The sequence below is a fragment of the Salvelinus namaycush genome, chromosome 25 (assembly GCF_016432855.1).
Source record: "Salvelinus namaycush isolate Seneca chromosome 25, SaNama_1.0, whole genome shotgun sequence".
In the NCBI taxonomy this organism is placed as follows: Eukaryota; Metazoa; Chordata; class Actinopteri; order Salmoniformes; family Salmonidae; genus Salvelinus; species Salvelinus namaycush.
In genome coordinates, this window is record NC_052331.1 from 24,899,406 (window position 1) to 25,043,584 (window position 144,179).

A 144,179-nucleotide genomic window follows, 5' to 3' on the forward strand; every position below is an offset into this window, starting at 1 on the left:
ATTGACATTGTGATGTCATCAGAAGAGTTAGGTTGGATATCTTCAGAAGGGTAAAAAAAATGCAGTCGAAATGCTCTGTGGAGTCTATCTGTGTCCTAAATGGCACCCTATTCCCTAATAGTGCACTACTTTTGTTCAGAGCCAAAGCACTGTATTGAGAATAGGGTGCCATTTGGGATAAATTCACTGTGCATCACTGAAAGGCCAGTGTGTCGTTCATCTGGTCTGAATCTAATAAACCTGATCTATTTAAACTTATTAAGTACCTTATTTTGCAATACAGCCTGCCACTGTCTGGACGGACAAAAGTTTGGGCTCATCTGCACTGAGCTCTGTGATCGCTCCCTCATGTTGGGATTGTGTCACACTTCACTATTACCAGTATATCTTGTTCTCTAGGGTCCCAGACAACAGTTAGCTAAAATGTCATTATAAACCGAGTTTTGGTTGAGTAGTGAGAGGTCTGTGGAGATTAACAAGGAAAGGAAAATATTCATCATAGCCAGGCCCAGTGGGGTTAGAGGGGAGGGTGGGGAGGCAGGGTCGTCACTGGAACTGTAAACTAACCTCACCTTTAGCAGCAATAACAAATACAATGGGATGGGACCTTAAAAGGGAAACACAGCATCTGTAGCAAATATTTGTCATCTCCATGTTTTGAAAGTGGGAATAAGGCCATGGTTGCATCTCCATATCGGTTTAATTTATTTTCACAGCAGGGGAGTACTGGATTCTTTCTCACCCCAGACTTTAAATGACGAGCCCTCCAACATTCTGGCTTCAAAGCAAGCTGAGAAGGAATCAAAGGATGGGCACAAAGATACATTTATTTTGCTAAAAACTGCCTGTGAGCAGCGGGGTACTGATGCAATCCTCAAGTAACAACTTTCTGCCACAGACAGACGGGCCCCGCTTTGACCGGTCCAAGAATGACATCACCCACCCATCTGAAGCTGTGGCAGCAGTTACATTCATAAGCTGCCCTCCAGAGAAATGCAAATTTCATGTGTGCCTCCCAAGTGGCACCCTATTCCGTATTAATGTGCACTACTTTTGATCAGAGTTCTATGGGCCCTGGTCGAAAGTAGTGCACCATAGGGGATAGGGTGTCATTTGGAACACAAACCATGGCTTTACTGGTGTCCATGTGGCAGTGAAGGTTCCCCTACGAAAGGAATGGGATTCTCCCTACATGGCCTCCACACTGTTTTAACATGAGCTGGATGTTGGTTTCCTACCAAACAAAACAAAAGGTGTTAAAAATATATATTTTGAGGGGATGGAGCAGGGTGTCAAAACAGGAAGAGGGAATTATTATGGGCTTAGTTCCACTGGAGAGAAAGATTTCCAGTACACAGAAAACACGGTCTTTTTCATTACAAGTTGAACCCAAGAAGCCTGTGAGGTTGTGAACTTGAGAAATCATGTCATTGAGCATGTTTACATGCACACTAATAATTCAATATTAAACCGATTAAAACCTGGTTTTCTGAGCAATCTTTCAAATTATTAGGACATGTAAACAGCTTAAATCTGCATTCCAGCAGTGGATTTGAACTGTGCATGTGCCAGCACCGGGTAGCGGAAGCCTCCCTCTTATGTGCGAGTGAAGTGAGTAAAGAAAAACTGAAAGTGTGCATCTTAGAAATAGTTTTTACATTAACTTGTTCGAACTCAGAATAAAAAAGTATTTACCAAAAAAAAAACATGTTCACTCTGGTAGAACGTTCATTTTGATTGCCGATCAAAAGATCCATCAGTAGCCGGATTTTGTGTCCATGTAAACACGATTTTGCAAAGCATGTAAACATTTAAAATTAACTATTATATTAACCAGACTATCCAAAATAGTCGCATCAAATCAAATGATATTTGTCACATGCGCCGAATACAACAGGTGTAGACCTTACAGTGAAATGCTTACTTACAAACCCTTAACCAACAAAGCAGTTAAGAAAAATAAGTGTAAAGTAAAAAATAGAAAATAAAAGTAACAAATAATTAAACAGCAGCAGTAAAATAACAATAGCGAGGCTATATACAAGGGGTACTGGTACAATGTGCGGGGGCACCGGTTAGTCGAGGTACTTGAGGTAATATGTACATGAAGGTAGAGTTAAAGTGACTATGCATAGATGGTAACAGAGTAGCAGCAGTGTAAAAGAGGGGTCTGGGTAGCCATTTGATTAGATGTTCAGGAGTCTTATGACTTGGGGGTAGAAGCTGTTGAGAAGCCTCTTGGACCTAGACTTGGTGCGCCGGTACCGCTTGCCGTGCGGTAGCAGAGAGAACAGTCTATGACTGGGGTGGCTGGAGTCTTTGACCATTTTTAGGGCCTTCCTCTGACACCGCCTGGTATAGAGGTCCTGGATGGCAGGAAGCTTGACCCAGTGATGTACCGGGCTGTACGCACTACCATCTGTAGTGCCTTGCGGACGGAGGGCGAGCAGTTGCCATACCAGTCAGTGATGTAACCAGTCAGGATGCTCTCGATTGTGTAGCTGTATAACTTTTTGAGGATCAGAGGACCCATGACAAATCTTTTCAATCTCCTGAGGGGGAATAGGTTTTGTTGTGCCCTCTTCACGTCTGTCTTGGTGTGCTTGGACCATGATAGTTTGTTGGTGATGTGGACACCAAGGATCTTGAAGCTCTCAACCTGCTCCAATGTAGCCCCGTCGATGAGAATGGGGGCGTGCTCAGTCCTCCTTTTCCTGTAGCCGACAATCATCTCCTTTGTCTTGATCACGTTGAGGGATAGGTTGTTGTCCTGGCACCACACGGACAGGTCTCTGACCTCCTCCTTATAGGCTGTCTCATCGTTGTCGGTGATCAGGCCTACCACTATAGTGTCTTGGGCAAACTTGATGATGATGTTGGAGTCATGCCTGGCCATGCAATCATGAGTGAACAGGGAGTACAGGAGGGGACATGTAAGCGTGCTCATTAAGTTCATCTCAGAATTATGCGGTTTGTGTGTCACTGTCAACTCAGAATTGCCTCATGGAAAAACATGGAAAACTTAATAAACAATACTTTGAACAACCCTACCTTTTCCTATTATTTCAAAACTCTATTCCGCATGTTATCAGGGTGGCATGGGAAATGTCTGCATTGAAATATGACACTGCCTGAAAAGCAAAACAGTCAAACTGCCTGCCAACAACCACCAGCTTCCCTATAGACTAGGCAATAACAAAATCAGACACACAACTACGACGAGAGAGGAATCATGGATGCATTTTAAAATGGCACCCTATTCCCTACACAGTGCACTACTTTTGACCAAATCCCTATGAGCCCTGGTTAAATGTAGTGCACTACATAGGAAATAGGGTGCCATTTGGGACATAACAATACGTTCAGCCAATTAATAGTGGAGTCAAGAATGCAATATTTATAGTTCTGTTTTGTTGTTCCTGCTAGTTTCAGCCAATTTGGCGTTGAGCTGGGTATCCAACCATTCACACCATTACAGCCCTGTTGATTGGATCTACAAATGCTCACTAGCAGATGGGATGGACATAAACCACTGCATCCCAACACGGACCCTTCCAAATACAGTATCTTCACGCACGGAAGAACACCATTTTGATTTGAAAGTTGGGAGGGAATGAGATGAGGATCAAAGGCCCTACAACAAGAGTAGGCTGTGGCTACATCCAAAATGGCAACATAATCCCTGTATAGGCCAATTCTTTTGACCAGGGCCCATAATGCACTATGTAGGGAATAGAGTGACATTTTGGATGAAGCATGTAGGATGGTACATTGACTGTTAAAGACAGCATTTAGCTAGCTGTATATCCACAGAGCTAGGTAGGTAATACCAGTAATAGACCTTTCAGGATTTCCACAGCACAGAGACAGTCCAGCTAGTCTACAGTACATGTCATACTGTCATAATTCAAAAGCTTGAAGGTAGCCTTTGGAGGTAACGGTGTAAATATTAATTTCCCCTCTGTCAGGGGAGAACACAAACCTGAGGGCTCACTGAAATGTCAGACGATGAACAACAGGCATTTGTTTGGCTTTGGCAGATTTCTGGACATAGAGGACAGGTTGACATCCTCTAATAACTAAGGAGTACATCCCAAATGGTTCCCTATTCCCTACATAGTGCACTACATTTGACTAGTGCCATATCGGCTCTTGGTCAAAAGTAGTGCAATATAAAGGGAATAGGGAGTCATTTGGGACGCAGTCAGAGACAAATCAGAAAGGCAGCAAAGGTAAAGTGGTGGTGGTGGTTATAGTGGTGGTGGGCTCCCGTAACGGTTTGTTGTTTTTGTCAAAAGAGACATATCATACAGGTCTAAAAATACTGGACTTTCTTAGTGTCTTGTAAATTACATTTTGTCCAATTCCTGCAGTCTGGTTCAAGAACAGTAATACACTGCTCAGGCTGGCTTATTCAACATCTCACAGTGAAGAATGTAGTGATTAGGTGAAGGAAAAAAATGTTAAGGTCAATGAGGTGCTGCCAGCAGAACAGCGAATGAGTGAATACTAACAGTACCATGTCTGAAGTTTTAAATCACTGACAAGTTTTCAGAATCAATGATGCTTAAATACTGGGTGAAAAACATCTCTAAGGAGGACTAAGAGAAAGTCCTTACCTACACCCATCTGATCTGACTTACAATGGCTGTATTATGTAACCACGACTGCGAATGTGAATCAATAATTACAATTCAGAATCAACGCAAATGTCAGACTTCTCTGAAGCTGCTGAATATCCTGTTCATTCAATGGTGAGGCATGAACAGTAAAACTCAAGCCTCAAAATGTATAACTAAAGCCTCTAAAAACGTATACAGACCGGAGAATATTCTCAAGCAAAGCAGCCTCCGAGACCCTGGCATCTCATGTAGAAGTCGAAGGATTATTGGAGGACCAAAAAAAAGCCGATACCGATTAATCATCCATTTTTTAAAATGTATTTGTAATAATGACAATTACAACAATACTGAATGAACACTTATTTTAACTTAATATAATACATCAATAAAATCAATTTAGCCTCAAATAAATAATGAAACATGTTAAATTTGTTAAAAAAATGCAAAAACAAAGTGATGGAGAAGAAAGTAAATGTGCAATATGTGCCATGTAAGAAAGCTAATGTTTAAGTTCCTTGCTCAGAACATGAGAACAGATGAAAGCTGGTGGTTCCTTTTAACATGAGTCTTCAATATTCCCAGGTAAGAAGTTTTAGGTTGTAGTTATTATAGGAATTATAGGACTATTTCTCTCTATACGATTTGTATTTCATATACCTTTGACTATTGGATGTTCTTATAGGCACTTTAGTATTGCCAGTGTAACAGCATAGCTTCCGTCCCTCTCCTCGCCGCTACCTGGGCTCGAACCAGGAACACATTGACAACAGCCACCCTCGAAGCAGCGTTACCCATGCAGAGCAAGGGGAACAACTACTCCAAGTCTCAGAGCGAGTGATGTTTGAAACGCAATTAGCACGCACCCCGCTAACTAGCTAGCCATTTCACATCGGTTACACCAGCCTAATCTCGGGAGTTGATAGGCTTGAAGTCATAAACAGCGCAATGCTTGAAGCACAGCGACGAGCTGCTGGCAAAACGCACGAAAGTGCTGTTTGAATGAATGCTTACGAGCCTGCTGGTGCCTACCATCGCTCAGTCAGACTGCTCTATCAAATCATAGACTTAATTATAACATAATAACACACAGAAATACGAGCCTTAGGTCATTAATATGGTCGAATCCGGAAACTATCACCTCGAAAACAAAACGTTTATTCCTTCAGTGAAATACGGAACCGTTCCGTATTTTATCTAACGGGTGGCATCCATAAGTCTAAATATTCCTGTTACATTGCACAACCTTCAATGTTATGTCATAATTACGTAAAATTCTGGCAAATTAGTTCGCAACGAGCCAGGCGGCCCAAACTGTTGCATATACCCTGACTCTGCGTGCAATGAACGCAAGAGAAGTGACACAATTTCACCTGGTTAATATTGCCTGCTAACTTGGATTTCTTTTAGCTAAATATGCAGGTTTAAAAATATATACTTCTGTGTATTGATTTTAAGAAAGGCATTAATGTTTATGGTTAGGTACAGTCGTGCAACGATTGTGCTTTTTTCACAAATGCGCTTTTGTTAAATCATCCCCCGTTTGGCGAAGTTGGCTGTCTTTGTTAGGAAGAAATAGTCTCCACAGTTTGCAATGAGCTAGGCGGCCCAAACTGCTGCATATACCCTGACTCTGTTGCAAGAGAAGTAACACCATTTTTCCTAGTTAAAAGAAATTCATGTTAGCAGGCAATATTAACTAAATATGCAGGTTTAAAAATATATACTTGTGTATTGATTTTAAGAAAGGCATTGATGTTTATGGTTAGGTACACGTTGGAGCAACGACAGTCCTTTTTCACGATTGCCACCGCATCGATTATATGCAACGCAGGACACGCTAGATAAACGCTAGATAAACAGTAATATCATCAACCATGTGTAGTTAACTAGTGATTATGATTGATTGATTGATTGATTGATTGTTTTTTTTATAAGATAAGTTTAATGCTAGCTAGCAACTTACCTTGGCTTCTTACTGCATTTGCGTAACAGGCAGGCTCCTCGTGGAGTGCAATGTAATCAGGTGGTTAGAGCATTGGTCTAGTTAACCGTAAGGTTGCAAGATTGAATCCCCGAGCTGACAAGATAAAAATCTGTCATTCTGCCCCTGAACAAGGCAGTTAACCCACCGTTCCTAGGCCGTTATTGAAAATAAGAATGTGTTCTTAACTGACTTGCCTAGTTAAATAAAGGTGTAAACATTTTTTTTTGCCAAATCGGTGTCCAAAAATACTGATTTCCGATTGTTATGAAAACTTGAAATCGGCCCTAATTAATCGTCCATTCCGATTAATCGGTCGACCTCTAATCTCATGTAATTTTCACAAGCAAGCGTCAAATCAAGACTACATATTATCGACCTGGGACCTTTGGGTCCTCGTCATGACTATCTCTATGCCATCTTGGAACCAACAGTGTCATCACTCTCACCACAACTCACCGCCAAGGAGGGAGGAAGAGAGACATCTCTATGGCAACTGCCACTCCAAAGGTAAGAGCACCAGGCACTTGGATGGGCTGGCTGAATCACACTTTCGCAAATAACACCCTAATCCCTATATACAGTAGTACACTACTTTTGACCAGAGCACTATGAGCCCTGGTCAAAAGTAGTGCACTACACAGGGAACAGGATGCCATTTGGGACGCACACAGTGAAAGCCAAGACAGAGGGATTTGGGACGATGCAAACAAATATAGCAAGGCAAATACAGGCTGGCTACTAGAAAAGGTAGTGAAGACATCAGGTTTCTTGTGTACACCTCTACCTGCCTGTTTTCATTTACATTTTCTGTGAACCTTGACCCTGGCCTGTCATAATTAATTCTCCATGATAAACAGTAAACACTGACTCTCTTTGTATCTGAGTGACATACCTGTGACGGTCTCAGTGAATGCTGCTAGGTACGCTGATGTGTGTGTCCTTATCATAAGAGCAAGGCAATTCTGCCCTACCAAGCAAAAAGGCAGTAACTCCTCATAGCGTCGAACTGAAAAAAACAGCTTATATTTACCTTGGTTTCACAGTAATCATATGCAGTTACTGCTAACATGACCTCCATTTTCTCCTTAACACAAGAGGAAGGATACTTGTCCACATGATTATGTATTTAATGTAGCAAAAATTACATTAACTCATTTGACAAAATGAGCGGTTACTGCCTTTTTGCTTGGTAGGGCAGAATAGAGAAGTGAGCACTTAAGTCATTATTGGCATGTTTCAAAATCCTTATATCACAAAAGCAGGAGCGGCAAGCCACCTGTCATAATCTCAATCCAAAGGTCGGCGACTACACCTCGTTTTGATCCCAACTGAAAACATTGGAGAGCGCAGAGCGTCATTATAACTCGCCCACCGGTCTGGCGTTGGGTGATTATGGCACTTTGACTCGCAACAGTGACATATTCTGTGAAATGCCACGGATAGAATTCATTAAACATTCAAACAGAGGGGGAGAGCCACAGGCTTAGTCAGAGCTAGGCTGTACGACTCATTAGGGAGGCTGCCAGAATAAAACAAGGTTGTTTTATCAATGTACAAAATCCCCCGCACACGCCACAATATTATTCTGCTTTCAGAAGACAAAGAATCGTGAGTTGTCTGCATAAAAAAATAAAAAGTGTCAATGCACTTCACTTAGACAAAGAGTGTCTGATTTTAGCTTGAACGAAAAGTAGCAATGCACTGTTTAACCACACCTATCATATTTTCCTTGGCTACTGTATAATTTATTATTCAGGGTAATTTTCTCTGAATTCTTGCATTCCAAATAAAGTGCATTAGACATATTGTAGTCTGCTGCATGTCTTCCATACAAACAATCAAGGTCAGGCCACATTATATGATATTTTAATTGTAGGCCTGTAGCTTCAAAACAGAGCAGACAGAACTGTTATTAACAGTAGCTAGCTAGTACAGTGAAGATAAGTATTTATTGAGGGAGAGAATTCTTTGAGCTGTATGGCTTTAAAACTACAAATGTCTGACAGAAACAGGCATCATATCAGACCCAGATGTGACCAAGGAGAGGCTGAAGTATGAAACTCCAAAATGCGAGTAGGAGCGCCTTATCCTTGAGTCAAAATGGTTTCTACATCTCTTCCTTATTGAAAAAATAATCTAGTCAGGGAAATGTAACATCCCTGTCTGCACATACAACAGAGGGATCAAATGAAAGATCCTACATTTGTACTATGATGTATCATATTTATGCATGTGTTAGGCCCGTGTGTTGAACAACTTCCATTTGATGGAACCGAGTGAGTTAAGTTAATCAATTGAGTCTATTGACAGTTCAACATTTATGCCATAGCTATGTCAATAGGGTACTGCTGTGTGAACAGCAATGAATTAATGAAACAGAACGTGTTTAGGACAGGACACAGCATAACATTGATCTCTGAGGCAGAGGTCATGACACTATTGGGCAATAGTGATAATCGAGCTCAGTGATTTGTTTTTTGCATAAAAAAGGGTGCACTACATGTGTCAAGCAGTATGCTAGCCAAACATAACGGAAGCACATGTTGCACCAAATAATTTTTTTGCCAATCTGATTACTTCAGACATTTGACTAGTGATTAACCAAACCATGTATGTATAGCCCAACATCCCTACTGCCTCTAACATAATATGCCATTCAGCAGCCTCTGTCAATCGTTTCACTTATCAGGAGAAGATATTGCATGACCGTGATTTCTTTACCGATCTGATTGCTTCGGATATAGCACATTTGACTCGTGATGACACTATGTATGTATAATTAATACACCCTGGCTGAGATACACACAGTACCAGTCAAAGGTTTGGACACACCTACTCAATTAGGGGTTCTCTCTTTATTTGTACAATTTTCTACATTGTAGAATAATAGTGAAGACATCAAAACAATGAAATAACACATATGGAATCATGTAGTAATCAAAAAAGTGTTAAACAAATCAAAATATATTTTAGATTTTTCAAAGTAGCCACCCTTTGCCTTGATGACAGCTTTGCACACTCTTGGCATTCTCTCAACCAACTTCATGAGGTAGTCACCTGGAATGCATTTCAATTAACAGGTGTGCCTTGTAAAAAGTACATTTGTGGAATTTCATTCTTAATGCGTTTGAGACAATCAGTTGTGTTGTGACAAGGTAGGGGTGGTATACAGAAGATAGACCTATTTGGTAAAAGACCAAGTCCATATTATGGCAAGAACAGCTCAAATAAGCAAAGAGAAATGACAGTCCATCATTACTTTAAGACATGAAGGTCAGTCAATCTAGAAGATCAAGTACTTTGAAAGTTTCTTCAAGTACAGTCACGAAAACCATCAAGCGCTATGATGAAACTGGCTCTCATGAGGACCGCCACAGGAAAAGAAGACCCAGAGTTACATCTGCTGCAAACGATAAGTTCATTAGAGTTACCAGCCTCAGAAATTGCAGCCCAAATAAATGCTTCACAGAGTTAAAGTAACAGACACATCTCAACATCAACTGTTCAGAGGAGACTGCTTGAATCAGGCCTTCATTGTCGAATTGATGCAAAGAAACCACTACTAAAGGACACCAATAAGAAGACTTGCTTGGGCCAAGAAACACGAGCAATGGACATTAGACAAGTGGAAATCTGTCCTTTGGTCTGATCAGTCCAAATTTGAGACTTTTGGTTCCAACCGCCGTGTCTGTGAGACGCAGAGTAGGTGAACGGAGGATCTCTGCATATGTGGTTCCCACTATAACGCATGGAGGTGGTGGTGTGATGGTGCTTTGCTGGTGACATGGTCTGATTCATTTAGAATTCAAGGCACACTTAACCAGCATGGCTACGACAGCATTCTGCAGTGATACACCATCCCATCTGGTTTGCGCTTAGTGGGACTATCATTTGTATTTCAACAGGACAATTACCCAATACACCTCCAGGCTGTGTAAAGGCTATTTGACCAAGAAGGATAGTGATGGAGTGCTGCATCAGATGACCTGGCATCCACAATCACCCGACCTCAACCCAATTGAGATGGTTTGGGATGAGTTGGAGTGCAGAGTGAAGAAAAACCAGCCAACATGTGCTCATACGTGGGAACTCCTTTAAGAATGTTAGAAAAGTATTCCAGATCAAGCTGGTTGAGAGAATGCCATGAGTGTGCAAAACTGTCATCAAGGCAAAGGGTGGCTACTTTGAAGAATCTCAAACAAAATATATTTTGATTTGTTTAACACTTTTTTGATTACTACATGATTCCATGTATTATTTCATAGCTGATGTCTTCATTATTATTCTACAATGTAGAACATAGTACAAATAAAGAAAAACCCTTGAATGAGTAGGTGTGTCCAAACTTTTGACTGTATTATATATACACAAAAGTATGTGGACACCCTTTCAAATTAGTTATTTCCGCAATTCCAGCCAACTAGCACACAGGCATGCAATCTCCATAGACAAACATTGGCAGTAGAATATCTTTACTGAAGAGTTCAGTGACTTTCAACTGAGCACAGTCATAGGATGCCACCATTCCAACAAGTAATTTGGTCAAATTTCTGCCCTGCTCGAGCTACCCGGGTGGTAGGCCGAGAAGTAGTAGGCCACACAAGCTCATAGAACAGGACCACTGAGTGCTGAAGCGTGTAGCGGATAAAAATCTGTCCTCAGGTGCAACACTCACTACCGAGTTCCAAACTGCCTCTGGAAGCAATGTCAGCACAATAACTGTTCATCAGGAGCTTCATGAAATGGGTTTCCATGGCAGAGCAGCCGAACATAAGCCTAAGATCACCATGCGCAATGCAAAGTCTCGACTGATGTGGAGTACAGCTCGCCACCATTGGACTCTGGAAACGTGCTCTCTGGAGTGATGAATCACGCTTCACCATTTGGCAGTCCTGACAGATGAATCTGGGTTTGGCGGATGCCAGGAGAACGCTACCTGCCCCAAAGCATAGTGCCAAATGTAAAGTTTGGTTGAGGAGGAATAATGGCCTGGGGCTGTTTTACATGGTTCGGCTCCTTAGTTCCAGTGAAGGGAAATCTTAACGCTACAGCAAAAAATGACATTGCAGATGATTCTGTGCTTCCAACTTTGATGCAACAGTTTGGGGAAGGCCCTTTCCTGTTTCAGCATGACAATGCCCCCATGCACAAAGCGAGGTCCATACAGAAAGGGTTTGTCGAGATCGGTGTGGAAGAACTTGACTGGCATGCACAGAGCCCTGACCTCAACCCCATTGAACAGCTTTGGGATAAATTGGAACGCCAACTGTGAGTCAGGCCTAATCGCGCAATATCAGTGCACGACCTCACTAACGCTCGTGGCTGAATGGAAGCAAGTCCCTGCAGCAATGTTCCAACATCTTGTGCAAAGCCTTCCCAGAAGAGTGGGGGCTGATATAGCAGAAAGGAGGGGACCAACTCCATATTAATGCCCATGATTTTGGAATTAGATGTTCAACAAGCAGGTGTCCACATACTTTTGGTGATGTAGTGTAAGTCAAGGGGCACTGAGAGGACAGCTGGTGGACTGGTTTAATGTTAACATTCACCTGAAAATCAGATTAGGTCGGTCCGGACACCTGTTGGAGTGCCGGGCCTTGCTGATTGACCTCCGTTAATACTCTCTATCCACATAAGAACATCACAAATCTCCTTGGTTCACAGCAGGAGGACTCAAGGCCGGGGCATGTACGTGTATCTACCGGTTTTGACCAGAATCCTATCACATTTCTTATTTCCTAAAATATAGTCTCAAATTGGACCCTATTCAATGCACACCTAGGTCGTATATATATATATATATATATACAATATATATATCAAGGTTTATTGTAATCTGAGAGGTAAAACTGATCCTAAATCAGCACTCCAGCACTGAGTTATGATCTGTTGTAGCCTATCACTATCTCACCAAGGCATTTGATCTCAGGAGCCCCAGTCAAAGAGGTTGAGCTGTGAATATAGGTCAAAATCTGAGAGGTGAATAACTATGCATTTTATGTTTTGCTGGATAAGGACAGTCAACTATTCAAATAAATAATGCAGTAAGGCACCTATTTCCAGAAGGTGTTTACATTTGATGCTAAATAACTCTTATAATTACCTAGACTCATGGTTTTCCAAAACACAGTCTAGTGAGTTAATCTAGTTATGATGAGAACTATTCCACCATGTATAGCATGGTGTGAATTTAATTTAATTTAACTTGCATTGCTCAAAAACTCAAAGTTATTGGTTGTCTGTGCATCTCATCCCTCAAGGTTGTCCTCACAGTTATAGACTTAATTAGGCAAACACCATATATATATATATATATATATATATATGAATACACTGATGGAACTCTTTTTTTCTTTAAATAGAGGGCAATATCAACATGCCCATATATAAAATAAAATAAGTGTATAGCCTTCCTTAGCTTTTGAACATTTAATGGACCACAAAAGAGAGAATGTATGTGCATTTTGTGTTAAAATATTATTCAGAATAAATGGCTGAGCTCTGCAAATAAAAATGACAATTGCTTATGCTCACGACTCCCCATGAGAAACTAGAAAAACATTGCTGACGGCTCTTGCACCGGAAACATGACACAAAATGAAGTTAAAAAATAGTGTCGGTTATAATTGTAGGCCTACCCTAACAAATTTGAAAGAACATGTCAAATTCAAGACTATGGCTATAGTTTTGTCCATCGGCAACTTGACAGCAAAATAATGTGTTCTTCGGTCTTCAAAAGCCACTTAGAAATGAACATTTCACATGATAAACGTGACGTTTAGGCAACACTAAAGAGTGGACTAGGCTACTTTGTAACAACGAAAAATGAGTTCCCAATAATACCTTGAATCAATCTAAAAATGCCATCAGTTGATAATTTAACATTGATATTGTCAAATGTGTCGTAATGATTTGTTTCAAGGTCAATCTTTCTATTTATAATAGCCAACATCTGATGAGAATACATTGCACTCTGTGGTGTGATATAAAAGTACAATGAAACTGATATGTAGCAATGTATTGTGATTTGATTCAACATGAATTTGCGGCAGTACTCTTTGCTCATTGCGCTCTAGATCCATCCATGAATTCCCACAAAGCTTTCCCTTTTCTCTGCAGCAAAGAATGTCCGTTTTTCTGCAAATTCTGCTAAATATAATAACTATAATAGGGGGACATTAAAATATTGCTTACCTTCTGATAACTCCAGTTCCAGCTCAGCAAGTCTGTCTCGCACCTCCAAAGGAAGGGGTAACGTATCACGGTCCGCCATTCTGCTTTAAAATTATTTGTCTTGCTCTTCTCTTCTTCTCCTCACTGAGTCCAGTAAAGTATTTCAACACTGACTGTTCTTTCTCCGCAGAGCGCCGATGCATAAGGCAAAAGAGGAGCGAGTTGAGTGGTAAATAGAAATGCGGAAAGCGTTTGGGCGAATTCGAATATCGCTCTGCTCGCGTCCTTATTCAAGTCCAGCCATGGTTGGTTGTCCCTGTAGTATGAAAATGTACTGCTACTGTAATTCCAAGCTCTGAGTGCTGCCGAGCGATACACTAACGTTGCTGCCACACATTGAGGCACACACGAGACCACATTCGAACCCTGCCTGTGGAGGGCGCCAAATACCCACTTTCAAGAACTGTTCGAGATTTTACCCCCTCTCTCCATCCAGAAGAACGTTATGTTGGCTTAACATCCCATTGCCCCCCAACTGTTCCAATTTAAAATATTTCAGAGGCTTCATGGTGCAAAATCAGGGGTTGAAGTGAGCTGTTGTTTACGGGTTGGTTTGGAAAGGGGTTGGAGTTAAGGCTGGGCCCTTTCAGATATCACATTCATATGCATTTATTGATTTTGTCATTCTACGAAAATGGTGCCTTTTGACCAGTCAATTTTTTAAAATATATTTTTTATTTTTACTTAGCAGTGTTAATCAATACAAATGACATCTTAATGTATTTTTACTACATTAAATAGATAAAAATGCTTGTGTTGCCTTCTCACTGTATCTATATCTGTACCTATATCTGAATGACAATTCAGGCTTTCCAGAATATAATTTGACTATTTACTTTGCATATAAATCTGACAGAAAAAGGTTCATGATAATATTAAGATTTGTTTTTATTAGTAATAATTTACTTTAAACAAAACACATTTTTCTATTATAACACCAGTGACAAACCTTCAGACTATTCTATTAAAACCAGCAGGAACATTAACACCAGTGACAAATCTGAAGAAAATATAGAATATCTAAGATGGTGGCCACAGTACCTCAAACAGCACTTCTTAAATTGTAAATAAATGACTTACTCATGTGATTTGATCAATTATTTCAATCAAATTTCCTTTTCCCAAATTTCCGATAATACTTTACTTTGTTTTATGATATTTAATTATATTTCTTAACTCAAAATATGTCACAAAACCACGATTCATGAACCGAGGAACAACCATTTTCATGGTATTGACCGTGTTCTTTGAGATTATATACACACACACACACACACACACACTTGAAGTCAGAAGTTTACATACTCCTTAGCCAAATACATTTAAACTGAGTTTCACAATTCCTGACATTTAAACCTAGTAAAATTTCCATCTTAGGTCAGTTAGGATCACCATTTTATTTTAAGAATGTGAAATGTCAGAATAATAGTTGAGAGAATGATTTATTTCAGCTTTTATTTCTTTCATCACATTCCCAGTGGGTCAGAAGGTTACAAACACTCAATTAGTATTTGGTAGCATTGCCTTTAAATTGTTTAACTTGGGTCAAACGTTTCAAGTAGCCTTCCACAAGCTTCCCACAATAAGTTGGGTGAATTTTGGCTCATTCCTCTTGACAGAGCTGGTGTAACCGAGTCAGGTTTGTAGACCTCCTTGCTCGCACATGCTTTTTCAGTTCTGCCCACAAATGTTCTATAGGATTGAGGTCAGGTTTGTGATAGCCACTCTAATACCTTGACTATGTTGTCCTTAAGCCATTTTGCCACAACTTTGGAAGTATGCTTGGGGTCATTGTCCATTTGGAAGACCCATTTGCGACCAAGCTTTAACTTCCTGACTGATGTCTTAAGATGTTGATTCAATATATCCACAATTTTCTTTCTTCATGATGCCATCTATTTTGTGAAGTGCACCAGTCCCTCCTGCAGCAAAACACCCCCACAACATGATGCTGCCACGCCCGTGCTTCACGGTTGGGATGGTGTTCTTCGGCTTGCAAGCTTCCCCCTTTTTCCTCCAAACATAACGATGGTCATTATGGCCAAACAGTTCTATTTTTGTTTCATCTGACCAGAGGACATTTCTCCAAAAAGTATGATCTTTGTCCCCATGTGCAGTTGCAAACCGTAGTCTGGCTTTTTGTATGGCGGTTTTGGAGCAGTGGCTTCTTCCTTGCCGAGCGGCCTTTCAGGTTATGTCGATATAGGACTCGTTTTACTGTGGATATAGATACTTTAGTACCCGTTTCCTCCAGCATCTTCACAAGGTCCTTTACTGTTGTTCTGGGATTGATTTGCACTTTTCATACCAAAGTAAGTTCATCTCCAGGAGACAGAACGTGTCTCCTTCCTGAGCGGTATGATGGCTGCGTGGTCCCATGGTGTTTATACTTGCGTACTATTGTTTGTACAGATGAACGTGGTACCTTCAGGCGTTTTGAAATTGCTCCCAAGGATGAACCAGACTTGTGGAGGTCTACAATTTGTTTTCTGAGGTCTTGGCTGATTTCTTTTGATTTTCCCATGATGTCAAGCAAAGAGGCACTGAGTTTGAAGGTAGGCCTTGAAATACATCCACAGGTACACCTCCAATTGACTCAAATTACGTAAATTAGCCTATCAGAAGCTTCTAAAGCCATGACATCATTTTCTGGAATTTTCCAAGCTGTTTAAAAGGCACAGTGAACTTAGTGTATGTAAACTTCTGACCCACTGGAATTGTGATACAGGGAATTATAAGTGAAATAATCTGGCTGTAAATAATTGTTGGAAAAATTACTTGCATCATGCACAAAGTAGATGTCCTAACCGACTTGCCAAAACTATAGTTTGTTAACAAGAATTTTGTGGAGTCGTTGAAAAATTTGTTTTAATGACTCCAACCTAAGTGTATGTAAACTTCCGACTTCAACTGTATATATCTCAATATAGAAAATGTTTGCAATATAACTGTCTTCTATATGTTTTAGTACTAAGCTAACATATGGAATTTTTTTAAGATGGTCATATCATTTAGCTATTGGATTTAGAATTTTTGGACCCCTTTAGGTATCCCTAAAAAAGATGACAAAATATTGAGTTTGACTCTTACTACTATAGTCCATAGAAACACAATAATTTGAAGTGTCTGTCCTATATCTAGGAGATATTACAAAGCTCAATAAATATATACACTACCATTCAAAAGTTTGGGCACTGAGAAATGTCCTTGTTTTTGAAATAAAAGCACCATTTTGTCCATTAAAATAACATAAAATTGATCAGAAATACAGTGTAGACATCGTTAATGTTGTAAATGACTATTGTAGCTGTAAACAGCAGATTTTCTATGGAATATCTACATAGGCATACAGAGGCCCATTATCAGCAACCATTCCAATGGCACGTTCTGTTAGCTAATCCAAGTTTAAAATGATAAAAAGGCTAATTGATCATTAGAAAACCCTTTTGCAATTATGTTAGCACAGCTCAAAACTGTTGTTCTGATTAAAGAATTAATAAAACTGGCCTTCTTTAGACTAGTTGAGTATCTAGAGCATCAGCATTTGTGGGTTCGATTACAGGCTCAAAATGGCCAGAATCAAAGAACTTTCTTCTGAAACTCGTCAGTCTCTTCTTGTTCTGAGAAATTAAGGCTATTCCATGCGAGAAATTGCCAAGAAACTGAAGATCTCGTACAAAGCTGTGTACTACTCCCTTCACAGAACAGCGCAAACTGTCTCTAACCAGAATAGAAAGAGTGGGAGGCCCCAGTGCACAACTGAGGAAGAGGTCAAAAATGATAAACTTTGATTAGCCAACACAACGTGCCATTGAAACACAGGAGTGATGTTTGCTGATAATGGGCCTCTGTATGCCTACGTAGATATTCCATTAAAAAAATCTGCTGTTTCCAGCTACAATAGTCATTTACAACATTAACAATGTCTAAACTGTATTTCTGATCAATTTGATGTTATTTTAAAATTGACAAAAAAAGTGCTTTTCTTTCAAAAACAAGGACATTTCTAAGAGACCCCAAACTTTTGAACGGTAGTGTAAATGTTTTGTTTTTACACACATTTAACCCCATAATTTTTGGGCCACAAAACTACCTCCATATTTCCATTTGTTTGTATGGGTTACCTTCAGACCGTTCGGACGGTAGAGACGTTTTTGTGAAAAGACCGATTCTTCCGGGATGTTTCATGGTCTGACAAACACCGCTGTAGCTCAACCACCTTCCACCGCAGATGCGGAAGGCCGACATAGGCGGGTGCAGTGGACTGAGACGCAGCCCACGCAAAAAAACAGCTCTCTCTAGCTTAAACTAATGGATTTTGATGGGGATTATTTTCTTATGCTACTTAGATTGACGAATGGGTGCACCAACAGATTTAAGGATTACAACAGAAACATTGTGTCATTATCTGACATTTTTCCTGGTGGTTAAGGTGGGAGACAGGAAAGCCACCGTTTTCGTAGAATGACCCTATTCATGCATTTATGAATACCATACATGAAAATAGTCGAGTCACACGATGGCATTGCAGTTAGTTAAGCCTACATGTAATGTACACTGGCAATTTCTTTTAGGCAATATTGCCAAGTAATGTTGCTGGAAACGGGGTGGAGTATGACTGTCACGGTCCCTGTCTTCTCACTGCCCTCTCACGTTCTCTGGTGCACAATATCTGCTTCAGCGATGTACAATATTTCACCTCCAGCTCAAAGTGTAACCTGAGGAGCATTACCAGGGGTGTGTGCTTAGTCCCCTCCTGTACTCCATGTTCACCCACAACTGCGTGGCTGCGCACAACTCCAACACCATCATTTAAGTTTGCAGTTGACAACAGTGGTAGGCCTGATCACCAATGATGAGACAGCCTACAGGGAGGAGGTCAGAGACCTGGCAGTGTGGTGCCAGGACAACTTCTCGTTCAACGTCATAAAGACAAAAGGAGCTGATCGTGGACTACAAGAAACGGAGGACCGAGCACGCCCACATCAACAAAGCTGTTGTGGACCAGGTCGAGAGCTTTAAGTTCCTCGGTGTCCACACCACAGGTCCACACACATCAACACAGCCGTGAAGAGGTCATTGACAACGCCTTTTACCCCGAGGCTGAAAAGAATTTGCATGGGCCCTCAGATCCTACATTTTTTTCTACAGCATTAACAGCATCTTGACTGGTTGCATCACTGCTTGGTATGGAAACTGCTTGGCATCCGACCGCAAGGCGCTACAGAGGGTAGTTTGTACGCCCCAGTACATCACTGTGCCAAGCTCCCTGCGATCCAGGACCTCCATACCAGGTGGTGTCAAAGGAAGGCACTAAAAATTGTCAAAAACTCCAACCACCCAAGTCAGACTGTTCTCTCTGCTACCGCCTGCCAAGCAGTACAGATGCACCAAGTCTGGAATCGACAGGACCCTGAACAGCTTCTACCCCCAAGCTAAATAGTTAAATAATTAACCAATACCAACCCTGAATATCTGCATTGACCCTTCTTCCACTAACTCTGACACTGCTGTTTACTATCGATTCTGTTGCCTAGTCACTTTATCCCTACCTATATGTACATGTCTACATCAATTACCTCGTACCACTGCACTGAATCGTTACTGGCACCCTGTGTATATAGCCAAGTTATTGTTACTCGTATATTTATTCCTTGTGTTATTTCTTTCCCTATTATTTCTCTGGATTGTTTGGAATGGCTTGTAATTAAGCATTTCACTGTTAGTCAACACCTGTTGTTGACAAAGCATGTGACAAATACAATTTGATTATAATTCTCCACAGGTGAGCTATTAAACCTGACACATTTAGAGCATTGCATTGACAGTGTCCCTCATCATTAGAGATAACAATAAGCCTCTGGCCCTTTCAATGCATAAATTCAGATTCCAGACTTTTTGTCTCATGGCTGAACACGGCCACACCCAGGGCTTGCAAAGTGGTAGAATGCACCAGATTACATTAGGCCTACATTACCACACTGGCTCTTGTGAATGCTACCATCTTAAAACGCCACCCCCGATCCTGTTTCTTTGCCACACACACACACGCTTCTTCTGATGAATAGGCTGCCCAGTCCAAGTCCCATGCTCTCCAGCCTCCTCTGGAGGAGGCAGGGAAGGTATGCATGTCCCAGTATGCCTGTACACATTAAGACAGATGGCCAGGATCGAGCCTGTCTGAGCCAGCTGACCAATGACGATGGTGCTAAAATGGCCATACACAAACTGTCAACATGAAAAGTGCATGTGCAGTAAAATGAGCTTACCTACCCACACAGCAAGAATACTCTAAGAGGGAAAGGAGTGGAAAGGCCAATGGACTGTTTTTGAGTGGGTGGGTCGGTGCATGTATGGGGCAGGCCGGGGGTCATTTCTAAACCTGACTTATCATGTTCCATATACATTTATGTAAAGAAAGCTGTAATGCAAACATTGTGTAAAGAAAACAAACTGTAAGCCCACATCTTTATGCTGAACTCTCAGCAGCTGTACTTTAATAGGAAACAGACCAAGGCCCACCCCAAAATGTTACACTATTCCCTATATACAGTGCATTTGGAAAGTATTCAGACCCGTTGACTTTTTCTACATTGTTACGTTACAGCCTTGTTGTAAAATGTATTAAATGTAAAAAATCCTCATCTACACACACACACACACTACCCCATAATGACAAAGCAAAAACAGGTATATAGAAATGTTTGCTCATCTATTAGCATTAAAAATATATATATAAGTATTCAGACTCTTTTCTATGAGACTCGAAATTGAGCTCAGGTGCATCCTGTTTTCATTGATCATCCTTAAAATGTTTCGGCAACTTGATTGGCGTTCACCTGTGGTACATTCAATTGATTGGACATGATTTGGAAAGGCACACACATCTAAATAAAAGGTCCCACAGTTGACAGTGCATGTCAGAGCAACAACCAGGCCAAACTGAGCAATCAGGGGAGAAGGGCCTTGGTCAGGGGGGTGACCAAGAACCCAATGGTCCCTCTGACAAAGCTTCAGAGTTCCTCTGTGGAGATGGGAGAACCTTCCAGAAGGACAACCATCTCTGAAGCACTCCACCAATCAGGCCTTTATGGTAGTGTCCAGACAGAAGCCACTCCTCAGTAAAAGGCACATGATAGCCCGCTTGGAGTTTGCCAAAAGGCACCTAAAGACTCTCTCCTGAGAAACAAGATTCTCTGGTCTGATGAAACCAAGATTGAACTCTTTCGCCTGAATGCCAAGCGTCACGTCTGGAGGAAACCTGGCACCATCTCTACAGTGAAGCATGGTGGCAGCATCATGCTATGGGGATGTTTTTCAGTGGCAGGGACTGGGAGACTAGTCAGGATCGAGGGAAAGATGAACAGAGCAAAGTACAAAGAGATCCTTGATGAAAACCTGCTCCAGAGCACTCAGGACCTCAGACCTCGGCGAAGGTTCACCTTCCAACAGGACAACAACCCTAAGCACACAGCCAAGACAACGCAGGAGTGACTGGGGGACAAGTCTCTGAACGTCCTTGAGAGGCCCAGCCAGAGCCCAGACTTTAACCCAATCGAATATCTCTGGAGAGACCTGAAAATAGCTGTGCAGCGACGCTCCCCGTCCAACCTGACAGAGCTTGAGAGGATCTGCAGAGAAGAATGCGAGAAACTCCCCAAATACAGATGTGCCAAGCTTGTAGCATCATACCCAAGAAGACTCAAGGCTGTAATCGCTGCCAAAAGGTGCTTCAACAAAGAACAGAGAGTAAAAGGGTCTGAATACTTAGATAAATGCGATACTTTTTTCATATTTGCGAACATTTCTAAAAACCTGTTATTACTTTGTCATTATGGGTTGTGTGTACATTGATGGGGGGGGGGGAGGAACATTTATTAAGATGTTAGAATCAGGCTGTAATGTAACAAAATGTGGGTCTGAATACTTTCCAAAAGCACTACTTTTGGCCAGAGACCTATGGTGGGGGCTCAAAAATAGTGCACTATATAGGAAATTGGGTGCCATTCGAGACTCATCCATAAAATGCAAAACAGCCATGACATGGAAAACAGAGTGGGAGGAACATGTGCTTGAATAGAAAGCCTACCACTGGAGAAGTCTTTTTATAGAGGGGTTACAAATTGCTTATGAACAGGTCTACTTGTTAACAAAATGGCTGCAGCTGCAAGACAATCGGATCAAATCAAACTGTGGACCGATGAGATGTTTGAAGAAGCCTATGGTTTTGTGTGGGGAGTGATACGCTGGCTTACCCTAATAGGATTTTGGTGTGCTGTGGAACAAATCCTCCAAGATGTCCTTGTGTGAATATGTTGCCACCTTGTGGCTAGTATTTTGCATGAAAATACAGAACAGCATTCCCGTAGGCTTGGATATGATGTGGTGGATGGACAATGGCTTTGTGTATGTTAACTTGCCTGCTGAAAAACCAGACAAAAAAGGAATTTCTGAAACACCTTTCTAGTTTTGGACAATGGCTCATGGCATTATAACATGTGCAGTTTGAATGAGATGGCCAAAAACAACCAACCCTGGTAGAAAACAGGATTCCAGGCAATTTCTGCGAGAAAGCAAATCTAGCACTAGAAAATAAATAGAGAGAAGCTGTGGGGTGTCCCAGAAAGCAGGATTAATTTAGCCAGCTACGAAGCTGACAGTCATATGCCTATATTTTCTGGTTAATTTAGAAATATTAACTTTGATATGGGTTGTTAAGTCAATTATACCATTTCAAGTCTACACAGTATACAAAATATTAGGAACACTTCCAAATATTGAGTTGCACCCCCTTCAGCCCTCAGAACAGCCTCAATTCGTCAGGGCATGGACTCTACAAGGTGTCGAAAGCGTTCCATAGGGATGCTGGCCCATGTTGACTCCAATGCTTCCCAGTTGTCAAGTTGGCTGGATGTCCTTTGGGTGGTGGACCATTCTTGATACACTGCAGATCTTGATACACTCAAACAGGTGCGCCTGGCACCTCTACCATACCCCGTTCAAAAGGCACTTAAATATTTTGTCTTGCCCATTCACCCTTTGAATGGCACACATAATCCATGTCTCAAGACTTAAAAATCCTTCTTTAACTCATCCACTCCCCTTCATACACAGTGATTGAAGTGGATTTAAGTGACATCAAGGGATCATAGCCATCACCTAGATTCACCTGGTCAGTCTATGTAATGGAAAGACACCATGGAAAGACACCTGGTGTCTGGTCAGTCGATGCCCTAATGTTTTGTACACAATATTTAGGGTAGTTAGCTGGCTAACTCACTCATTCTGCTTTCTGGACCAACCCCCAGATTGTGTGTACCACAATCACGAGACAACTCATTAACAGTGCCTAAATCTTTATTTTTCAATAAGCTACATTTTTTTCTCTCCAAATTAGACAGTTTTACATCATTACACAAGAGTAACTTAAATTATCGATAGTTGACATGTACACTTGATTCCAGTCTTAAATGGAAGAAAAGTTAAGACAAAAATCAAAAGCCCTCAAAGAAACCTCAATGAACAACTGTTACCGTTAGGTTATTCTCCCCATCAAGTCATCGATTGTCCACTGCTGTTAGCGTAAAAATGAGTTAATTGAACACAGTGATTTGATAGTGAGACAATTGGATAGTCTCATTCCAGTCAGTTGGTGCATTATAACATCACTTTACACAGTCAATTTACAACAAGCTGCAACCTTTGCAAAAAATACATGGCACTATCAAACTGGTGAGACGTAACAGAAAGAAGCGAACTGAGCAGGGAGAACGAGACCGCTTGATATGAGACACACTGTCTGTGCACAGTAACACAAGAACAGCCCGAACATTACAACAGGGCTTTAGTAGTGTGCGCAAAAGAAGAAAAAGTTAAACACTTTCGTACTGTAAGCAGTGCCATCATCTTCAGGAGAGAAACCAATAACAGAATCATGCTGCACACACCTGGCTGGCTAATCACCCTTTGGTTTACTTTACTTCAACCGGCAGTCAATTTTGCATTCGTGTTTGGTTAACTTCCCACAAACAAACACTTTCTCATACAAACTCAGTGCCCAGCCCGATAACATATCAATACCCAATCTGCAAAAAAAAGTATTAGCATTTTGCATTAGAAAGGCCTACTAGCATAGACTAGTATAGACTAGCTTAAAATGTACATACCTATACTTCATTAGCCAGATCAGATGCGGGTTGCTATGAGTACTGTGTCTAATGTCAGTGGTATCAGATTATTATTCCCAGTTATAGTTTCCAGACCAGCTACACTTCCTCAGTAACAAATATAATGTCAAGTGTTTAATTAAAGTACAAGTCAAAAACTGCCAGGTTGAAACAAATGAATGGCACAGATAAATGCAGTCCACATGTGTGATCAACTGATAAAAAGACAATGCACAGTATATGTTATACAGTATGTGCCAGAAAACTAATTTTCTTGCTGAAATATGTGTACAAATATCTACACTATTATACTTGAGTCTAAACACTGGTAAAAGCCTACCAATGGAATTTTTATTTGTGAAGTTTAGTGCTGGGGGCTACGAAAGTTCAGTTGACGTACATCTTCATGAAAAACAAACCTTCAAAAAAGAAAAACAAAACAGAATATCAACAATGCTTAAATCACCTTCACTCCAAACATGTAAGGTTTTTGTCTGGTACAATTATACAGTATGCTGCTATGGACTTGAAATTGGTTGTGTGTGAAATATTTGATGTTCCTGTGCTTAAAAATGTGCTTTACTGTGATAAAGAATTCTTGTATGGGCTAAATCACACAGACTGCTATAAGCACTGTCCGTCAGATAATAGTACTGACTGTGCTTTCATTTAAGGATTTGTGTTTGTACGACAGGTAGGTTCTTCCCTTTTCTCACTGTGCACAGTGAAGAGGCTGGCCAACAGAAAACATTGTCTACCAGGGGTTGAAAAACACAACAAGGACATGGAATGAGAATGACATTTAAAAAGTTACAATCAGACAACCTTCCCTGTCGCAAAGTGAGGGAGACGCAATTCTTCACACCAGAATAAAAAATAAAAAAAAGAATACTTTTCCCCCCAAATTCAAATCACAACATTTAGTTTTTATCCTACATCCAGCTCAAAAAGCCACATTAATATTTCAACAAGATCAATATATATTTTTTAAATCATTTTAAGGTACCTCTATATTTTTTCAGATTATTTACAATTGTACAAGCAAAGCACACACTTCAAAGTGCACATATTTGATACAGTATTTACTATTTTGCATTTACAGGATTTATATTTCCCCAAAACAAACTGAAAATAGGAAGTAGAAACAAGGTTAATCAAATTAGATTATTTTCTTACAATTTTACACCCACCCCTCCCAAAGAATGCTGCTAGATTTGTACTTTAAGACCTAGTAAGACTTGTGATGTTTGGTATGACTAAACATTTAGATGTGTTACCCTTAGTAACATTTTGGGGTTTGAAAAGAAATAAACTCTACATTGTCTCATATAAAAGTTAAGGCAAAGTCATTTTCAAGTTTAAATAAAATTCAAGTTTTTCAAACACTGGATGGAAAATATACAGTTGTATATTGTATATTTCTTCTTAAAAATAAAAAAAAATATGCTCTCTCATGGAATAAACAGCATTGGTTTATAAATAAGCAGATATGGTGCATCATGTCTTTTATACCAGCTCAGATTTTTTTTAAAATAAATAAAATAAAAAAACTCTGCAATTTAAAGACTGTCCACCCAAGTGCATTCCAGTCTTTCAAAATCAAACTAAATGATGTTTTTGCAAACCAAAATCAAACGCATCAAAATCAAAAGCAGCAATGACTATCAGTACAGGCCATCCTGTGACTTAGGCAATGTCTCCTCTCCAAAATGAGTCCTCTTATCTAAGCAGAGTATTCAACTCCTTGTTGCAGGAAGACGTCAATGAGACACTAAAGAAGTGCACAAGTTCCACTTATGTATGAGTTATTTTTTTCTACTTATACATTTATGCAGAGTACAGAGGGGAATTTGGAAGCTATATGGTTTTTGTATGGAGAGCCAGGAGAAATCTACAGAAGGCATTCTAAAAAGAGAAAAAGCATGCCAAAAATAAATATTGAGTCCTACAGTGAACAGGGGCACTTCTACTGTATGTGAGGGGGAAGGAGTTGGAATGACCCAAGAGTGCTGCCCCCTCTGCCCAACATTTTCTTGCCCAAACTGAAAGGACTCATCTATAAGCTGCTCAGGTTCACAGTATGCAAACAGGTCAAAGGTCATTCATTCACTGCATTCTCACAGGGTCCAGTTTACTACTCTTTTGACTGTCACCCAATGAATAAAGCAATACCTTATTTCTAAAATGGCTGCATTATGGTTTACCTTCAAATATAACATTTGTAGTGGAAAGAATATCGTACTTCTTCCTTTTAACCAATTCCACTTAATTTTCCCATTTGAGCCACCAGGTGTACACATTCTCTAAGGTGTACACCCACATTACAATTAACTACTGTAATACTGAATAAGAAGCTAAAACAGCTTCAAAAAACACCACGCACCAGTGGTTTCACAAATGACTACCTCAAAAGCAAAACAATAAAATAAAATTAGTGTGACTCCATAGGTTGTGTGCACAAAATAAAATGACTATACCAAGCCTAAAGTTGTTATTCTCAGCATGCACGGAAGTATGTCTTATAGGCATTTACATGGCAGTAAACAAAAAAGTTTAACTCGTGTGTGAATTTATCCCCATAGAGGTTAATACAATTAGTCAACATTTGAGAGATTCTGAAAGCTGATCATCCTGTCACAACATAATAATAATGCACAAGTCAAATGGCAAGAAGACAGTTCATTCTTTAGGGGGAAAATCTATTGGTTGTATAGCTGAAATTGTAAAGGGCTTACTTATGTGACCATCAGACCTTTCCATATTTGTCTTTACATGTTAGGTTCCCTTTTGCTTCTGTATGTAGGTAAAATATGGATTTCTTAATTAATCCAGAAACAAAACAAAGTGCAAAGTTTAGTTGACAACATGTATCAAGTATTATTATCTAAGTACAGTACCAGATTATTTGAAGTAGCAAGTTCCAGGTTCATCCTCTAGCTAGCACCATAGCTATCTAAAATAAAACATCCCACTGTTTGAATGAAGTCACTACACCCTGCCAAAACCCTACTGCCGACTCCTAGTAGCTGAGCACAGGAGGTTGGTGGCACCTTAATTGGGGAGAACGGGCTCGTGTTAATGGCTGGAGTGGAACGGTGTCAAATACTTCAAAACACATGGTTTCTAAGTGTTTGATTCCATTCGCACCGTTCCAGCCATTATTATGAGTCATCCTCCACGGAGCAGCCTCCACTGTAGCCTATCCATTGCCAACGTATGTGCCCGCTGAACTAGTCTGACATGCTTGTTTCACAGCAAAATAGTAAAGAAAGAAAATAGTCCACAAGAGGCACCAATCGACACCATGTGATGAATTTATGGGTCGTTCCACGAAATGATTAACTTTTGGACCCCTTTGATATTTAAAGTATAAATGGTGCACTAACATTGAATTTTAAAAGTGTGTTATATTAAATGAAGTGCCTTTTAATATAGACCACATGGGAATTCAATAAATCAAATTCTTTATATGAATGAAGACTTGTTAAAGTGCCTAAATTCAAAATCCCTCCGTGACTTCGAGGAATATTTTAACCTATCATTGTAAAGCCCTAGTTAATTTGTTGCATTGACAGTCATATCTGAAGATAAATTTTTTATTTGTGATTTTCTGTGTCCCTCAATTTAATGGTCAAACCTGTTACGTGAACTAAACTATCATTTTAATATAGTTAAACTATTCCTTTTTAAATATGTTTTTCTCCAAAAGAAACATGAACATCTAGTCAAATCATAGTGTAAAAGCAGGTGACCTGGTTCTACTCTTTTGCCATTTTCTGGTGTTTTGTGGTAGAAAACTGAGCGAGTCAAGCATAACACGTCAACCCTGTTACCCATAGATAGACAGGCTAGAAATGTTAACTTAAAAATGTTTGTGAAGGTGCCAATTGCCACTCCCTGTTACACACAACAAACTTCCATTCCACCTTTCAATATGGGATTCACGGCTGATCTAAGATGAAATTGTCAGCCCTGCGACAGTCAACCGTGTTACTTATTTTGTCACTTACTATAGAAATTTTTTATTTAACGCTGAGATGGGAAAATGTGTCAATTAAGTTTTACGTGCTCTTTATGACAGAAAGTAAAAATAAAGTGAAGAAATTAAATTGGACCAAGTTACACATCTCAAAAAGGCACCGAATTGCTGGAACGACCCTCATCTGCTTTTTCCAAGATCAAAATGCATGTAGATTTCTACTGACCCTGATAGTGGCTCTCTACGAGGACTAACTAGCAATGTGCTTTACACGGCTAGGAAACAGACTCCTGCATTGGACAACAGAAAACAACTAAATGTAATTCTTTACCACAAGAAATACCAGATAAAGAAAGTCTAAGGCGCTCTCAAAACCACCAGCACGCAACAAGTAGTACTTGTACCAACGATCAAAACCAGTATGCAAATAAATGTATTCTCCTCAAATGCTGGTGTTCTAACGAGATAAAGTGTTCCGTGTTGGCAAAAAGGTAATCTAGTTTTGATAAATGACACCGGTGGTGAAGTCCCTCAGAAAGTAAGTCATCTTCTGAGGATTTTAGTTAAGTCCGTAAAATGAGCCTGGACTAGTTGACCTTGAATATGAACACAAATATGTAAAACACATCATAGCTGCGTCCCTAATGGTACCTTATTCCATATGTAGTGCACTACTTTTGATCGAAAGTAGTGCACTACATAGGGAACCATTTGGGGCACAGTCATCTTGTCTGACTGATATGGTGATCATCACACCCTGCAATGAAATCACATCACCACTTAACAGGACTGCATACAAGACATACAGACACCCCCTCACAGCCACAACAAATGACATGGCAACAGCTACTCTGTTCCTCATCTGCTTCCTTTCATTCACCCGTTGTTGGCTTCCACTGATGACCTCACAATACTTTGGACATATGAATTTATCCCACTAATCTGAACAGGAGTACATGTTCAGATTAACAAAAAAAATAATAATAAACCCTCCAAAAATAAATAAGTAAAAATGATTAACGGTGCTCTATATGCACACTAAAGTGCTATTGTCTGAAAGCCCTGATCCAGAAAGGCATCCTCTCTATGCTATGAATGACTGGTGATTTTGGAATAGGTTGTATTTGAATAGCCCTGACTTTTTCAGATTTCTTTCACTCTCACATTTTTGTTTTGAAATTGACTTGATTGCAGTGGGGGGGGTTACTGCGGGGACTTTGGGGGAGTGTTGAGATCTTTGCTGCTGACACCCTTCCCTGGGTGGTGGGGGGGTGGTGAAGTCCACCGGCCGGTCGGTCTCCGGACCTCTCGGGGTCTGCCGAGGGTGGCAGACTTGGAGGAGCATGGGTATGTCTCTCGGGTGACCTTTGGCTCACCCCTGTCCCCTGGGGCTGCGTCAGTGCACTTCTTCTCCTCTCCTGCGGAGGCAGCGCTGCTGGCTGGTTTGGCCTCTTTAGGGGCCTGTAGTATCGGAGCGTGGTCTTTAATCCTCTGGCAGATCTCAGCGTAAGAGGGCTTTCGCAGTTCCTAACAACAAAACAAAACACATACTTGTAGGTGATTCATTTCATAGGACATTGACTATGCCCACTGGTTTGACATATTAAAGTCCAGAAAACATGATTATTACCGACCACAAATCAGCATTTACAGGTAACTGCCAAAATAATGGAAACACTTGAGTAAATGAGGGATAAAAAGTATTTTAAAAGCAGGTGCTTCCGTACAACTGTGGTTCCTGAGTTAATTAAGCAATTAACATCCCATCATGCTTAGGGTCATGTATAAAAATACTGGGCAGGTCAATATTTTGGCTACCATAGCTATGCCCCCATAGGATTACAATGCCCCCATCCACAGGGCACGAGTCGTCACAATGGTCAGATGAGCATGAAAACGATGTAAACCATGTGCCATGGCTGTCTCAGTCACCAGATCTCAACCCAATTAAACACTTACGGGAGATTCTGGCCCGGTGCCTAAGACTGCTTTTTCCAGCATCAACAAAACACCAAATTATGGAATTTATTGTGGAAGAATGGTGTCGCATCCCTCCAATAGAGTTCCAGACGCTTGAAGAATCTATGCCAAGGTGCATTGAAGCTGTTTTGGCTAGTGGTAGCCCGCCTCCCTATTAAGACACTTTTTGTTGGAGTTTCCTGTATTTGGGCAGTTACCTGTATCTATGACTATCAAAAAATCTTTATCAGCTAATAATATGGAAAATGGACCTGATTATGTTTAAAATGCTTTAGACAGCTTACTTACTGTAGCAGTACCATTGACTTGAACAGATTTGCTAGCGGTGTACAGAGCAGTAGTGATGCGCTCCATAGAGACCTGAGTCTCCTGATTCACCTCCAGAACCTTCACTTCCCTGAAAAACATTTATTTCACACAATGATGTGAATGACATGAAATGCTTCCAAGTCAGTTATGTTCTCTCTCTCTACACAAATTCAGTTGACATCAACAACAATGGTGTTCCACGTTATCAAATGGGACAAGGAAATGGTGAGACAAAAGATGAGTATGAGATGTAAAGCACACTGTTCTGTTTTTCTATACAAATCATGTTAGTGGGGGTATGCTTACACATTTTGATGGAAATAGTGTGTGTGTGTGGGGGAGGTGGTTGGATCCAAAGTGTTACATGAAGGGAAAACATGTCCTACACTCACTCTGCAGGTTTGGAGGAAACACGGACAGGGCCAGAGGCTGGTCCTGGGTTCAGGGGAGCAGTGGGCTGGAGGTTCGGGGGCTGTGGAGAAGTGACCGTCCTTAGTGGCTCCTTGGGTCCTCCTGAGGGGAGGGCACCTGCAGAGCTGGCATCAACGCTTACATTCTGGAACGATACAAAAAGACATGAAAAACAATACAACTAACGGCAAAGATGAAATGTTGAGCTGAGTTATTGAGTATGCTGGCTTGGCGATAAGAGCTTGCCTGATTCCCAATTGGCACCATATTCCCTGGTCAAAAGTAGTGCACTATATATATGGAATAGGGTGCCATTTGGAACACAGAGTATGGTGGCCTGGAGATGAGCGCTTGTGTTGGTAGATACTGACCCTGTCCTCTGTGGCTCCTAATACCATGCTGGCCAGTCTGTTCTCAAACATGTCATCAGGGGTTTTGAGGTGGCCTGCGGCCCCAGGCAGAGGGGGGAAGCTGGAGAGCCCCAGCTCAAAGCTGGGGGACGGGGGCTTCTGAGGAGGGGGTGGCGACTGGGTAGCCATTCTCTATACAACAGAATAGCATGAAACACCGTCAGACTGGGTAGCCACTCTACACAACAGAACAGCATCAAATATAGTCAGTCACAGAGTAAAGACAGCATCCCAAATGGCACCCTATTGCCTATATAGTGCACTACTTTTGACCAGGGCCTATAGGGGTCTGGTCAAAATTAATGCACCATATTAATTTGGTGCATTTGGGACACCCACAAAGCCAGCCAACTGTACGTACAAAAGACCTGCAATATTGAAATTCAGTCAGAAGATGTCACTGCCTGAAAAGCTTGCAGCAGCACCACTGATGGCTCTTTCTCCAAGTCAAAGACAAGGCTAAGAGGAGATAAATTAAAAAATATGTACTTACTGTAAACTTGTTGTCGTCCCTCTTTTTCCTAGAACCATAAATATTTGTCCTTTAAGAGAACATTTGAAAAATTCACAGACAATTGTATTCTATTTGAAGCCTAACTTAGCACAACAGAGATTTTAATTCAAAACGTGAGCACCTTGCTCACTTTGTTGTAATACTATAATCCGCTCCAAATAGCACCTTATTCAGTGCACTACTGTTGACCAGAGCACCAGGGCCTGGGACTAAAGTTGTGCACTAAATAACAAATAGGGTACCATTTGGGAAACCGCCTATGGAGGTCTATGGTGGTGATGATCATGCATATAGTGGAGGATACCTTACCTTCCCCGGCCCATGCCCAGTGAGTAGTCAGTGCTGACGGGCTCTACACGACCTGTACTGATGTCTCTCCTGGGGTAGGTCATGGTGGAGGGGGGTAACCTGGTTCTGTTCTGGCTCGGGAGGTGCGTCATTTGGGGGGAACCCCGCGGTACCCCGTTCAGAATTCGCTCCGTGGGGAAGTTGAAGATGGTGGGGCTGTCCAGGAGCCCTGTGCCGCGCTGATCCATGTTGGGTATTGTGGGCCTCAGGTGAGGTTTACTGTGAGTGTGATTCCTGAAAAGAAACAATATCATATTTGAAGATCCTATCTATACAAGCACAGCAATCTAGAATTCTGGGCCCATACTCAAAGACTCAAGAGTAGGAGTGCTGATATACTGTATATACAAATCAGCTTGACCTTATATACACACACGAGGGACCAGATCCTAGATCAGCACTCCAATTGTGAGATGCTTTGTGAATACAGGCACAGGTTGGTATTGTCTACATTAGATGGTGAATCTCAGGGTACCCACCTATTCCTGGGAGAGTAGTGCCTAACACCAGCAAGAGGAGACGTCGCTGGTTTAAAACTATGGGATGTTGTAAATCCATTGATAAATTGAGTGTTGTGAAATTGGGTAACCTGTTAGAAAAGGAAACACAAAATCATTGACTTTTACAAGAGTTCTAGTAGCATATTATACAGTGAAATTAGGAATGGCCTGTATTGTAGCCTTGTGGGTGGTAGGTTGGCAAAATCCTAGAAACTTTCTAACTAAAAATGTCCAGGTTTCCCAGAAATCCCAGTTGGAAAATTCCCAAAATCAGGAGGGAAAACCAGACTTTTGGGAAAGTTACTGGAATTTTGCAACCCTAAACTAGATTTTAGGTTGTGTGTGGGCACGCCTGTTGTCCTCACCAGCGAAGGGTCTATGAAGCTGTGGGTGGCTGACCAGGCCTGTGGAGTGATGAGGCTGTAGAGGGGGAACTGCTGCTGAGGGCTGTACACTGGAGGTATGTAGTAGGAGGTGTAACGTTGTTGCTGCTGAGCGTAAGGGTGAACCTCCACCGGGCGGTAGCCATTCTTTGGCATAAAAGTGTTGATAGCGATTGCCTTCGCCTTAATCCGTGCCTGAGATTTGAGAATAGAAAATATATTTTTTCCTCAAACTTATCAGCAAAGTAAGCATTTCAAAGCGGTGCACAAAGATTTTGATAAAAAAGCTACATTTGTCTGAGGCCTTATGTCACATCAACACTAAATGAACCCATACAACAACTGCATATTGAATTATGTTATCCACTGGGGGGGAAAGCATTCGTTTTGGTTGCTCTGCTGACGGAAAAGGTTCTGAACCACCATACTTGGAAATACTCCAGAATTTACAGTTTATGGGTCATGTTCATATTAGTTTAATTAAAGTTCACTAATTAATTAGCTTACCTTAATAGGCTTCCCTTGGAAGGTTTTCACTTCTTCACGAAGATACTGATATGCCTGGAAAATAGGATAAATGAAAACTTCAGACAGAGCAGGATTTTTTAAATACCCACGAATGTAAGCTCATGGCCAGTATGAAACACTGTATGGTAGCAACTAGCAATAGTACACCAGACCACCAAACCCATAGCAGGGCAGTTAGTGGCAGGTAGCATGGCAGTTTCACTGACCCAGCCCTACAATCCTAAAACATGACGTGCTAGGAAAAAAAGTTGCTTCATGCACCATTACTAAATCCTACAATAGTGCAACATTCTTGAATGTTTCTGACCTGTTGTGCATCTGCTTCCGATTCAAAGGTGATGAACCAGTTGTCGTTGTAGGCAAACTCAGAATTGATGAATTTAGGTAAGTTCTCTCCTTTAAAAAGAGCCTCGACCTCCTGCAAAACAAGAGCAAATGTCAAGCTTAACGTCAAAACTCCTTCGATACTGTGAACAAGTTCCTGGTGTCGACTGAATAGGCCCCAATTGTGGCTTAGGGTGGTTTTGCAGTCTAAGCTGCTGCCTCTGGAACACATTGCTGCAGCATTCGATTGAATCTAGCAAACTGCTATTTTCAGCACCTCCCTCTTATCTCTATCCTATGTAATAAACAAAAAATACGAGAGGAGTGGGCCCTATCAACGTCAAATTTAGTCAATATTCCCCGATGGGAGTGCGGTTCAGACTGAAATAACTGACCATAATACCATTCAAATGTTTTGAACTGCTAAAAACGGCACCCTTTAATTTGTCACACTGCACGACATGGTACTGGCACATGAGGCACAATAGATGAAACCTCTAAACACTACATAAACAAAACAACGTACCATTACCATTACTTTCTCAAAGTCCAACAACAGGGTGTCTATAACATGGCTAGGAGGAAGGTGTGCAAACGAATCATTGACGCAGAGACAGGTTTTTACACCATTCCAGGAAAACAACTCTTAGCAAATATTAGGCTAGAGTAATGTGCTGCGCACTCAAAACAAGAAATGACCTTCCTTGCCATGGTTAAAACACACATATAGCATAATCATATAAGAGCTTGTACTAGAATGACCTTATCTTGTTAAAAACCTGTTATTTTGTTCCACTTTCTACCATACTGGATACAGTCTAATGTAGTACATGGTTTCTTATGCCATAATATCAGGGGGCAGTTAGAACTGCAAACTGTATTGCTGGTGGATTTGAAGGATCAGTCAGTCAGTCAACAGGAAATATCATTGTGCTCTTGGGTAAAACTTTTTATTTGTATTTTTAATTTCGGCAGAAATGTTGCAGATGGGGAGGTTCCAGTCGCTAGTGAGACACCATGGGAGAATGGTATGACGATGATTTATAAGGAAAGATCGGTTGATCTGTGGCATGTCTGAAGGGTGGAATAGATGAGTGTTAGAATAATTATATGCACAAATGTACAGTATAAATGTTTTAGGTCCTGCAATCAGGGGTGAGGGTGGGGATGGGATTATATTGTATGTTTTGGTTTCACAATTTATGATTTGGCTTTAACGCTGTGATGCAGGTGCTGGCCCTGACAGTTAAGAGTAGCTCAATTCTATGCCCGCCCGGGTGTCGGGTGGGACTTGGTTTTTTTCCCCGCACTTGGAAAAACCATCTGGGCCGGGGCTTTGCCTTGCCTGTGTCTCGGGGCGAGTGCACCCACTGACCACAACACCCACTGACCATTTGTAGTCAGTGTACTGCATTGTTTAAAATAAAATCATTCTAAATGCATGATTTCTTTAGCAAACTGAATCTGTGTCCCAAACAACACCCTATTCCCCATTTAGTGCACTGCTTTTGAACAGAACCCTAAGGACCCTGGCCAGAGGCTAGCCAGTGAACATACCTCTATGGGAGTGCTCTCAGGGACCTCTCTGAGGATGACGATGCAGCGGTTCTGGTTGGGTCTCACCTTCTCCCCCTTCTCATCCACCTGGACCAACGGCAGAGCTATGGAGGCAGGGAAATAAGTAAGTCCAGTGAATTTAAAATCAAAACCTTATTGCTATGTAAATTTAGCTAGGAATTGGTGTTGTACAGAGCAAGGTTAACTGATACAACTGAAATCCATAACACAAATTCTCTAAGTAAAATGAAACCTCCATTCCCAACAATGTCTCTATAGTGTAAAAAAAAAAAATGCTATAAGTAAACATTAAGTCTAGTAAAAAAGAAAAAAAAAAGAAGAAAAGGACTGTCACTTACACCGTAGGATATCGACAATCAACTCCACATCCGTGCTGAGTTTCTTGACGTGGTCCAGGTTAGCTACCGTCACGATTGGCACATATTGGTCACTATCCATCTGAGAGATAAGATACATGTCGCTGGACAGATTCTCTCTGAGAGAAGACAAAAAAGTTGAGTCACTCCCTGTAGCCTAAGGCACTCCTCCCTCCCCACAGCAGCCACAAGTACATTTGACAGCATGAAATAAAGCTTTCATTTAGAGCAAGCCTTCCACAAAGGGCAGAAGATAGAACTAATGAGAATGCGACCGCTGTTCGTCATCATAGCAACACATTTTACTGGCTGCATTCTAAAATAGGCAGCACTTAATCACCATCAACAAAATCTACAGCCCGGCCTCTCGAGTGGCTCAGTGGTCTAAGGCCCTGCATCACAGTGCTAGCTGTGCCACTAGAGATCCTGGTCCTTGTCCGGGCTCTGTCGCAGCCAGCCACGACGGGAGACCCATGGGGCGGCACACAATTGGCCCAGCTTCGTCCGAGTTAGGGGAGGGGTTTGGCCGGCAGGGATGTTCTTGTCCCATCGCGCTCTAGCGACTCCTGTGGAGCCGCCTTTCCCGAGTTCGCCAGGCGCAATGCACGCTGACACGGTTGCTAGGTGTACGGCGTTTCCTCCGACACATTGGTGCGGCTGGCTTCCGGGTTAAGTGGGTATTGTGTCAAGAAGCAGTGCGGCTTGGCAGGGTTGTGTTTCGGAGGACGCACGGCTCTCGCCCTTCGCCTCTCCCGAGTCCGTACGGGAGTTGCAGCGATGAGACAAGACTAACTACCAATCGGATATCACGAAATTGGGGAGAAAAGGTAAAAAATAAAAACTACAACCTGGGATCGACAATTATGGGGAAGAGCATAACAAGTGGTACAGTTGTGGTGTAAATGAATCCCCTAGCTATCTCCCCTAAGAGTCAATGAAAGTTCTGTCTGGCTGGTTCTGTGTTCTGTAATGGCAGAGCTGTGCATCTGTGCTGCTCAACTGTAGTTTATATGGTTGCTGCATTATTGGCTGTATTGTAGTAGACAATGCCTGTGTACCAAATGGCAACCTACTTCCTATATACAAGGGTTAAAGCAACAAGAGAGACAACAAGACAAAATCCATTGACTGACACTGACAGATCGATTCTCTGGGACCAAGTTAACCTCCCCTTTCACGTAAAAATTTCATGACCCTCATGCTTTCAGGGAAAGAGGATAATTCTGTACATGTATTAAACTGCGAGTTTGACCAATTCTAGTCCTTTTCAAAATTGGAAAAAAGATAATCCATTTGATGGAAATCCGCTGCATCAAGAAACATTTAACCCCCTGTATATATAGTGCACTACTTTCACCCAGGGCCCATTGACCAGAGCACTATTGGGTCTGGTCAAATGTAGTGCACTATACAGGGAATAAGATGTAATTTGTGACACAGCCAGTGTGTAGTATGGCTGTTACTCACCGGGAAAGACAGAACTCCAGGGTCTTCTTCAGGTGTTCCCGGAGGTCCTCCTGAGGGCTCTCCTGCTGGGTCTCACTGCCTGCTCGTCACACAGCGGGAATAGACAACCCAATACTCAGTCGGTCACTTCCATGACATGAGACCATTCATTTCGTTCAACTCAATGGCCAAGTCCCAAATGGCAGCTTAATCCCTATGTAGTGCACTATAGTGACATGAGACCATTCATTTCATTACACGCAGTACCGTGTCGGCTATTACCGTAAAATACCTGTTCTACAGGAAACTCCACAAAGTCAAAACAAAATCATTGATGCATGACGTACATCTCTAATATTCTAAACACAATGTTGCAGTGAATTCTGAATACCATTTGTATGAGGGGTGTGCCTAGTATTCAGACAAAAAAGTATCGTAACAGATATAGGCAATTTTTTATCCGCAATCTGAAAAAGTAATTTTCAGGTGCCCGTGCGCATCTTTCAATCAAGTGCGAGGTGCTACGTGGTCTAAATCAGTGTTCCCCAACTCTGGTCCACCAGTACCCCCAACAGAACACATTTATGTTGTAGCCCTGGACAAAGACCTCATTCAGTTCATTGAGGGATTGATGATTAGTTGAATCAGGTGGCTTGTCCAGTGTTACAATACAAATGTGTACTGTTGGGGGTACTCGAGGACCAGGGTTGGGAAATACTGGTCTAAATAACTCAACTGGCTAGTTTTCATGTCTGTAAAGAGAAGGGCGGGCTGTACGTTGACCCTGCTGCTCTGATTGGATAGAGCAAAGCTGTATTTCTCGTCTACTCAATTACATAATTTCATCCGATCACTTCTCCTCGCATGTTATGGTCGGATCATTTAGATTGCTGCTGCCTCTTGTTAGCCTAATACTATGATAAATAAAAGGGCAAGGATGTTTGCTAGCTAGCACGCTATCAATGTGCATAAAATCTAACAAGTAGGGCGAGGGTAAGGAAAAAAGATGAACTGGACAGAGCGCAAACTTGTCTATCCGCCCCTCTGCTAGTTGAGGAAACAGACACCCCTACCCACGCAGCTCCTAATCTGCAGCTTTTTTTGGTCTATAAACATGCAGGGAGATAAGTGCATCTACTTATTTTTATAATTGTGCATCACTTTAACAGATGCTTTGCTCAACTCAAATGAATTGTCTCCAGTGGATGAAGATCCCACCTGTGTGAGTTTCCTCCTGGCCAGACTCTGGGTATTCAGCAGGGTCGGAGCACTCCAGGGTGACGGTGGCAGCCATGGGAGCTGGCTCTGCCAGTAACACCGCCACCGGCTCATCTGGGTCAGCTAGTAGGGTCCCTTCAAACACGTCGTCTTCGCTGGCTTCACAGCCTGGAAAGAGTAACACGGAGACAACCAACCACGTGGTTAACATTAGCTAGGAGCTACTGTGAAGGCTAAACTTGGAAAAACAATACACGTTATGCAGTAGGAATCAGTTGATCGAGACAAGGTCAATATATAGATGTAAAAATGGATACCATAAAAATGATTACTGTTAATATAAGATCTCCTAAAGTGCAATCCCTAAAAATAACTTAACATTACGAGCTGTAGATGTCTGCACAGAGCATATCGGACTGCTTTTTCTCTACCACATTACCGGATTCCTACCGGAAGCTCTGAACCTTTACACCGGATCATCGCAGCTAGCTAGCTGCTATCTGAGTGGCTACACCTGGCTAACGTTTCTGTCCCGAAGCAAGCACCAGTGAGCCTGGAGCTAGCCTCGAGCTAGGCCCATCTCCCAGCTAGCTGAAGAGGTCTATGAGCCAATTCTTGGGCTACAATACCTCTTTTGCCAATTGGCCTGGACTTTTTACTGCTGACACGGAGCCCCGCCGATCCATCACGACTGGTCTGCCGACGTAACCGTCCGAGGGGGTTTCAACCAGCTCTTCCGTTGCGACGTCCCCCGGAGGCCCATCTGCTAGCCCCAGCCCGTTAGCTGTCTGAATCGCCCTGTCTCCAGCTCGCCTAGCTACTCACTGGACCCTATGATCACTCGGCTACACATGCCTCTCCCTAATGTCAATATGCCGCCTCTATTGCTGTTTTGGTTAGTGATTGTCTTCTTTCACTGTAGAGCCTCCAGCCCTGCTCAATATGCCTTAGCTAGCCCTTTTGTTCCACCCCCCACACCTGCAGTGACCTAACCTGGCTTAAATGGTGCCTCTAGAGACAAAACCTATCTCGTCGTCACTCAATGCCTAGGTTTACCTCCACTGTATTCACATCCTACCATACCCTTGTCTGTACATTAATGCCTTGAATCTATTCTTCCGCACCCAGAAATATGCTCCTTTTACTCTGTTCCAAACGCACCTGACGACCAGTTCTTATAGCCTTTAGCCGTACCCTTATCTGTTGATGTAGAGGTTAACCCAGGCCCTGCAGCCCCCAGCACCACTCCCATAACCCAGGCGCTCTCATTTGTCGACTTCTGTAACCGTCAAAGCCTTGGTTTCATGCATGTTAACATTAGAAGCCTCCTCCCTAAGTTTGTTTTATTCACTGCTTTAGCACACTCCGCAAACCGGGATGTCCTTGCCGTGTCTGAATCCTGGCTTAGTAAGACCACCCAAAAGCTTGAATTTCCATCTCTAACTATAACATTTTCCGACAAGATGGAACTGCCAAAGGATACGGAGTTGCAATCTACTGCAGAGATAGCCTGCAGAGTTCTGTCTTACTATCCAGGTCTGTGCCCAAACAATTTGAGCTTCTACTTTTAAAAATCCACCTTTCCAGAAAAAAAGTCTCTCACCGTTTCCACTTGTTATAGACCCCCTTCAGCCCCCAGTTGTATCCTGGACACCTTATGTGAATTGATTGCCCCCCCATCTATCTTCAGAGTTTACTTTTAGGGGGGCATAATCTGGGACATGCTTAACACCCCGGCCGTCCTACAATCTAAGATAGATGCCCTCAATCTCACACAAATGATCAAAGAACCTACCAGGTACAACCCTAAATCCTTAACCATGGGCACCCTCTTAGATATTATCCTGACCAACTTGCCCTCTAAATACACCTCTGCTGTATTCAACCAGGATCTCAGCGAACACTGCCTCATTGGCTGCGTGTGTATTGTGTTCGCGGTCAAACGACCACACCATCACTGTCAAATGGTCCCTAAAACACTTCGGCGAGCAGGCCTTTCTAATCGACCTGGCCCGGGTATCCTGGAAGGATATTGACCTCATCCCATCAGTAGAGGATGCCTGGTTGCTCTTTAAAAAGTGCTTTCCTCTCCATCTTAAATAAGCATGCCCCATTCAAAAAATGTAGAACTTAGAACAGATATAGCTCTTGGTTCACCCCAGACTTAACTGCCCTTGAACAGCACAAAAACATCCTGTGGCGTTCTGCATTAGTATCGAATAGCCCCCACGAATAGCCCAGCTCAGTCAGTTCGAAAGGTTTTGGGACACTAAAGTCCATGGAGAATAAGAGCACCTCCTCCCAGCTGCCCACTGCACTGAGCATAGGAAACTCACCACCGATAAATCTACAACCATTTCAATAAGCATTTATCTACGGCTTGCCATGCTTTCCACCTGGCTACCCCTACCTCGGCCAACATCTCAGCACATGCTGCACCCCCTGCAGCAACTTGCCCAAGCCCCCCCCCTCACTTCTCCTTCACCCAAATCCAGACAGCTGATGTTCTGAAAACTGCAAAATCTGGATCCCTACAAATCAGCTGGGCTAGACAATCTGGACCCTCTCGTTCTAAAATTATCCGCCGAAATTGTTGCAACCCCTATTACTAGCCTGTTCAACCGCTCGTATCGTCCAAGATCCCTAAAGATTGGAAAGCTGCCGCGGTCATCCACCTCTTCAAAGGGGGAAACACTCTCTTATAGACCTATATCCATCCTGCCCTGCCTTTCTACGGTCTTCAAAAGCCAAGTTAACAAACAGATCACAGACCATTCCGAATCCCACCGTACCTCCGCTATGCAATCTGGTTTCCGAGCTGGTCATGGGTGCACCTCAGCCACGAACAAGGTCCTAAACGATATCATAACCGCCATCGATAAAAGACAGCACTGTGCAGCCGTATTCATCGACCTGGCCAATCACTGTATTCTTATCGGCAGACTCAACAGCCTTGGTTTCTCTAATGACTGCCTCCCCTGGTCCACCAACTACTTCTCAGACAGAGTTCAGTGTGTCAAATCGGAGGGCCTGTTGTCCGGACCTCGCAGTCTCTATGGGGGTGCCACAGGGTTCAATTCTTGGGCCGACTCTTCTCTGTATACATCAATGTCGCTCTTGCTGCTGGTGATTCTCTGATCCACCTCAATGCAGACAACACCATTCTGTATACATCTGGCCCTTCTTTGCACACTGTTAACAAACCTCCAGACGAGCTTCAATGCCATACAACACTCCTTCTGCGGCCTCCAACTGCTTTTAAATGCCAGTAAAACTAAGTGCATGCTCTTCAAACAAATGCTGCCCGCACCCTCCCGCCTGACAAGCATCACTACTCTGAACAGTTCTGACCTAGAATATGTGGACAACTACAAACACCTAGGTGTCTGGCTAGACTGTAAACTCTACTTCGAGTCACATTAAGCATCTCCAATCAAAAAATGTAATCTATAATCAGCTTCCCATTTTGCAACAAAGCCTCCTTTACCCATGCTGCCAAACATACCCTTGTAAAACTGACTATCCTATCGATCCTTGACTTCGGCGATGTCATTTACAAAATAGCCCCCAAAACTCTACTCTGAAAACTGGATGTAGTCTATCACAGTGCCCCCTGTTTTGTCACCAAAGCCCCATATACTACCCACCACTGCGACCTGTATGCTCTCGTTGGCTGGCCCTCACTACATATTCGTCGCCAAACCCACTGGCTCCAGGTCATCTATAAGTTGTAAATGAGAACTTGTTCTCAACTGGCCTACCTGTTTGGGATAGGGGGCAGCATTTTCACTTTGGACGAATCGCGTACCCATAGTGAACTGCCTCCTACTCTGTCCCAAATGCTAATATATGCATATTATTATTACTATTGGATAGAAAACACTCAAGTTTCTAAAACTGTTTGAATTATGTATGTATGTGAGTATAACAGAACTCATATGGCAGGCAAACTTCCAAACAGGAAGTGAGAATTCTGAGAAGGGTCGATGTTAGTCATCGCCTATTCAATTCCCTGTAATATATGGATCTGTTTGCACTTCCTACGCCTTCCACTAGATTCCATTACTTATACAGACATGAAGAAATGCTCCGGTTGGAACGTTATTGGATATATATGATAACATCCTGAAGATTGATTCTCTACTTAATTTGACCAGTTTATTCGACCTGGAATATAACTAAGTTTTCGTCCGAGTTCGCCTGGACCGGCGCCAGCGTTTGGACATGTGAACTAAATGTACTAGCAAAAGTAGTAGCTAATTGGACACTAGTAATGGACATTATCGAACAAAACGATTTATTGTGGAACTAGGATTCCTGGCACTGCATTCTGATGAAAGATCAAAGGGAATATTTATGATGTAATTTCTGTTGACTCCAACAGAAATACGAAATACACAACAGGAGAAATGTTGTGTATTTCTGAGCGCCGTCTCAGATTATTGCATGGTATGCTTTTTCCTAAAGTTAAAAAAAAATCTGACACAGCAGTTGCATTAAGAACCAATGTATCTTTAATGATATGTAAAACCTGTATCTTTCATCAAAGTTTATGATGAGTATTTCTGTTATTTGACGTGGCTCTCTGTAATTACTCCGGATATTTTGGAGGCATTTCTGAACATGGCGCCAATGTGCCGAGATTTGTGGATATAAATATGCACATTATCGAACAAAACATAAATGTATTGTGTAACATGATGTCCTATGAGTGTCATCTGATGAAGATTATCAAAGGTTAGTGATTCATTTTATCTCTATTTCTGCTTTTGTGTGACTATTTTTGGCTGGGAAAAAATGGCTGTGTGTTTTTTGGATTTGGTGATGATCTAACATAAATATATGTTGTGTTTTCGCTGTAAAACATTTTTTTTTTTTTTTTTAAATCGGACACGATGGGTAGATTAACAAGATGTTTATCTTTCATTTGCTGTATTGGACTTGTTAGTGTGTAAAAGTGACATATTTGTAAAAAATATTTTTGAATTTCACACGCTGCCTTTTCAGCGGAACCCCTGGGCTAGAAAGGTTAAATAAATGTGAAATAAAAATAAAGTCTTTGCTAGGTAAAGCCCCGCCTTATCTCAGCTCACTGGTCACCATAGCAACACCCAACCGTAGCACGCGCTCCAGCAGGTACATTTCACTGATCATCCCCAAAGCCAACACTTACTTTGGCCGCCATTCCTTCCAGTTCTCTGCTGCCAATAACTGGAACGAATTGCAAAAAAATTATAATAATCACTGTAGCTGAAGACTTATATCTCCCTTTCTAACTTTAAGCATCAGCTGTCAGAGCAGCTTACCGATCACTGTACCTGTACAAAGCCAATCTGTAAATAGCACACCCAACTACCTCATCCCCATATTGTTACTTGTCCTCTTGCTCTTTTGCACCCCGGTATTTCTACTTGCACATCACTCCAGTGTTAATGCTAAATTGTAATTATTTCACCTCTATGGCCTATTTATTGCCCTACCTCCCTACATTTGCACACACTGCACATAGATTTTTATATTGTGTTATTGACTGTACGTTTGTTTGTGTAACTCCGTGTTGTTTATGTTGCACTGCTTTGCTTTATCTTGGCCAGGTCGCAGCTGTAAATGAGAACTTGTTCAACTGGCCTACCTAGTTAAATAAAATAAATAAAAAGCTGTGTCAATCAGAATAAAACTAATTGATCATTTCCATGTCTCCACCATTCCCTTGTTAACTGCCACAGCGGCTAAACTTGGCTAATCTTAACTTCCGCACATTAAAATAAGTGATTATGCTCATGAGTTAGATGGAAGGATAGCTTGGTAATATTCATAGCTCTCCCTCTAAATTGATAACAATGATTCACCCCTGGCTGCATGTGCCGTGACGACATGGGGATGCGTCCCAAATGGCACCATATCCCCTACATAGTGCACTGTTTTGGTCAAAATTTGTCCCCATTTGTAGGGAATAGGGTGCCATTTGAGACTCAGACAGGGACACGGTAACAGAAGGACTATTCTCATCCGTTCCTTAAAATGGCTGACCTTCTGGCCCAGGGTCAGCGGAGCTGCTAACGCAGCCGTCCTTCCATGGCTGGAAAGCAGGTGTATCCGCAGTCCCAGTGGTGGTGTCCAGGTTAAGCATGTGATTGGCCCATGCTTTCGCATTGGGGTTCAGGTCAGAAACCTTGGCAGATTCCTGTTTCAGGAGACAAGATAGTATTATAAACATGAGTTCAGGTAGGCCTCCACACTTCAGCAGACAAAAGGAACGTAGGAGGGGTGCTGCTCAACAACAACACCAGAGTACAGAATTAGGCATACTGTAAGCATAGTGGAATATAGGCTAGATCAGGGAAGAATGAGAAGGTAACCTACATTAGGAGTTTGTCAGCTGCTCATTCCTATTTTAAGGCCCTGCCAGTCAACTTTGCCTGCTTGTAGTGTGACCATACAAATAGCAATGTGCAAATAGACAATGGCCACAAGTTCATCTTAGTACAGCCCCACACAAACAAAGCTGATCTCCATTATGAAGACACTACTTTGCAAGCAGACAATCCCTTCTGGGATTACTAGTTATCTAGTAGTCCGAGTTGGGGCAACAGACTGAGAAAATGCTGGTGAAAATAGTTTGCTTTTCGGTTCCAAAGAAGACATCATGAAAAACACAATACACACAAAACAAAATCAGTGTTTCCACTTACATACATTTATGCGCACCACCACTGCTATTGCCACCACACAAAAACATACATTTTCGGGATGGAAAAAAGCTTTGCGATTGGATTTAGTCATTTTAACAGACAGAAAGTATGTAGAAAAGCTAATTTACCTACATTTTTTGTTTAAGAATATAATCTTTGAGAACTAGAAAACCCCATAGTCAAGGAGAAAATATTTCATGGATTTGCAGGAAATTAGCAACATGTCTCTTCGCTGCTAAATCCAGACCAATTTAAAAACCGCACCAACCACGCCCATAACCACACCACCTGACAGGGCAACCACCTATGCCCCTTGTTAGGGCAATCGAAATGTCGGCTCTACCCAAAATTACAACCAACTAATTGTAGCATTACTGCAAAAAATGGAAGAGACAAGTGGAAGGGGGAAAAGGAACTTGTCTATCGGCCTTGCATTAAAGACTAAAATTGGATAAAGCAAATTGTGATGAATAAAAAAAAAAATGTAAAAGTATACCAGTTTCATTTAAGGACCAAAACATTGACAGCTGTGCCACAGATTCCAAAATAGTTTGGAAGAGATCGTCGATGTACTGATACACAAAACAAGGCTAGATTCAAAACTTAGAATTGTTAAATTATACACAATTCCTGCAAACAATAGAATGTTAGAACTATATAAATATCTCCCCCTCTATATAAATCTCTCACTCTATAAATATAGGATACAACCATAACAGTTATGAAGATTTTACTGCGAAGAGACCGAATCAGATCATTTGTTTTGGTACTGTACATACGTAGCTTGTTTTTGGTCGCAGGTCCAGGAATGGTTGAAGAGCAACATTTACCTGGAGCTAACACTGCTGATTTTACTACTGGTTGATTTGAAAAGTCATAGCTGATCAATAATATAATTTTTGCCAAAATGTTTAATTTATAATGTGTTGAAACTATGAGAAAGGTTAAGAACGTACAGTTGAAGTCGTAAGTTTACATACACCTTAGCCAAATACATTTAAACTCAGTTTTTCACAATTAATGACATTAAATACTAGTAAAATTCCCCGTGTTAGGTCAGTTAGGATCACCACTTTATTTTTAGAATGTGAAATGTCAGAATAAAAGTAGAGAATTATTGACATCAGCTTTTATTTCTTTCATCACATTCCCAGTGGGTCAGAAGTTTACATACACTCAATTAGTATTTGGTAGCATTGCCTTTAAATTGTTTAACTTGGGTTAAACGTTTCAGGTAGCCTTCCACGAGCTTCCCACAATACGTTGGGTGAATTTTGGCCCATTCCTCCTGACAGAGCTGGTGTAACTGAGTCAGGTTTGTAGGCCTCCTTGCTCACACACGCCTTTTCAGTTCTGCCCACAGATGTTCTATAGGATTGAGGTCAGGCCTTTGTGATGGCCACTCCAATACCTTGACTTTGCTGTCCTTAAGCCATTTTTCCACAACTTTGGAAGTATGCTTGGGGTCATTGTCCATTTGGAAGACCCATTTCCGACCAAGCTGTAACTTCCTGACTGATGTCTTGAGATGTTGCTTCAATATATCCACAATTTTCTTTCCTCGTGATGCCATCTATTTTGTGAAGTGTACAAGTCCCTCCTGCAGCAAAGCACCGCCACCCCCGTGCTTCACGGTTGGGATGGTGTTCTTCGGCTTGCAAGCTTCCCCCTTTTTCTTCCAAACATAACGATGGTCATTATGGCCAAACAGTTCTATTTGTTTCATCAGACCAGAGGACATTTCTCCAAAAAGTACGATCTTTGTCCCCATATGCAGTAGCAAACCGTAGTCTGGCTTTTTATTGGCGGTTTTGGAGCAATGGCTTCATCCTTGCTGAGCGGCCTTTCAGGTTATATGAATATAGGACTGTGGATATAGATACTTTGTACCTCTTTCCTCCAGCATCTTCACAAGGTCCTTTGCTGTTGTTCTGGGATTGATTTGCACTTTTCACACCAAAGTACGTTCATCTCTAGGAGACAGAACGCGTCTACTTCCTGAGCAGTATGATGGCTGCATGGTCCCATGTTTGTACTTGCGTACTATTGTTTGTACAGATGAACGTGGTACCTTCAGGCGTTTTGAAATTGCTCCCAAGGATGAACCAGACTTGTGGTCTACATTTTTTTTTTTCTTCTGTGGTCTTGGCTGATTTATTTTGATTTTCCCATGATGTCAAGCAAAGAGGCACTGAGTTTGAAGGTAGGCCTTGAAATACATCCACAGGTACACCTCCAATTGACTCAAATGATGTCAATTAGCAGAAGCCATGACATTATTTTCTGGAATTTTCCAAGCTGTTTAAAGGCACAGTCAACATCGTGTATGTAAACTTCTGACCCACTGGAATTGTGATACAGTGAATTATAAGTGAAATAATCTGACTGTAAACAATTGTTAGAAAAATTACTTGTGTCATGCACAAAGTAGATGTCCTAACCGACTTGCCAAAACTATAGTTTATTAACAAGAAATTTGGGGAGTGGTTGAAAAACGAGTTAATGACTCCAGCCTAAGTGTATGTAAACTTCCGACTTCAACTGTATGTGAAACATCACAGCAAATAGAACAAAAAAAATGGATGGTGATAAGAGATAGATGGAGGGGTTGAGTGGAGCTGAAGGGCGGGATTAAAAACAGGGGAGGTAATAGTTAATAATAACTATCAGATAGAGCACAACTGATTGGGATAAAGAGGAGACCGTACTGACATCCTCAGAGAGCAAAGTAATTGTTCTGCCAATTCCATACACAAGAAGACTCACAAGCTATAATACTGTAGTGGAGGGTTGTGGTAAAAGCTCTACTATTAGAGCCCTGAAAGTCCTGAGGTAAAGGAGCATGTCTGTAACAGTTACTCTCCACTGGCTGCTGTGAGAAAAGGGTCCAGCGCTGCATCCAACCCAGTCCTGCACGCACCGGGCTCAGTCATTCTACCTGCTTCACACAGTGACGGACCCTGTGGACCCTCAACCACAGGCAGAGTCAATGCGCAACAAATAGTTTACTATTATCACCTGGGTCCTCCCAGATCTTTCAGAAACATCACATTCAGCATGACCTCCCATCGTCTTCACTGTGAGCTCTCTGATGCTTCCGAGGCTGTGTCTGTGGTTGTCCAACTGTGCTGTCAAACTGTCTCACAAGGAGTTGAGGAGCGGATAAGCGTCAGGTTGTCAGGGAATAAGCACTCTGATGAGAAAGACATGGCTGTGTGAGCTTCTGACGTGGCGGCTGCTGATTCGTCGCCTTCACCCATTTCCATTTCATGGGCTTCGGTTTCATCACTTCTGCTGCTGGCTGCTACCCTCCGAGTTATTCTCCCTCCATCAAACCCCACGTCACGAACGAACACAGATGGACTGACGGCTAAGGAGTTACGGTTAAATCCACCTGAGCCAAAGCTTACAGACAGAGGCAGCTTGAGGAATGGATAATCCACATTGTGTAGGCTAGGCTACTCCTTTTGCAATCCACACCCAATAGGCCTTTAGGTGTGATTTAGATTAGCCTATGTTAAAGTAACACACCAAAATCCATAATCTAGTTACAAGTTTAAAGTCATAGTTGGAGCAAAACACCTCAATGGAAAACCTTAATGATTCTCAGCTGTGGGCAACTCATGAGGCTGTGAGTATTCAAGAGGGAGACATTTACTTTGTTTGTGTCTTTCTTCAGTTCGATACAATAATGGAACAAGCCCCTTTGCTTTGAATTGAGCGCTTCTGTCTGTTTGCCCGGGTCATATTTCACAAACGCTGCATTACAAGTTCAGTGGACTCTGTCCAGTCAAGCATACACAAAAAACACACACACACACACACCAAGAGCAAGTTGAAATCTGACATCAAAACCAAATGAGTGCCACTGAGACCAAGACAGGAGGAACAACAAACCCATAATCCAGTCATGCAATTCTATAATTCCCCACTCTCCCGCTCACATCTGACCTGGCTGCTATAGAAACTGGGCAGACGTCACTGACTACTGTGTCAATGCTTCAGAGGATTTCAGGTCCGCTTGACCTTTCCCAATAAAAAGCCTCGGTGCCTCCCTCCCTCCGTCACTGAGGGGAGAGATTCACTTTTCCCCAGTAGCCTGATGGGAAATGTTATTTTGGGGAGGATGTGAATCATAATTAACTATAGACGGGGGAGGAGTTTGTCACTGTCATAGTGAGTTTGTCACTGTCATAGACAGAGCACACAGCATGGTTTTATTGATCTAGTTAGGCAAACGGCCAGGGAAGCTTTCGTTTGTTGACCAGGATAGGTCAAAGTCCCTTCTATACTAAACACAGTTTGGACTGATCCGCCCGTCTATAGATGAGAGGTCTCTGTCACATTGAGCTCCAGACCCAGGGAAGATAAGACAGTGGACTGGAAATGTGTTGAGCTGAGCACCCAGGATTCAAATGATCCAGGGAGAAAAAAATAAAACAATGTCTATACAGGTTAGAACACTTTTACAATGCAAAACGATACTGGTAGCTTCCTGCTTTAATAGTAGGTCATCTTTACTTGCTAGCTGACGGCTTAATACCCTACCCTAAAACTTTGTTTTGTGATAATATGCAAAACATGCCGATTTAAAAAGCTGATTGTCACAACAACAAAAAACTTAATTGACTTAGTCTTCCTTTGCCTCGGCTCTGGTTTCCACTAGATTCCGTAGCCACATTCCGCCTCGCAAATGGTGTCATACATTTCTTTAAAAGACTGCACGCACTTTTATAAAAGAGATTTCTTCTTGCAAATGTTGTTGAATCAGTATAATAAAGTTATGTTCTCTTAGCAGTTGCCAATAAAATAAGTCCTAAATGGAAGGGATTGTTTGTCATCTGGAGCCCCATGAAATCAGCTGAAACAAGCTTGACTCAATGCACACACTCCTATTGAATTATATGTATTCACCTGTATTGTGACTAGACCTAGGCTGCATCTCAAATTACCCAGTTTATCAATAGAGATACTATTAAAATACACATTTACCATTGGTAAAGCAACCTAACTACAAAACAAAGTCTAATCGATTGTATAATGGTTTCAATTAATGCATACATGGCTGTCTAAAAATGGACATAAAAATGCTCAAATGTAATTACTTGGACTCAAGACGCCCAACGATTGAACAGAGCAGTAACTGAGTTCATCTGTCTGGATCAAGTGCCATTCTGTGACTTCGGATGATAAGTCTTTGTGATGGTATGGAGTATTGTGATACTAAACCTATTAACAGTATCAAAGTAAAAATTCTGGTATCGTGACAACACTAAATGTAAGAAACAAAAGAGCATTATGTGACTGAGTCACATTTGTTTATTTTGCAAGCTATAGCACCCACAATTTTACATAAAATAGGATTTTATAGGACCATAGAGTTTAGTCTAATTTGCGTTCTTTTTTCCCCCATAGGAAATCTGTTATCGTAGTATCGTGACAAGAGGTCGACCAGTTATAATTTTTCAACACCAATAGCGATTATTGGAGGACCAAAAAAAATCCAATACTGATTACTCGGCCGAATTAAAAAAAAATATATATATATATATATATATATATTTCTTTATTTGTAATAATGACAATTACAACAATACTGAATGAACACTTATTTTAACTTAATATAATACATCAAAAAATCAATTTTGCCTCAAATAAATAATGAAACATGTTAAATGTTAAAAAAATGCAAAAACAAAGTGATGGAGAAGAAAGTAAATGTGCAATATGTGCCATGTAAGAAAGCTAATGTTTAAGTTCCTTGCTCAGAACATGAGAACAGATGAAAGCTGGTGGTTCCTTTTATCATGAGTCTTCAATATTCCCAGGTAAGAAGTTTTAGGTTGTAGTTATTATAGGAATTATAGGACTATTTCTCTCTATACCATTTGTATTTCATATACCTTTGACTATTGGATGTTCTTATAGGCACTTTAGTATTGCCAGTGTAACAGCATAGCTTCCGTCCCTCTCCTCGCCCCTACCTGTGCTCAAACCAGGAACACATCGACAACAGCCACCCTCGAAGCATCGTTACCCATCAATCCACAAAAGCCACGGCCCTTGCAGAGCAAGGGGAACAACTACTTCAAAGTCTCATAGCGAGTGAAGTCACCAATTGAAACGCTATTAGTGCGCACCCCGCTAACTAGCTAGCCATTTCACATCGGTTACACCAGCCTAATCTCGGGAGTTGATAGGCTTGAAGTGAAACAGCGCAATGCTTGAAGCACAGCAAAAAGCTGCTGGCAAAACGCACGAAAGTGCTGTTTGAATGAATGCTTACGAGCCTGCTGGTGCCTGCCACCGCTCAGTCAGACTGCTCTATCAAATCATAAACTTAATTATAACATAATAACACGCAGAAATACAAGCCTTAGGTCATCAATATGGTCAAATCCGGAAACTATCATTTCGAAAACAAAACATTTATTCTTTCAGTGAAATACGGAACCGTTCCGTATTTTATCTAACGGGTGGCATCCATAAGTCTAAATATTCCTGTTACATTGCACAACCTTCAATGTTATGTCATAATTACGTAAAATTCTGGCAAATTTGTTTGCAACGAGCCAGGCGGCCCAAACTGTTGCATATACCCTGACTCTGCGTGCAATGAACGCAAGAGAAGTGACACAATTTCCCTAGTTTAATATTGCCTGCTAACCTGAATTTCTTTTAACTAAATATGCAGGTTTAAAAAAAATATACTTCTGTGTATTGATTTTAAGAAAGGCATTGATGTTTATGGTTAGGTACATTCGTGCAACGATTGAGCTGTTTTCGCAAATGCGCTTTTGTTAAATCATCCCCCGTTTGGCGAAGTTGGCTGTCTTTGTTAGGAAGAAAAATTCACCACACAGTTCGCAACGAGCCAGGCGGCCCAAACTGCTGCACATACCCTGACTCTGTTGCACAGAACGCAAGAGAAATGACACAATTTCCCTAGTTAAAAGAAATTCATGTTAGCAGGCAATATTAACTAAATATGCAGGTTTAAAAAATATATACTTGTGTATTGATTTTAAGAAAGGCGTTGATGTTTATGGTTAGGTACACATTGGTGCAACGACAGTGCTTTTTTCGCAAATGCGCTTGTTAAATCACCCGTTTGGCAACGTAGGCTGTGATTCAATGATAAATTAACAGGCACGGCATCGATTATATGCAACGCAGGACAAGCTAGATAAACTAGTAATATCATCAACCATGTGTAGTTAACTAGTGATTATGTAAATATTGATTGTTTTTTTATAAGATACGTTTAATGCTAGCTAGCACCTTACCTTGGCTCCTTGCTGCACTCGCATAACAGGTAGTCAGCCTGCCACGCATTCTCCTCGTGGAGTGCAATGCAATCTGCCATGATCGTTGTCCAAAAATGCAGATTACCGATTGTTATGAAAACTTGAAAATCGGCCCTAATTAAATCGGCCATTCCGATTAATCGGTCGACCTCTAATCATGACAACCCTAAAAAGGCACACCCCAGTAGCATTAGACTCATTAATGTAACAGCTTTCATGTTTGGATAAGATATTTTGAACACATAGCTATAAATATGTTCATGACTGTTCATATACAGAGCATATGGCACAGTAGCGCTGTGCCGAGAAGCACATAATGAGATGTTTAACGTCACACGCTACATGTTAACAAGCACATTGTAATAAAGGTTATTTAATAAGGTGAGTTGTGGGAGGCATAGATCATTTCCTAAACAGCAAAAGTCCCTGATTGAGACATGTGAATACCTTATACCTCAAGACTCCATTGGGGACTTTTACCTGCCACCAAACTTGTTTCACATCTTTCGCCATGTGTTAAATGATACTGGAAAAAGGCATCAATGTCTTTCCATTTCATAATTTTGAGGCTTTGGGGGAAAAAGCTTTCCTTTGGCCCTCCATTTAGGCTACTGTGCATTCTTTCCAACTTAAGAGATTGAAGACCCGGGGGAATCACAATGAATGTGTGGCCTACCTACGTCCACTTGCTTCTTGATTAAGTGGCCATTGTGCCCTTGGGCTGAACATAATTATAATTCCCTCCAAAGCACCTCACATGGCTCACACAGATATCTCAATTCTTATTAGCCAATACCCGTCACATGATCGGGTCCTTCTCAAAGGCATCACAGCGCCGAAGACAGACAACGGCACGCGTCCTTCATATTGAAGATGCTAGAACTGTCCATATTTACTTTTGTCAGCGAACAAGAGGAGTAACAGCAAAAGCAATCTACTATCAAAGTACACAAGTTGACCTATTCTATTGGTCAGCTTGTCCTTCTGTGCGAGAAAGAAACATTGCCAGCAGCATACCACCCTGCATACCACTGCTGGCTTGCTCCTTAAGCTAAGCAGGGTTGGTCCTGGTCAGTCCCTGGATGGGAGACCAGGTGCTGCTGGAAGTGGTGTTGGAGGGCCAGTAGGAGGCACTCTTTCCTCTGGTCTAAAAAATATCCCAATGCCCCAGGGCAGTGATTGGGGACACTGCCCTGTGTAGGGTGCCGTCTTTCGGATGGGATGTTAAACGAGTATCCTGACTCTTAAAAATCCCATGGCTCTTGCCGTAAGAGTAGGGGTGTTAACCCCGGTGTCCTGGCTAAATTCCCAATCCGGCCCTCATACCATCACGGTCACCTAATCATCCCCAGCTTACAATTGGCTCATTCATCCCCATCTCCCCTTTAACTATTCCCCAGGTCGTTGCTGTAAATGAGAACGTGTTCTCAGTCAACTTACCTGGTAAAATATCAGATTAAAAAAAATTATTATTCCAAACATACTGTACTCGGGGAGTTGTGGGATGCAATAGATCCCAAATTAATACAACCACTGTACATCAAAAAACATTTAAAGCAATGAGGCTGATGCAACAGATCAGAACGTTTAGTTTAAAATGTTGATAGGCAATTTCTTCACATTATAGTCGCAGCAATGAGCACACGGCAGTAGGCTATAAGCGCAAGTGTTTCAAAATGCAATTAGCAGGAACACACCGTTCTCAAAAGCGCACCAAAATGCATGCTGACAGATGACAACATCAACGAAAGAAAGTTGAGAACATGAGAGAAATACTGGTTTCAATGGCATAAAAGAGGAAGTGTTTATACAAAAGCCCTTAACATTTCTATGATCGGAACATGGTTAGAGATGCCTCATAAAAATAAAATAAAAACATCCAGGTTTTAAACAATTACATTTATGGTTAAATAATTTCAAAATGTTGACTGCCACTGCTCAGATTGCAAGGTGGGTGATGTTGCAGTGTATGGTCGACACAATCAAGCCTTTAGATATTAATAATTATCCTACATTATATTTGTCAAATATGACTGGCGTTTTAGCATGCATGCATAAAAAAAAAAAGGAGAAAGTCTCCTTTAAGTTTGGCTACATTTTCAGGCGCCTCCCTCATGGCAGCATTGGTCTGGACATGACAGCCTATGTGTATTGGCTACAGCCTATCACCTACACTTTGACAAGTAGGCTAATTATTTATGTACATTTTCATACACTTGATTTTCTTAATAAAATGGCTACGGTTTCGGTTTTCAAATCAATTTAATTGGCTAATGGCCTTGTTGCCCTGGTAGATTGGGCACCACTTGAAGGCCATTTGGCCTTGCCCCTCAAATTAAAACATTTCAGGCCTGGATGGTTGGCTTAGTGTCTTTTTTGCTGTGCCCCGCATACGCACAAATGGAACACCAAGTCAAAGCAAATTAACATTGTCTTCAAAACAAAATGTAACTTCCCTGTTCGGGCAGCCACAACGCACATTCCACCAAATAGTTTTACAGTATTTAAATGTTTTATAATCTCTGTTTAAAGATCGAGCTTTGACATCCGTTTGAGTACTCAATTATTTATTGACAGCTACAGTCGGAAGTTTACATACTCCTTAGCCAAATACATTTAAACTCAGTTTTTCACAATTCCTGACATTTAATCTTAGTAAAAATTCCCTGTCTTAGGTCAGTTAGGATCACCACTTAATTTTAAGAATGTGAAATGTCAGAATAATAGTAGAGAGAATGATTTATTTCAGCTTTTATTTCTTTCTTCACATTCCCGGTGGGTCAGAAGTTTACATACACTCAATTGGTATTTGGTAGCACTGCCTTTAAATTGTTTAACTTGGGTCAAACATTTTGGGTAGCCTTCCACAAGCTTCCCACAATAAGTTGGGTGAATTTTGGCCCATTCCTCCTGACAGAGCTGGTGTAACTGAGTCAGGTTTTTAGGCCTCCTTGCTCGCACACGCCTTTTCAGCTCTGCCCACAAATCTTCTATAAGATTGAGGTCAGGGCTTTGTGATGGCCACTCTAATACCTTGACTATGTTGTCCTGAGGCCATTTTGCCACAACTTTGGAAGTATGCTTGGGGTCAAATGGAAGACCCATTTGCGACCAAGCTTTAACTTCCTGACTGATGTCTTGAGATGTTGCTTCAATATATCCACATAATTTTGCTCACTCATGATGCCATCTATTTTGTGAAGTGCACCAGTCCCTCCTGCAGCAAAGCACCCCCACAACATGATGCTGCCACCCCTGTGCTTCATGGTTGGGATGGAGTTCTTCAGCTTGCAAGCCTCTCCCATTTTCCTCCAAACATAACAATGGTCATTATGGCCATTGTTCATTAGACCAGAGGACATTTCTCAAAAAAGTACGATATTTGTCCCCATGTGCAGTTGCGAACCGTAATCTGGCTTTTTCATGGCAGTTTTGGAGCAGTGGCTTCTTCCTTGCTGAGCGGCCTTTCAGGTTATGTCGATGTAGGACTCGTTTTCCTGTGGATATAGATACTTTTGTACCTGTTTCCTCCAGCATCTTCACAAGGTCCTTTGCTGCTGTTCTGGGCTTGATTTGCACTTTTCGCACCAATGTACCTTAATCTCTAGGAGACAGAACGCATCTCCTTCCCGAGCGGTATGAGGGCTGCGTGGTCCCATAGTTGTTTATACTTGCGTACTATTGTTTGTACAGATGAACGTGGTACCTTCAGGCGTTTGGAAATTGCTTCCAAGGATGAACCAGACTTGGATGGTTTACAATTTGTTTTCTGAGGTCTTGACTGATTTCTTTTGATTTTCCCATGATGTCAAGCAAAGAGGCACTGAGTTTGTAGGTAGGCCTTGAAATACATCCACAGGTACACCTCCAATTGACTCAAATTATGTCAATTAGCCTAACAGAAGCTTCTAAAGGCATGACATCATTTTCTGGAATGTTCCAAGCTGTTTAAAGGCACAGTCAATTTAAGTGTACGTAAACTTCTGACCCACTGGAATTGTGATACAGTGAATTATAAGTGAAATAATCTGACTGTAAACAATTGTTGAAAAATGACTCGTGTCTTAGATAAAATAGATGTTTTGCTAAACTTGCTAAAACTATAATTTGTTAACAAGAAATTTGTGGAGAGGTTGAAAAACGAGTTTTAATGACTCCAACCTTAGTGTATGTAAACTTCCGACTTCAACTGTACATAGCCTAGTTTGAGGAGTGAAATAGCCATCACCTGCCAAACAGCGCGAGAGCAGCTCCTCAAAAATCTGGTACTGGAATGAAACGTGCTTTTGTAATCCGTCATTGTGCAACAAATAACAATTCTAAATGTAATCGTGTGTTAAACTGTTTTGATGGCCACGATGAAAAAATAACTATTTTTATTCCTCAATCTCAACTCGTAATTAAAGCGCTCCTCCCATTCGCCATTCGAGTGCATAGGCTATAGTCAACAGTAGGCAGGCTATCAGCACGTCACCATCACTTTGCAATGTGAGCTTGAGGTAGTATAATTGTTTGAAACCTGAATGTTTTACTTTACTTCAAATAATGAGGCATGTCTTACCTTGCTTCAAAGTGTCCTAGCCGAAATCCAGCCATAGAAATGTGGTGGTAATTATTTCAAAGACTTCCACGTGGCATTACCCAGAATTTCTCTTTTGTTCTATTGGTTTTCAGATCAAACTTCTTTCTTTGTCCAGAAGCCAAAGGCACAATCCTAGTCATATTAGAAACCCATCCTAGTTATTGCTATTAGATTCCCCCTCCTAAGTCTCTAACACATGGAACCGCTCACATTAGGTGCACTGTTTAGAAGTGTGTTTCCTGCAAACTGCATCTTGGCAAATGTTTGAAAATGACAAGTCAACAAAAACTTGTATGCTTGCATAGAATGTTCTGTTGGTTACATCATTTTACTGTTTGGAAAAAATGTAATCGACAAACGGTCATTAATGAGGGTTGGTTAGTCGGTAGCAAAATTGACGAAAATGTGCATTTCTAGTTCAGATGATAGAGAGGTAGTTTTTGTTACAGGCATAAGTATTGGGTACCTACCAGATGAGAGCTCTCTTTTGGTTCTTGTACTTGCTGCACCTGTGGTTCAGCTACAACTTTTGTATCCTGGTCAGAAGTCATGAGCCGTCTACTTCTTGGCTCCTCAGGGAGAAGTCTCTTTGTCACCAAGTAAGCTGTGGATAGAGAAACAAATACGCTTACCAAGGTTCTATACATTAGTGCACACCATTTCAAAAAACAAAACCAAGTGTTCATTGGACAAATTCAGGTAGCTGCCTCCCAGTTTCATCCCATTTTATTTATTGTGAATTATGCACAGAGAATACCCTACAACAACCAATGCTGTAGCTCTCCATGGAAGTCCAAATAAATATTTCCTTAAATTTAAAATGTATTAATTACTAACAGAGATCATCAACTAGATTCCGCAAAGGGAGGCTTTTTTCTTGAGCAGATGGTCGGGGGACCGGAACATAATTACAAATAATGAATTAGTAGACTGCAAATTGACCATTAGAAGCACAAACAGGTCATATTTTTTTTTAATATAAAATTTCAAACCTTGCTTAAATTTGTATATGATCACATGCCTTTCTCAATTATGAATGGGAATACATTCCCAAAATTACAATCACTTGGAGCTGATTTCCTGGTGTGTTTTTAGTCTACAGTACCAGTCAAAAGTTTGAAAACACCTACTCATTCAAGGGTTTTCTTTATTTTTACTATTTTCTACATTGTAGAATAATAATAATAATAATAAAGACAAAACTATGAAATAACACATGGAATCATGTAGTAACCAAAAAAAGTGAAGAATCTCATATATATTTAAAAATTTGTTTAACAAAGTAGCCACCCATTACCTAGCTAAATAAAGGTTAAATAAAAGAAAATGTGCCTTGATGACAGCTTTGCACACTCCAACAATGAAAATTAAACAACTTATTTTACTCAGAAAACTTAGGGGGCCAAATAAAAGAAAGCCGCAAGATGGGGAACCCTGCTGGACATCACGATGAGTGTCAACAAAACTTAAACAATCTATAAGAAAAAAAGCATAAACACCATTGGAAATGTCCTTCTATCCAGTAGCTCCCATTTGTAAAGAAATTATAATTTCCCAACAATCAAATGCCTGTTTAACATGAGCTCTCATTGTGTTTGCAAACAAGACAGAAAAAGAAGGGCATGTCTGTAAAGCATACGACCTTTGATCTACATGCTCAATCCCACAGACAGTGCGAACTCTGCTAAACAGGCCAGTGTAATTGACTTCACATCAGTATTGCACGATATACCAAAAAGTATGTACTTTTTCCATAATAGAACATAAAGAAACACTTCTGTACTAGAATTTGTTAATTCTGTAAAATGTGTCTCACATTCTACACATTTTTGGTTGATGACATGAACATACATGTGAGCATTATAATATGATTACACAACCCAAAAGTAATGTCAAATGCACTCATAACTTGACAGCAATATATTTAGACTTTGCATTTGTCTGGGTTTGTTAGCAGTAGCCACTAGCCAGCCATAGACTAAAAAAATAGCAGCAAGCACACCTGGCCAGAGCATTGCACCCAGGGAAGTTAAATGCATTCTGGGAATCGTGGTATGCCGTGTAAAATCCATTGTATTTTTAAGGTGTGTAGACAACTGCAACAAGCTTCAGAAATTAGCTTCAAAGCATTGTCATTTTGAAAGCAAACTATTCACTTAATACATTAAAATTATTTAGCTATAATGAGTAATGAATGTAAATTCACACAATATTATGGCCATAGATGAGCAAATTAACCCTGATGTATCAAATTACATTTTAAAACATCTTAAATGTAATTGGAAAATTATCTGCTTCGTCTCCGATATGGTTTTGCAAGGAAAATTGAAGGTATTCTGTAATTTAATATGGCTTTTTATTTTTGCAAGAAATTGAATAAAACATTTCTGCTATCAACAATTTTCCTTATGCAAAACCATATCACTGTATATAGACTTTTCTATTGTGTTATTGACTGTACTTTTGTTTATTCCATGTGTAACTGTGTTGTTTGTGCCACACTGCTTGGCTTTATCTTGGCCAGATCGCAGTTGTAAATGAGAACTTGTTCTCAACTTGCCTACCTTGTTAAATAAAAGGTCAAATATCTATATATATATATTTTTTTTTAATATTGTTCAACGTAAAAAAAATATTAAAAAAAAGCCCAGTGGTTATTCTGTGACTAGCTAATACGCTTTATGTTTTTATTGCCATGGTATTGTTTCAGTATCAGACTATCGTTTTGGTATTGAGTATCGTTTCTGTATCAAGTATTATGATACTAAACCTGGTATCAGTGTCGAAGTCCAAAATCTGGTATCGGGACAAAACACAGATGCTTTTCCACCAAGCAAGCCACAACAAGGCAAACTATAGTTATGAAAGCAATTGAGAGATCATTGCCAACTGTTGCAAGATTCCCACACTATTATTTAACTCTCATACTTAATATTGCGTCATCATGGACATATTTGGCATATATGGGCCTAACTGTTTATCGTTTTAATGTTGACCATGTATATAACTGTCTATTAGTCTATTCCTGCTCATTCTGTAAGAAACAGAAGCTAGATGCTATCTGAAAGGTGGCCAAATACCTAAAAGTGTTTACAGAAAGTGCTAACTTTGCTCTACCAACTCCCCTGTGGATTGGACAAGCCAACAGATTAAATTTAAATAAACCTGTTGCCATTCTGCTGACTGATGTGTATCTGTGTTTTAGGACTGTGCTGTTGTACAGTACGCAAGCAAGCATAGTTCTGGTCTCCACAAAAATTGCCATTTTAGCACAAATATTTTCACTACATAATTGTGGTGGTGACTGCAATACATTAAGCTTAAGATCACTTTATTGGTCAATTGCACACAAGGTCAACCGAAATGTTACTTTGGCTTTTAACCCAACCACTCCGAAAGACACTGTTGTGGAGGGGGAGGTTAAGTACCGTGGTCAAGAGCACAACAGGCAGTGGCATCTAGGATTTGATACCAGCAACCTTCTGGTTGCCAGCTCACTTACCACCAGATTTTTCAAAATAGGATGCAGGATTCTAACTGGAAACTCTCAAGGTGCTGGCTCGCCTCTCTATGGGCAAGGATACCTGCCGCCCCCAAAGTGATAGATTACATGATATGTTTGGTAGAGCCTACCAGTGGTTGTCAACAGTTCACATTGAACATTCCCCACATCAGTGTAAACAGACAATTTTACTATTCCATCTTTGATTGGTAGTACCCAACTTGTTTGCACTATGCATTTGCACCTAGTTTTGATATTCTCAGTACATTTCAAGAAAACTCATAGGGAGACTACAGTCTAGCAAGGAGGATTTATATTGTGTGTGTGTGTACAGGACGATGGTTAACCTAGCTACCTGACTAGTTAGGGCAATGTTTAAAAACGTGCCAATTAGACAGTGGATCATAGGGCGCGTTCAGCAGCAAACAACGTTGAGATAACATAGGTCTATGTAGACCAAACATGCATCTGACATGTAGAATGAGGAAACAATTCAGCTCTTTTCGTGGCATTTATATCTGCAACGTCCGGCTACTGAACGTGGCCGTGATAACTTGGGTGGGAGTCTGCTCTCTTGCCAACTCCCCATGGATTTGTGAAAAGAACAGATCTGGGACCAGGCTAGAATCGTGGTGGCATGTGACTGCCACCTAGCAAATAACAATAAAGCAAAGCAGAGTCAAGCCAGTTAAACTACAAAGTTGACACAAATTGCTAGAAGAATCAGATGCCATCACCAACAATCAGTGTAAGATGGCGACCTCCGGCGTGATTCAGGTCCTCCAGCCCCCTCGCATCGTTGATGGAGACTTGTCCAACGGCAAAACGGCTAGACTTCAACTCTTAATGAGCACCAGACGCTGCAGCCATGCATGAGACTTTTCAAAGCTCGCCAGTTTAGCAATAAATTATTATAATTAGTAACAATCATTACAATAAATATTTGGCTAACTCAACCACTTCATATTAGTTTAGATAGCAACAAGATACGTGGGAAGACGTAGCTAAAGTAGGTAGCTTGCTACGTTGGCTAAGTTAGATAGTTACTGTTAGCTATGCAATGCTAAAAACAACGCACATCAAGCAACCCGTTACTGTAGATGGCTAGTAATGTAACTAACCAGACACTTCAGTTCACTGGAATTTGGCTAGTTAACGTTAGCTACGAGGCCAACGTTTTAGCCACATATTATAGGTGTAACTAGCTAACGTTACCAACAACATCGAGTCGACGAGCGAGCTAACAGAGATAGCAAGCTCGTTAGTTAGCAATGGGCGATACTCACCTTTCAGCTCTCACTGCACGGCGATGCAGACTGGTGGTAAGCAAGGCCTTGAATTGGCTTCCAGGCTGAATACGCACAGTATTAAAGCAGCTAGTTACGAGTTAGCTCTGATTAACTAATTAGCCGGCGTCTTCGAATGAGCAATAACAAACTGTTGATGGCTAAAAATAATACCCGCCCTTTTAAATCTGAGAAAACTAAATATCGTAGCTAACCTTAGCTTTCCCAACTAGCAATGCAAGCTAGCAAATCAACAGAAATGTAACTATTAACTTTGCACTTCAACTTGTTTTGTTCAGTCGGACTAAGATAATATTATTCTTCGAAATGTATCGAACGGCGGTTCTTCGAGTGGGAAAGTGGATATGGAACATCAACCCAGAACTCTTAAAATACTGGATTTAACTTGAAGCGTTCGCTTGCTAGCTGGATCAACGATATACGAGTGGGGAATGGAGAAATTGCAGTTTCCCTTCCCTTTGGGAGTAGTTCAGACACCATCGAACGCAAAGCCAAAGCTGTCACAAAAGCAAGGAACTCCCGCCTCCTACCACAATGAACATGCTCCTCGGTTGGTCGAAATTCAGTGGCTCACGGATCCACTCGTGATCGACGGTGTGGATCATGGGCGTGGATTGGTTGAATTTAAAGGGTTGTACTGTATTATAAAGAAATCAGAAATGTTGTTTAAAAAATCTAGTCAAATTTATTGGTCACCCACAATTCCATCAATGCTAGGTATACAATGAAACTAGGAGATCAACACCCCAAATCAAAGTTGAAAGACATTCAACTTTAGAAATATTAATCCAACTGATTTACTGCCTCCTCAATTAAATAAATATCAACAAAGTAGCTGGCCTAGATAGAATGGAACCCACATTTATAAAGTGGTCTGCTAATGTTATAATGTATTCTCTAGCAGATCGATTCAACATGTCTTTAACGACTGGTGAAATACCTTTTGTTTGGAAATGTGCCTGACTGACTGAAACTCCTTAGATCTAAATAAATACAGACCAATATCAGTAATCTGTTCAATAGTAAAACATATTTGAGAAATTAATACATTCCCAAATGTATCAGTACCAAGATACATTTTGTTGAATTTCACCTTTTTAATCAAGCTTTACACCCAACCATTCTGCCACTCCAGCATTAGTGAAACGTACTGATATATACATTCTTAATCAGACCAAGGCAAACTACTTGTGTCATGTGGATTCCTACAATTGTAAAGCGACTTTGGATCCTTGAAAAGCGCTAAGTCCAAATCTATTATTATTATTTATTCATCAAAAGCATTTGATTTAGTTGATGATTCTATCTTACTAGGAAAACTTCAATACTTTGGTTTCACTAACAGATCACTAAACTGTTTCCATGCATATCTTAGCAATAGAAAACAATGTGTTGGCATCCCGAGTGGTGCAGTGGTCTAACATGTTGACCACACTGCTCATTGCAAAATAAATGTACACATACATTCAATCATTGCACCCACACTGCTCGCGCACGTCAACAAGCATCTGCGAGGGTCTGAACTTGGTTCTATTTGTGAAACTAGACGTGCTGCAAGTCCCACCTCTCCCATCTCCTTTTGGTTTTCAGGAGGTCCACACTCCAGTCCAGTTAGTAGTGCTAATGCACCTTAAAGTTGGTTTCCAACCACCATAAAAGGTCCAAAGAAGAAGAAGAATCCTGAAGGAGGAGAGCTGACTAGAAACAAACTCAGTTTACCCTTTTATCTGTGGATTAATTATCAGAGTAGAGGACCTTGTGTATTTTAGGTAAAATAACAACCCAATGTTTATATCCCAGCACAAGTCAGCTAGCAACAGCAACAATTAATCCACAGATAAACGGCTAAACCGAGTTCATTTCTAGTAATCTCTCCTCCTTCAGGCTTCTTCTTCAGACTTTGTATGGCAGTTAGCAACCAACTTCAAGGTGCATTACCAGTACCTACTGGACTGGAGTGTGGACCTCAGTTTATCTTTCAATCTATGCTCCTAAAAAACAATGAGGAGATGGCACGTGGGTATATGCTCCTAAAAACCAATGAGGAGATGGGAGAGGCGGGCTTGCAGCGCATCAAGTGTCACAGATAGAACCAAGTTCTATTTTAGTGCCTGGCTACGCAGACGCTCGTTGATGAGCGCGGGCAGTGTGGGTGCAATGAATGAATATCATGTATGTGTAAATTTATTTTGCAACGCAGTGTGGTCAACATGTAAGGCACTGCATCACAGTGCTTGGGGCATCACTACAGACCGGGTTCGATCCCAGGCTGTGTCACAACCGGCCGTGACCAGGAGTCCCATAGGCAGTGGTGGTGGAAAAACTACCCAATTGTCATACTTGAGTAAAAGAAAAGATACCTTAATAGAAAATCAATCAAGTAAAAGTGAAAGTCACCCAGTAAAATACTACTTGGGTAAAAGTCTAGAAGTATTTGGTTTTAAATATACTTATGTATAAAAAGTAAATATAAATGCAAAAATATAGTTAAGTATCAAAAGTAAAAGTATAAATCATTTCACATTTCTTATATTAAGCAAACCAGATGGCATGATTTTCTTGTTTTTTAATTTACGGATAGCCAGGGCCACACTCCAACACTCAGACATAATTTATAAACTAAGCATTTGTGTTAAGTGAGTCCGCCAGATCAGAGGCAGGAGGGATGACCAGGGATGTTCTCTTGATAAATGTGTGAATTGGACCATTTTCCTGTCCTGCTAAGCATTCTAAATGTAACGAGTACTTTTGGGTGTCAGCGAAAATGTATTGAGTAAAAAGTACATTGATTTCTTTGGTAATATGAAGTAAAAGTAAAAGTTGTCAAAAATATGAATAGTGAAGTAAAGTACAGATACCCCAAAAAACGACTTAAGTAGTACTTGAAAGTATTTTTACTTTAGTACTTCACACCACTGCCCATAGGACAGTGCACAATTGGCCCAGCATTGTCCGGGGTGGCTTTACTTGGCTCATCGCGCTCTAGCGACTCCTTTGTGGCGGGCCGGGCGCCTGCATGCTGACTTCGTCGTCAGTTGAACAGTGTTTCCTCCAGACACATTGTTGCAGCTGGCTTCTGGGTTAAGCAGGCGGGTGTTAAGAAGTACGGTTTGGCGGACACATGACTCAACCTTCGCCTCTCCCAAGCCCATTGGGGAGTTGCAGCGGTGAGACAAGATCGTAATTTGTTATGACGAAAAAGGGGGTAAAATACAAAAAAAGAAAACAATGTGTTTCATGGAACACAAATCCAAACGTATTGCTCTCAGTAGAGGTGTACCTCAATGCTCAGTATTGGCCCCTCGTCTTTTCTATATATTCAGTTATCTAATTTGTCAGAATACACATTATCATTTATATGCTGATGATACAGTGCTCTATACATCAGGTTCAAATATTTTGCAAATACAGTACAAGCAACTCTCCAAGATGATTTAAAAACTTAACAAAAATGGTTTCTAGCAAATAATTTGGAAAGCATTTTGACAACTGGCAAGTGTCTTCACTGACACTTTCAATGTCTCCCTGTCTGAGTCTGTAATACCAACATGTTTCAAACAAACCACCATAGTCCCTGTGCCCAAGAACACTAAGGTAACCTGCCTAAATGACTACCGACCCGTAGCACTCACGTCTGTAGCCATGAAATGCTTTGAAAGGCTGGTCATGGCTCACATCAACACCATTATCCCAGAAACCCTAGACCCACTCCAATATGCATACCGCACCAAACAGATCCACAGATGATGCAATCTCTATTGCACTCCACACTGCCCTTTCACACCTGGACAAAAGGAACACCTATGTGAGAATGATATTCATTGACTACAGCTCAGCGTTAAACACCATAGTGCCTTCAAAGCTCATCACTAAGCTAAGGACCCTAGGACTAAACACCTCCCTCTGCAACTGGATCCTGGAATTCCTGACGGGCAGCCCCCAGTTGGTAAGGGTAGATAACAACACATCCGCCACGTTGATTCTCAACTCAGGGGCCCCTCAGGGGTGTGTGCTCAGTCACCTCCTGTACTCCCTGTTCACTCATGACTGCACTGCTAGGCACGAATCCAACACCATCATTAAGTTTGGTAGGCCTGATCACCGATAACGATGAGACAGCCTATAGGGAGGAGGTCAGAGACCTGACCGTGTGGTGCAAGGACAACAACCTCTCCCTCAACGTGATCAAGACAAAGGAGATGATTGTGGACTACAGGAAAAGGACGACCGAGCTTGCCCCCATTCTCATCGACGGGGCTGTAGTGGAGCAGGTTGAGAGCTTCAAGTTCCTTGGCGTCCACATCACCAACAAACTAACATGGTCCAAGCACACCAAGACAGTTGTGAAGAGGGCACGACAAAACCTATTCCCCCTCAGGAGACTGAAAATATTTGGCATGGGTCCTCAGATCCTCAAAAGGTTTTGCAGCTGCACCATCAACAGCATGCTGACGGGTTTCATCACTGCCTGGTATGGCAACTGCTCGGCCTCCGACTGCAAGGCACTACAGAGGGTGGTGCGAACGGCCCAGTACATCACCAGGGCCAAGCTTCCTGCCATCCAGAACCTCTATACCAGGCGGTGTCAGAGGAAGGCCCTAAAAATTGTCAAAGACTCCAGACATCCTAGTCATAGACTCTCTCTGCTACCTCACGGCAAGCGGTACAGGAGCGCCAACTACGGGAGCGCCAAGTCTAGGTCCAAGAGGCTTCTAAACAGCTTCTACCCGCAAGCCATAAGACTCCTGAACAGCTAATCAAGTGGCTACCCAGACTATTTGAATTGCCCTCTCCCCCTTCTACGCTGCTGCTACTCTCTGTTATTATCTATGCATAGTCACTCTAATAACTCTACCTACATGTACATAATACCTCAATTACCTCGACACCAGTGCCCCCGCACATTGACGCTGTACCGGTACCCCCTGTATGTAGCCCCGATATTGTTATTTACTGCTGCTCTTTCATTATTTTTTACTCTTATTTCTTACTTTAAAAAAAGTTGTATTCAGGTCATTTGACAAATACAATTTGATTGGATTTGATTATACTAGAAAAACAATTACCAATAAGCTTGGGTTACTATACAGATCTAATAATTGTTTAGCTGTATCCATTAGAAAGACCTCAAGTAACTCAACTGCTGCTTCCTCTCCTAGACTATGGCAACATCATCTATCAAAACACAACCAAGACCTTACTTTGCGAATTAGATGTAATTTATAACAATCTTTGCACATCATTGCACAATATAGAAATCACTAATTGGCTGTTACTCCCAAACAGAAGACAACTGCATTGGTATCAATTTTCTTTTTTATGTATCAACTTAAACTTTACCTAACTTTACAAGATTCACACTACTCCTTTCGACATCAGTACCAATTACATATTCCAAGGGTATATCATGAGGTTGGAGTAAGATCTTTCAGATACAAAGACCCAACTGACTGGAATAATTTACCTATTGAAATCAGGTTATTAAAATCACATTCAATTTAAGAAAGCCCTTTTTCAAATGTTAAGAATAAACTGTGTTTTTAACTAATAGAAACATAACCATGTGAAGATATTTGTAAATACGTATGTATGCAGATTGTATATTATAGGTACTTTATTTGTTGTATTTGTAGTTGTAGCAGTAGTTTTTATTAGTTGTATTAGTAGTTGTAGCAGTATTTTTTATTAGTTGTATTAGTAGTTGGGGCAGTAGTTTTCATTAGTTGTATTAGTAGTTGGGGCAGTAGTTTTTATTAGTTGTATTAGTAGTTGGGGCAGTAGTTTTTATTAGTTGTATTAGTAGTTGTAGCAGTAGTTTTTATTAGTTTTATTAGCAGTTGTAGCAGTAGTTTTTATTAGCTGTAGGACTATTGGTAGTTTTTTTATGCTGCTAATGTAATTTTTTTAAATATTTGGACACTTGTAAACGAGATGGTGCATCTCAAGAGATTTATTCTAGCAAAATTTCTGATAAATAAATAATAAATAAATAGGTAATTAATTAATAGCATAATTAATACCAGGACCCATTGAATGAGGTTGTTGTTGTTGTTGTCATTGTTGCCATAGTTTTTGTATAGGTTTGGGTGGTTGAATTGAAGTGTCTTCAATAACAGAGTCTTTCAATAAATCACATTAAACTGGATCAGCCTATGTTTTATGTAATATGTTTTTACACATTCCCAACCTCATAACAATACATGTGCTCATGCACAATGTAGCCCGATGCTTAGACAACAGGCTTCATGAACATTTCTGATTAGAAATTAGATAACGACCAAGGAGGCAATAGGTCTATAGGCATGCATTATTTAGCACGAAGATAGAGTAGGACATGCAGTACACATAAACAACAGCGGTTCCATCTTGACTCAACCCCCTGAAGTTGTGGGAGGATGACATAAAGTCAATAATACACTGCAGTATTCTCAAATGGGGACCCAGAGGGAATGACAGTCAGTCTTTCTTTGTTGTCTGCATTGAATAATTAAGGTTTACTATAATGTCTACATGCAAACAAATAATAATTTGTTCTTAACTGACTTGCCTAGTTAAATAAAGGTAAAAAAAACAAAAAAAAAACTGCCAGTGCTTTATTCAATACTTGTATTTTTTATATATTTAACCTTTATTTCAAATCAAATCAAATCAAATTTTATTGGTCACATACACATGGTAAGCAGGTGTTAATGCGGTGTTAATGCGAGTGTAGCGAAATGCCATTTATTAAAGTGTCCAGTGATTTCACTGGATGAATAAATATGAAGCGTTTCCAAGCCCACTGGCGGGCAGTGGGAGAAGATGGAACGAGGTGGATTTTGGACTACATTTATGCATATTTTCTCATCAATGAAACATTTGATCTCAATACAGTTTTCTGTTCACGACACTAGAATGTGTTATGAACAGAGTGTACTAGGTTTTGTAACCTTTGCCAAAGTTTTAAAAATCGCGTTGTTTAGAAGGAGCGCAAAGTCGAATTGAGTTACTGCACACGCGCATTTCACAGAGTAGGCGTTCCCTAACGGAAATATGCAGATATTTGCTGAAATGGGCCAATAGGATCTCGCTAGCTCGTGCTTGGCTCTGCATGCCTACTTGCTTGTTCCGCCCAGTATGACTCATCTGTTCTATGCTGATTTGATGAATGTCTTGTATGACAAAAACCATTACAAGCTGGTTTTGGGACAGATCAACATCGCAAAGAATTTGATTGACAAGTAAGAAGCTGACTTCTTCCACTATTTCTTTGCTTACACTGATAATGTACACTGTTCAACTTGGTGTTCTCACTCATGTGTTCTCCTTGCAGTGTTTCCAAAGACTATGTTTGACTGAAGTATAGTGATTCCCTGTACATTTTTTTTTGTTTGTACCGCTGTAAACAACTGAAGCGTGCTGCTCTGGGTCGAATGTGCACCATCATGAAGCGACAGAAGCAAAGCTTGGAATACCTGGAACAAGGTAATCTTGTAGTTATTTACTTTGTTTGATGAAAGGCTTGTCATGCATGTCTGAAAATGTCTCTGGTTTGCATATACTAGAACAGTGTTTCCCAAACTCAGTCCCAGGGACCCCAAGGGGTGCCCATTTTGACCTTTGTCCAACTACACAGCAGAATCCAATTATGAAGGCTTGGTGATTATTTGAATCAGTTCTGTAGTGGTAGGGCAAAAAACAAAATGTGACCCCTTTGGGCCCCCAGGACCAAAATTAGGAAACCCTGTTCTAAAAGATACTAAAGACATTTGGCTCCGGTTGTCATTGTTGATGTCTTGTTTACATTTAGTGGTTGTTTTACTAGTGCTCCAGCATCTTTCCCGTTTACAACTGATTGATCCCAATACTCGGACTCTACTGCTTTGTGGATATACCAATGTGGGCAAGTCTAGTTTAATCAACAAGGTATACATCCCTATTGTTGTTATTCTTTGTCATTTCAATGGTTGATACAACCTTGCTGTGTAATTTGTGATTATAATACAGTGTTCAATGGTTGCATGGCACAATTTGCGCAACCATTGTTAGAGGCATTGCGGTAAGTTTCTTGTCTGCTTTGCTGCACGATGGATCACGCTTATCTTGGTCAGATCGTAATTATAAAATGTGTTGTCAATGGCTTACCTGGTTAAAGGCAAATGGAAATAAATAGGTTTAGGTTTACATTTTTTTCTTGTTACATTTGCAGAACATGGATCAAATGTGTCATACAATTAGGGTTGCACATTTTGGGGAATGTTCAGAGGTGGAAACTTTTGGTTGGAATATATGGGAATTAATGGAAATATATGCATATTAATACCATTTAATTCTAGATGTTTTTTGCATTGATATATTGTAACATATCATATGGAAACAGAAACCTTTTACCTTATCATAAGTAGACATAATTGCAAATTATTAAATCCTTCCAATAGAAAAAAAATGTAGTTACGAATTGAACTTTAATTAAATGAGGTGACTCTAAACATGGGATGATTTCACTGAACAACAAAAGAAAGGGAATATTGAATGATCCTCAATGATCCATCGCATCTCCCAAAAACGTTTTCAACATACATCTGTGAAATGATAGTCTAGAAACTAAAGCTTTGATTGTCTTCCTCTCAGGCTTCTGTGACTTCTCCCTGGGCCTCCTCAATGTCCACCATTTGAACATCAGACTCTGAGGCCTCATCTTCACTGTCCAACCTCGTTGAGGATAGCTCGTTGTCAGGCTCAAAAGCCTCAAATTTGCCCAGGTGGCCACCAATTTTGCAACCCTTGTATTGGTCAGCCTGTTGCGTGCTTTAGTGTGCGTGTGTGTTCCCAAACAAGGACCAATTGCGCTCCCAGGCAGCTGATGTTGGGTGGGATTTGGAGGATGATGGAGTCAACAAGGGAAATTGCCTCAGATCCACAGTCCCTTCCACCAGGTGGCTGATGAGATATATTGGCACGACTGCCATATTGCCTCTCCATACCAAAGCCCTTGCTTGGAAGTGTACTTCGCCAGACTGGCAAGAACCTTGCCCTCATCCAGGACAAGGTGGCGAGACACGGTAGTGATGACGCCATAGGCCTTGTTGATGACACCATAGGCCTCTGCACCAGACAGTATGCTCTTGCCAGCATACTTGGGGTCCAACATGTACGCTGCGGCATATATGGGCTTCAGGCAGGAGTCTTCACGTTTTTGATGCATTTCAGAACTGCAGTTTCCTCTGCTTGGAGAAACAGTGAAGTGGGCAGGGCAGTACGGATTTCTTCTCTTACATCTGCAAGCAGAGTCTGAACATCAGACAGGATGGCATTGTCTCCCTCAATCCGTACAATGGCTACTACTATAGGTTTCAGGCTGCTTACCACTCTCCCAAAATACATCATCCAGGAGGATCCTCTTGATGGGGCTGTTCATATTGGCAGACTGTGATATGGCCATTTCTTGGAGAGACTCCTTCCCCTCCAGGAGACTGTCAAACATGATTACAACACCACCCCAATAGGTGTTGCTAGGCAGCTTCAATGTGGTGCTCTTATTCTTCTCACTTTGCTTGGTGAGGTAGATTGCTGCTATAACTTGATGACCCTTCACATACCTAACCATTTCCTTGGCTCTCTTGTAGAGTGTATCCATTGTTTTCAGTGCCATGATGTCCTTGAGCAGCAGATTCAATGCATGAGCAGTACAGCCAATGGTTGTGATGTGAAGGTAGGACTCCTCCACTTTAGACCAAGCAGCCTTCATGTTCGCAGCATTGTCTGTCACCAGTGCACATACCTTCTGTGGTCCAAGGTCATTGATGACTGCCTTCAGCTCATCTGCAATGTAGAGATCAGTGTGCCTGTTGTCCCTTGTCTGTGCTCTTGTAGAATACTGGTGGAGATTATGTAGTTTAATTATTCCTTGCCCACAAACATTCGACCACCCATCAGAGATGATTGCAATACAGTTTGCTTTCTCTATGACTTGCTTGACCTTCACGTGAACTCTGTTGAACTCTGCATCCAGCAAATTAGTAGATAAAGCATGTCTGGTTGGAGGGGTGTATGCTGGGTGAAGAACATTCAGAAATCTCTTCCGATGCACATTGCCTGTGAGCATCGGAGGTGAACCAGTTGCATACACAGCTCGTGCAAGACATTCTGCATTTCTCTGACTACGTTCCTCCATTGAGTCCAAAAAAATTCTGCTTCCAGGAGGACCATGAGCTGTTGCTATCGATAAGGTGTCTGATTAATCATTTTCACCCTGAATAAAAGTAGAGGGACTTTTGTCAGAGGTTGCTTGTGGTGAGCGCTGAGGGAACTTTATGCACTTGGCCAGATGATTCTGTATCTTTGTTGCATTCTTCACATATGATTTGGTACAGTACTTGCAAATGTACACCGCTTTGAAATGTCTCCACACATCAGATAGTGCCCGTGGCATTTTCCTGTAAAGATGAGAAAAAAAATTGTTAAAAAAACAAACTAATACAATTCCATGTACAGATAAATAGTTAAGCAGTTAGATTAAACAACTCCTTTGTAAAATAAATGTTTTAAAATGAAACATGTATTGAAACAGGTGAATTATCACTCTTCAGCAGGCTCAAGCAAGCTAAAACCCACATGGTAGAAAAAACAAACTAGCAGAAATGGTTAACAAGTTAGAAATTATTTAAACACACTTTGCTGTAGGCTACTATTTACTAGTAAACTAAAAATCATGAATGTCATATTCACCCCACCCAGTATTGTAATCAAAACAGGACAACGACCATAAGCACACAGCCAAGACAACGCAGGAGTGGCTTCGGGACAAGTCTCTGAATGTCCTTGAGTGGACCAGCCAGAGCCCGGACTTGAACCCCATCGAACATCTCTGGAGAGACCTGAAAATAGCTGTGCAGCAGCGCTCCCCATCCAACCTGACAGTGCTTGAGAGGATCTGCAGAGAAGAATGGGAGAAACTCCCCAAATACAGGTGTGCCAAGCTTTTAGCGTCATACTCGAGGCTGTCATTGTTGCCAAAGGTGTTTCAACAAAGTACTGAGTAAAGTGTCTGAATACTTATGTAAATGGAATATTTACGTTTTTCCTTATGGGTTTTGTTGTGCAGAATTTTCTAAACATATTTCTGCTTAGTCATTATGGGGTATTGTGTGTCGATTTGATGTGGGACGGGACAAATTAATCCATTCTAGAATAAGCCTGGAACCTAACAAAATGTGTAAAAAGTCAATGGATCTGAATACTTTCCGAAGGCACTGTACACATTAAGTACCCTTTGTAGGTCTGTGATGAAAAACCATGCGCCACGCTGAACCTGTGATGGATAACCTCTACCACAGTATCTGAAACCTTCAATAAAATACCCTGTGTAGTGTTAGTTTCTCTTTCAATCGCCAGGAGTAGAATATGAGTAACACCTGGACCATTTCATGTGTATAGCTAACTCCATATTTGGCCGTAGGTGGTTGACACCCCAAGGATCTTGGACCACCCTTTGGAGGAGAGGAACACCATTGAGATGCAGGCCATCACAGCCCTGCCGCATCTGCGTTCTGCCGTGCTCTACGTGATGGATGTCTTCGAGCAGTGTGGCCAAACCATGGAGCAGCAGCACAAGTTCTTCAACAACATTCGGCCCCTCTTTGCCAACAAGGTCAGAGGTCATGTGTTATGGAGGCACCATTTATGATTTAAGACTGCATTACAAATTACACACTACTCCATTTATAGTGCATTACTTTTTACCAGAGTCCATAGAACTCTGGTCAAAAATAGGTTGCTATTTAGGGACTATATAGTGAATAGGGTGTGAAAATATGTAAGTACCATAGATGACTTTTTAAATGTAGCTGTAACGTCTATAGTTGTAGGCTTGTGAGTAACAGTCAACAGTTGTGGAAAATTCAGAACCTTTCCCTTTTAAAGCACTCTGCTAAAATTGTGAAGGTGAAGCCTCAAGCTTGGCTGTTGCAGGCATGCGAGCACGGGTACACCAAGGAAGGATAGAAAAGGCAAGGACGGACGGCTTTCTTAATGTTCAGTGTCCTTTGTCTCAAGGCGCCGTGCTACATTATTTCTCTGAAAATGCCAAGGCATGTAAAAAACTAACTCTGCAAGGTTTTTTAAAATTAAATATTGTCATTTTTTCTCTAGCCTTTGCTCATTGTTTCTCTAGCCTTTGCTCATTGTGGCTAACAAGTGTTATGTCAAGAAGATGTGACCTCACTGAGGAAGACCAGGTTCGTAGTTTTGTTCATGCTTATTAGTAACCTATTCTCTTTACTTTGGCTTTATTTCTCTCCTTAGTTTACTTTGTCATCCTCTTTCAAGATGGGACTTGCTTATCAAGGTTTCCTGCTTTGTTCCTTCAGAAAATCTTTGGTGACCTTACTGCAGAGGGCATCTCTGTCATTGAAACCAGCACTTTGACTGAGGAGGGCGTGAGAATGGTGAAAACAGAGGTGAGCAGTGTAGTCCACTCTTCTGATTTTTAACAATTTGTTAGTAACAAGTGTTATGTTTTGTGTTTTTCTCTATTTGTACGGAAGTCCGGAGAGGACATATGAATAATACATTTAAAAAAGTCGATCAACTTATTTATCTCATGATCACTACATAACAAAAGTTGTTTTGTCGAGATCACGAGACAAAACAGTACCACACATCACCCATTAATAAAAGTACCACACATCACCCATTAATTTGTTCAGATACACGATAACCACTTCATCAAGGAGCTCTGTGGCTGCGTTGATTGCAATGCGCTGGTGTAGCAATCAATAAAACCATATGCGCTAATCCGCTGTGGGCTGTGCCACCTCAGCCGTTCTGTTGGTCATCAATACGTCCACTCCTATTTAGAGTTTATCTCGTGATCTCGACAAAACAACTTTTGTGTAGTAATCATGGAATCAATAAGTTGTCAACTCGCCATATGTCCTTTCTGGACTTTGTTTTTAATAATTCGTACTAATATTTTCTTGAATTTCAGGCCTGTGACAAACTTCTGGCCGATCGTGTCGATGGCAAAATGAAGGGCAAGAAGGTGCATGATGTTCTCAACAGATTGCATTTAGCAGTACCTGCTAAGAGGGACGAGAAGGTAGGCAAAATACTATACTTTCTGTAGAGGTGCATGTCTTTCCACACTTAGTGATTTGCCTAAGTTAAACATGTATGCATGATTTTACTAATGTTGTACTATTTTTTTTAATGGTATATAAATTTGAATGTGAACAGGGGAAATTGGGCATGTCCTTTTAAGTATGCTCATTAGACTGTTTTCTCAACACTAGGTGAGACCACCATTCAGTCCAGAGGGAGCTAGGATTGGCAGGAAAACAGTGGAGGTGGATACACCCAAACACAAAACAGTATGTCCATACATTATTAACACATAGAAGGATTATGTTGGAAAAGCCTTGGATGTAATCCGCTCACTCAAGTGGGTTATGTTGTGATAAATGTTCATTGTCAAGATCTAGCTGTCTTACTAAGGTATTATTTAATTAATTGCCAATTTCCATCATTGATTTACAGGAGAGGGAGATGATTATATCCTGGACCTACAGAGTATGTATTTGGACATTGTCTCATTTATAAATGGCTTGCCTGGAGTGGTATTGTGTAAATGGTTATCAGGACACTTATTATGTCAATTTTCTCTAATACTTGACGTTTTCTCCTTTTTTCAGAATATTGGGATCTGATGAATAAAGAGGAGAAATGTGATGTGATTCCTGAAATATGGGAGGGTCACAACATTTTCAGATTATATCGACCCTAAAATCATGAAGGTGAGTGGGGCGTGAATTGATCTTGTTCTAGTGATTCCATGGAATCATTAACTTGAATGGGGATGCCTGGTCTATTCATTCAATTTCTATGGCCGCCACCTCCCTAAACATCTCTCTCATGCCCATACAGAACCTGGAGGATCTGGAGAAGGAGGAGGAGCTGAAGGAGAAGGCAGGGGAGTATGAGACTGGTGAGGATGAGGAGATGCAGGAGATCCGCCAGCTGGCCAAACAGATCAGAGAGAAGAGGAAGCTAAAGATCGTGTGCTCCAAAGACAAGGATGTGCATTGCCCCAGACTACCCAGAACTGTCAAGAAGGTGATGTGGATGGAGATCTTGTTTATATGAATATAACTTTTACAGTTAATCTTGTTTTATAGCCTGTCTTTAAAAAAATAAGTATTATACCTTTACAGGTTGAAAGAAATGGGAGACCTTGGTCTGGACATGACTGGCAAAGATGATGTAAGTTTGTTTTCATTTTTTCCCCGTGTATGTAAAAGACAATATATTTCTCACATGCTACAGCTGTTATGCTGTAGTGCAGGAGTCTAAATCAGTGCATGAATAGAGCGGAATAGTGAAAAAAGCATTGGAACTGGCTTCGAGGTCCGGAGTTTAGTTTGAGGGCTGTAGTGTATTCACACATTTCTGCTCATGTCCATTCAGCGCCACTATGTGGTGAATGCCCGTAGATCCCGGAGTGTTGGTGTTGCCAAGAAACGCAAGCGTGAGGCATCCATAGCTCCCACCTCTCGAACCTGCAGCCAGATTGGTCGAGTGGGGGACGAGAGGCAATCTGGTGTTCGTGATCCTAAGGTTTGTGATGGCTATTTAGAGAGTTGGGCCAATCCGGTTTATGCATTATGATGCATTTACCTGACACTTCAACATTATATGGCAGCCATGTTTGCTCCCCATTTTAAAATAACATGGGAATATTTAAATAATGCTATGTAACTGAATGTATAGAATTAGAACAATATTCTAAAAGTTGGCATAACTCTCTAAATGTATAGCTCTGGGCTACTCCATCTTTTCCTGTCATCAGGTGAATTGGGTTGTGTTAAAAATATGCACAATGCATATTGGGAAAGTGTTAGTCCCCTGGCTTAAAGAAACATAGTCTTAGGAGATGTTATGATTGTGTGTGTCTGAAGTGGCACCCTATTATGGGCCCAGGTCAAAAGTACTGCTCTATATAGGGATATGAGTGACATTTGGTACACAACCTTTGTTTTGCTGAGGGTTTACTGATAGTATGTTTTCCTGTATAGATGGCGAAGAAGGCCAAGAAGTTGATGAAGAGCCAACAGAAGGACACGAACCGCCAGGAGAAGAAGGGAGAGGCAGACAGACATGTATTTGACCTCAAGCCAAAACCTCTTTTCTCTGACAAGAGAATGTCCGGAACAAACGATCACAGATAAAGGCATTGATCGATGAGGTTGACCTTTTTTCAGTGTAATCCAGCTTCTGTTGGAATTGTATACTTTTTCACTGGAGTAAATCTGAAAATAAATGTTTGCACTTTTCTGAATTATCTTTCATCATATTGAGGTAATGAGTGACAAGTGACATTCCTGGTTTTGGAAAGCTGCGTAGTGGAGCACAAACCTCAATTCACCACAAGGTATCAGCCAGCAATTTTAGTGGTAGTTTGACTTCTGTGTCACTTACATGAACACCCACAGTCAAAGCTTCCAATTGCTGTGGCTACCAATTTGTGATAAAAATAACCTCAAAGGGCATTCAAGTGAAGTGTACTTGAATTGTAAGCTGTAAATGGAACGTATTGCCGTAACTCCTAGAATGTTGTAGCTAGAAACAAAGGAGATGAAACTGCACACCGTTACGTTAAAGTCCTTTAAATAAATGTGAGTTTCTTCTACTGTGTACACTGCAGTGGGGGAAGTGATTAAATGTGTAAACCAAAATGTGTCTCACTGGTGCTTTATTAAAAATAAATTTGAATAATTTACTATCTTATGCTGCCTGTTAATTCCAGTGTGATGAAAAATAAATATATCTACAATTTTAGGAAAATCATAGCTTGTGTATATGAGAAAAATATTGTGGTCCTACTTGACTCATGGGGTTTGTCCAAAGGGGGTGTTAAAAACAGAAATTGGGTAATGAACCTGGAAGTAGGCGTAACTTCCTTCGGTGGCCCGGATGAAACGGCCAGTCAGTTAGATGCTATCTGTTTGACAGTGGGTAGCTACATAGACTGTCAAAAGAAGGGAAGCTAGACGTCAACAAGAACCTCAGTAAATATTTTTTTTCTCGTAGATAATGGCAAATGGGTTTATCGCAGAATAAATTTCAGAGTGACTTGGAACAAATATCTGGATTTCTAGTATTGTAAGTATATATGTAACGTTATTATTTTTATTTTATTGTATGTGCACGGTTTTCTGCTAGCGAATTCGCTAGCTCGCTAACTAGCTCGATACGTCAATTCAGTTAACTAGTTAGCGTCGTAGTAGGTCGCACCTTTTTTTTTTTTGTCAATTTGGGTGTACATTTTGTGCAAAATAGCTAGCTAGATAGTAGACAGTCCTCGTTCTGTCACCTCAGTAATATCAATGAAAATTTGTCAGATGGGTAACATGAGTTATTTCGCGTCATAACTAGCTGGCTAGGTAGTTTGACAGCTAGTTTGTCTGGTTAACTAACGTTTACTACGTTCTTACTAGGGGATCAGGCAGGGTGGCTTGACAGGGTTTGGTGTTAGGTTAATCTTCAACAGTAATTGTTAACTTGCAGTAACGTTTGTTAGTATGTATTGTGTGGCATTCGTTGAACGTTTTCTTTCCTGACATCAGTCCTTCACACTCCCCTTCAAGGGCATCATGATTCCAATATTGACATGCGGACATCACATAGTTATCAGTCATGATATGAAGTTAATGTAACGTTTTAGCTATTCCATTTATTTTATGATGACTCCAGTAACTGTCAGAGAACAGTAACATGCTCAGAGTCCTCAAGATGTCCTCTTTAAATCAATGACGATGACCCTGGGAGCTATAAAGATATGAATGAGAATATGAGAAATACTGTTTGCATGTGGGGTATGTGTACCTGAACACCTCCAAAGGCAACAGGATATACCACAATCTTTGGCCATACTGACTAAGGAAGACACTCTTAGTATGGATAGGGCCTTGTGTAAAGACCTCTGGAATAGCTCTGAACTAATATAGCTAATCATTTTAACCATGTACTCTGCTTCCTCCTTTACAGTTTCACATAGGAAGGTTGGGAGTCTATGAGTAGGGATGCCTGTCGAAAGTGGAAGCAGTGCAGCCTCTCGCCAGGCCAAGCAGAAGCGCAAGTCCCACAGCCTGTCCATCCGCCGGACCAACAGCACAGAGCAGGAGCGCACAGGTTTACAGAGGGAGATGTTGGAGGGACAGGTGAGGACTGGGCTGGGGGGGGGGAGCATGAGAACAATACACAGATTAGTAGAGTTTTCATTTGCTTTTATCCGGCTGAATGTTGTCAACATGACGAGAGATTTTCCTATCTGTTCAAAAACCAGGATATCCTTGTCAGATTGCAAAATTGTATAGAATAGAATGAGGCAATCCACATGTCTGTGGTAGTTGTGTTCTTATCTTGGGTGCATTAATGTCCCTGTCGTTTGAACCAATAGGTTCACTAGTCTAAAGTAGGCCTAATCCCTTTACACTGTGATCCATCAGTTTAGAGAGCATGAAATGCTGTTGTGCTGTTTAACCATCAGAATCAATGTGTGCTCTTCTGTCCCTGACCAAGTGATGCAAGTGGACTCAAGCTAATCTATTTCAACATCACTTAGTTAAGTCAATTATATGATATAAAGTGTATGGATGCAGTTATAAGAACAGAACATATTCAGTTGAATGATATGATTAGACTACATGAGATACAACAGCCAAAATATACTTTCCCCTATCATAAAATATAAATTAGCCTAACATTGATTTAGTAAACAGTTGTGATCCAAGTAGTAAGTTAATGTAGGTATTTTTGTGGAATTGTTTATTCAATTATCTTAGTTCTATGTTAGCTATTATAAACTGGCTGGTTCGAGCTATGAATGCTGATTGGCTGACAGCTGTGGTATATACCACGGGTATGACAAAACATACATTTTTGCTGCTCTAATTTAGTTGGTAACCAGTTTATAATAGCAAAAAGGCACCTTGTGGGTTTGTGGTATATGGCCAATATACCACGGCTAAGGGTATAAGAACAGCCCTTAGCCGTGGTATATTGGCCATATACCACACCCCCTTGGGCTTTATTGCTTAATTGTCTTCAGGCTTTCTACACTCCAACACTGAACAAACAGATTAAGATAAATTCTATGTCTGATCATTAAGGGCATGCTCAGAAGATAATTAAGGGGATCAACTGTAAAATGCCACTTGCCTTTTTCAGTATGCCTTTTTCATAGTAGTGTATGTTTTCAGCTATTTTCTGTATATTATTGTGGTAGCATGTATCGTTACTTCAGAGGAATAATTCATCTTTCTCTTAAATTATTCGGGACATGGGGCAAACCACTTAATCAAACTTTTGTTTTTACTCTGGCTACTTTGATTAGTCTAACTCTGCTGATAATCTGCGTCACTATTTGAAACCTGAGGTAAGTTAGGTGTTCAGAAACACTGCAGCTGTGCCAGAATGTAGAGTATCGGCCTCTCGAGTGGCGCAGTGGTCTAAGGCACTGCATCACAGTGCTAGCTGTGCCACTAGAGATTCTGGGTTCAAGTCCAGGCTCTGTCGCAGCCGGGAGACCCATGGGGCGGCGTACAATTGGCCCAGCGTCGTCCGGGTTAGGGGAGTGTTTGGCCGGCAGGGATGTCCTTGTCCCATCGCTCACTAGCGACTCCTGTGGCGGTCCGGGCGCGGTGCACTCTAACATGGTCACCAGGTGTACGGTGTTTCTTCCGACACATTGGTGCGGCTGGCTTCCGGGTTAAGTGGGCATTGTGTCAAGAAGCAGTGCGGCTTGGCAGGGTTGTGTTTCGGAGGACGCACGGCTCTCGACCTTCACCTCTCCCGAGTCCGTACGGGAGTTGCAGCGATGAGACAGGACAGTAACTACCAATTGGATACCACAAAATTGGGGAGAAAAAGGGGTAAAAAAAGAATGTAGAGTACCTTCTCAATAGCATACTAAATAGTTTAGGTGTAATGTAGTGTTCTCTCTCCCTAGGTTCATTCACACACTATGCATTTCCTTTCCCCTTGCCAAAACGTTCAGTTCTATTAAAGGGATTTTGGCAATAACTACTTTCTCGGAGTCCGATATACCATTTTTATGTCTGTGTGCAGTTTGCGCTAGTGTAATGACAGTCTACGTTAACGCTAGTTAGCAATAGTTCGCAAAACTACCTCTAACTTCTTTCATACTGGACACAGAGACATAAAAATGGTGTCCGCAAGTTCATCTGACTCTGCGGAAAAATCCCGAAGTATCCCTTTAAATCTACAGCAAGCTTGATTCAACATGTTCTGTGCTCCTATCCAGAAAATCTGTTTTCAGTATTGCAAATCTCTCCATTGCTACTAGCGCAATGACATGCTAGCTGTTCCCATAGACTTCCAATCATTGAGCTAATTACTATCCATTTTAAAGCTTGTCTATATATAGATATATATATATATATATACGTATATTTATATATGTGTATGTATATATATATATGTATGTATGTATGTATATATATTTGTGTATATATATATGTATAGGTGTAACTATTTAGCATAATATTTCTGCAAGACGACACTGAAAATGTTATCATTTAATAGTGCTAAGGGGACTGTAACCCTTAGCACTATTAAACGATAACATTTTCAGTGTCGTCTTGCAGGAATATTATGCTAAATATTTTGCTATTATAGCACTGGGGCCCACACATTTTGAATTTGAAGTCTTGCTCTCATTATAAACCAAAGGGTGAATTATTCTGTTATTTCTTTCTTATTTTACAAAAAATATGAATATTATCAATTTCTCCCCCATTTATGCATCTGCAGGATTCCAAATTGCCATTGTCTTTGAGAAGCAATCTTCTGGACCTGTTTGGCCAGATTGAGAGGGAGTTTGAAAACCTCTACATTGAAAACATTGAGTGTAAGTATAGCACACGAATTGGTGCATAACATTTCTATAGCTTTTTATGCGTGGTCATCATTGGAATGGATGTCGTTTAGTAGGAATTCACCCTGTGTACACCACTAACCATATGTGAAAATGTGTTGATTGATATGTTTGATAATCCCATTTCTATTCATTTGCAGTACGTAGAGAGATTGAAACACTGAACGATCGTTTGACAGCTGAAGGACAAACCATCGATGGGGGAGATTTGACAAAGGGGGCACTTAAAACAAAAGGTTTATAGACAGTAGAATTTCCTTTGAAGTTAGAAAGTTTAGCATTATTTCTGTTCAAGACATGTTAATACTGCTGTGAAGGGCCTTAATTCCAAATAAAGAAAATTAGATAGGGATCCACAATATTTTGATTAGAGACTTCTAACTTCTTATTCTGCTCTCATAATGTGCTCTCTCTTTACTCACAGCAAGTCATAGCACAAGTCAACTTTCACAAAAACTGAAGACCACTTATAAGGCATCTACAAGCAAGGTAAAATGTCTTATCTTTCTCTCTGACTTGCATGACGTTTAAAAGAAAAGGGTTAATATTGTTGAGTACCTACAACTAGTGTTGAGCGATTTAACTGAAATGTTGGCTATATTTTGGGTTTTAAAACAACTAATTGACTCAAGTCGGTGAAATTATTTGAATTAGATTTCTTTCAGTTTTTTTCTGTGAGCTCAATGCGCACATTGTGCAGTTTCTGTAGAGATCACATCAAGCCCAAACTGCGATGAAGTAGAGAAATGTAGTTTGCAACAGGCCAATATTCTACATAGTTTAGCTCAGAAAATATGGTTCTTCGTGTCCCCCCACTGCTATGCATGAGCAGCCCAGCCATGGACACTTGGTGATTGAAATGTATGACTTGTTGTTTTCTAGACTAATTTCAGTGAGACATATTAAAGATACCAATTGATATCTCACTAACCAACGCTTTCAGAGCAATTAAGGCTATGCATTTTGTTTTTTGTTCGTTTCTGCATTCACTAGAATGCATTTCAATTGGATTTCCAAGCTGTCAAGCACTTAGGCCGAAAGTTTGACAAGATCTCTGTGAAATGTCTTGAGCTTCAATGTCTTAAAGGGATACTCTGAGATTCTGGCATTTTTATGTCTTTGCATGCAGTATGAAGTAAGTTGAGGTAGATTCACGAGCCAGTGCTAACTAGCATTAGCGCAATGCCTTGAAGTCTACAGATACAGTAGCATACGCTAGCGTACCTAGTAGACTTCCTGTAGCATTGCCAGAATCTCGCAGTGTCCCTTTAATGACTAATGGTTTTAGGTGAAAGGGCATTTGTGGGCCTTTTTTTGTTTCCCAGTCAGTGCAATGACCGATGATATTGTGCACTTTCTATCATTTACATTTTAGTCATTTAGTAGAAAAAACCGCCCACAGTTACTGCAATTAGACTCTTCTTTGAAGTAGCCGCTATCATGGCAACAGTGTGATGGTCTGTTAGGAACAGCTTGGTTTTACCTCGTAGAGCATCAGCCCGTTGATTTTCAGTTGCAGCCAGTCACACAATCTCATTACCAGAAAGAACTAGCCTATTCCTCTATAGCTCAATTGATAGAGCATGGTGCTTGCAACACCAGGATAGTGGGTTCGATTCCTTGGACCACCTGTACGTAAAATGTATACACGCTTAACTGTAAGTCCCTTTGGATAAAAGCGTTTGCTAAATGGCTATTTTTATTATTATTTTCAAACATTACAAACAATAAGTTAGGCTGATGGCTTGCTCTGTTCAATGTATGCTATTAAACCGTGCATTCATTGGATTCTATGTTAAAACATTTATGATCTATATGTCATTTTCAGAAATGCCTCTTGGAAGGCCTCAAGCAAACACTAATCCTTTCTTGAAATGCTGATGATTACTGATGTAAAACAAGCAACAATTTGATATGCTCATTGCAGACCATTCACTGTCTGAAAAGGCTATAGCCCATAAACTGGGTCAGGGAGCCATAGATATTTGGCCTGTTTCTACCTACTGATTTAACAATGTTTTGCAGAATCTAAAACACTACCTATTGCCTGTTGCCTAATGGTTAAATATAGCATGTTACACCAGTGTTACGTCTAAATTGGTTCTGTAATCCTTAACAGCTCTTTGAGTATAAACTGAACTGCTATCTTTCCTATGGCCTCCATTCACGACTTACTGTTAATAGCTCTTCATTTAGTTTATGCACACCTTTAAAATGCATGTGACTTATCCTGTTTCATAGGAACTGTGTATTAAATCACACCTGGGAACATAGAATGTCTATATGTATGTTAGTCCTGAAATGTTTTTTCTCAAATGATTTGATATTAATTTATTTTGTATTACACCATCGCATGTATCTCGCACCAAAGCCTCAGGGGGTGTCCCAAATGGCTCTGGTCAAATGTAGTGCATTATTTAGGAAATAGGGTGCTATTTGAGAGAGACCCTCAGCTACTGTATCTGCAGATGTTTTATCTGTGCAGCCCTGAGAGACACAGAGCTGCTCCTACTGTGTGTGGATAGGCTGCTGTGCTGCTGGCTTGTTCTGTGCTTACAAACAACCTATGGTTTAACAATCGCTGAAAACTACCTGCAACTTAACAAATCAAAGTTTTGAGTAACATTTTGGTCTTCTATTGTGCCAGTATGCTATATATGTTTACTGTAAGTTCACATAGGGTTGAATTTACACTTTATTTTCCATAGTTTTCTCAAGGATGATTTGATGTGTTTTGTATGTGGTTGCAATATTCTGGTTCTCCAGAAATCTGTTTTGAGGATTTTGGATTTCTTGGTTATTCCATGTTGATTCTGGGAATCTTTCAACTGGGATTTCTGGGACACCTGGGAATTTTTGGAAAGTTACTAGAGTTTTGCAGCCCTGTTTATGTATGTTGTTGAATTATTTTGGTGAGAACTGACCTGCTACTTTATGCCCTCTTGCTTTTACAGTGGGAACTTATTTAGTGGTTTGTTTCAAACACCTGCCACTCCGAAGTCCAACTTGTTTTATTTCCATTTTAGATGTACACCTGGATACTGACTGATGATAATCATTTCACTATTATTATTTGAAGTATTTTTGTTTTATTTAACCTTATATTGCTTAATATGTTCTTTATCCCCTCTTATTTCTTTCACAGCTTTGCATTTAATTTTTTTTTTTTAATTAATGCTGCATATTGATTGTGTCTCCAACATGATACTGAGGTGATGTGAATAAATAAATAATGATCGTTGTGTCCCAACTGGCACCCTATTCGCTAATATAGTGCACTATTTTTGATCAGAGCCCTAAAGAAGTGCGCTATATAGGGAATATGGTGCCATTTTGGACATAGCCTAAAACAACCTAAGCTTCTTAGCCATCGCAGAGGTATCATGCTGACTGTTTGGAACCCTAATGACCCTGTGACCCCCACACACCCAGTGCTGCTGTCCCTCCCTGCTTCCATTTATGCTTCCTTCTCTTCATTCCCCTGTGTGTTAACACCATCTCCTGTCTGCTGCCCTTCAGATCGTTTCCAGTTTTAAAGCCACCACGTCCAGAGCCGTGTGCCAGCTGATCAAGGAGTATGTAGGTCACAGGGATGGCATATGGGACCTGAGTGTCACCAGGACACAGCCCGTGGTGCTGGGCACAGCTTCGGCAGGTATATCGCTACAGTACATCCCAATGCCATTGTGGTAGGGTTGCAAAATTCCAGGAGATTTTCCCAAATTCCCTGGTTTTATAGAAATCCCAGATGTAAGGTTCCTGGAATCAGGAGGAAATAAGTAAGAGAAACATAAACCTCCCACCAGCATTTCTGGAAAATCTGGAAATTCTGTCAAGTTTTTGCAAGCTAGAATTTTGCTAGCCTAGCTAGCAACAGTGCTTCCCAATGTCTTGGCTGCTGGCCTTATTGTCCTCCTGGCCCAAAACTAACAATCATGTTAGTGAGTCACAGTAATCTTCAGCCTAATAGCGCTTTAAAATTCACTGCAGACTTTGGTTTAATATTCAATCCATTTAACTGTCAACATGTGTGTGTTAAGGTTGTGATTAAGCGATCATAAGGTCTAGTAATGATTGCCTTCAGACCGGAGAGCTTATTGTGCTTTTAATACGCTAAGAGGGGGCAAATGTAATTTGGCAATGGTTACAGTATGATGGTAGTGCGAGCTGAATTAATCATGATCTGTATCCCAAATGGCACGCTATTCCCTATTTAGTGCAATACTTTTGACCAGGCCCATAGTGCTACTGGTCAAAAGTAGTGCTTTATATTGGAAATAGGGTGCCATTTGAGACTCTCAAAGGATTACAGTATGAAGCTAGCGTGGCCTAAATGACACCTACTGTTCTAAGCCACTGTGTGTGTACACCACGTGTCTGTCCACAGATCACAGTGCCATGCTATGGAGCATCGAGACTGGGAAGTGCCTCCTGAAGTATGTGGGTCATGCAGGATCAGGTAAAATACTGTTTTTATTTAATCCATGCTATGTGTAGTCATGAAGAAAGTGACTGGTCTAAATGATTCGTAGAGAGCGTCCCAAATGTTTACTTCCGGCGCCGACAGAGATGGCCGCCTCGCTTCGCGTTCCTAGGAAACTATGCAGTATTTTGTTTTTTTAGGTGTTATTTCTTACATTGTTACCCCAGGATTCATTCCTTTACGCTTGTGTGTATAAGGTAGTTGTTGTGAAATTGTTAGGTTAGATTACTTGTTAGATATTACTGCATGGTTGGAACTAGAAGCACAAGCATTTCGCTACACTTGCATTAACATCTGCTAACCATGTGTATGTGACAAATAAAATTTGATTTAATTTGAAATGGTACCCTATTTAGAATCCCAAATGGCACCCAATTCCCTATATAGTGCAATACTTTTGACCAGCGCACTATGGGGCCCTGGTAAAAAGTAGTATACTACAATTAAGAAATCATGTGACTAAACGAAATAAAAATAACTATACTATGAAACAAAGATGAATGATAGTAAAAAAAAAAAAAACTTTGGAGCACCTTAAATGAATTTTTTGGGGGAAAAAGCCAACTCGGCTCCATCATTCATTGAGTCAGATGGCTCATTCATCACAAAACCCACTGATAATGCCAACTACTTTATTTACTTTTTAATTGTCAAGAAAAGCAAATTTACGGATTATATGCCAGCAACAAACGCTGACATTACACATCCAAGTATATCTGACTAAATTATGAAAGACAAGAATTGTACTTTTGAATTTTGAAAGTCAGTGTGGGAGAGGTGATTTTTTTGTTGTCTATCAACAATGACAAGCATCTTGGGGTCTGACAATCTGGATGTACATTTACTGAGGATAATAGCAGACGATATTGCCACTCCTATTTGCCACATCTTCAATTTAAGCCTACTAGAAAGTGTGTGCCCTCAGGCCTGGAGGGAAGCAAAAGTCATTCCGCTACCCAAGAATAGTAAAGCCCCCTTTACTGGCTCAAATAGCCGACCAATCAGCCTGTTACCAACACTTAGTAAACTTCTGGAAAAGATGGTGTTTGACCAGATGCAATGCTATTTCACAGGAAACAAATTGACAACAGACATTCAGCACACTTAAAGGGAAGGACCCTCAACAAGCACAGCACTTACACAAATGACTGATGATTGGCTGAGAGAAATTGATGATAAAATGATTGTGGGGGCTGTCTTGTTAGACTTTTGTTAGTCAGCTTTTGACATTATTGATCACAGTCTGCTGCTGGAAACACGTATGTGTTATGGCTTTACACCCCCTGCTATAATGTGGATAAAGAGTTACTTTTCTAACCGAACATAGAGGGTGTTCTTTAATGGAAGCCTCTCAAACATAATCCAGGTAGAATCAGGAATTTCCCAGGGTAGCTGTTTAGGCCCCTTGCTTTTTTAAATCTTTACTAACGACATGCCACTGGCTTTGAGTAAGGACAGTGTGTCTATGTATGATGATGACTCAAAAAAAATCTAACTGTATTTGTCACATGCGCCGAATACAAGTGTAGACCTTACCGTGAAATGCTTACTTACAAGCCCTTAAACAACAGTGCCCTTAACCAACACTATACACATCAGATACTACAGCGACTGAAGTGACTGCAACGCTTAACAAAGAGCTGCAGTTAGTTTCGGAATGGGTAGCAAGGAATAAGCTAGTCCTAAATATTTCCAAAACTAAAAGCATTGTACAAATCATTCACTAAACCCTAAACCTCAACTGTGTCTTGTAATGAATAATGTGGAAATTGAGCAAGTTGAGGTGACTAAACTGCTTGGAGTAACCCTGGATTGTAAACTGTCATGGTCAAAACATACTGATACAACAGTAGCTAAGATGGGTAAAAGTCTAGCCATAATAAAGCACTGCTCTGCCTTCTTAACAACACTATCAACAAGGCAGGTCCTACAGGCCCTAGTTTTGTCGCACCTAGACTAGTGTTCAGTCATGTGGTCAGGTGCCACAAAGAGGGACTTGGGAAAATTGCAGTTGGCTCAGAACAAGGCAGCACGGCTGGCCCTTAAAAGTTCACGCAGAGCTAACATTAATGGCATGCATGTCAATCTCTCATGGCTCAAAGTGGAAGAGAGATTGACTTCATCATTACTTGTTTTTGTAAGAGGTGTTGACAAGCTGAATGTGCTGAGCTGTCTGTTTTTAAACTACTGGCACACAGCTCAGACACTCATGCATACCCCACAAGACATGCCACCAGAAGTCCAGAACAGACTATGGGAGGTACAAAGTTCCACATAGAGCTATGACTACATGGAACTCTATTCCACATCAGGTAACTGATGCAAGCAGTAGAATCAGATTTTAAAAACAGGAAAAAATACACCTTATGGAACAACGGGGACTGTGAAGAGACACATACAAAGGTACAGACACATGCATATGCACACATTGTGATATTGTTGTATGGTGGTATTGAACATTTTGTGTTGTGGACATGTGGTGGTGTAGGAATGTTATATGGTGTACTGTTTTATCTTTAGCTCATTCAGTACAAACATAGTTCACTGTTTTATCTGTTGTTGTATATGTAATGTGGTTACTTTGGTGTGTTTGGACCCCAGGAAGAGTAGCTGTTGCCTTGGGTATCCCTAATAAATACAAATACGGAATAGGGTGCGATTTTGGATGGGCCCAAAGTTTTATTGTGGAGGCTATTCATTAATAACTATATGAAGAAATACCTCCTATGTTTTCTCTTTCAAGTTAACTCTATCAAGTTCCATCCCACGGAACAGATGGCTCTTACAGGTAAGGACCTTTTGCTCAATGTCCACAATTGTATGAAAAACACATTTTAGTCCATTGTATGTTCAGATGTCTATTGGTTTGGAGGTGTTTGAGGCCTCTTTCTGCTCTGTCCACAGCGTCTGGTGACCAGACAGCCCATATCTGGAGGTACATGGTGCAGCTGCCCACCCCACAGCCTGTAGCCGACATCAGTGTAAGCTTCTCAAAACCATATATCTTATAACCCACTGCATCTACAGATGTCTTGTTCAAAATGCTGATCTCTATATGTGTGTGTGTGTGTGTGTGTGTGTGTGTGTGTGTGTGTGTGTGTGTGTGTGTGTGTGTGTGTGTGTGTGTGTGTGTGTGTGTGTGTGTGTGTGTGTGTGTGTGTGTGTGTGTCTCCGATTCCACAGCAGACGCCCTGTGACGACGACATAGACTTCTCAGATAAGGACGAGGCTGACGGGGACGGTGAGGGCCCTAACGAGTGTCCCTCCATCCGCATGGCTTCCACTACCCTCAGGAGCCACCAGGGGGTTGTCATCGCTGCAGACTGGCTGGTGGGGGGCAAGCAGGTGGTTACCGCCTCCTGGGATCGGGCTGCCAACCTGTATGATGTGGAGACCTCTGAGCTCGTCCACTCACTCACTGGTACAAACCAGCCGTTCTCTTAGGGACGGTTTCTGGGACACAGATTAAGCCTAGTTCTGGACTAAAAAGCAAGCGCAATGGAGAATATCTATTGAAAATGCTCTTTAGTCCAGGAATAGGCTTAACATGTCTATGGGAAACCACCCCTTAATGTGTGGTTTAAGTGTCTGTAGAGTAATCATTAGATGTAGGTTGTTTGCTGTCATTGTATGTCTGCCATTGAGCCTCTGATCACTTTTCAATCATAATCAATGTTCCCTTAAGAGTTCTCTGCAGCAGTTCTTTGCTCTGCCGTATGTCTCTACCTCACCTCTGTGCGTGTGTGCGTGTGCGCGTGCAGGCCACGACCAGGAGCTGACCCATTGCTGCACCCACCCCACTCAGCGTCTGGTGGTCACCTCATCCAGAGACACCACCTTCCGTCTGTGGGACTTCAGAGACCCCTCCATCCACTCTGTCAACGTGTTCCAGGGACACACCGAGTGAGTTGCACACACACACCACCTTCCGCCTGTGGGACCTCAGAGACCCCTCATCCACTCTTTCAGTCTGTCACTAGCACCCCTACAAAATTCATGCAGAAAGCATCTCGCCACCCATATGAATGACATTAATTAGACATTAATTTGCAGTCATTATCAATGTGTCTGTTTAGATTACAGGGGGTTGATTTGGTCTGCCAACAGTAGCGGATGAGGGCACAGCTAATCAGCCATTAGTATCCAGAACAAATGATACCGCGATACATGAGTCAGTCAAGTGGATGAAGTAGCTGGTGACCTTCAGGCCTCAAATATTCCCACCAAGACAGCATCTGTGTGTTGTAGTAAATATCTAGGTATTCCTTTCATACTGCAAATCTACTGTATCTAGGGTTGCAAAGCTACTGGAAATGTACCAAAGTTACCAGATTCTTCTGTAATTTGGGTAATTAACAGGTAATTGATGGCAATCTATGGTAACTTTAGTAATCTGTATGCATATTGTTCATGAGTTTCTAGAAGATTGACCATATGGTCCAAGAGAAAACAGCCTAATTAATGAAAAAAGCATCTAATCAACAATGGCATTATTTTCAATTAACTCTGCAACTCTTCCAACTATTGACTTTTCTTCGCAACTGCCTCCAGTTTGGCGCCAAAATATTGACAACAAATACATACTGACATAGTAAAATAAATGTAAAAGAAAGATATTTCATGCTGAAACCCTTGCCTATATATAACCCTTGCCTAGTTAAATAAAAAATATTAAACACCAATGATATTCACTAAGTTGGTTTATATTTAGGATAATGTTTTACAGCTTTGTCATTCAATTTTTTAATCATTTTATTTAATTATTTCATATATTTAAATGTGATAAGGCCACACAAAGGGTCAGATATAATTAGACACCTGTGATAATCTGAATTACCCAAAAGGGCCACTAGATGTCTTGTTGTAAATTACATAAAGTCCTTGAAAGTTACCAAAATTTTGTTAGTTTATTGGTAAACTAACAGGTCTGTGAGAGCCGGAATTCTTACTGGTTGGTAGGTGAATAAATACTTATGTCATGCAATAAAATGCAAATTAATTACTTAAAAATCATACAATGTGATTTTCTGGATTTTTGTTTTAGATTCCGTCTCTCACAGTTGAAGTGTACCTATGATAAAAATTACAGACCTCTACATGCTTTGTAAGTAGGAAAACCTGCAAAATCGGCAGTGTATCAAATACTTGTTCTCCCCACTGTACCTTCCCTTTGCAACCCTAGCTAACTGTAATACTATTAAGTGTCAACATTTCCTAGGATATTAGTTGTCAGGGTTCCCTCACTAGGACAACATCAGTGTGTGGTTGATTCAGTCAACTTCAATCTCATTCATTTCATAAAGCCCTTTTAACGTCAACAGTTCTCACTAAGTGCTTTCCAGTAATCTGGCCTAAGCCCCAAAGAGCAAGGAAAGCACGTGAATGACTGTTTTGAATGACTCTCTTCCGCCATGTCATGCGTCTCCAGCACGGTGACATCAGCAGTGTTCACTGTGGGGGACAATGTGGTGTCTGGGAGTGACGATCGCACCGTCAAGGTCTGGGACCTCAAGAACATGAGGTCACCCATAGCTACAATCCGCACAGACTCTGCAGTCAATAGGTGAGAGCGAGGACTTTCAAATTGAGATAGTAGGCAAGTATTGGTTTGAACCTGTCAAGACTGGTATTTAAGAATTTATATTATATTTTTTAACCCCTTTCAGGATGAGCATGTCAGTGAGCCAAATAATCTAAATATGTCACTGGGAATTTTGTTTTTAGAAGGTTCAATAAAAATGCGTGTTTTGAAGCCTAACTTTTTACTGTACTTTGAACTACTTCTTACAGGATAAGCGTGTCGGTGAGTCAAAGAATCATTGCTCTTCCTCACGACAATCGACAAGTTCGGCTGTTTGACATGTCAGGAGTGCGGCTGGCTCGACTCCCACACAGCAACAGACAGGTAACCAGCACCAACACACAGAGGCAGCAAATACATACTATTTTTCATCTAGTATATTTCCAGTGTAATCTGCATCTGTAGTGGTTTTACTGATCTATAGATTGGGCTGGATATTTATATCATAGCACATAAGTCAGGATCATATTCATTAGTTTACAACGTAGCAAAATCTTTTGCACCATAACCAAAAATGTTGACAAAAAAAACAAGCAGATTTTATTGGACAACTACAAAGTTGGATCAAGTAGTTAGCCAGCTAACTTTAAAAAAACAAACATTTTTTACTTGAAATGAGCTTGGTCTAATTGACTCAACAACCCAAAACATTAGGAACAACTGCTCTTTCCATGACAGACTGACCAGGTGAATCCAGGTGAAAGCTATAATCCCTTATTGATGTCACTTGTTAAATCCACTTCAGTGTAGATGAAGGGGAGGAGACAGGTTAAAGAAGGATTTTTAAGCCTTAAGACATGGATTGTGTATGTGTGCCATTGAGGGTGAATGGGCAAGACAAAATATTTAACTGCTTTTGAACGGAGAATGGTAGTAAGTGCCAGGTACACTGGTTTGAGTGTGTCAAGAACTGCAACACTGCTGGGTTTTACACACTCAACAGTTTCTCGTGTGTGTCAAGAATGGTTCACCACCCAAAGGACATCCAGCCAACGTGACACAACTGTGGGAAGAATTGGAGTCCGCATGGGCCAGCATCCCTGTGGAACGCTTTCGACACCTTGTAGAGTCCATGCCCCAACGAATTGAGGCTGAGGCGCCCCCCAGCGCCCCAAAATGTTTTGTACACTGTGTGTATATACAGTACCAGTCAGAAGTTTTGACCCACCTACTCATTCCAGGGTTTTTCTTTATTTTTACTATTTTCAACATTGTAGAATATAGTGAAGACATCAAACTTTGAAATAACACATGGAATCATGTAGTAACCAAAAAAGTGTTAAACAAATCAAACATTTTATATTTGAGATTCTTCGAAGTAGCCACCCTTTGTCTTGATGACAGCTTTGCACACTCTTGGCGTTCTCTCAACCAGCTTCATGAGGTTGTCACCTGGAATGGATTTCTATTAACAGGTGTGCCTTGTTAATTTGTGGAATTTCTTTCCTCCTTAATGCATTTGAGCCAATCAGTTGTGTTGTGACAAGGTAGGGTTGGTATACAGAAGATATATTTACCTATTTGGTAAAAGACCAAGTCCATATTATGGCAAGAACAGCTCTAATAAGCAAAGATAAATGACAGTCCATCATTACTTTAAGACATGAAGGTCAGTCAATGCGGAAAATGTAAAGAACTTTTGCGCAGTAGCAAAAACAATTAAGTGCTATGATGAAACTGGCTCTCATGAGGACCACCACAGGAAAGGAAGACCCAGAGTTACCTCTGATGCAGAGGATAAGTTCATTGGAGCCTCAGAAATTGCAGCCCAAATAAATGCTTCAGAGTTCAAGTAACAGACACTTCTCAACATCAACTGTTCAGAGGAGACTGCGTGAATCAGGCCTTCATGGTTAAATTGCTGCAAAGAAACTACTACTAAAGGACACCAATAATAAGAAGAGACTTGATTGGGCCAAGAAACATGAGCAATGGAGATTAGACTGGTGGAAAATCTGTCCTTTTGGTCTGAGTCCAAATTTGAGGTAGAGACGCGGAGTAGGTGAACAGATGATCTCCGCATGTGTGGTTCCCACCGTGACGCATGGAGGAGGTGTTTTGCTGTGGGGGTGCTTTGTTGGTGACACTGTCTGTGATTTATTTAGAATTCATTTTTGTTCATCTGACGGCCCCAGCCTCGAACTTAGGCCCTATGTGTAGTTAATTGACCCCCTCTGCCCATTCATCGCCATTTTACCTGTTATTGTCTTGGCTGATTAGCTGCTGTTGTCTTACCCGTTGTTGTCTTAGATAGCTCTCCCAATCAACACCTGTGATTGCTTTATGCCTCGCTTTATGTCTCTCTCAAATGTCAATATGCCTTGTATGTATATTGTTGTTTAGGATAGTTATCATTGTTTTTAGTTTACTGCGGAGCCCCTAGTCCCACTCAACATGCCTCAGATACCTCCTTTGTCCCACCTCCCACACATGCGGTGACCTCACCCAGCATAACTAGTACGTCCAGAGATGCAACCTCTCTTATCGTCACAAAATGCCTGGGTTTTCTTACACTGTACCCGCACCCCACCATACCCGTCTGTACATTATGCCCTGAATCTATTCTACCACGCCCAGAAATCTGCTCCTTTTATTCTTTGTCCCCAACGCACTAGACGACCAGTTTTGATAGGCTTTAGCCGTACCCTCATCCTACTCCTCCTCTGTTCCTCGGGGGATGTGGAGGTTAACCCAGGCCCTGCGTGTCCCCAGGCACACTCATTTATTGACTTCTGTAACTGAAAAAGCCTTGGTTTCATGCATGTTAACATCAGAAGCCTCCTCCCTAGGTTTGTTTTATTCACTGCTATAGCACACTCCGCCAACCCTGATGTCCTTGCCGTGTCTGAATCCTGGCTTAGGAAGGCCACCAAAAATTCGGAGATTTCCGTCCCCAACTACAACATTTTCTGTCAAGATAGAACTGCCAAAGCGGGAGGAGTTGCAATCAACTGCAGAGATAGCTTGCAAAGTTCTGTCATACTTTCCAGGTCTATGCCCAAACAGTTCGAGCTTCTAATTTTAAAAATGAATCTCTCCAGAAATAAAAGTCTCTCACTGTTGCCGCCTGTTAAAGACCCCCCTCAGCTCCCAGCTGTGCCCTGGACACCATATGTGAATTGATTGCCCTCATCTATCTTCAGAGTTCGTTCTTTTAGGTGACCTAAACTGGGATATGCTTAACACCCCGGCAGTCCTGCAATCTAAGATAGATGCCCTCAATCTCACATAAATGATCAAGGAACCCACCAGGTACAACCCTAAATCTGTAAACATGGGCACCCTCATGGATATTATCCTGACCAACTTGCCCTCCAAATACACCTCTGCTGTTTTCAATCAGGATCTCAGCGATCACTGCCTCATTGCCTGCATCCGCTATGGGTCCGCGGTTAAATGACCACCCCTCATCACTATCAAACGCTCCCTAAAACACTTCTGTGAGCAGGCCTTTCTAATCGACCTGGCCCGGGTATCCTGGAAGGATATTAACCTCATCCCGTCAGTCAAGGATGCCTGGTCATCTTTAAAAGTAATTTCCTCACCATCTTAAATAAGCATGCCCCTTTCAAAAAATGGAGAACTAAGAACAGATATAGCCCTTGGTTCACTCCAGACCTGACTGCCCTCGAACAGCACAAAAACATCCTGTGGCGGACTGCAATAGCATCGAATATTCCCCGTGATATGCAACTGTTCAGGGAAGTCGGGAACCAATACACGCAGTCAGTCAGGAAAGCAAACCCTCTCTTTCTAAAATTATCCACCGCCATTGCTGCAACCCCTATTACCAGCTTTTTCAAACTGAAATTTGCATCCTGTAGCTCGAACTCCAAAAAGTTTTGGGACACTGTAAAGTCCATGGAGAACAAGAGCACCTCCTCCCAGCTGCCCACTGCTCTGAGGCTAGGTAACACGGTCACCACTGATAAATCCACGATAATCGAGAATTTCAATAAGCATTTCTCTACGGCTAGCCATGCTTTCCATCTGGCTACCACAACCCCGGACAACAGCTCCGCACCCCCCGCAGCTACTTGCCCAAGCCTCCCCAGCTTCTCCTTCACCCAAATCCAGATAGCAGATGTTCTGAAAGATCTGCAAAACCTGGATCCGTACAAATCAGCTAGGCTAGACAATCTGGACCCTCTCTTTCTAAAATTATCCACCGCCATTGTTGCAACCCCTATTACCAGTCTGTTCAACCTCTCTTTCGTATCGTCCAAGATCCCTAAAGATTGGAACGCTGCCGCGGTCATCCCCCTCTTCAAAGGGGGTGACACTCTAGACCCAAACTGTTATAGACCTATATCCATCCTGCCCTGTCTTTCTAAAGTCTTCGAAAGCCAAGTTAATAAACAGATCACTGACCATTTCAAATCCCACCGTACCTTCTCTGCTGTGCAATCCAGTTTCCGAGCTGGTCACGGGTGCACCTCAGCCACGCTCAAGGTACTAAACGATATCATAACCGCCATTGATTAAAGATTGTACTGTGCAGCTGTCTTCATTGACCTGGCCAAGGCTTTCGACTCTCTCAATCACTGTATTCTTATCGGCAGACTCCACAGCCTTGGTTTCTCAAATGACTGCCTCCCTGGTTCACCAACTACTTCTCAGAGAGAGTTCAGTGTGTCAAATCGGAGGGCCTGTTGTCCGGACCTCTGGCAATCTCTATGGGGGTACCACAGGGTTCAATTCTTGGGCCGACTCTTTTCTCTGTATACATCAATGATGTCGCTCTTGCTGCTGGTGATTCTCTGATCCACCTCTACGCAGACGACACCATTCTGTATACATCTGGCCCTTCTTTGGACACTGTGTTAACAAACTTCCAAACGAGCTACAATGCCATACAACACTCCTTCCGTGGCCTCCTTAAATGCTAGTAAAACTAAATGTATGCTTTTCAACCATTCGCTGCCCGCGCCCACCCGCCCGACTAGCATCACTACTCTGGACGGTACTGACTTAGAATATGTGGACAACTACAAATACCTAGGTGTCTGGCTAGACTGTAAACTCTCCTTCCAGACTCATATTTAACATCTCCAATCCAAAATTAAGTCTAGAATCGGCTTTCTGTTTCGCAACAAATCCTCCTTCACTCACGCCGCCAAACATACCCTGGTAAAACAAACTGACTATCCTACCGATCCTCGACTTCGGTGATGTCATTTACAAAATAGCCTCCAACACTCTGCTCAGCAAACTGGATGCAGTCTATCACAGTGCCATCTGTTTTGTCACCAAAGCCCCATATACCACCCACCACTGTGACCTGTATGCTCTAGTCGGCTCTATTCGTCGCCAGACCCACTGGCTACAGTTCATCTATAAGTCTTTGCTAGGTAAAGCTCCGCCTTATCTCAGCTCAGTGGTCATGATAACAACACCCACCCATAGCACACGCTCCAGCAGGTATATCTCACTGGTCATCCCCAACACTTATGTGGCTGCCTTTCCTTCCAGTTCTCTGCTGCCAATAACTGGAAGGAATTGCAAAAATCGCTGAAGCTGGAGACTTATATTTCCCTTACTAAATTTAAACATCAGCTATCTGAGCAGCTAACCGATCGCTGCAGCTGTACGTAGTCCATCTGTAAATAGCCCATCCAATCTACATACCTCATTCCCATATTGTATTTATTTACTTTTCTGCTCTTTTGCACACCAGTATTTCTACTTGCACATCATCATCTGCACATCATCATCTGCACATCTATCACTCCAGTGTTAATTTGCTAAATTGTTATTACTTGCTACTATGGCCTATTTATTGCCTTACCTCCTCATGCCATTTGCACATACTGTATATAGACTTTCTTTTTTCTATTGTGTTATTGACTGTACGCTTATTTATTCCATGTGTAACTCTGTGTTGTTGTTTGTGTCGCACTGCTTTGCTTTATCTTGGCCAGGTCGCAGTTGTAAATGAGAACTTGTCTCAACTAGCCTACATGGTTAAATAAAATTTTTAAAATTAAGCATACTTAACCAGCATGGCTACCACAGCATTCTGCAGCGATACGCCATCCCATCTGGTTTGCGCTTAGTGGGACTATCATTTGTTTTTTCAACAGGACAATGACCCAACACACCTCCAGGCTGTGTAAGGGTTATTTGACTAAGAAGGAGAGTGATGGAGTGCTGTATCAGATGGCCTGGCTTCCACAATCATCAGACCTCAACCCAATTGAGATGGTTTGGGATGAGTTGGACCACAGAGTCAAGGAAAAGCAGCCAACAGGTGCTCAACATATGTGGAAACTCCTTCAAAACTGTTGGAAAAGCATTCCAGGTGATGCTGGTTGAGAGAACACCACAAGTGTGCAAAGCTGTCAAGGCAATGGGTGGCTACTTTGAAGAATCTAAAACATATTTTTATTTGTTTAACCTTTTTTGGTTACTACATGATTCCATATGTGTTATTTCATAGTTTTGATGTCTTTGCTATTATTCTACAAAGTAGAAAATAGTAAAAATAAAGAAAAACCCATGAATGAGTAGGTATCCAAACTTTTGACTGGTAATGTACGTTTAGCTTTCTTAATGAACCAGAAAATCGACAGTTATTTCTGGTTGTTTATCAAAGGTAACTGGCTAATTCATTGATCCTGCTTTGTAGTATACCCTTTAGTGTACTAATGTGGCTGTTGCTTCACAGGGCCACCGGCGCATGGTGTGCTGCTCAGCCTGGTGTGAAGACAACTCCTCCTGTAACCTGTTCAGCTGTGGCTTTGACAGGCAGGCCATTGGATGGAACATCAACATCCCAGCTCTGCTGCAGGAGAAGTGAGCCCAGCCCAGACAGGTTTGTTTTCCCCCTCACTTACTATCTTATGTTTTTTTGTTGGTAGTCCTAGACTCAATGGGGAATTTCCATAGAAGGTGCTTTATACTTCAGGACTAGGCTTAATCTGTGCCTGCGAAACCGCCTCTGTGTTATTTGCAACTGTATATATTTATATATATTTTTTTTTTACATTACTTCTTTTTTCTATACATATCTGAAAGGGGGATGTGATTTACAAAATGTAAATGTCATCGTATTGTTTTCTTGTGTGTCAGCCCTGAGCCATCCGCCTGGCCCACTGAACCCCATGTTAAGAGCTGATCCCTGGTCAGTTCAGTTAGATGTCACCACCCTCAGGCAGGGAGGGGAGAAGATCGATCGAGGACCACTCTCTCTCTGTGTCAAGTATTCATGTTCTTCTCACACTCCAAATGCGGTCAGTCTGGTCTGCATAGTTTGAATATACATACCGTACTACATACATGTGTGATGGTGTGTGGTGGTTTTCAAACTTGCCCATGTATGTACAGAAAATGTAAAAGACTACTCTCTGCTTTGTTGTTGGGCTTGTTTTGATCAGTTTATTCATGACTTTCCTTCTGAAGATAAATAGCACTGACATAAAGAAGGTACGGGGGGATATTGTAGGCACCCTAATTTTCAGTTCAGAATAGGTCAGGCACCTTTTTGATGGTGTAGCCTCGTTGATAATGAGCAGCATTTCATGGAGACTTGTGTTAGTACTGAAATGCCACACATCTACTTTCGAATCCACCTCAACCGCTCAGAAGTACAGCTAGCCAAGCTACTGCATATCTCTGTGCCATTTCGGCAGAGCCATACTTTGACCATCTATTGGTGATCAACTGAGCACTGAATAAGGAACATGCAGAGCTGCTAAGGTACAGTGTTCAAGTGGCTCTGTCATGCACCTTTTAGAACCAATAGCTGTTACAATTGTATTTGTTGTTAAAAACTGTTTTAGCCAAAATACCATTGCAGCTTTTGTACAGACTTGACAGAATCCTACTCTTGAGTCCTAGACAGTATGTTGTACCAGTGGATTAAATTGTGTAAACACCCCATGTTTAGAGGTTGAGGTTGATCGTCTTCACCATTTTAATAGGCACTTCATTCAGGTTGAGGTTGATCGTCTTCACCGTTTTAATAGGCACTTCATTCAGGTTGAGGTTGATCGTCTTCACCATTTTAATAGGCACTTCATTCAGGTTGAGGTTGATCGTCTTCACCATTTTAATAGGCACTTCATTCAGGTTGAGGTTGATCGTCTTCACCATTTTAATAGGCACTTCATTCAGGTTGAGGTTGATCGTCTTCACCATTTTAATAGGCACTTCATTCATGTTGAGGTTGATCGTCTTCACCATTTTAATAGGCACTTCATTCAGGTTGAGGTTGATCGTCTTCACCATTTTAATAGGCACTTCATTCAGGTTGAGGTTGATCGTCTTCACCATTTTAATAGGCACTTCATTCATGTTGAGGTTGATCGTCTTCACCATTTTAATAGGCACTTCATTCAGGTTGAGGTTGATCGTCTTCACCATTTTAATAGGCACTTCATTCATGTTGAGGTTGATCGTCTTCACCATTTTAATAGGCACTTCATTCAGGTTGAGGTTGATCGTCTTCACCATTTTAATAGGCACTTCATTCAGGTTGAGGTTGATCGTCTTCACCATTTTAATAGGCACTTCATTCAGGTTGAGGTTGATCGTCTTCACCATTTTAATAGGCACTTCATTCAGGTTGAGGTTGATCGTCTTCACCGTTTTAATAGGCACTTCATTCAGGTTGAGGTTGATCGTCTTCACCATTTTAATAGGCACTTCATTCAGGTTGAGGTTGATCGTCTTCACCATTTTAATAGGCACTTCATTCAGGTTGAGGTTGATCGTCTTCACCGTTTTAATAGGCACTTCATTCATGTTGAGGTTGATCATCTTCACCGTTTTAATAGGCACTTCATTCGTGTGTAATAATCATAAATGAGTCTTAGAAAGTAAGACGTCATGAAATTGCTGTAGAGTTTACAAACAATAATATGTGAAGTGTTTCTTAGAATTAGTCAGTATTGAACCTGTTACAGGGATATATAGGTCAGTAATTTGTTACCACGCGGTACTTCCTTGCGTAAGTGGGATCTCTAAGAGCGTTCTAATGCAATAGCTCTAACATGCTTGGTGTGCTCAGTGATCATGGCGTTAATTTCTGCGTAGAAAACTAAAAGAAGAAGAGATTATTATATGTTTGAGGTAAGTGTGATGTCATAAAGTAGCTGTGTCTGTTTTTTAGAGAAAGAGAATCAATGTTGAACTTGAAAACATTTTGAGTGTAATTGTCTGTGAGAGTCACTTGGCAGGCAGCACAGTTGACTTGGTTACATTCCTGCACTTACGCAGACTAATTATACAAAATGATGTATCTATCTCATGAGAAAAGCCAGCTTTATTGCAGTCGTAAATGCTTCTGTAGAGACTTGGATATGCTTTGTGTTTTGCCAACTTGTAACAACATATTGACTATTGATATTTATACAAGAAGTCACGTTGAACATCTTTTATCCCATTATGGAATCGTTATTGTGACAAAATAAAGTGGTTCCAGGTGTAGGCTCACGGTTCTAAGTGAGCGTAATTTTCCTTCCACAATAAATTTCACATCTGGAGAAAATTAAATGTAATCATCTCTATTCAAAGTGGCCTATTTGGCTTAATGGTGTATTCCTGCTGCATATTTTATTATCCTTTTAACTTTGAGGTGATCTTTTCATTTCCACTAGTTCTTCATCCTGTGCAGTTAAAATCAGTTGGATCTCTTTGGTTTCATTGGCTGAAGTATTGTTGTTTTAATCTATAGTGGTTTGCATGTAGTCTTTCTCATGTATCGTTTACATCAGGGATGTCTTAAAGGTTACTCCTAGCCTGGTCCCACGTCCGTTTGTGCTCTTACCAACTCCATTGGTCATTGTCAAGCCAAACATGACACTACTGTAAGTGACAAGGAGTTGACATGATGGCACAAACAGATTGGCACTGAAAATAGGCTACTGCAGATGTGGTTGTGCAGTTCTATGCATGACTAATACCACATGATGTAGTACTAGAGTCATTGATTAAGTGACTATAGTAATCTGTTACATGGGTTGGTATAATAAGAGATGTCTCTTGGACCGTAGCTGTCCAGGATTGTCATCCGTGATTTAAGTGAAACAAATTTGTTTGAAATATCAAAGATGTATGGCCTGTGAATGTGAAGTCTAGCCTGGTGCCAGATCTGTTTGTGCGCTTGCCAACTTCATTGCTCGTTTGGCATGACAATGAATGAAAAGGAGTTGGCATGGTAGCACAAACAGACTGGCTGACCTCCTGAGCCACCATGCATAGCTAGTTGACCATGTTTATCATCACTTTCTTCATGAATTTATTTACATTTCAGTCTCATGGTTTTCTCAGCTGGTCATGTACATGTGGTCCTGTGTTCATTTCAATGGAGTACAGTGCTTGCTTGTTTCCCAAATGGCACCCTATTCCGTATGTAATGCGTTACAAAGGGAATAAGGTGCAATTTGAGACGCATACCCTCATTACATCATACAAACTTAGCAGTAGAAATAAACAGTGTAAAAGCTTTAGTAAAACTTTCGTTACCTACCTAATGATATTTTATGTGGTAAAATAGGTTCATTTTAATAAGAAGAGCTCCACTAGTACACATCTCATAACATGAAACAGTTTAGCTGTGTGTGTGTGTGTGCGTGCGTGCGTGCGCGCGCATGGTGGCTATTCATAAGTAACAGCAGCTTGTGAAATAAAATAAAATGTTGTGGCGTTTCATTCACTCAGAATTGTGTCCTTTTCTTTGTGTCGTAGTTCAGCCTTGCTTCGAGTCTTGCAAGGCTGACCATTACTTTGGTGCCGTGATATGAGGATAGTGTTAAATGAATTGTTCAGTCTTTTATCACCCAGTTGTCAGAAAACAGGCAAAGACCAATTAGATTATTCTAAAATTGCCAATTGACTCACTTTAATAAAAATATAAATTACTCTTACATTTGACATTCAATGATCTAGATAGAAAGTACTTCTGCATTACTATTAGCATTCAATCATTTTAGTCTGTGAGATGGTGTTGTCTGTTTTGTGTGGAAATAAATATCAAGCAATACGATTGCTTGTGGAAAGAGGAAATACATGAATATAACGTTTAATGTACTATGTGTTTATAGGTGTATGGGTGCAATTGTAACAGGGAAAATACTAACGAGAGTAAATTACTGTCAAAACTGTCTGTCCGCAAAAAAACTATTTTAATACTGTTATACTCTCAGAACGTGCAATGTTCTCTTTGAGCCACTAGATGTCCCTGCTCTCATGTTTCTCAGGGCCAGATTCACATTCTGTAGCTTACTTGCTCCCCAGTACTACAATGATAATTTCTCCAAAAATTACAAAGAAATACTTTGTAATACTGAATGTTTGAAAGGGTAAATGGTATTCAATGCAAGGAGACTACAAAAGGGGTGCTTAAGTGAGTAACTCAACAGGTGTAGGTGAAGGATTGCTAAAAGGGAAACAGGTTTATCTTTGGGCTACTGTATTGTTACTGTATATGACTGCACAGTGGAGGAAATAGAAGTGGAGGGGTATGTATACTACAAAGCAGGATCAAGGAGTTAGCCAGCTAATTTACTTAAATATTCTGAAATAACTTGTAATTTTACCATATTTTTCTCCGCAATTTCGTGATGGGGCGGCAGGTAGCCTAGCGTTGGACGAGTAACCGAAAGGTTGTTAGATCGAATCCCCGAGCTGACAAGGTAAAAATCAGTCGTTCTGCCCCTGAACAAGGCAGTTAACCCACTTTTCTTAGGCCATCATTGAAAATAAGATTTCTTTCTTAACTGACTTGCCTAGTTAAATAAAGGTAAAATATATATATATTTAAATATCCAGTTACGATCTTGTCTCATCGCTGCAACTCACCAACTGGCTCGGGAGAGGCCAAACACACAGCTCGCTTTTCTATCTGGTACAAGAAAAACCCTCGGATACGTAAAAGCCTATTGCAGAGATCTCGCCCCCAGGGTGGTCTAGCACTTCCAAACTTTCAATATTATTACTGGGCAGCTAATATAATAATCATTATAGATTGATGACAGAAATTCCTCATGTTGCAGGCCATAAATGGTTGACCTTAGGATGAAATCTATATGACCCCACCTCATTAGCTGCCTTACTCTACTCAAAACTAGCCGGGCTAGTTTGTGAAACATTCTCAAAAAAATCAGGAAATGGTTAAGGCGATCGTTTGCTCTCAGTGAATTTTCAACTTCTGCCCCGTTATTTAACAACCATACATTCTCTCCACCATTAGTAGACAGGGCGTTTCATATCTGGCCTGGAAAAGGGATCTCCTCACTAAACAATTTGTACATTGATATGAATTTTGCATCTTTTCAACAGGTAGTAAAAAAGTTCAATATTTCCAGATCCCATTTCTTTAGGTTAGGTACTGTGTAGTTTTGTATCTTCACACTCTAGTCACTTCCCATCACATCTACACATCCCTTCTAGACTGCTTTTAAAGTGAATCCTTATATCAAAGGGAGCATAGGTTTTGTCTATATGTTATTACATTTGCACAATCTGAAGTCCCTGGACTCTCTTAAGAACCAATGGGAAGAGGATATAGGTGAACAACAGAGTATGCTTCAGAGAATACATTCGTAATCTAAGACATGCTGTAATTCATTTTAAAATAGTTAATCGCCCGAATTGGTCAAAGGAAAAATTATCCAAGAAATAGATCCCACATGTGACTGATGTAAGCAGGCTCCTGATACTTTATTGCACATATTTTGGACATTCCTGAAATTATGCCCAGCCCTATGGGGCTCCTGGTCACGTCTGGCTGTGACACAGCCTGGGATCAAACCCCAGGCTCTAGTGGCACCTCAGCACTGCAATGCAGTGCCTTAGACCGCTGCTCCACTCAGGAGGCTGTTTCGATTTTTAGTTGAGAAAAGCTTGACATTGGCATGGCCTAATTGACTCAATCAAAAACACACATAGAACTTTAGCTTTCTTATTGAATCAGAATATCAATAGTTATTTCTGGTTGTTTCTCGAAGTTAGCTAGCTAACTCATTGATCCTGTTTTATAGTATACCCTTCAGGACTACATATTCGTTATGGTTAAGTCAGAGTGCACAGAAGCAATCCAGACAATTTTCTCTAGCCAAATTCCCTCACACTCACGACATACATGTGTTTCAAGTTTCTATGTTTATTTGTCATGTACACAGGATACAACAGGTGTAAACAGTACAGTGAAATGCTTACTCGCAAAGCTCTTTTGCAACAATGCACTATTCAATCAAGATGAGATAAATAATATAAAGTGTCTGTATGTGCACTTACAGTGCCTTCGGAAAGTATTCAGACTCCTTGATTTTTTCCACGTTTTGTTATGTTACAGACTTTTTTTTCTCATCAATCTACACACAATACCCCATAATGACAAAGCAAAAACAGGTTTTTAGAAATGTTTTCAAATGTGTGTATATATATATAAAAACGGATTACATTTACATACAGTACCAGTTAAAAGTTTGGACACCTACTCATTCCACAGTTTTTCTTATTTTTTTTTCTATTTGCTACATTGTAAAATAATAGTGAAGACATCAAAACTATGAAATAACACATATAGAATCATGTAGTAACTGAAAAAGTGTTAATCCTGGCTGCATTTCACATCCGTCCTTGATTGGGAGTCCCATAGGGCGGCACGCAATTGGCCCTGCATCGTCCGGGTTTGGCTGGGGTAGGCCGTCAGTGTAAATAAGAATTTGTTCTTAACTGACTTGCCTAGTTAAATAAAAATAAACAAATCCAAATATATTTTATATTTGAGATTCTTCAAAGTAGCCACATTTGCCTTGATGACAGCTTTGCAACCAGCTTCACGAGGTAGTCACCTGGAATGCATTTCAATTAACAGGTGTGTTTTGTTAAGTTAATTTGTGGAATTTCTTTCCTTAATGCGTTTGAGCCAATCAGTTGTGTTGTGACAAGGTAGGGTTGGTATACAGAAGATAGCCCTATTTGGTAAAAGACGAAGTCCATATTATGGCAAGAACAGCTCAAATAAACAAAGAGAAACAACAGTCCATCATTACTTAAAGACATGAAGGTCAGTCAATGCGGAACATTTTAAGAACTTTGAAAGTTTCTTCAAGCGCTGTGATGAAACTGGCCGTCATGAGGACCGCCACAGGAAAGGAAGACCCAGAGTTACCTCTGCTGCAGAGGATAAGTTCATTAGAGTTACCAGCCTCAGAAATTGCTTCACAGAGTTCAAATAACAGACACATCTCAACAACAACTGTTCAGAGGAGACTGCGTGAATCAGGCCTTCATAGTCAAATTGCTACAAAGAAACCACTACTAAAGGACACCAATAATAAGAAGAGACTTGCTTGGGCCAAGAAACACGAGCAATGGACATTAGACCGGTGGAAATCTGTCATTTTGGTCTGATGAGTCCAAATTTTAGATTTTTTGTTCCAACAGCCGTGTCTTTGTGAGACGCAGAGTAGGTGAACGGATGATCTCTGCATGTGTGGTTCCCACAGTGAAGCATGGAGGAGGAGGTGTGATGGCGTGGGGTAATATTGGTTTTCATTTTGTGATGTCATTAAAAACTGTATGGATGAAATACTGTAACTTGGAAAGTATATCCCCTTTACCTATCAAGTTTCCATCCAATACGTTGTGCATATAATATGACAAATTATGAAAGTATTTTTGTTAAGATATACATGTGATTTTAGGAGGTCTAAGATAATCTTTCTCCTATAAACTGTGCATAAGTAAGTAGCCACGCCCCAAGTGAGGTCAGAGAGCATGTCAGACTGATGGAGACATCCCATTTGGCCAGAGTGCCCAAAAAGCCTTGGTAACGAAATTAACATTAGACCACAAAAGTGTGGAGCGGTAGCTACATGTTTGAAATGGTTGGAACTTTGAACCTCAACACGAGGTGAAAAAATAAACTCACCTTCCTTTAGACCAGAGAGACGAAGAGCTGCAGCTCAAATTGGTCTGAATCCTGAATAATCAACACGAGGAGGAAGAAGCGACAAACACCCCTCTCAGACAATCATTGGTACAGCTGATTAGCTGAACTCTTCAAACCATCCCATCCTACTATGAGTCTCAAATCACCGTACGCTACTCTCATACCCCCACTGGAACCATCGGCACGGCTGGCTTATCTTCAAATAAGCAGCTTCAGAAGTGAATGGAAGAGTGAACTCTGTAGTTCTGTTCAGGACTACATGACAGACAAAGACACCCATACGTAAATACATTCATGATTTCTTATTCCAAACGAGCGGCGGTTCGTATGCAAACTATATGATTAATGTGAGTGTGTATTTTTGTCTCTATCTCCCTCTCCATGTCGTGGAGGTGTCAAAACCCCCACACCAGTGCCTTCCTCCCCTTTGCGGGTGAGAGAAGGTCTGGTTATTGTCAGCCATTGCCAATCTGATCTGATCCATTGTGATCCTCACAGGACAGTCATGACACTTGGCACACCTGTATTGGGGGAGTTTCCCCCATTCTTCTCTGCAGATCCTCTCAAGCTCTGTCAGGTTGGATGGGGAGCGTCGCTGCACAGCTATTTTCAGGTCTCTCCAGAGATGTTCGATGGGGTTCAAGTCCGGGCTCTGGCTGGGCCACTCAATTCAGAGACTTGTCCCGAAACCACTCCTGCGTTGTCTTGGCTGTGTGCTTAGGGTCGTTGTCCTGTTGGAAGGTGAACCTTCGCCCCAGTCTGAGGACCTGAGGGCTCTGGAGCAGGTTTTCATCAAGGATCTCTCTGTACTTTGCTCCATTCATCTTTGCCTCGATCCTGACTAGTCTCCATGTCCCTGCCACTGAAAAACACCCCCACAGCATGATGCTGCCACCACCAATCTTCACCATAGGGATGGTGCCAGGTTTCCTCCAGACATGACGCTTGGTATTCAGGCCAAAGAGTTCAATCTTGGTTTCATCAGACCAGAGAATCTTGTTTTTGAGTCTTTAGGTGCCTTTTGGCAAACTCCAAGCGGGCTTTCATGTGCCTTTTACTGAGGGTTGGCTTCCGTCAAGCCACTCTACCATAAAGGCTTGATTGGTGGAGTGCTGCAGAGATGGTTGTCCTTCTGGAAGGTTCTCCCATCTCCACAGAGGAACTCTAGAGCTCTGTCAGGTTGACCATTGGGTTCTTGGTTACCTCCCTGACCAAGGCCCTTCTCCCCCAATTGCTCAGTTTGGCCGGGTGGCCAGCTCCAGGAAGAGTCTTGGTGGTTCCAAACTTCTTTCATTTAAGAATGATGGAGGCCACTGTGTTCTTGGGGACCTTCAATGCTGCAGAAATGTTTTGGTGCCCTTTCCCAGATCTGTACCTCGACACAATCCTGTCTCGGGGGTCTACGGACAACTCCTTCGACCTCATGACTTGGTTTTTGCTCTGACATGCACTGTCAACTGTGGGACCTTATATAGACATGTGTGTGTGCCTTTCCAAATCATGTTCAATCAATTGAATTTACCACAGGTGGACTCCAATCAAGTTGTAGAAACATCTCAAGGATGATCAATGGAAACAGGATGCACCTGAGCTCAATTTCGAATCTCATAGCAAAGGGTCTGAATACTTATGTAAATAAGGTATTTCTGTTTCTATTTTTCATAAATTTGCAACAATTTCTAAAACCTGTTTTTGCCTTGTCATTATGGGTTATTGTGTGTAGATTGCTGAGGATTTTTATTTATTTAAATCATTTTAGAATAAGGCTGTAACGTAATAAAATGTGGAAAAAGTCAAAGGGTCTGAATACTTTCCCGAAAGCACTATGTGCTGTTCCTATCGTGGTGACATTCTATTTTACAACCTCTTAGTTACCATGATTGGAACAGCTTGTGTGTGTGTGTCTGAGTCTGCGGTGTGTGTGTCTGCGTGTGAGGGAATTTGGCTAAAGAAAATTCCCTGGACTGCTTCTTCTAGAAGAACCCCTCACACCCTGCTCTGGAAATGCTCCTGTTCTGGTGGTTTCCTGTTCCAGATGCCCAGACCTGCCTCCTGCAGCGAGACGACAAACTTCTGCCTGGCTCTCTGGTAGGCCCCTGCTGCCATCTTAGCTCCACAGTACGTCTTCATGGCCTCCTCCATTGTCTTCCGACAGGTGTCGTCACTCCTAGGCGACACTCGTCCCTCAACCGACCGTGCAGACAGAGTCGTTGTGCTATCTGACATAAGAAATAGGGACTCCTCTACATCCAATACTCCTCCTGGACTGCTAAGCTGAGTAGATGGAGACAGTAAGAAAGGGTTAATAAAATACACCACCCAGACAGAATAAAACCTAATGAGCCAACATAAACTGCAAACTTCAACAGCTGGGCTATCTCTTCCATTTAAATTTCACCAAACAAATTAACATTCTGTGGACTTTGCTTTATATTCCCTATTGCTCTGTCTCTCTCCCTCTCTACAAAAACATATTTAATGGACTACAGCCAGGATGGATTTTTAGATGACTGTGTTTATTCTTGCATGTGATACTGAGTGCAGGAAGCCTTTTCTGTGGGAAGCTACTCAAATGCTTTTCTAAATAATTATGACTCTGTAATGTCATCAAAATTTAACCGCTGCCATTTGGAACAGTGGAACGCGCTGCCACATACATATTTAATTTCACGATGGAAATGAAACTGTACTTTAAAAACATTGTCATAATAATTAGCATTAGATGGACACAGAAAGATGGATCACATCTGCATTTTAATGAAGATTGGTCTTTTCTACTATCTGCAGTAAGCAAATAATTTGTTAATACCTTTATCCAATACATACTGTACAATAGAGCTTCTGCTTGCAGCAAAATGGATGTGTCAAACTACCCTAGTAGTCTACTATGCAGGGAATAGGGTGCCAATTGGGATGCAATCTACAGCTTCCCTATGCGTAACTAACCTGGTGGTGTAGTCTCTCCCAGCGAGTGAAGAAGGATCTCTTGCAGAGTCTGGATGGTGTCCCTGAGTCTTTCCTGCCAGTGGAGACATCCACCACCTCCAGCTCTCCGTCTCCAGCACTCCAGTTCACACTGAAGCTGGGGGACTTCCCTGGCTGCCGACCCTCACTGCTGCTGAGGCCTGGAGACCACACAGAGACCAGACTGGGGTCAGGACTCAGTGAGAGCCGAGAGGATGGGCAGGTACATACATAACATGCACTATTCAGATGCCAGAATAGAGGCATAACCTTAGAGGAAGAGACAGGGCCATGAAAAGTGTCTGGAAGAACAAGCTGTTTGTCCTGGGAGGGAACATCTCCACCAGGCCTCCTCCTAACATTTATCTTTGTCAAGTCTCTAACACTAAGTAGTCTACTGCCAAATGAACTGACTCATGGACATGTAATGTGAACCTAAATATCTGAAGTAACCACATCTCTTATATCTGGGTGACTTACAGCCGATTGGACAAGGGGCGTGACTTACAGCCGAGGAGCAGTCTATTGTGTCTATAGGACGAGGGCAGGGGGCGTGACTTACAGCCGAGGAGCAGTCTATTGTGTCTATAGGACGAGGGCAGGGGGCGTGACTTACAGCCGAGGAGCAGTCTATTGTGTCTATAGGACGAGGACAGGGGGAGTGACTTACAGCCGAGGCGCAGCCTATTGTGTCTATAGGATGAGGGCAGGGGGGCGTATCTTACAGCCGAGGAGCAGTCTATTGTGTCTATATGACGAGGGCAGGGGGGCGTATCTTGCAGCCTATTGTGTCTATATGACGAGGGCAGGGGGACGTATCTCACAGCCGAGGAGCAGTCTATTGTGTCTATAGGATGAGGGCAGGGGGCGTATCTTACAGCCGAGGAGCAGTCTATTGTGTCTATAGGATGAGGGCAGGGGGGCGTATCTTACAGCCGAGGCGCAGCCTATTGTGTCTATAGGATGAGGGCAGGGGGCGTATCTTACAGCTGAGGAGCAGTCTATTGTGTCTATATGACGAGGGCAGGGGGGCGTATCTTGCAGCCTATTGTGTCTATAGGACGAGGGCAGGGGGCGTGACTTACAGCCGAGGAGCAGTCTATTGTGTCTATAGGACGAGGGCAGGGGGCGTGACTTACAGCCGAGGAGCAGTCTATTGTGTCTATAGGATGAGGGCAGGGGGGCGTATCTTACAGCCGAGGAGCAGTCTATTGTGTCTATAGGATGAGGGCAGGGGGGTGTATCTTACAGCTGAGGAGCAGTCTATTGTGTCTATATGACGAGGGCAGGGGGCGTATCTTACAGCCGAGGAGCAGCCTATTGTGTCTATAGGACGAGGGCAGGGGGCGTGACTTACAGCCGAGGAGCAGTCTATTGTGTCTATAGGAGGAGGGCAGGGGGTGTGACTTACAGCCGGGGAGTAGTCTATTGTGTCTATAGGACGAGGGCAGGGGGTGTGACTTACAGCCGGGGAGTAGTCTATTGTGTCTATAGGACGAGGGCAGGGGGCGTGACTTACAGCCGAGGAGCAGTCTATTGTGTCTATAGGAGGAGGGCAGGGGGCGTGACTTACAGCCGAGCAGTAGCTTGTTGCGTCTATAGGACGAGGGCAGAGGGGCGATGTGCCCCATGCGTCGTGCCATGGTCCTTCCCAGGTGACCCGTGTGGCACAGGCTGCCCACTGTGAGGCTGTGGAGGTACACCGGCTCCACCAGGTGAGACAGGAGAGAGCCCTGGAGACCTAGAATATTCCACCTGGAGACACAAACAATGAGGCTAGAGACCAAGCAGACAAGCCCCCTTTTACACAGTATGTTATACTTTTGTGACTCAGTGGGAAAGTTCTCACTGTCTATCTGGAGCTCACCTGGCAATTTTATCTGTGCAGGACATGGTTACGGGAGGTTCCCTCGGCAACCCCCTGTCCCATTTCTGATTGGCTCTCAGTACGCTGACAGGAAGTGTACCCTCACCGCCTTCCATCTTCATCCTCAGATGGCAGCGCAACTTCCTCACAAATCTATACCCGCTCTGGTCTGGGAGAGGAGACAATTGATATAATGCTAAGTTTCTCTACAGAGCACAGTACAGACAGGTGGAGCATTTAAAGTATGGCCTTAATGTAACTGTGCATTCCGCATAATTCAGTCTTGTTGACTGTGAGTATGAATGAAATTAAAATCAACTAACAAATGTCAATATTTCTTACGTGTAGCTGTGATCTCGTAGGGACAGTTGAGGCGTGCGTCCCCGCAGGGCGATGAACTCACATACATATGGAACAGAATACCGTCTCTCAGTCTGTATACTGACTCTTTGTCTCGCACAAAAATCGACTGCTCCAAACTGCCTGGCCGGTTGCTAAACAAGGAAATTGTGTTATGATCATTTTGAGTATGAACTTTTTAAGAAGTGGTAACTTGTAGCCAGGGGCCTTAATTGGGTATAAAAGCCTAGCTCAACACCAACAATATAAAATAGGCTACTAAAATCATTCCAATCTTGATTGAAAGGCAAATGCAATTTATAGGAATTAGAGGCTGATTTTAGGACCATGCGGGAGGAGAGGCTGTTAGTGATTTAGAAAATGCGCATCGACAGTGCTGCAGAGAACGGGACTCGCAACTTCGCCGTAGCTGGATTGAAGTGGGGTATTTTGAGGGAATCTCGCAGGGAACAGCGCAACTTTTTCTCAAAACAGTTCACACTGTAGTAAATGGCTTTGGCTCACCCACCCTCAGCGCCCTTGTTACTTTGTCGTACCCTAGGTTTAGCTGAAATGACGCACCTGTGTGTAGCCTAATCACCCAGATAGATATTTTGAGATGAAATGGGATTTTTATGTTCAACATTTCTCTACTTCAATCATCCTTGTGCACTTGATGTTGGTGGGAATACACATTTAATTATTAAGGTATTTAAAAAGAACCTCTAGTACAAAATGATACTAGAGGTGATTTTGAAGTGATGGTTCAGGGGCATAACAGAACAGTTACATGAAGTGGCTCTTTTTAAAATGGCACCAAAACATCAGCGCAGATAGGTAATAGCTGATATTACATTGTTCACTTGTAACTTAAATTCAAAGATACAAAAGCAAAGATTCTTCAACTTCATCCTCAGGGCTAAGGCCTTGATTGCATCCCAAATTACACCCTATTCCCTTTATAGGGCACTACTTTTAACCAGAGCCCAGGGCCCTAATCAAAAGTAGTGCACAACATAGGTAATAGGGTGCCAGTTGGAATGCAACCCCTTGTGTACAGATACAGTGTATGACCGTATGTATACAGTATATTACCAGAGGAAAAGCTCCAGTTGGGCATAGAGGAAGCGGAGGAAAGCCCTCCTGGTGGTGACCTCAGCATGGCAGTCATTAACCGCCCATCCCTGGTCACTGACACACTCTCCACTGATACACTTGGTCCCTGTCCCCAAAGACACCACCTGGGCTCGCCTCAGATCAAAACCTGACCACAATAGGAGACAAAAGGTCCTCTTACTAACCAACAACAAACAAAAATCAGCACAGTACACCTATACAATAGATTTGTGAGTATCTAAATGATACCCAATTCCCTATATAGTGCACTGTTTTTTTGTTTTACTTATTTGGACCCTATGGGGCCTGGCCAAAAGTAGTGCACTACATAGGGAATCGAATAGGGTGACATTTGGGATACAACCCAACTCTTGTCTTTTTGGATATCAGTTACAGTAATTTGGCCTCAGACACAGGAACACTCTCTACAAAGAACTTCATCTAATTAAAATATTACTGTAAAGATGGCAAAATAAATGGCTTCTGAATAAGAAATGACTCTAACAGGACAGAATATAATGCACCAGTCTCCTACTATATTGTTGTCTTGTTACAGCACCTCATGAAATATTTACAAAGACGTAATGACAGTCTTATCTCATCAATGGTAGTGGTATAAAGCTGCATCTTGTGTTGCAGAGCAAGCTGAGCAACTGCTTATTTTACTGTGAGGAATTCTATATGAATGAGCTGGCAGGGATTCCTTTTGGATTCACTGCCCTTTGGGGCAGCATTACCTGGGAAGCACTGTGCCCATAGAATTAGAATGAATAGAAAGTAATTCATTCTAATTCTATGGTTGTGCCCACGCTCTCATCTTAGGTATTCTATTAGATCCGGGGAGCTCTACTGTTTTTGAAGGAGAGTTTCCCATGCTGGCTTCAACTGAAGTCGCTTATGTGCACTCCCAGTCGACTGGCTTACTGTGCTCTATACAGACCTATATTCAAAGGCATTTGATTAATTTACGACTTCTGCTGGTATCTACAGTTGTATAGGTAGAGATTTTATTTTTAAATTGGACTTGTTGAATATTTTACTACCATATTAAAAGTCAATGAAATGTGTCATCATGGTTGCATCCCAAATTGGCTCTGGTTAAAAGTAGTGCATTATACAGTACCAGTCAGTACTCATTCAAGGGTTTTTCCTTATTTTTTACTATTTTCTACATTGTGGAATAATAGTGAAGACATCAAAACTATGAAATAACACATATGGAATCATGTAGTAACTAAAAAAGTTTTAAACAAATCAAAATGTATTTTATATTTGAGATTCTTCAAAGTAGCCACCCTTTGCCTTGACAACATCTTTGCACACTCTTGAAATTCTCTTAACCAGCTTAATCTGGAATGCTTTTCCAGTAGTCTTGAAGGGGTTCCCACATATGCTGAGCACTTGTTGGCACATATGCTGAGCACTCAATTGGGTTGAGGTTGGGTGACTGTGGGGGCCAGGTCATCTGATGCAGCACTCCATCACTCTCCTTTTTGGTCAAATAGCCCTTACACAGCTTGGAGGTGTGTTGGGTCATTGTCCTGTTGAAAAACGAATGATAGTCCCACTATGCGCAAACCAGATGGGATGGCATATCGCTGCAGAATGCTGTGTTAGCCATGCTAGAATTCTAAATAAATCACTGACAGTGTCACCAGCAAACACCATCACACCTCCTCCTCCATGCTTCCCTGTGGAAACCACACATGCAGAGATCATCCGTTCACCTACTCTGCGTCTCACAAAGACACGGCGGTTGGAACCAAAAATCTCAAATATGGACGCATCAGACTAAAGGACAGATTTTCACCGGTCTAATGTCCATTGCTCGTGTTTCTTGGCCCAAGCAAGTCTCTTCTTCTTATTGGTGTCCTTTAGTAGTGGTTTCTTTGCAGCAAATCGACCATGAAGGCCTGATTCACGCAGTCTCCTCTAAACAGTTGATGTGTCTGTTACTTGAACTCTGTGAAGCATTTATTTGGGCTGCAATCTGAGGTGCAATTAACTCTAATGAACTTATTCTCTGCAGCAGAAGTAACTCTGGGTCTTCCTTTCCTGTGGCAGTCCTCATGAGAGCCAGTTTCATCATAGAGCTTGATAGTTTTTGCGACTGCACTTGAAGAAACTTTCAAAGTTCTTTACATTTTCTGCATTGACTGACTTAAAGTAATGATGGACAGTCATTTTCCTTTGCTTATTTGAGCTGTTCTTGCCATTATATGGGCTTGGTCTTTTACCAAATAGGGCTATCTTCTGTATATCACCCATACCTTGTCACAACACAACTGATTGGCTCAAACGCATTAAGAAGGAAAGAAAATCCACAAATTAAATTTTAACAAGGCACACCTGTTAATAGAAATGCATTCCAGGTGACAACCTCATGAAGCTGGTTGAGAGAACGCAAGAGTGTGCAAAGCTGTCATCAAGGCAAAGAGTGGCTACTTTGAAGAATCTCAAATATAAAATATATTTTGATTTATTTAACACTTTTGTGGTTACTACGTGTTTTCATATGTGTTATTTCAAAGTTATGATGTTTTCACTATTATTCTACAATGTATAAAATAGTAAAAATGATGAAAAACCCTTGACTGAATAGGTGTGTCCAAACTTTTGACTGGAACTGTATATATAGGGAATAGGGTGCCATTTGGACACAGTCCATAGCCTACCTCTGGTCATTACGATGCCTGCCAGTACTTTGTGACGTCTGTGCGACTGGGAGGTAGTGCAGCAACAGTCAGCCAGCTCACTGTGTTTCTCTCTCACCAAGTGGAAGATATACTCTGCAAAGCACTGTTATCACACAAGTGGATGGATCACTGACAAATCAAACAGACAGCGGCCAAGATAACATTTATGTTCACATCCACATAAACACCCACATAGTGGAGCAAACAAACGTTTACCTACCAAAACAACCAGATAATAGTTGACATTATCCCATATGGGCTCTGGTCAAAAGTAGTGCATTATATAGGGGCTCCTAAGTGGTGCAGCGGTCTAAGGCACTGCATCTCAGTGCAAGAGGCGACACTACAGTCCCTGGTTCGAATCTAGGCTGAATCACATCCGACTGTGATTGGGAGTCCCATAGGGCGGCGCACAATTGGCCCAGCATTGTCTGGGGTAGGCCGTCATTGTAAATAAGAAGTTGTTCTTAATAAATCTTCTTCAGGATTGGTGGGTCCTCCACGGGACGGTTGAGCTAACGTAGGCTAATGCAATTAGCATGAGGTTGTAAGTAACAAGAACATTTCCCAGGACATAGACTAATCTGATATTGGCAGAAAGCTTAAATTCTTGTTAATCTAACTGCACTGTCCAATTTACAGTAGCAATTACAGTGAAATAATACTATGCTATTGTTTGAGGAGAGTGCACAGTTTTGAACTTGAAAAGTTATTAATAAACAAATTAGGCACATTTGGGCAGTCTTGATACACAATTTTGAACAGAAATACAATGGTTCATTGGATCAGTCCAAAACGTTGCACGTACACTGCTGCAATCTATTGTCCAAAGTCGAAATTGCACCTGGGCTGGAATAATACATTATGGCCTTTCTCTTGCATTTCAAAGATGATGGTACAAAAAAATACAAAACAACGGTTTGTTTTTTCTTTGTATTATCTTTTACCAGATCTAATGTGTTATATTATCCTACATTCCTTTCACATTTCCACAAACTTCAATGTGTTTCCTTTCAAATGGTATCAAGAATATGTATATCCTTGCTTCAGGGCTTGAGCTACAGGCAGTTACATTTGGGTATGTCATTTTAGGCAAAAATTGAAAAGAAGGGGTGGATCCTTAATTAACTGACTTACCTAGTTAACTAAATGTTAAATAAAAAAAGATGTCTCAGGGAGAGTTGACAAAGAAGAAACCTCTGTCAGATTTATTGAAAGCACTGTCACAGGGTTCATCCTAAATGGTACCCTATTCCCTATATATATATTTTTACCTTTATTTAACTAGGCAAGTCAGTTAAGAACAAATTCTTACTTACAATGATGGCCTACCCCGGACAACGCTGGGCCAATAGTGCGCCACCCTATGGGACTCTCAATCACAGCCAGATGTGATGCAGCCTGGATTCAAACCAGGGACTGTGGTGACTGAGATGCAGTGCCTTAGACCGCTGTGCCACTCGGGAGACATACTGGACATACATTATTACATGAGCATTATATGCTAAGTATATCTCAGAATAATGAGATATTGACAATATTTAGTAGCTAGTTGATTACCAATAATAATTAAGAGGCTAACTCATCCACATAATTTACATAATTCATACAATACATAATAATTCAAGTTATCGTCCCACCCATCCCCTGATATCAAGCTTGGAGAGATGAATGGAAAGGAAATATGTTGTCTAAATGGGGATGCACAAGGTCATGTGTAATGATGCATAATGAGCGTGTTAAATAATTATCTGTCAGATTAATATGCTCTTCACACCTCCCGCTCTTAATTTCAATCTCCTTCAGTCTGGGGCTCCTCCTTGATCACTAATAGGCTGTGATGATAATGTTCATTAAGGTGTCTAGCTAGATGCCTGACTTTGAGGCACTTTTTGGAGGGCTAGGGATCAGTCTGATGAAAAACCCAGGATGTGTCCAAAAACCCAGGTGATGCCATCCTGAACGGTTACATCACTGCCTGGTATGGCAACTGCTCGGCATCTGACTGTAAGGCGCTACAGAGGGTAGTGCCAACGGCCCAGTACTTCACTGGGGCCAAGCTCCCTGCCATCCAGGACCTATATAATGTCAGTGGTGTCAGAGGAAATCCCATAAAATTGTCAGAGACTCCAGTCACCCAAGTCATAGACTGTTTTCTCTGCTACCGCACGGCAAGCGGTACCGGAGCGCCAAGTCTAGGACCAAAAGGCTCCTCAACAGCTTCTACTCCCAAGCCATTAGACTGCTGAACAATTCATAAAATCGCCACTGGACAATTTACATCGACCCCCCCCCCCCCCCCCCCCTTTTTGTACACTGCTGCTACTCGCTGTTTGTTTGTTACCTATGCATAGTCACTTCGCCCCCACCTACATGTACAGATTACATCAACTAGCCTGAACCCCTGCACACTGACTCAGTACCGGTGCCCCCTGTACATAGCCTCGTTATTCTTATTGTGTTACTTTTTATACTTACTTTTTATTTTAGTCTACTTGGTAAATATTTTCTTCCTCTTGAACTGCACTGTTGGTTAAGGGCTTGCAAGCATTTCACGGTAAAGTCTACACTTGTATTCGGCGCATGTGACAAATAAAGTCTGATTTGATTTCTTAAGTAATTTTTCCTCAATTCCTTGCATCCTCTCTCCTCACGTCCTTCTCAAATTGGAGAAGAAGTTCAGAAGGGAGGGATTTTAGATCTTCTCCTCCAATACGTTTGAGAAGGAGATGAGGAGATAGGATGCAAGGAATCAAGGAAAGACTATTTGAGATAGAGACAGTTTGTCTGCTAGTAGCCAAACAAGAGCCTATGTCTTGTGGACAAACTCTCCATCAGCCATGGTAAAGCTTGCCTTCCTTTCCATTGACATGTCACACTCATGGAACTAAACTTCTGGGACAAATCGACTTACATTCTGAAAGCACCCAGATGAAAAAATACTACAGTTTAGTATAGAATTCTGTAGTACATACTGAAGTATCGCTCGATCATGTATAGTACTTACTACAGAATGTTGTAGTAGTAGAATACTACAGTATTATCCGCAAAAAAACACTGTAGTAAATACTACAGTAATGTCTGCAAAAACACAGGTTTAGGAAAATTAGCTTTTTGAGTATCCTCAAGGAGAAAGCCTCCACTTCTATGTCAAAGATAATAAAACAAAAACACTGTAGTAAATACTACAGTAATGTCTGTAAAAACACCACATTAAATACTACACTAGATTACATTCAGCAAAAACACTACAGTAAATACTACAGTACACTGCAATCCGCAAAAGCACTACATTAATTACTTTAGTATATACTACAGTTCTTTTACTATAGTATTTATACTATAGTTAACTGTAAATACTACAGTATACTACAGTAAATACTATAGTATTCACTGTAGTGTTTCTGCAGATTTTAGGCCGCAAAAACACTACAGTGAATACTACAGTAAAGTCTGCAAAAACACTATGGTGAATACCATAGTATTTATACCATAGTGTACTATTGTATTTTTGTATGTGTGCATAGCAGAAAAAGATGACAAGAGGTGCAGCTTTTCTGAGGCCAGACAGACATAACAGGGTTGTTTAGCTGCTGTGGTTGGGCATGCAGGACAGGACATCGTTAGTCCTTAGGCTCCTGGACATGGAAGGCATATTGATACGATACACTTCATTTGGTGGCAGTCAGAGCACCTCAGACAAATTCAGTAGGACCATTTAAAAGATGGGATGGATGCTCATACTGCAGCTATATAGTCAAAGGACAAGATATGTCCAATAATCCTGTTCAACCTGGGCACTTCAAAGAGGATGTGAATGAAATCGAGGCATAAACAATGTAATGCACTGTGATTGTTATATCCAACTTACAGCAAATGTAAACACTGTATCTCAACATTATATTTATTTTAGAAAATACTGAATATCAGTCAAAATTGAATATACAGGCTTGACCACGATTGCAAAATGACTTAAGATTAACAATTCTATCTTCCCATAGCAATATAAAATAGTAGAATTTCCCTTCCAACTCAGAACCCTTAAAGTGGTTCAATTGGCCCTTTATCTACTTCCCCAGAGTCAGATGAACTTGTGGATATCATTTTTATGTCTCTGCATCCAGTATGAAGGAAGTTAGAGGTAGTTTTGCGAGCCAATGTTAACTAGCGTTAGCGCAATGACAGGAAGTCTATGGGTATCTACTAGTTAATCTGACTCTGGGGAAGTAGATAAAGGGCCTCCCGAAGTATCCCTTTAAGTTAGTAATGGTACTCACCTGAGATAGCTGTGCGCTCTTGGCCCAGCTGGCAGTATTGCTGATGCTCCTCTCAGGACCCAGACTGATGTTAAACAGGTCCTGTAGGGCTGAGGCTGCTGCCTCGGCTTTAGCCAGCCTCTTACTGCGCCCACAGCCCTCAAATACCCTTCCATCCACCCGTACTGCCATCACAAAGCTCCTGATCGGCCTGCCTTTCTTTCTCTCTGTCAGGCAGACGTACCTCAAGCCTGGCATTAACTCATTGAGCAGAGCCACGGGCCTCAGTTCCCCGACGATAGCGGAACCGATCCTCTGCCTCTTCTGATTGTCTGAGGACATCAGGTCAAGGGTCAGGCGCACTAGTCTCCCATGGTTACAGATACTGGAGAGCAACTCCTGTCCCTTTTTCACTGTTCTGTAGAGTTGTCCTTGTGCTGGTGGTTCCTCGAACTGCAACTCCTTTCCCCCTGTTCTGTGATTAAAGATTTGGTCTTCCTGTGCTTCTGGCTGAAACTCCTTGAAGAGCGTGTCGGGGACGAGATCGGCCTGATCTGAGGTGAAGTCTGTTGGTGCTGTGGTGTTGATGAAGTTGAGGTTTCCCATGGTGATGTGAGCCTGATGGGCGTTGGGGAACTGGATGAAGGACCTAAGAGCAAGCTCTGCTGCCCTCATCTTAGCCTTCTTCTTGGTGGGGCCTCGGCCCTCGAACCTGAGACCGTTGACCTCTACTCCTACAGCGAACACAGGGGCGTGAACTGGCCCTGTCTGAGACACTATCTCATACTGTAGACCTGGTCTCAGCTCATTCAAATGCACCAGGGCATTCTTCTTTGTGACAGACCAGGAAGTCATCATTGTCTTCTGACAGGTGGCATCACTCCCACGCGACGCTCGTCCCCCAACCCACCGCGCAGACGGAGTCGTGGCGCTATCTGACGTGAGACAATGGGCCGTCCTCTTACAGATCAACTGGAGTTCGTAGAGAAGCCTGTCTTTTCCTTCCACCAATGGCTGCTTCCTCTGTAGAGCAGTAGTCCTGGAGAGCCCTCTGGAGATGTCAGTGTAAAGAGCTGATGGATGATGTGCAGGTACCATGGTACAGTCCACTGTCGTCTTTCTTTTGGAGATGTCAGTGCAAAGAGCTGATGATGGATGATGTCCAGGTTGTAGTATGGTGGAATAGTCCACTTGGTTTCTGCTGTCGCGGTTCTCCTTCACCTCAACGCTGCTGGTACCTGTTCCCGAATCAAGTCCAGAACAAACATAGTTGAGGAAACCTTTATGATTTGTCACATTTGGTTGATGAGATTTTCAAAAAAAGGAAACTACTGGACATGGGAGAGCTTAGCAAAAGGTTACGGGGGTGGGATGACCTGAAATATACTGCTTTTACAAAATGTGATGCTGTTTTCAAATGAATCACAATACCTTGCTCTTGTTAAAGTTTTTAGAATTGATAAACTGATACATTGCTGGTGTGCTACTCTGATTGAAATGTGGTGTGAGTGAATAGCATGGAAAGGGAAATATATAAATAAATTACTTGAAGTGTCTCCATGGTCTCTTGATGTTGTTGTCCCAATATCTCTAAACTTCATGGGGCCGATGAAAGATGACAACATACTTGTTCTCTCTGAAACACAACAGAGACAGGCAGTTACTGGGGAATCCACACAAAACATGACAAACCCCAGATATGTTAACCCACATAAGAGAGTATTTTCAGCACCATTATGTCATCTCCAAAATAGTTTCTGTCATGATGGAAGAGGGTTAGATATAGATTCATATAATGTACATATGAAATACCTCTACTGTATGATCTATATTGAGCTCCATATATTCAGAGCCCAAATATTATTTCCAGAAAAAAAAAAAAAAAGTTATGAAATGGACTGAAGTAAACACTTTTATGGTAATAATGCAAACTTAATGTGTAAATCTGAATGTCCGTTAGAATTATGCTGGCTGAAGGGATAGAGAGAAAACAAAACACAGGTTTATAGCCAACTGGAGTAATTGAAAGGTGTAGCTGATAAGACCAGAGGATTTCACACAGTGTCCCATTAATGGAATCCCTTACGACAAATCAGCCAATCAAACTAGTTTTATGTAGCCTAGTTGTCTCCTAACTGTTTGCAGATTGTATAGACAGCCAAGCAGTTTATTTGTTTGTTTTATCAATGATGTTTTGTTAATAGACAAAGAACTGTTAATCTATTCACACTTTTTTTGAGCAGATGTGTTATTTTACCAGATAGAAGGAAGAATCGCATGCTGATGACAATTGTGGGTCACCTTAGTGACCAATAGTTCAAAGCAATGAATTTTCAAGTTAAAAGCACAGGGTGGTAAAAAAAAGGGGTCCATGGTCCACAATACTTATATTGTACGTACAGTATGTATGTACACTGTATGTATGTATTACATAGATGTATTATGTTGATATGTATTTTAATATTGCATCTGGAATGTTCTCAAATTCTTTTAACTTCTGTAGATGGATAGCATTGGTGACTGTTGTAGCTACCATCAGCTATAAACTGTCCAAGAAGTTCAGCGTGTTCTTGCCCTTGAGGAAAGACAGTACGCATTAGAGAAAATCACACAAAACATTTTAAATTATGCTTAGCAAATGAGATTATCCAAAGCTGTCAGGCCTCACACATTGGATGGGAAGCGGGCGCTTTTCACTTTCCTTGCCATGCCTAATTTCATTATTATATTAAACATGCTTCATTAACAATGACGGGATTAACCAAGTTTGCCTCAGGAGTTTTAAAATAATCAAACTGGAATATGATGCTGTGATATCAGATTTTACCCTTAACATGTAATGTACATAATGTGATTCTCCAATGAAGCCTCGGGTTTGTGGAGCTGTGATCGTGTGATGATAAATTATGAAAAGTGTAAACAGTGCCCTACAGTAGGAACAAATGGTGCCATTTCATTAGGTTGAGAAGGCAATGTATGGGAGAGAGAAATATGTCAATTCAGCCTCATAGCTATAACTAAATATAACAACTAGGGGACTGTCACAAGATGAGAATAATAGGGGATCCTGTCTCCAGAAATATCTGAGATAGGGCTAGGTCGAGATGTTTGACAGGTGGAGGAAAGCTGCAACTTCAAATTAAATCAAATCCAACTTACTTCCACAAATGAGTTCTGGTGAAGAACGACTGACATGTCTCTACTTCAAGATGGTGAGGAACCTTACATACCTTCCAGAGTGCAGTGTCTTTTAGCTATTGTATTACGCAGCAGGGAAATGTTTCATTAGAAATATGTCTGTTTGCCTTGAATTCACTGTACTGTATTTAGTGTATTCAATATTGTATACTGTATTTAACAGCATTAAGCTTAAACTCTTACAGGTAGTGTATATAGCTAAATCTTTGTTTCCTGTGAGGGTATAGTCAGATTAACCTGAATTAAATCTAAAGGCACAGTCTAATACACATCTTGCTAACGCACGTGTAATCCACCCAGAATGGGGATGAGCTAAATGTCTAGGCTACTGTCGGCTTATAGTATTACTGGTTGTATCTAGTCCACATGTTAACCCTCACATTCTTTATAATTGAGACTAGAGTTCTATCTAGCGTCTTTTGCTTTCAAACTGACAATTTGGTGCTTGTTTTGAATAAGCATTCTCTTCTATCAAGTCAGTTAATAATGATGGAGTTCAGAGAGAGACACTAGCTAAGCAGCTCGTGACAAAATACAGTTGTATGTTTTTGATTTCAGAGTAAATGACCCCATAGGCTACAAGAATGAGGGTCAGGAAAGAGCAAAGTACAACCTTCCCCTGCCGCACCAGTTGAAAAGCCTTAGAATTACATCATTGCATTTACATCAAATTTTCTCTGTGTTTTTGGTTCCCATCTCATTTTTCTGCATTTAATTTACTCAAATTTCACAGGAACTGCAAGGTGTCACAGTGAAGTATGTGCATTATTTATCCAATTACTTTTCTATAATACACTTATTAGCTTATCAGGTCTGCTGACATGCAAAAATCTGAATTTTCATTTGTGAAAGTGACAGTAATATAAACATGCTGTTGTTGGTGAGGTGGGTTTTTCTGGGTCTAAGCTTAAGTTTAACTGGTGCAAACGTTGGATATGACCTACTATCCAGCCACCTCTTTTTCCTACTTCCCTTGATCTACTTCCTTTCTCAGACTCTATGTGCATGCCAAATGGTACCCTATTCCCTATATTGGGCCAAATGTCACCCTATTTCCGATATTGGGCCATGGTCAGAAGTGGTGCACCATACAGGGAACAGGGTGCCATTTGGGATGCAGACTCCCAGTGCTGCTAATTGGTGGTGCGACAGCAGGTAAATCCCAGTGAAATTTGTGTCTCTGGGTTCAGGGGCCACAACCCAGACCATCCCATAGCACCGCTGCACCAGTAATGTAACAACCCAGACCATCCCATAGCACTGCTGCACCAGTAACGTAACAACCCAGACCATCCCATAGCACTGCTGCACCAGTAATAGAACAACCCAGACCATCCCATAGCACTGCTGCACCAGTAATATAACAACCCAGACCATCCCATAGCACCGCTGCACCAGTAATGTAACAACCCAGACCATCCCATAGCACTGCTGCACCAGTAATAGAACAACCCAGACCATCCCATAGCACTGCTGCACCAGTAAAATAACAACCCAGACCATCCCATAGCACCGCTGCACCAGTAATATAACAACCCAGACCATCCCATAGCACTGTTGCACCAGTAATATAACAACCCAGACCATCCCATAGCACTGCTGCACCAGTAATAGAACAACCCAGACCATCCCATAGCACTGCTGCACCAATAAAATAACAACCCAGACCATCCCATAGCACTGCTGCACCAGTAATATAACAACCCAGGCCATCCCATAGCACTGCTGCACCAGTAATATAACAACCCAGACCATCCCATAGCACTGCTGCACCAGTAAAATAACAACCCAGACCATCCCATAGCACTGCTGCACCAGTAATATAACAACCCAGACCATCCCATAGCACTGCTGCACCAGTAATATAACAACCCAGACCATCCCATAGCACTGCTGCACCAGTAATATAACAACCCAGACCATTCCATAGCACTGCTGCACCAGTAAAATAACAACCCAGACCATTCCACAGCACTGCTGCACCAGTAAAATAACAACCCAGACCATCCCATAGCACTGCTGCACCAGTAATATAACAACCCAGGCCATCCCATAGCACTGCTGCACCAGTAAAATAACAACCCAGACCATCCCATAGCACTGCTGCACCAGTAATATAACAACCCAGACCATCCCATAGCACTGCTGCACCAGTAAAATAACAACCCAGACCATCCCATAGCACTGCTGCACCAGTAAAATAACAACCCAGACCATCCCATAGCACTGCTGCACCAGTAATCTAACAACCCAGACCATCCCATAGCACTGCTGCACCAGTAATATAACAACCCAGACCATCCCATAGCACTGCTGCACCAGTAATATAACAACCCAGACCATTCCATAGCACTGCTGCACCAGCAATATAACAACCCAGAACATCCCATAGCACTGCTGCACCAGTAAAATAACAACCCAGACCATCCCACAGCACTGCTGCACCAGTAATATAACAACCCAGAACATCCCATAGCACTGCTGCACCAGTAATATAACAACCCAGACCATCCCATAGCACTGCTGCACCAGTAATATAACAACCCAGACCATCCCATAGCACTGCTGCACCAGTAATATAACAACCCAGACCATCCCATAGCACTGCTGCACCAGTAATATAACAACCCAGACCATCCCATAGCACTGCTGCACCAGTAATATAACAACCCAGACCATCCCATAGCACTGCTGCACCAGTAAAATAACAACCCAGACCATCCCATAGCACTGCTGCACCAGTAATATAACAACCCAGACCATCCCATAGCACTGCTGCACCAGTAATATAACAACCCAGACCATCCCACAGCACTGCTGCACCAGTAATATAACAACCCAGACCATTCCATAGCACTGCTGCACCAGTAATATAACAACCCAGACCATCCCATAGCACTGCTGCACCAGTAATATAACAACCCAGACCATCCCACAGCACTGCTGCACCAGTAATATAACAACCCAGAACATCCCACAGCACTGCTGCACCAGTAATATAACAACCCAGACCATCCCATAGCACTGCTGCACCAGTAATATAACAACCCAGACCATTCCATAGCACTGCTGCACCAGTAATATAACAACCCAGACCATCCCATAGCACTGCTGCACCAGTAATATAACAACCCAGACCATCCCATAGCACTGCTGCACCAGTAATATAACAACCCAGACCATCCCACAGCACTGCTGCACCAGTAATATAACAACCCAGACCATTCCATAGCACTGCTGCACCAGTAATATAACAACCCAGACCATTCCATAGCACTGCTGCACCAGTAATATAACAACCCAGACCATCCCATAGCACTGCTGCACCAGTAATATAACAACCCAGACCATCCCATAGCACTGCTGCACCAGTAATATAACAACCCAGACCATCCCATAGCACTGCTGCACCAGTAATATAACAACCCAGACCATCCCATAGCACTGCTGCACCAGTAATGTGTTAAACGTCACTGTGGGACTACAGGGGAATGGTCCTAAAGGATAGGACCCTGGTTGAATAATGGAGAATACTGTAGTCCATGAAGAAGGTATTTTATTTAAAAAAATACACTACTGTTCAAAAGTTTGGGGTCACTTAGAAATGTCCTTGTTTTTGAAAGAAAAGCAAATGTTTTGTCCATTAAAATAACATAAAATTGATCAGAAATACAGTGTAGACATAGTTCATGTTTTAAATGACTAAATTGCTGGAATATCTACATAGGCGTACAGAGGCCCATTATCAGCAACCATCACTCCTGTGCTCCTGTGTACTACTCCCTTCACAGAACAGCGCAAACTGGCTATAACCAGAATAGAAAGAGGAGTGGGAGGCCCCGGTGCACAACTGAGCAATAGAATAAGTACATTACGGTGTCTAGTTTGAGAAACAGACACCTCACAAGTCCTCAAATAGCAGCTTTATTAAATAGTACCCGCAAAACACCAGTCTCATTGTCAACAGTGAAGAGGCGACTCCGGGATGCTGGCCTTCTAGGCAGAGTTCCTCTGTCCAGTGTCTGTGTTATTTTGCCCATCTTAATCTTTTCTTTTTATTGCCAGTCTGAGATATGGCTTTTTCTTTGCAACTCTGCCTAGAAGGCCAGCATCCCAGAGTCACCTCTTCAAGTTAGTTTTTGTTGAACCTGTAGACATCTAAATACATTGGAAGCCATTCTCATTCAGTTCAGGCACATAGAGAGTAGAAAGGCCATGGTTACATCCTAAATGGCACACTATTCCGTATTTAGTGCACTACTTTATGGGTTCTGGTCAAAAGCAGTATACTAAAATGGGAATAGGGTGCCATTTGGGACGCAAACATTTTGTGGCTCAGTTGACTAATCTCTGCTAGACCCTGATTGCCAGTTCTGCTAGGGAGATAAGGATACCTCCTGGACCTCTTTTTAAGAGGTTGAGCAAATAACTCATTTTTATCCCATAGTGGACACTCCACCTCTTGGCTAAATGCATTGTTTGAGTTGACTGGCTGACCAGAAAAAATCCACTGATCTTTTCCAAAAAGATTTCCAGGAAAACATTGGACTAACTTTTCATTATATGAAAAATGTATACTGTCATGAAGTAATCAATATAAAAGTAAATGTACATGTTTTGATATGTCTGGTGCAAGTCATAACATCAAAGAGAAACATACACAGACACAATACTTTACTTTGCACAAACATCGATACCGGGGTTTATATGTCTCTAGTTTAAGATTTGCATATTTGCATTGTCATCATCTTTTCAAATTGGGTTTGCTGAGGAAAACATGGTTTAAATATACAGTATATACATTCAATTTCCACATTTCAATCCACTTAGTGGATCAAATAAGCCTCACATTTAATGGCGACAAATTGGTCATCATTTCTCCTCAGTAGAATTTACCAGCTCAGCAGGGCCAGGTTTGGGTCTGGCTGGGGGAAAGGGAAATGAGGTGAGAAATAAACCGCTTCTGCATCCCAAATGGCACCCTATTCCCTATATAGTGCACTACTTTTGACCAGGGCTGATAGTGGATGAAGAGGGGATGGTGGACAAAAGAACCTGGTGGGCGAAAAGATAAGAAAATTGAAAAAGTCAGTCATCACCACCACCACCACCACCACCACCACCAGTGTATTCTGTTCATCGAAGTGGAAATATCCACAGTGTGCTGCAAAGATGCTGTTAGACTTTCCATTTTGATCTCTGTATAGGATATGGGGCTCCCTTCCCTTGATGGATATGGGGCTCCCTTGCTAAGTGAACAAAATATATATTGTTCTGCAAGAGGTGATATCAGTTAAGCCTTGTTCATATTGGCAGTTTGAAGTGACTCAAATCCTATTTTCTGGCATATCCAAATCTGTTCTTTTTCCTGCAGTCTGAACAGCCAAAATGCACATGGAATCTAATATTTCAAGCAAATCTAATTCCTGGCCATGCGCCTTGTGTCTGAATGGGCAAATCTGATGAATTTGTACTCAAGTGGTTTTTAGACTGCAATTTGGCATTTCTTGTTGCTTGCTAGCTATTCTGTTGACAGTTTGCCAAGAACATGTGGTAGCTAACTAGCTTGTTAATTGTTTATAAACAAATGAGTGAAGGTGATAGAAAGCTAAACAGCTAGCTAGCTAGTTCAGTGCTGTGGCTAGCCAAAAAGGACTAGTTTTGAAAGTTGGATCATCTTATCCTTTGAGGATTTAAAAGCGTTCTTATACTATGATTTTGAACATTCAAAACAACTGGGAAACGACATTGGCAGGCATTGTTGTCTCCTTAACTTGTTACATAACTTCTGAGTGATAGTAAGCACAATCACCACCACCAATCAGCCTACACCACTGTGGACACACCTGTAGTTACTATGACAACTAGTGTAGCCATGTCAGCAAATGATTTGCTGTCTGAACACACAAAAATCTGATTTGGTCACTTGTAACTTCCTGTTTGGACAGTCCGTATTCCAAAACAGATTTGAAAAACAAAACCAGCCTTAGCACTGCACAGCTGATTCAAATGATCAACTCACCATCAAGCTTCAAGTCGTATTTATGTATTCATTTGTGATGCTATCATTGATATGATCATGTTATTGTCACATGCTACACATGCACATGTGTGTGCACATGCATCTATCCAATGTTATCATGGTTTGTTATAAGATATATTATTTTGGATGGTACGTTAAACGGGTGTCCTGACTCTCTGTGGTCACTAAAGACCCTATGGCACTTAGGGGTGTTTACCCCAGTGTCCTGGCTAAATTCCCAATCTGGCCCTCATACCATCACTGTCACCTAATCATCCCCAGCTAACAATTGGCTCATTCATCCCTCTCCTCTCCCCTGTAACTATTCCCCAGGTCGTTGCTGTAAATGAGAATGTGTTCTCAGTCAACTTATCTGGTAAAATAAGAGTAAATAAAAAATATTATACTTTAGTCATTCACAATGACCTGGTGATGTAAAAGTCTAATAATGACATTATCTTCCATATACCTACAGATACCTTGCAATTGGAGATTCCTTCAAAACAATTGCTGATAGTTACAAGGTTGGGTGACAAGGGCCATCTGGGACTGCCTCCTGGAGGAATTCAGGCGTGTGAAGGCTACCTGTGTCCTGCATAACTTCATGAGAATGCACACGAGGACCAGGAGGGGATCTGCAGCTCACTGCCGTGTGCCAGAGGAGAAGTCAGCTGCTCTGCAGGATGTTTCAACGATGGGGTCCAACAACGCAGCAAGAGAGGCAATCCGTGTGCGGGAGATTTTCACCTCCTACTTCTTCGAAGAGGGTGCTGTTCCCTGGCAACACCATAGACTACACTATGCACAACACATTGTAATAAGAGTATTCTTCCATTTACTTAGCTATGTCAACTGCAGTTATTCAATTCCCAGTTTCTCTCCCTTTGATGTCTACTTCTCAGGTGAGGGTGCTGTTTAGGTAAGGGTGTGATGTCTGTACAAAAACAAAACAGGCTATTTTAAGTCTCCCGTATATAAATGTTTTTGAACAATTACACACCCTATAACCCACACACTGATGTATCAATCTGATTTATGGCTTGTTGTGCAGTAAGCAAGCTCAGGTGTATAACTGTGAATCATTCCACCTTCAAAGAATAACTTCATGAGAATGGAGTACTTTATACTTGTCAGTATAAAGTACTCTGCAGCCACTTAGTGTGGACACCAGGTGAAGCCACAAACACAGATTCTTGTTGAACACAGTCTCTTTAACTACCTTATTTTTTCAATAACAGTCTCTCTCCTTTACTTCATCCCTCTCCCCCATTCTCCCTAAATCCTCTAGGTTATATCAGCTGTGTCGGTGAGCCCCTCCTGCATCTGAACTGGCTGACACATAGAGGGCGCAGCATGATCAGAGGTGAGTGGTCACTTGGTTGGGTCAACAGGAAGTATTATTAAAGAGATACTTTACATTGAAATACAGATAGAGATGTAGTAGTCCCAGAGTTAATGATCCAAGGTCAGTTTTGCATTTCACCTCCTGATTATGATGACTGACAATGTTAGAATAAAAAAAAGGCTTATACATGATATATATCGCTTTCCATCTGTCTCTCGTCTGCAGGTATGTTTTGATGTGAGAGAGGATGCCAACCCCCAGTCCCGTCATCGCCACCTCACACGCTCTTAAGATAACCTTCGGGCAAACTGGGAGCCCAAGGCTGGTTAGGAGACATCGCTAGAGACACTATTATGTAATTGTGATGAACTGAGAGAATATTAGGGTAGCATTGTGATTCATTAATCATATGCTGTCTTCCCTGCTCCTATGTTCTTACTTCTTTCCCTTTCTGTCTTTTACACCTCTCTCGCCACCACTTTCTTCCTTTGTTTTTATAATGCACACCAGATGTGCACTTGAACTTGTATTTATAATATAATATGACAATTATAATATTTATAATGCATGTATTATGTGTTTATAATATTTGGTTAATTAACTTCTTTCAATAAAGCATTCCACATTCTCTACTGGTTGAAATTAAGTCTCTCATTTGATGAAATACTACACTTATCCTGTGTTCTCAGATCAATGCAGATGAAGGAAATTAGATATTGTGATTAACTGGTTTTAGAGTATTGACATGATGAATATGAAGTGTAGTGTACTGTTTTCTTTTTATTCTGTATATATGAATTACAAATCAGCCTTTACCCATTAAATCATGTTTCTAGTCTACTGCATAGTTACAATGTGTAATGTCCCAGCACCAGGATTGGTAAATACTGTTAAAGTGTATAATTGTAATACATACATGCAGACACAGCATCATTCAAAGACTGGAATTTGATACTCCTGGTATTGGTTATGACTGAAAAAGAATGTCTCACAGACATATATCCCTGAACTGCACCTTTATTTGCCAAGGTAGAGTACATCAAAACAACTTGCACCAATTCTGTGCTTTTTTTTCTCAATCCAGTTTTTCCCATTGTAGTGAGGTTCAGTCTCCATGGAACCACGAAGGTTCATAAGGAAAGAACAAAGTGTTATTCAACTTGAGTATGGTGAAGAGGTGAAGAAACACATTTTTTCAGAGCATGAAGCTCGTCTCCTATCTGTTAGTCCCCCAACACTAAAAAAACTTCCCATCCAGATCTTTCCTGAAGCCTATTTACCTCTTTGATCACTTTGTTGCATATGTTGATGAGAGGTGATGGAACAATCGTCTGACAACCTCCTCTTATTTACCTGTGAACAGCCTCTCTGAGGAAACCAACACAGTCAAGTAACATGAATGAAACTATGAAACTGACACAATTGGCTAGGCTACTGTCTGCCAAAAGTCTGCATCTCCACTGAGAGAGTGACATCAAATGAAGGGGGGGACGGGGGGGACACAGCCAGCCTGTCATGGTTAGGTGCCAAAGTGAGTTCCGTGGGCTTACTTTGATGCCACTTTTCCCAGACTCAAGTAATACATAATATACAGCAAACTATTCATGTAGTTGTGATGTTTGTTGTTCACAAACAGGTTGTTCCCATCAGCAGGAATCAGAGAAACAGGAAGAGAACTTCATGATTATATTCTCAGAGAGAGAAGGAGCCATATATCACCCTAGACACATCAACAGCGGACACTATTAGTTCAGTTTGAACTGGTTATGTACCAGACATTACACAATGAACATAGCTAATGAATATTAAAAACTTCAGAGAAAAAATGGCTTTCCAGTTTAGTTGGTATTTAAGAGAAAAATCAGGGGCTTTGAGCTAGGATCAGGTCCCCCCCTGTCCATGTAATCTTGTTGATTGTGATCTAAAATGCTAAACTGATCCTAAATCAGCAGTCCTACTCTGAGACGCTTGACACATACAGTCCTGGATCTTTTTTTAAAACAGCCCACCCATATTATATGCGGTCATAACTTTGGACTAGAGAGGAGAATATCTCATAAGGTCCACTCAACCAGAGGCTCAGGCTGGGTGATTGTTGTAAAAACCAGTCAAGCAGTGAGATGTCTGATATCTGAGCAAACCCTCACTGTGACAGGCAGATCACACACATTCTGATCCTCAAATCAATCATACAGTATATCAAATCATAAACAAATACAGACAAAGGCCGTTCAAAACCAAACCTTATATCAAAGAGCTCACAAACACTTGGAACTGAATTATGAAAATGTTTCCTAAAACATATGGAGATGGGAATTTCATTGTAATATGGGATAATAACAATGGCATACTGTGGCACAAATCTGTGGCTCCCCGTTGATACAACAGATGTGAAAATGGCCCCATTTCAACTAGTAACACCAATGACTGTTTGTCTGTCTCTTCATCAAACCAAATATTATATTTCCTCTAATCTATGTTGCCTTGTAGTAGAGTGAGCATTTTAACAAATGGCGTGGCAGGTAGCCTAGTGATTAAGAACATTGGGCCAGTAACCGAACGGTTGCTGGCTCAAATCCCTGAGCCAAATAGTTGAACAATCTGCCAGTGTGCCCTTGAGCAAGGCACTTAACCCTAATTGCTCATGTAAGTCACTGAATAAGAACATCTGATTAAATGTAGCTTTTAATGTCAGTGGAATCAATCAATAAGAAAGACTTAATTTAACCTTTTTTCTTTTTGCAAAACAATAGCACTCTCTCAAACGATCTACTCACTGTCTGGGATAACATATTGAGGATATTGTTATGGGTTTCTTTACTACAGCAATGGTTAATGAATAATACAACAAGTTGTTGAGTAACAGCAAATACAATAAGAGTTAAAGTCTGTTTCAGTTATCGTCTGTTACAGTGGACAGTAATAATTACAGCTTTATTACATCAATATAGATTTAAAGTTGACTGGTTTCCCTAATGCATGAAATAAGATTAAAACATTTCTCTTGTGCTGATTCACAGACAGATCAGACAGTCTGTCTGGCCATCAGTATTTTTGAAAGCATGCAGACTAGTTGACTGCACTTATGTCTGGTTTCACTGCAACTTCACACAACCAACACAGCTAAATGCAGACCTGACATTTTAACACTGCAATCATATAAAAAGCCTTTGTCTCCGTCCCTCCCTCCCTGTCTAGACCTGATGTACTCACTATACAGATCTGTAAACAATGCAGAAGTAAATCTGCATGTTGACTTGCTCTAGTAATGGTTTTGTGTTTCTGATACTATACCTTTATATAGCAGCCCAATCAACAAATATGGATGCAAATCATAATACATTTTGTTGAAGCAACAGATGATAGAAAACAGCTGTTGTTCCATGTTGTTCCATCATGATAATCTGTCCTGAATTTAGGACATTGCACAACTTTCCCAAATAAACCAAGTACAGTATATAGCACTGAATAGTCTCTAGTCCCTGCATGGTGTATATACTGTAACGTGAGAGTCTGATCAATTTCCCATGAAAATGGTAAGTAATTTACCAAATTAACAGTAACTTCTGTCAATCATCAAACCATTATTGTCTTTGAAGAAAACTTAGATGATGTCCAAGGAAAGTTCCAAGGCCATACATTTGTCTCATAATTTGCATGTTTGTATACTCAAATGTTTACCGCATCTGACTGGGACTGCTTTTAAGTATTTTGAAGGTAGGAAAACACTCTTTAAGAATCCATAGCAACATAATACATAATTGCTCATACTGGGAATAAGGGTTTTTGTATGGATCCTCCTCTGACCAAACATCCTATTGGCTCTTTCTTGACGAACACTGTAAGGATGACATTCATCAGAAGAGCAATATACACCCACACCCACAACCCTACTGTAAAAATATATACATTAAAAATAGCCTAACATTTTAGTTAAATCATTACAGCACACTACCCCAATAGAATGCCACTGGTTAGGCATGATGTGCTCTATGTTCAGCTGGCGTTAAGGCGGCGCTAATGTCAACATGTGAGGTCTTTAAATTAAAAACGTGTGCCAATTTCAAGCAGCGCTACTAGTGATAACTCACCAAAAGCTGGTCTTAGCGGTAACGCAATTGGTTATGGTATCGATTTTGCCAGTGGAGGCGCACAGTAGCCTATTCAGTAGCCTATAACCAATGCTTTATTAAAATATCACAAACAACAAAACAGTCAGACATTCCCGTTTTTTCATTATATTGGATATTATTTTTGTCCATATGTAGCTTCTGTGGACTCATTTGGCATATGTGTGATGCCCATTGAATGGAAGGTGTCAGTTAATGTAGGAAGCCTGTTTAGGAACATCAAGTTATTACAATAGTCTGCTTATTGTTTTTCCTTTATCATTTACTTAAAATATGACAACTTCAACTTTCATCTGTTGAATTTAACTGTCAAATGGCGGGAATTCTGCTATCCTTGGTGCTGAATCCGCTTGTAGCCTAGGCTATTTTCCTGTTCTTTTGTTTACGTTTTACGTGGCTAACTCACTAACAGCCCATATCAACGGCGATGGTAGACTAATCTTATTATAATGTTTGGGGCAATGTCCAAATGTTCATGGCTCAAGCATGCAGTGCATTTTCGAAATGCGAACGCAATGACGAATATTTCCATGTTGAAGCCAATAAAAAAAACTAGATTAGCAACATGTTTGTTATAACTAGGCCTATTGTAGGGTTACTGTGTACTATTTAAATTAATAAACGTCATATTTAGAAATATTGTTGTTGTTTTGTTTAAAAAAACAGATGGATTGCTTTTTGTTAATTAGAAAGATTCATGGGTTTATGGTGAGAACATGCATTGGTCGAATGCAATGCCATTCCGTCTGCTATTTCTGGAGAAGTGCAAATATGATCTATGGTTCCATGATGTTTATAAAACGTACAATTTTGGAGCAGTATAACCATAGAGATCCTATTAAATCAGCCTGGTCTCATACATTAGATGTAATATAGTAAACTAAACCCCGAGACACTCAAATTAGTATGATATGTTAAGTTTGTTATGGTTACATAAGACAGAATGTTACTTAATGCAAAAACGAAAAAGTAGGGTTGTTGGTCAGGGTGGATGGGTTGGCATATAACGGCAATGTCTATCAAACTAGGTTACAAGTTCAAATCTAATCTTGGACAACTTTAACATTTTTGCTAATTAGCAACTTTTCAACTAGGCTACTTACTGCTTTTTACCTACTTTGCAACTACTTAGCATGTTAGCTAACATTTCCCCTGACCCTAACCTTAACCCTCGCCCTAACCCTAACCCATAGCCTAGCTAACTTTTGCCACCTAACCAACTAGCTAGAATTCGTAACATATCATACGGTTTGCAAATTTGTAACATATTGTACATTTTGCTAATTCATAGCATATAATACGAATTGTAATTCAAAACATATTACACAAAATAGGTGATGGATATCCACAAATTACTACATCACAGGAGGTTGGTGGCACCTTAATTGGGGAGGACAGGCTAGTGGTAATGGCTGGAGCGGAATAGGTGGAACGGTATCAAACACATAGACACATAGTTTCCATATGTTTGATGCCATTCCATTTGCGCCGTTCCAGCCATATTATGAGCCGTCCTCCCTTCAGCAGCCTCCACTGTACTACAGACTATAAGAAAAATAACATACTAAATGGAGTGTCTCGGATATAGAATAGAATAATATGAAATACTCTGCGACCAAGTTGATTACATTTGTATTCTAATTCCCAATTATATGAGTATAGCATAACAGTGAGCGGACATTCACCCTTTCTCTTTATATTGGATCTTGGTCCAGCTCCTGAGAAAAGTTTGGATGTGCGTAAAAACCCCTCCATAGTCTAAGTTGCCTTGTCTGCATTATACGCCCAAAGGGAGCAATTATGGTGCCTGTAACTGTAGACATAGTCTCTTTAAAACAATGTTTTTCCATATTGAAACAATGCAATTAGAACAATGTGGACTGCAAACATGTTTAAAATATTTAGCAAATATTGGGCAGGCTAATAAACGAACTAGGCTATAACAGACTAACATTCAAATTGGAGTTGATGACAACGCTATACATAAAAGACTATAAATACACAACTTGAAGAAACTACATATTTAGCCATGGAGCACGTTCTGATTGGCCAGTGAGGGGCCAAGCCTTACACACCCACAACTTGTTAATTTATCAAAACTCCCTTCGAGCCACCGCCAGCTACCGCGGCCATTATTCCAGTTGTGAAGAATATTTCTGACATACTCCAGGACCTATAATTATATAAAAAATTATAATAAAATACAAATATTGTTGTATATCAACAATGACAAGACCCGGGGTCTGACAACTTGGATGGAAAATTACAGAGGATAATAGCGGATGATATTGACACTCCAATTTGCCATATCTTCAATCTAAGTCTACTAGAGAGTGTGTGCCCTCAGGCCTGGAGAGAAGCAAAAGTCATTCCCCTACCCAAGAATAGTAAAGCCCCCTTTACTGGCTCAAATAGCCGACCAATCAGCCTGTTACCAACCCTTAGTAAACTTTTGGAAAAAATGTGTGTGACCAGATACAATGCTATTTTAAGTAAACAAATTGACAATAGACTTTCAGCACGCGTATAGGGAAGGATGTTCAACAAGCACAGCACTTACACAAATGACTGATGATTGGCTGAAATGATATGAATGAATGATAAAAACTTTCAACATTATCGATCATAGTCTGCTGCTGGAAAAATGTATGTGTTATGGCTTTACACCCCCTGCTATATTGTGGATAAATAATTACCTGTCTGACAGAACACAGAGCGTGTTCTTTAATGGAAGCCTCTCCAACATAATCCAGGTAGAATCAGGAATACTTTTTTCAATCTTTACTAATGACATCCCACTGGCTTTGTCTCTATGTAGGCGGATGACTCAACATTGTACACGTCAGCTACTACAGCGACTGAAATGACTGCAACACTTAACAAAGAGCTGGGTGGCAAGGAATAAGTTAGCCCTAAATATTTCAAAAACTAAAAGCATTGTATTTGGGACAAATCATTCACTAAACCATAAACCTCATTTAAATCTTGCAATCAATAATGTGGAAATTGAGAAAGTTGAGGTGACTAAACTGCTGGGAGTAACCCTGGATTGTAAACTGTTATGGTCAAAACATGTTGAAACAACAGTAGCTAAGATGGGGAGATGTCTGTTCATAATAAAGTGTTACTCTGCCTCCTTAACAACACTATCAACGAGGTAGGTCCTACAGGCCCTAGTTTTGTCGCACCTGGACTAAATCAAATCAAATCAAATTCTATTTGTTACATACACATGGTTAGCAGATGTTAATGCGAGTGCAGCGAAATGCTTGTGCTTCTAGTTCCGATTATGCAGTAAAATCTAACAAATAATCTAACAAATTCACAACAACTACCTTATACACACAAATACACACACATGTAAAGAGATGAATAAGAATATGTACATATAAATATATGGATGAGCCATGGCGTGCGGCATAGGCAAGATGCAGTAGAAGGTGTAGAATACAGTATATACATATGAGATGAGTAATGTAGGATATGTAAACATTATTAAAGTGGCGTTATTTAAAGTGACTATTGATACCTTTATTAAGTCTGTTTATTTAAGTGGCCAGAGATTTGAGTCTGTATGTTGGCAGCAGCCTCTCTATGTTAGTGATGGCTGTTTAACAGTCTGATGGCCTTGAGATAGAAGCTGTTTTTCAGCCTCTCGGTCCCAGCTTTGATGCACCTGTACTGACCTTGCCTTCTGGATGGTAGCGGTGTGAACAGGCAGTGGCTCGGGTGGTTGTTGTCCTTGATGATTATTTTTGGCCTTCCTATGACATCGGGTGCTGTAGGTGTCCTGAAGGGCAGGTAGTTTGCCCCCGGTGATGCGTTGTGCAGACCGCACTACCCTCTGGAGAGCCTTGCGGTTGAGCGTGGTGCAATTTCCGTACCAGGCAGTGATACAGCCCGTCAGGATGCTCTCAATTGTGCATCTGTAGAAGTTTGTGAGTGTTTTAGATGACAAGCCAAATTTCTTCAGCCTCCAGAGGTTGAAGAGGTGCTGTTGCACCTTCTTCACCACCCTGTCTGTGTGGGTGGACCATTTCAGTTTGTCCGTGATGTGTACGCCGAGGACCTTAAAACGTTACACCTTCACCACTGTCCCGTCGATGTGAATGGGGGGGTGCTCCCTCTGCTGTTTCCTGAAGTCCACGATCATCTCCTTTGTTTTGTTGACTACTGTTCAGTCATGTGGTCAGGTGCCACAAAGAGGGACTTAGGAAAATGACAATTGACTCAGAACAGGGCAGCACAGCTGGCCCTTAAATGTACACGAAGAGCTAATATGAATAACATGCATGTCAATCTCTCATGGCTCAAAGTGGAGGAGAGATTGACTTCATCGCTACTTGCTTTTGTAAGAAGTGTTGACAAGTAAACTACTAGCACACAGCTCGGACACCCATGCATACCCCACAAGACAAGACATGTCACCAGAGGTTTCTTCACAATCCCCAAGTCCAGAACAGACTATGGGAGGTGCACAGTACTACTTAGAGCCATGACTACATGGAACTCTATTCCACGTCAGGTAACTGATGCAAGCAGTAGAATCAGATAACAAAAAACAGATACAAATACATGTTATGGAACAGCAGGGATTGTGAAGAGACACACACACAGGTACAGACCCACGCTAGCACACGCGTACATTGTAATATTGTTGAATGGTTTTATTATACATGTTGTATTGTAGATATGAAGTGGTTTAATATTGGTATATGATGTACTGTTTTATCATTTAAATGTTTTATTTCACTAGTCCTGCATGTTGGAGCTCAAGGCCTAAGATGTTCACTGTACCCTGCAATCACACCTGCAACCCTGTACATGTGACTATTAAACAATCTGAATCTGATCTTTTGTTTTATGTGTGATGTAAGTGCATTCATGTGTTTGGACCCCAGGAAGAGTAGCTGTTGCCTTGGCAGCAGCTAATGGGGATACCTAAAATAATGCAGCACTAAGATTTACCTTTGCATTAGGTAGGTTTGTTAAAACAGAGCCCTGTGAAACCAAGGCAGCATCCCAAACAGCTCTGGTCAAATGTAGTGCACTATATAGGGAGCAGGGTTCCATTTGGGATGCATCTTGGTTTCACAGGGCTCTGTTTTATCTGTGATGTAAATGCAAAGGTAAATCAGGGAATAGGGTGCCATTTGGGATGCATACAATGTATTCACCCTGTGTATCATTATATACTCTCCCATTAATTCACCTTGAGTAGCAAAAGGTCAATAGATCGTAAATGGAAGGGAATAGGCTTAGGCACTTTGAATGAGCATAGGTTTTAATATAAAACCCCTTATGAAATAATCTGTAGCATGTTCTGAGGATTAGTGTGTCCAGAACAAACGGCTGTGTAATCCTAAAATGTGACCTGTTGCCAAGAGGACAATAGAAATGATTGTCAGGGCTTTCATGAAAATGAGAGTGAATTTAAATAACAGGAGATGGAGGCAGAGAATTGTCAAATGCCATTTTAATTGTTTATATTTTTGTATATATATATATATATATATATATATATATATATATATTACAATTTATTTAATATCCGAAACATACAATATACTTGCAGTGAAGCCACTCAACAACTACACCACACCAGTCATCCAACAGACTCCATTCAGAGCGACACAGAGAAGCAAGGGCACGTCGACAGATCTCCCACCAGGCCAAAACAACAGGCACCCGAACCCTCCAAGATCCCCCCACAGTTCCCCAATAGCTGTCCCTCAACCATCCAAGACCCCTCCCACAGTCCCCCCTCAAGAATAAAAATACAAAATAAAACATTTTCTTTTTTACAAAAAAGACAATTAATTCCATTCACCACACCCAAGAACCCCCCAATGCACCAACAGCCAAGAAAATGAACTAAAGAGAAAAAAGAAAAAGACAAAAGAAAACATCAAACAGCATTGCAAAAAATATATAAATAAAAATAAATAAATAAACTAAGGACATCAAGGACAACTAAAATCATAACAGCAATGCCAACTCTATATGTTTGAGTGCATGTCTGGTACTACGTCCGTCCGTGTATGCGTCTATTTGAATAAGAGTGTGTGTATATGCATGTGTACAAACACCTGCCCGGCATCAGCCTCAGGCAAACCGGCATTAGTTGTAAAAACACTGCCCCTCAGTGTCATTCAAACTTACTTTAAAAAAACGTTTTTACATTATGAAGGTGCTCCCGAGTGGCATCTCAGTTCAATGTAAAATATATATATTTTTAAATTAAAGTCTCATGCAATGTATGCCTGCAATGACCACCACATATAGGCTACTGTAGGCTATATCATAGAAATCAAAAGCTATTTTGATTGGGAGTCCCATAGGGCACCGCACAATTAGCCCAGCGTCGTTTGGGTTTGGCCAGGGTAGGCTGTCATTGTAAATAAGAATTTGTTCTTAACTGACTTGCCTAGTTAAATAAAGGTTAAATAAAAAAATGAATGGTTTGACATTAATTAATGATTTTTTTACTTGGTCTGTAAAACCATGGGCCAAATAGGTGACTGTAAATTGCATTGTTTTGTGTTTACAAAATACAATGGATTATTATTACTACACAGAGAATTAGACAGTGTAGGCTACCCCTCTGCCTTTTGGCTTATTTGCATATTCAATCCTGTTTGAAAATACAACACTGCCCCTTTAATTAAGACACACTTTTTACCTGACGGGTTTTTCAAAGACAGCTTGAAATGTAGCCTATACGTTTTGTGCTCTTGTAGGAAGCAGTAACTCCCTATTGCTGACCTATAATTATTCATAACTGTGCTAATAACTTGCTAACTGTCAAAGAATATCAACAAATGTGCACACGCTTGGCTTTGCGCTGTGACCTGAACCGATCTGAAAAGCGAATTCACTCGCGTGTGATTGAAAGACCGCTCGTGGGCTACCCCAGCCAATAGAATTCTACCCCTTTGCGCTCTGGCTCTGCCTACAACAAAATCAATCTTGCAAAGTTAGATTTGTTTTGGTTTGTTGCATTGAAAATGGGCTGATATAATGTTGATTCGATCACAGATTTTTCTGTATTTAAATAGTGCAAATTAAAGGGGCGAACTCAGTGAAGTTCAATCTCTTACGTCTCTGCGCAGCATGGCATTTCTTGTTCGCGGCAGTACTGGAGGAAGTGCGCGACCGCGCACGCGGACAGTTTAGCGTGAACATTGCTTACAGTATAACAATATGAGAATCAAATTCATCACAGTGCATTTTTTTGTTGCCTCCAACATGAGATACATTTATACAGTTCTTATATCACTTTAATCCTTGTGGAAATGAGTTGTGCTGCACAGGTGATTCGTTTCACGGTGATCCTATTTGTAATCATGTATGTAGATGACATTTTACGGCCACTGGCAAACCTTAGCATAAATAACATAAATATATTCACAATAACCATCAGTGACAAATTATTCCTGCGTTTATTTCGGGCTATAGGCTATGATTTATAGCCTACAAAGGCACCCTCAAGGCAAACGTTATAAACAAATGGTATATTGTTTGATCTTCTGTCCACATTCAACTCCTTGCAACAACTCATAATTTGTCTACTGACCTTTTCTTGTCGACCTCCTCCTTCTCCTTTTGAACTGGCTTCTCAGCTCACAATCTGAAGTTCCCACAGTTCGGGTGCTGTTTCCAAGAACCGCAGCCATGAGGCACAAGAATAAACTCCTACAGTGGCCGTGGAAGGCTTTTCCCTTGTTGAGAACTGGTGAAATGAGAAGCGGAGACTTTCCAAGTAAAGTCCCGGACTATTTCACTGAAGCGCGGTAGTGATATGTGTGAGTTTTACCGCCGTTATCTCCCTGCTGCTGTTTTGCGGGGCCACCTACATTCTTGCTGTGACAGCCTTTTTATAAAGTGACATCATTTAGACTGGATAGGAGAACCAGCACACGCTCGAAGGGCTTAGCACTGTATTTTGCTCTAATGCGAAGTGATGTGTGCTTTGTTCCCCTGTTCAAAATGAACAACAATATGCATTAAACATAGTTTTATGTGCAAGAACGCAACACATTTATGCTGTTTTTTCCGGGGAATATGCGCAATTGCACATATCCTCACGATAGCGCAAGTGTATTCAGGGTTGGGGAGTAACGGAGTAGAGTAATGGATTACAAAAAAACAGTAGCTGTAATCCGGTACGTTACCAGCAAAAATATTGTAATCAGATTACAGATACTTTTGAAAAACTAGATGATTACTTCGAGGATTACTTTTAAATTCAGAAAGGAGGTTTGCAAAAAAATATGACATCCAAATCAGCATTGAAAAAAATGCACGTTTAAGTTTGTTGCACCTGAGGGAGTCTGACCACAAATCAGAGAACACTATGATGACACACAGAATGGGTTTGATAGATCGCGGGAAAAGAGCAGGAATAAGCTTTTGTAGGCTACAGTCCATGCTATGTCTTCCAATGTTACGACTGCTGTCGGCATCCAAAGATGATCCAACTTGAATAGACGCTTGGAGGTAAGGATGACAGCAGTGGTGTGGTCTACGGCGATACGGATATCACTTATTATTGATATCTACATAGCGCATTGATGTGAATCACACTGCTGCTCTCCCATTTAGCTATTTGCGCCTTACAGATTGTGGTTGTTATGGATGGCTGTTCACAAATCTAAATGTGTATTTGAACCCAATAATGGTTGAAGCTGCCTATCAATCATTGTTTTTGAAACCAGTGGACAGCCAGTGAAAAATGGCTCTTGCAACAGCTGCACATTGCGGGATCACAGCCTATGGAATAAAAGTGGGGCTTTTATTATTGCTCAATCTAATTCATGCTGATAAATAGTTTTAATCCATAGACCTAATAGACACATGTTTAAACTCGCACACTTTTGATAGATTAAAGGGGCAATATGTACTTGCTACATCCATTTTGGACTTAAAAATTCAAATAGCCACCCTTTGCCTTGATGACAGCTTTGCACACTCTTGGCATTCTCTCAACCAGCTTCACCTGGAAAGCTTTTCCAACAGTCTTAAATGAGTTCCCACATATGCTGAGCACTTGTTGGCTGCTTTTCCTTCACTCTTCGGTCCAACTCATCCCAAACCATCTCAATTTGGTTGAGGTCGGCTGATTGTGGAGGCCACGTCATCTAATGCAGCACTTCATCACTCTCCTTCTTGGTAAAATTACACAGCCTGGAGAGAGTTGGGTCACTGTCCTTTTGAAAAACAAATGATTGTCCCACTAAGCTCAAACCAGATGGGATGGCGTATTGCTGCAGAATGCTGTGGTAGCCATGCTGGTTAAGTGTGCCTTGAATTCTAAATCAATCACAGACAGTGTCACCAGCAAAGCACCCCCACACCATAACACCTCCTCCTCCATGCTTTACGGTGGGAAATACACATGCAGAGAGCATCTGTTCACCCACACGCGTCTCACAAAGACACAAAGGTTTGAACCAAAAATCTCAAATTTGGACTCTAGACCAAAGGACACATTTCACAGGTCTAATGCCCAATGCTTGTGTTTCTTGGCCCAAGCAAGTCTCTTCTTATTATTGGTGTCCTTTAGTAGTGGGTTATTTGCAGCAATTCGACCATGACGGCCAGATTCACACTGTCTCCTCTGAACAGTTGATGTTGAGATGTGTCTGTTACTTGAACACTGTGAAGCA

General features: G+C 41.2%; 3 protein-coding genes, 1 long non-coding RNA gene, 1 other non-coding gene and 1 pseudogene across 6 annotated transcripts; 4 read left to right on the forward strand and 2 right to left on the reverse strand.

Annotated features, from left to right (window-relative positions):
• Window positions 1-23,178: 23,178 nt before the first annotated feature.
• LOC120020388 (la-related protein 4B-like) lies at window positions 23,179-62,143 on the reverse strand. The gene is made up of 17 exons (XM_038964003.1): window positions 61,659-62,143; window positions 57,341-57,474; window positions 44,320-44,473; window positions 38,290-38,457; window positions 37,093-37,171; window positions 35,608-35,744; window positions 35,249-35,352; window positions 33,675-33,785; window positions 33,347-33,400; window positions 32,822-33,034; window positions 32,436-32,545; window positions 31,918-32,190; window positions 31,588-31,615; window positions 31,056-31,226; window positions 30,666-30,829; window positions 30,253-30,361; window positions 23,179-29,511 (listed from the first exon to the last, which is right to left on the reverse strand). Exons 2-17 carry the CDS (start codon window positions 57,419-57,421, stop codon window positions 29,188-29,190), a joined length of 2,280 nt encoding a protein of 759 aa, XP_038819931.1. The 5' UTR covers window positions 57,422-57,474; window positions 61,659-62,143; the 3' UTR covers window positions 23,179-29,187.
• A 6,656-nt stretch (window positions 62,144-68,799) lies between these two features.
• Window positions 68,800-70,340, forward strand: LOC120020391. Its single transcript, XR_005472436.1, has 4 exons — window positions 68,800-68,899; window positions 69,074-69,143; window positions 69,484-69,584; window positions 70,290-70,340. It is a non-coding gene; the product is annotated as an uncharacterized LOC120020391 (long non-coding RNA).
• A 2,235-nt stretch (window positions 70,341-72,575) lies between these two features.
• On the forward strand, window positions 72,576-77,434 carry LOC120020389 (annotated as a pseudogene).
• LOC120020778 lies at window positions 73,565-73,728 on the forward strand. Its single transcript, XR_005472466.1, has one exon. It is a non-coding gene; the product is annotated as a small nucleolar RNA SNORA81 (small nucleolar RNA).
• Window positions 77,435-77,673: 239 nt separating the features above from the next.
• LOC120020392 (WD repeat-containing protein 37) lies at window positions 77,674-101,171 on the forward strand. 2 transcript variants are annotated; one of them, XM_038964004.1, is made up of 15 exons: window positions 77,674-77,816; window positions 78,702-78,874; window positions 81,489-81,585; window positions 81,753-81,848; window positions 82,037-82,101; window positions 85,132-85,267; window positions 86,000-86,071; window positions 88,839-88,883; window positions 89,000-89,076; window positions 89,279-89,516; window positions 89,857-89,998; window positions 91,524-91,658; window positions 91,886-92,000; window positions 98,344-98,490; window positions 98,748-101,171. In XM_038964004.1, exons 2-14 carry the CDS (start codon window positions 78,737-78,739, stop codon window positions 98,473-98,475), a joined length of 1,488 nt encoding a protein of 495 aa, XP_038819932.1. In that variant the 5' UTR covers window positions 77,674-77,816; window positions 78,702-78,736; the 3' UTR covers window positions 98,476-98,490; window positions 98,748-101,171. The 2 variants fall into 2 exon arrangements, with proteins under 2 accessions (XP_038819932.1, XP_038819933.1); XM_038964005.1 differs by having other exon boundaries at window positions 89,282-89,516.
• Window positions 101,172-108,564: 7,393 nt separating this feature from the next.
• LOC120019852 (double-stranded RNA-specific editase B2-like) lies at window positions 108,565-120,914 on the reverse strand. Its single transcript, XM_038963266.1, has 10 exons — window positions 120,781-120,914; window positions 120,299-120,681; window positions 119,838-120,241; window positions 115,540-115,663; window positions 112,844-113,012; window positions 111,752-111,903; window positions 111,410-111,578; window positions 111,116-111,297; window positions 109,525-109,703; window positions 108,565-108,852 (listed from the first exon to the last, which is right to left on the reverse strand). The coding sequence occupies exons 1-10, from the start codon at window positions 120,912-120,914 to the stop codon at window positions 108,565-108,567; spliced, it is 2,184 nt and encodes a 727-aa protein (XP_038819194.1).
• Between the last annotated feature and the right edge of the window lie 23,265 nt (window positions 120,915-144,179).

Coding starts and splice junctions, on each gene's coding strand:
- LOC120020388 (XM_038964003.1), bottom strand. CDS start 57,421: ATGACTTCTGACCAGGATACAAAAGTTGTAGCTGAACCACAGGTGCAG. Junction 38,458..44,319: donor CGCTGACCCTGGGCCAGAAG/GTCAGCCATTTT, acceptor TACTCTTTCCAG/GCTGTGAAGCCAGCGAAGAC. Junction 35,745..37,092: donor CTGGAGTTCTGTCTTTCCCG/GTGAGTAACAGC, acceptor GTCTTCTCTCAG/AGAGAATCTGTCCAGCGACA.
- LOC120020392 (XM_038964004.1), top strand. CDS start 78,737: ATGCCTGTCGAAAGTGGAAGCAGTGCAGCCTCTCGCCAGGCCAAGCAG. Junction 89,999..91,523: donor GTGTTCCAGGGACACACCGA/GTGAGTTGCACA, acceptor ATGCGTCTCCAG/CACGGTGACATCAGCAGTGT. Junction 92,001..98,343: donor TCCCACACAGCAACAGACAG/GTAACCAGCACC, acceptor GTTGCTTCACAG/GGCCACCGGCGCATGGTGTG.
- LOC120019852 (XM_038963266.1), bottom strand. CDS start 120,914: ATGGTACCTGCACATCATCCATCAGCTCTTTACACTGACATCTCCAGA. Junction 111,904..112,843: donor CAACTGGAGCTTTTCCTCTG/GTAATATACTGT, acceptor TTCCTTGTTTAG/CAACCGGCCAGGCAGTTTGG. Junction 108,853..109,524: donor GGGAGAGACTACACCACCAG/GTTAGTTACGCA, acceptor CCATCTACTCAG/CTTAGCAGTCCAGGAGGAGT.